Source organism: Saccopteryx leptura, chromosome 4 (assembly GCF_036850995.1).
Source record: "Saccopteryx leptura isolate mSacLep1 chromosome 4, mSacLep1_pri_phased_curated, whole genome shotgun sequence".
Lineage (NCBI taxonomy): Eukaryota > Metazoa > Chordata > Mammalia > Chiroptera > Emballonuridae > Saccopteryx > Saccopteryx leptura.
Window position 1 is genome coordinate 120,165,038 of NC_089506.1, and position 127,872 is coordinate 120,292,909.

A 127,872-nucleotide genomic window follows, 5' to 3' on the forward strand; every position below is an offset into this window, starting at 1 on the left:
CACGCGTGGTCACTGTAGAGAAGGAACTGAAACTCCCCTGCCCAAGCTAGGCAGCCACAGCTGATGTTGGATACAGGGCTCTATTTAGGAGTCAGACCAAGACAAGTGAAAATTCCTTGGGTTTCGTTTCTTCTCTTCACTCTGAACAAATCTTATTTGGTCGTCTGTAGCCAGTGCTGGTGTGGTAAACAGGTGTAGGCTCATTTGTAAAAGCAGCTTCCTGAGCAAACAAGTACACATTAGCTACTTACTTAGCACATCAGTTGCTTCAGCACAGATCATTCTATCCCCCTGTCCTTTACTTCAGAGGTGGGGGTGGGAGGTGGGCAAGGAGACAACCAAATCAGTTGTGCTTTTTGTCCTCACAAAACTTCCAAACTGTGGTGTACGGTCCTATCAGAAACACCAAGAATATGTTATGCCCTCGACCACAATCCTGGAGTGTGTGAAGGTGGGGCCCGGAAACCTTCCTTGTGGACAAGCTCTCCCAGCACTCTGAGTACAAGCCAAGTGTGGGCATCACTCCTCAAGGAGCTCAGCCAGACACTCATGCCCGCCCCCCAAGGAGCTAGGAGTTGGAAATTAGGACATAAGAGTCCTGACTCCCTGACCTAACACCTGAGATTTATTTAGATTTTTATTTTAAGGCAAAGGAGGAAAAAAAAGATACAGAGTGAAGAATTCATTGTATGTTTATTATTCACAGTTAAACACTACCTACCAAACGCTATCCGCAGAGTTAAAGAAGTACACAGTTCTTTTTAAACACTGATTTTTTTTAAATATATACACACAAAACTTAGTTCAGCAAGGCTTCATGATATACACCAATTCCAAAATCAAACAATCAAATGGTCCAGGTATAGAATGCCAGATTCCTTTTATCATCAGTGAGGAAAGGAGAAGCTGTCAGGGAAGGAGCAAGGAGAGGCCCAATGCTCTGTCCAGAAGGGCAGCCGCTTGCTGAGCCTCTGAGTGCTCTGGGCACAGTCTGGCTCCATAACCAGAGTCCAGGGAGACTTTGAAGATCGCTTCAGAACACAAGGCCATCACCAACTCCTGGCCCCAGTTGTGTTGTGGGAAAGGGACTAGGTGGATAAAGTTCACAGGCACATCATTTTGAGGGACAAGAAGCTGACAGAAGACAGACTGAGAGCTCTTCAGTGGACTTGGCCTTCATATATTTCCAATCATTCCTTCCTGCCATCCCTGTGTGATGAAGACATTTCCGTTTTGGGGGCTGGGGTGGAGCAGCTATGAACACAGCCCGCTGTGAATGGAGACATGAAAACCACCCAGTTGTTTCTTGAACTCTGCCCTAAGGCTCACCTGGGCAGGTTAGGTGTGGACACAAAAGGTAAAAGGCATGAACAGATATCCCTGGTTTTCAGAGCAAGAAAAATGAAGACTCACTTTCTACCTCAATGTAGGAATACAGTATGTCCTGATATACTTAGCAACAGTTCGCGTTCCTTGGGCTTTCCTGTGTTTGAAACTTGTTGGCTCCAGGGATTTGTATCAGGGGGGTCTCTGGGTACTAAAGAGAGGGGCCGACAACACCTGAGATGGCAAAGTCAAAGATGCTGACCCCGCCCCCCAAAGGCCGGATCCAGTCCACTGTGGGCAGAGCTGCAGCCTGTCCTCCTGCCCTGGCAGCTGGTCACACTGCTCCCTGGGCAGCGACCCCAGATACCTGGGCTTCCATCTGCTTCAACCCCAGGGGGCTCACAAATATTAAAGCTAATTTTAATGACTCCAGGCTTAGGACAGGCAGAAGGTCCACACCTTCCATTTCTACTTGCCTCCTCTCTTCTCTATCTTGTTCTCCCCTCCCCGCTAAGGGAAAAGTATTTACAGAGTAGGAGACAAATTGGCTGAAAAGCTCTGGACTGTCTTTAACATACAAAAACAAAACAAAACAAAAAAACACCACTCATAAGCAACTCTTGAAATAAGAAAAAAGGCACTATGGAAAAACAACATGCTCAGGAATACCATTCGGAAGGGAAAACAATGTGGAAAAGAGAGACACAGGTTTTCAGTTTAATTTTCTCAGGAAGTCATGAGGGGCAACACTCTTTCCTTTTACCCCAGTCTATTTCCAACTCTGACGAAGCACACGGGTGGGGGGCTGGATGGCAGACTCCTATTTGCTCCCGCCTCTGACAAACATACAGAACAGAGCCTCCCCTCCCACTCTCGTGTGTATGTGCAGAACCAGCCATGGCTGTTCTTTCAGTCATCCCAGCTAAAACAGACATTTTGCATAGAGAAAATACCAGCCCACTTGGTTTCTTTTCTTTTATTATTGGCATCAGTTAGGACTGTATGTGGCATTAAATGTCATGCACTGATGAATAGAAAAGAAAAAAAAGATTAAAAAAAGGACAAAGGAGGAGAACTAGGAGCAGCAGTGAAACTTTGTAATAAAAACTTTTTTCTTAATTTATAGGTAACTTTTGGCATTGTTATATCCAACTTCCCCTCCCACCCCCCAAAGTTCCAACCAAACTGAGCGGATCACCAGGTGACCCATCCAGGTGTTCTGAACTTCCTCATTGGCTGCTGTTAGAGGCAGCGTGTGGGTTTAATTCATTTGCATGTGTTTTAAATTTTCCACTTTCTTTAAATAATCTCTTCTTGATTCTTAGACGTTCCGGTTCACGGGGGTGACGTAATTGCGGGGAAACATGCCAGTCTGCCCATGGCAAGCCCCTTTCCACCAGTTGGGGTCTGAGTTATCCATGACGTGGATAAAGTCTCCCCGACGAAACCCCAGCTCTCCATCCTCCTGGGGATCAAAGTCAAAGAGGGCTTGGACGTACGTTGGTTGCTGCAGAGGAGGGGCAGGGAAAAACATATATATTGCATCCTGATTGTAGTCAGCCCCCATGAGTAGGACTGGTTACATGGGGCAACAGATGTGTGCCAACGTTTCCGTATTTCCTGAAATAACCCCCATTTCTCATCCCTTCTCCCTTTATTCTTAAATGTTCTAAGATTATTCTCTGTGGGGGCAATGTAATCTTTAACCAATGCTCAAAATTATACGGCAGCTCCTCCTTCAGTGGCCAGTTGTGTCATATTATTAAGCAGAGGGTAGCAAGTGCTCCTTTAAGGGGAAAGAACTTTGGAAAGAGCCGTCAGGTTCTGTTTAAAATCCCAGCATTTGAAAATGCTTCAGTTCCCATCACTTTATCACTTATAAAATCCTGAATGTTTTATAGAATCAAAAAAATCAAGAGCTTGAATAAGATACGGTAGTGCTTATCAGAGCAAGTGTAACTTTCATCACAATTTGCTTCCAGGGAAAGAATATAAGAGAATGTGTTAAAGACCCTCACTCCTAGAGACACAAATGCTAAACTAGCAACACACTGCCTCAGAGGAGCAGCCTCTGGAAAAGGCAAAACTATTTTATTTCAGATTCAAATCTTTCACATGAATTAAGGGTAACATTTTAAATGATGAATGTAGAAACCTCAGAAGCAATCCTCTGAAGAGGTACCTGCTTGCCTGAAGAGCTGTTTTCACTGCTAAATATAATTCCACCTCTCTTTTATGAGGCTTACCTGTGGCACCTGTTCAATGTCCCGGAGGAATATCTGCTGGTTTCTGGAGACAGATGTAGATCTGTGATAATCTACCAGCTCATTCAAAGAATTGAACTTCACCACCCAGAGGAAATACTTTCCAGCTCCATCTCGGAGCACCTTGAAGTGCTGCACGTCATTTCCAAACCTGGGAGGGGCAGGGAACACACAGGAGACCAGGTCAGGGTCAGGGGGCTCTGCCCTGGGAACCCCCGAGGCCATCTGCCCATCAAGAAGGCAACACTTCTCACAGCTTAAGGGGACCAGGACTGCAGCCTGGCATGACTTCTGGCTGGAGGTCAGGATGATCACTGAGCTCCACTGAAGACTACCACTGACAACATGAAGAATCCTTGCCAGACAGGAAACCCTGTCCATCAGTCTAATTCTGAAGATGTTTGTAAATAAAAAAATCCCTACCTATGGTGTGCCCCCCATGGCAACGAAGGAAAGAAACAGCCTATTTAAGGCAAGGACAGCGACTTAATTATCTTTACAAATGAAAAAAAAAGAATTAAAATCCTATGTGATTTTAAAGACTACAAAAGGTGAGAAAGGAAGTAAGGTACGAAGAGGAGGGACTGGACATCCTTTCAATAGTTCTGTAACTGGAAACAGCTAAAGTCATGTGTTCCATTCCAGGACACTTTAGTTCAACTCATGGGAAAAAGGTCTCAGAACAAAAGAACATATTGGGACAATAAAGAGGCCCAGGTACCCCCCTCACACCCAAGGAAAAGGTTTTTCTACCTGGTAAAAGGTAGAGCCCCCTTTACACTGGCCCACAGAAGCAGCAGGAGTCTGGCTGAGCCCAGTGGTCCATTAGCACAGTGCTACGCGGCCAGCATGTCAGCTCAACGAAGGCTCTGCCTGTCCTATGTTGAGTCCTTGGTGTCTACACCAGTGCCCAGCCCTCAAAAGGCACTCTAGGAAGATTTGTTAAATAAATGAAACTAGTCTCTTCTGACCCCGTAATCTCAAAGCTAAAGAAAAGAAACACTTCGTTAAAACCCAGCAGATGGCAGCACTGAGCTTCTAGGAATCCACCAACAATGAGAAGCCAAGTGTTCAGAAACAGTATAGTAAATCCTCACCTGAACGCCATCCACAAGTTCTGTGGCTTTAAGAGAAATGACTTATAACGAAACTGATTTTACACAGGCAAACTGATATGAGTGAGGGTTAAATTCCTACCACACTCATCAATGTTATAATGAAAAGGCTTGCAGTATTGCTGTTTCAAGAGAGAAAAAAAGATGAATGCAGAGAAAGCTTTATGAGGAAGGACATATTCAAATGACACTTCTGGCCCCACAGAAGTCCACTCCTTCTGTGTAGTAAACTGGTTTCTGATAGGACCACAGCGTTTTCCATCACAGATGCACCACATCTCAAAACTAGAGAAACATCTCAGAGACTAGATTCTTGAACCTCCTTTGCGAAGGTGTTTGATCAAGACTGTTAATGACACCGGATTTGATTTTATTTCTAAAATACTAAATATAGTATATGATCTATTTAAACCTTTTATTTGATAAAATGGATGTGGGAGCTTCTCGGCAGCTACCACACACACTGACTAATTATACTCAGACAAGGCCTCCAACTAAACGCTAGTGGCCACAGTAAGGTCCAAGGATTAACTCTTGTACTCCTTGTCCTATATTGGTTGATTTACACTCAGGTCAGTATAAAATATAAGGAAAACAGATGATGAAATACAAGTTAGTAAGGGGAGGCAGAAGAGGGTATGGGGGTGGATAAATGGTGATGGACGGAGACTTGACTGGAGGGGATGAACACACATAACAGAGATGTTATGAAATTGTGCGCTCGAAACCTGTATAATTTTGTTAACTAGTGTCATCCCAGTAAATTCAATAAAACTAAAAATATATAAGTTCATCAGAAGCATAATGATCCTTCTATGTTGAAGGTGCTCACCAGACCCTCATTTGCATGCATTTACATTTGCACATTGAAAAGCATGTGGAAGTGTGGGGGAAATCTCTACCTCCCACTAACTTCTGCTGAACCTAAAGCTGCTCTAAAAATCAAAGTCTACATAAAAGAAAAAAAAAAAGCCATTGTTAGATGAGAAAAAGTTGTAATTAAATCCAGTATGACTTTTTCATGTTGGGACTACAAACTGCTGGAAACATCTATAAGGTATTGCAAATACCACCTGAAACCACCTCCCATATCTATCTTCACTGAAGAAAAAAATTCTACATTAAATTTACATTTCAAAAAACCCTTTACATATTTGGTCTTAAAATGAAACAAGATACTCAGTTGATTTTTTTTAAGTAAAAAAATCTTTACATCATTTGTAAATGGCAAATAAATTCTTATAGCCTTCATTAAAAAAAAAAAAATTTAAACTACTCACTTCTTTGTCACCTAAATGATGAACTGATGTGTAAGTTTCCTGGGAAGGGGTTCTTGTGATAATATATTACCAACCAGAAAAGGACTGAGACAAAAATACATGGAAATGACAACTTGATTCAATATCCTTATGTTGCAAATGGGGGCTGATTTGCTTAGAATCCTCTAAGTCCCAATTTATATTCTCCATGACTCCCAGGTCATAAAACATCCTGTCTTTCCCAGTCCCTGTTCACCAGCTCCCTTCCACATCTAAATTTACCATGGGGAAAGTGAAAAACCCAAAAACCTTTGTGGTGACTTACATTTTAAATTAATGTGAAGGGCCTAAGCCAGTGCTGGCAGATTTTTATTTTATTTTATTATTTTTTTTATATTTAAGCTAGATACCTGATGAAGGCTCACAAAAGCAGCTGACTCAGCCATCAGTCAACCACTCAAGAGTCTGCAGGAACCCCCCCCAGAGGGAAGGGTGAGGGTGAGAACAGAGCAGTGTCTGGATGCACTAAGAGGGGTGGGACTAGGGAGAACTGGCAAGCACGTGCTGTCTCTGTCTGAAGCGGCTGTTCACCAACTAGACTGCTTCCACAGGAATCCAAACCTAGTGCTGCTAGAATAAATTTTTAATAGGGGCCAGGAATTAGAATTTTAATGTAACATCTCTGAGTTGTAAAATATCCATGTGCAAACTTTAGTGTGTGTTTCCAGACACCTGGCCTATGGCTTCACAACTCATATCAGCTGAGATGGGTTCCCAGCAACCACGCAGGAAATACTTACTTGACAGAGAGGGAGAAGTCCCCAGGAGCACTCTCACTCTCTCGGATGAGGAAGGCCCCATCATGCCGCTGTTTGCTAAGCATTTCTTCTGCTTTGGCTCTGGGGATTTTGCCAAAAAACCACCTAAGAAAGGAAGGCAAGCCAGTCAACATCTGCTTTCCCAGAAAGAAATGGGATATGCAGCCTCCGAAATGTGAGTAACAGACCAGTCTTTGCCAGGGGAAGGACCTCCTTCTTTCTTTTTTAGCCTCAACATGCCCAATCACTCCATCAGTCAGGATGACGTTCAGTCAAGTCCTCCTTTGAGAGATGGACCATCTCCCTTCAAACAACTTCACCTTACCCCACTCTCCAGAAAGTGACTCAAAATACATGATTGTACACCACTCTTCCTATAGAGGTAGACATTCAGAAATGGGTCTCTGGGGCCAAACACTATTTGGCTCCCTACTGACATAGCAAGGCAAGGGGAAAGCCCAGGCCTACTGATTTGACCACAGAAGGGGAGACAGATTCCTTCTTGGAGTCATCTGATAAGGTTGTAGCTTTGTTGCAGTGGGAAATAGGGATAGGAAAGCTGGAAGGCCCAGATGCTTGAGACAGGGCTACTTCTTGGATCAGCCCAAAGGGAAGAGGTTCGGGATGTGAGAGGGCAGCATACACTAGTAACTAATGCTGGCATTCCTCGCAAAGCCAGTCTCTGTCATCCCTTATCAAAGTTTAGTTAGGAGCCATCAGGACAGACTCCTGCATGTGCCCAACCGGGATCCACCCGGCATGCCCACCAGGGGGCGATGCTCTGCCCATCTTGGGGCATAATTTACCATGTGCTTAGGCTAGCTGCAAAATTCAATTTTTCATTTGGAGTTAGTTAGATTCTTCTGCTCCCAATGCTAATTCACCTTGGACACAAGAAAAAGAGGGTGAATTCATGGAGAACTGTGGGACCAAATGGCCTGTGGTAGAGCGTCGGCCTGGCGTGCAGGAGTCCCGGGTTCGATTCCCGGCCAGGGCACACAGGAGAAGCGCCCATCTGCTTCTCCATCCCTCCCCCTCTCCTTCCTCTCTGTCTCTCTCTTCCCCTCCCGCAGCCAAGGCTACATTGGAGCAAAGTTGGCCTGGGCACTGAGGATGGCTCTGTGGCCTCTGCCTCAGGCGCTAGAATGGCTCTGATTGTGGCAGAGCGACGCCCCAAGATGGGCAGAGCATCGCCCCCTGGTGGGCATGCCGGGTGGATCCCGGTCGGGCACATGCAGGAGTCTGTCTGACTGCCTCCCCATTTCCAACTTCAGAAAAATACAAAAACAACAACAACAAAAAAAAAACCTTAAAGTCACAGCTGCCTAAGTATTTCACATGAAAACCATACTAATCAAGATGGATGAACTGTAAAAATCAATTCCTTCCTTCCTTCCTTAATTCATTCATTCCTTCCTCCCTCCCTCTACTTTCTCTCTTTCTTTCCTTTCTTCCTCCCTCCCTCTTTCCTTTCCTTTTTCCCCTTTCTTTCTCTTTCTCCTCCTTCCTTCCTTCCCCCCTCCCTCCCTCTTTCCCTTTCTTTCTCTTTCTTTCCTTTCTTCTTCCCTCCCTGTCTCTCTCCCTCCTTCTTTCCTTTCCTTTTTTTTCCCCTTTCTTTCTCTCTTTCTCCTTTCTTCCTTCCATCCGTCCATCCTCTTGTGACAAGAGAGACAGAGAGAAGGACAGACAGGAAGGGAGAGAGATGAGAAGCATCAGTTCTTTGTTGCAGCTCCTTAGTTATTTATTGATTGCTTTCTATTTTTTTTTTTCTTTTTTCATTTTTCTGAAGCTTGGAAACAGGGAGAGACAGTCAGACAGACTCCCGCATGCGCCCGACCGGGATCCACCGGGCACACCCACCAGGGGCGACGCTCTGCCCACCAGGGGGCGATGCTCTGCCCATCCTGGGCGTTGCCATGTTGCGACCAGAGCCACTCTAGCGCCTGAGGCATAGGCCATAGAGCCATCCCCAGCGCCCGGGCCATCTCTGCTCCAATGGAGCCTTGGCTGCGGGATGGGAAGAGAGAGACAGAGAGGAAAGCACGGCAGAGGGGTGGAGAAGCAAATGGGCGCTTCTCCTGTGTGCCCTGGCCGGGAATTGAACCCGGGTCCTCCGCACGCTAGGCCGACGCTTGATTGCTTTCTTATACGTGCCTTGACGGGGTGGTGGGGGCTACTACTGGGCTATTGACCCCTTAGTTTCAAACCTGGGTCCCTCTGCATTCCAGTCCAATGCTCTATCCACTGCGCCACAGCCTGGTCAAGCACACTGTTCTCTTTTCAAAGTTGTCTTTAATGTATTGTTATGATTATTTTTAAAAAGCAACCACACTTCTTAGAGCTAATAAAGACCTATCTGCTTCATTAAAATCCTTATGTGGTAACTAACATTCGTTAAATATACAAACTATAATAATAAATGTACCAGACAGTCCACTAACCTAACTTATGTGACTATCTTATTTATAAGTAACTGCATTGGCAAGAGGTCTCCAAAAGAATATACTATACTAAAAAAAAAAAAAAAGGAATATACTATACTAAAATTCAAACAGAGATGTGAGCTGCTAGAAAGGATACCTTCAGAAGTTGCTATTAGTAACCTTTAGACCAGTGGTAGTCAACCTGGTCCCTACCACCCACTAGTGGGCGTTCCAGCTTTCATGGTGGGCAGTAACAGAGCAACCAAAGTATAAATAAAAAGATAGATTTAACTATAGTAAGTTGTTTTATAAAGATTTATTCTGCCAAACTTAGCAAAAATCCGACAAAGTACTTGGTAAGTAATTATTATTATATGCTTTAACTTGCTGTAACTCTGCTTTATAAATTTTATAAAGTAAAGTTACTTCCCTACTTTATAAATCACCATTACTGTGGAACTGGTGAGTGGTTAGAAAATTTTACTATTAACAGAGATACAAAAGTGGGCGGTAGGTATAAAAAGGTTGACTACCCCTGCTTTAGACAGTCCTAAATCTACCTACTTGTTTCTTTCTCATTTTCTTTTCTAATACAGGCTGAGTAGCTGATACAGTCTATTTTCCTGCTTCTACAAATAACTCAAGGGTAAGTCCTCCAGTGCCTGGAAGTTAGGCCACACACATAAAAATTCACATGAATACAATAGAATGATCTCCAGTTATGAAAGGAGAGTAACAGTATTGAGACTAATACTTGAGACCATTTAAATATTTTCTATTTTAATCTTTGGTGCTTTCAAGTTTATAATGTATTTGCACGCACAGGCATTTATTTGCCTGGGATGGGGTGAAGTACTCAACAGCCATATTCTTTCCTCCTAGAACCCCAAGATCTTCCTAGCAGGCAGGCATTTTCCTTTCCTTTCCTGCTTTTTAAAATACAAGCAGTACATATAAATGAAAATATCCTAAATGTGCATGCAGTAAAAATAAAAAGCAATACTCTTCCCTCAAACTCCCCAGAGACAGCAGCTGTTGGCAGTTACATGTGTATGTTTTAGAGACATTCCTTTACCTGCACAGATAGCTAGCTATAGCTGCAAGGGTTTTTTGCTGCCACTTAAAATTAACTCAATTTTATTTTCAATTAAAAAACCAAAAACTGAAGCAAGGGTACAATAACTGGAATTTTTACAAAGTAAACACATCCGTTACAAACACCCAGACTGAATAAATAGAAAATTAGTCGAAGACTTTATTAAGTAAACGTTCTTTTGTATCTCTCCCATTTTTTGCTAAGCATGCATGTGTGTGCGCATGCACATACACACACACATTTGCTCCCCACCCCCTACCAAGGATGTCCCACAACATAAGGGCTATCCCACTGTATGAGGAATAGCTATCACTCTCAGTTACAACATTTAAATACCATCACCCTACATTTCTATAATATTTTATACTGTATTTAAACTACATGGCTATGGTCAAAATTTAAAAAATCTTTAGAGATAGATTTAAACCACAACACAAATAGCAAAGGAGAAAGCTAATGGGAGGAAGCTGCTTATTTTGCAATTTAATTCCTTGCTACATCCCATAAACTCCCACCCATATGCATTTAATGTGAAAGCATAGTTGGACCCAGCCCCAGTATCTACAACTCATTTTGCAACATTAATGCCAACAATCATCTTGTAGTCTGTATTTAATTTGTTAACTCAAATGCTATAATAGGTCATACCCCATTTTAAATTTCCCTCTTTCTAACAAAAACTAAAGGTTTCGAGGAGGGGTGGGAGAGAGGAAGGGGGAGAAGAAGAGGGGGGGAAAAGAGGAGGAGAAGAAGGGAGGGAGAAGAGGAAGAAGAGGGAGGAAAGACCTGGTACTCTGCTCTCTCGTAGCTATGAAACTGACACTAACTCTATATACTTACTGGTGTCCAGCCACAGAGCAGTTCCATAACATGAAACGTGCCTGTAAGACCAACTACCACATAGGTACAAGGTCATGGTCTTTTTTTAGCAATCCACTCAGAGCTTGGAATAAATTTCCAGCTAAAGTCTGTGAAGAGCACCTATACTGGATGCTTCCCAATCAATTTTTGAATAAAAGTTCTTTATTTTAATGTTTATTTTATTCATTTGAGAGAGGAAGGCCAGGGATCAACCAGTAACCTCTGCTCTTCTGGATGATGCTCTAGAGCAGGGGTCTCCAAACTTTTTACACAGGGGGCCAGTTCACTGTCCCTCAGACCATTGGAGGGCTGCCAAATACAGTGGTCCTCTCACTGACCACCAATGAAAGAGGTGCCCCTTCCAGAAGTGCAGTGGGGGCTGGATGAATGGCCTCAGGGGGCCGCATTGCGGCCTGTGGGCCGTAGTTTGGGGAGGCCTGCTCTAGAGTCTAACCAACTGAGCTATCCCGCCAGGGCTTCAAGTTCTTTTCAGTGGGGAACCAGGTACGAGGTAACTCTTCCTAAAAGGCTAACCAACCAATCAGGCCAGTAACCACAACTTTCCAAGGAAAGTGGTCTTTTCTATATTTTTTTAATAGCTGGATTTGAAATGTCTGTCACCTGAAACAATCCAAAGGAAAACAAGGATTTAGAGCCACAGGCATTTTACTTAACACAAAAATTACAGTAAGAGGTTCTTTCAGTATGAAAATATGAAAATGAAAAGGAACTTAAGTTCATTATGTTATCATTGGATTTATGGTCGGAGTCAGCAAACCATGGCCCTTTGCCTAAATCTGTCCAGTTTTTATATTGCCCACAACCTAAGAAGACCAAGGGTTGCTTTAAAAAACTCAAAAGAAGACTATGTGTCATGACAGATTGCATGTAACCTACAATATTTATTATCTGGCCTTTCACAGAAGTTTAACCAAACCTTGATCTATTCTGAGGATGGACTGAAGGAAAAGGTGTGCACACATTATCTGGCTTCCATGGGCCAAGTGAGGGAGATGCACTGTGAACCAAGGAGCCCTGCCCACTCCCAATAACCACTACTCAAGTGCTTCTCTCCGAGGAGTACATTCCATGACTCTGTCCATGAAAAGCCCACACGGCTTCCAAAGCAAATATTGATGCTAAGTGGCTATAAGAATGCAAAGCAATGCTTAATACACCTCCCAGGAGTATAAATGCAGAAGGCATAAATCTTTAAGAAACCCCCCAAAAATGGTTTGGGCAGGACCAAACTCATAGTTAGAAATATATAAGATAGTACAAGTTCCAAACAAAAAACTAGAAAAACAAAGTTTATAAATTATATTGTTTTTCACCTTGTAAATCAATGAAACTTTTATTGAGCCATTAGAAGGTACCTGGTTCTCCTTGAAGTAAAAAGAATTTTCTTCAAGCATATCCTAATTTCTTTATTATAGAAATGTCTGTATAGATAGATATCTTCCCATTACCAAACTTCAGGGTAACTCAACCTTCTGTCTCCAGGCTAAGCTTCCTGGATGTGACCTCTTAAAGAACTTCATGTTAAATACATAGACATTTTGTTATACAGTAATTTAACTACAGTAGCTAACTTCCCAGCACCTAGCACAGTCTCTGCCACATAATAAGAACTGTGCAAGAATATACTGATCAAGGCATGAACCAACAGACAGCTATATGGTGAAGCTCCTGAATTATTTGTTTCATTTTGTAGAAAGTGAATCATTATTTTGTGTGTGTGTGACAGAGACAGAGAGAGGGACAGATAGGGACAGACAGACAGGAAGGGAGAGAGATGAGAAGCATCAATTCTTCATTGCAGCACCTTAGATGTTCACTGATTGCTTTCTCATATGTGCCTTGACCAGAGAGCTATAGCAGAGACCGAGTGACCCCTTGCTCAAGCCAGAGGAGCCCACGCTGGTGACTTCAGGGTCTTGAACCTGGGTCCTACACATCCCAGTCTGATGCTCTATCCATTGCGCCACCACCTGGTCAGGCGAAAGCGAATCATCTTTTTAGAACAGATTCAGTTCATAAGATAGCATTTGGCCCACACTGAATTATTAGTGATGGTTATCTTGAAAGGGGTATGTGTATGGGGAGAAACTCATGTAACACTCCATAGTTTTCTACAGTCTTTTTTTTTTTTTAAGTGCGAGAGAAAGAGAGAGAGAGAGATAGGAAGGGAAAGAGATTAGAAGCATTAACTTGTAGTTGCATCATTTTAGTTGTTCATTGATTGCTTCTCATCCGTGCCTTGATCAGGGGGTTCTAGCTGAGTCAGTGACCCCTTGCTTAAGCTCGCAACCTTGGATTTTAAGCCAGTGACCTTGGAGTTTCAAACCTGGGTCCTCAGTGTCCTAGGTTGATGCTCCATCTACTGTGCAAACACTGGTCAGGCTATAAACTATTGCTGTAAAAATTTTTATTTATTGATTGATTTTAGAGCAAGAAAGGGGGTGGAAGAGAGGAAGGGGGGGAGAGAGAGAGAGAGAGAGAGAGAGAGAGAGAGAGAGCGCGCGCGCACAGTTTGTTGTTCCACTTATTTATGCACCCATGGGTTACTTCTTGTATGTGCCCTGACCAGGGAACAAACTCACAACCTTGGCATATCAGGACGATCCTCTAAACATTCTAACTAACCCAACGGAGATACTGGGGCAGGGTAGTGGTGATCTTTAAATAATGAAACAATTGTTTTATTTAAAACAATAGTGTAGCCCTAGCCAGTTGGCTCAGTGGTAGAGTGTCAGCTCAGTGTGTAGAAGTCCCAGGTTCAATTCTCAGCCAGGGCACACAGGAGAGGTGCCCATATGCTTCTCCACCCTTTGCCCTCTCCTTTCTTTCTCTCTCTCTCTTCCCCTCCCTCAGCCAAGGCTCCATTGGAGCAAAGTTGGCCCAGGCACTGAGGATTGCTCTATGGCAGAGGTCTCAAACTCGCGGCCCGCAGGCCGCATGCGGCCCACCAAACAATTTTGTACGGCCCACAGACTAATCCACGAACTACAGTTTCTGGTTGTTTTGTGACACTGAAAAGTGTTGTGTAACAGTTGCCTTTTGTAGACCTAGTGTGGCCCACCGAACGGCTGTAATCCTGCTCTGCGGCCCACATGCTGAGTTGAGTTTAAGACCCCTGCTCTATGGCCTCTGCCTCAGATGCTAGAATAGCTCTGGTTGCAATGGAGCAACATCCCAGATGGGCAGAGCATCGCCCCCTAGTGGGTTGTTGGGTGGATCTTGGTCTGGCGCATGCAGGAGTCTGTTTCTCTACCTCCCTTGCTTTTCACTTCAGAAAATAAACAAAACAAAACAAAAAACAATAGTGCTGCCCTGGCCAGGTAGCTCCATTGGTTACAGCATTGCCCAGATATACTATTAACATACAATATCATACGCTTTGTTAACTATCTGGGAAGACAGAATTAAAATATGATATACATCCCAGTGATCTCAATTTTTTTTTTTTAAGATTTTATTTATTGATTTTTACAGGGAGAAGAGAAAGAAGGAAGGATGGGAAGTGAGAAGTTTCAACTCATAGTTGCTTCATTTTAGTTGCTCATTGCTTGTCCTATATGCCTTGACTGGGCTAGCCCATGGTTTCGATCCCGCGACCTCAGTGTTCCAGGTCAACGCTTTATCCACTGTGCCACCACAAGCCAGGCGACCTCAATTTTAAAAACATTACTGGAAACAATCAGGTAGATCTGACAGTAGGGCCCAACTTACGGATGTGGTTTCATTTCTATGTAATTCTTGGGAATGAAGCCATCTTTCCCATTGAGTTCTGCCTTGTACCAGTTCTGATCACATTCTTCATTCAAAACCTAAAAAGAAATAAAAAATCAATACTGTCCTTTTCACTTTTAAAGGAGTAACCAAGACAATTATATTATTATTTAGGTTGGTTTGAAAAAGGTATTATTTTAAGTATTACCAGGTACATGGATCCAAGAAAGACTTCCTATAACTTCAAACAACCAGAATAAGATCAAACCTGATAGAAAAATTAAAAATAAAAAGAAATTGCTCTGGCCCAATAGCTCCATTGGTTCGAGTGTTGTCCCGATGTGCCAGGGTTGCAGGTTCAATTTCTGGCCAGGTCACATACAAGAATCAACTGATGAATGCATAAATAAGTGGAACAACAACTCAATGTGTATCTCTCTCTCTCAAATCAATAAAAAAGATTTTTTTAATAAAAAGAAGAAGAAACTGTCCCTGGAAATGAGAGTTCAGGCTCCCAAGCATCTAACCGTAAACCCTCAGCAGAACAGCAGAAGGGAGGATGACAGGGAAAAGTAACAGACTAGTTTGAAAGTGGCGATTCTGAATTCTACTGAGTGAACACAGACCCAGAAACATGACCTGACTATCCAGGGTTACCAGGTAGTGACTCACATGTAGATTTTCAGATCCCAAATGAGTGTTCTAATACTGTTCCCTGTGCATTACACAAATAGGCTAGGCGATGACATTGTAATCGATAGAGAAGCAATGTTCAACCTTTTCCATCTTATGGCACACAAAAACTAATTACTAAAGTTCTGTGGCACATAAAAAAAATTTGGGGGGGCTCATTTGACCCCCCCCCAAAAAAGAGGTATAATTTTGATTCACTCATACACCAGATAACTACTTCTGTGTTGGCCGTTGTCATTTTTTTATTTGACAATCTTGGGGACAAGAATTCAGTGTCCCGGACTGAATAGTCAGGTATTGCATGTTTCAAAAATTCTGTGGCACACACACTGGTTAAAAACCACTACTGTGCCATCTTGTAAGTTGCAGGACAGATGTAGATATAGAGTAAAGGCCATCCTTTGAATTCTACATTTCTAACAAACAGCAAAGGGAAGAAAGCACTAAAAAAAAGTAACTTAAAAGAGAAAACAGAAATGTAAGCTAAACTTCAAAATGATGAACATAGAAAAATGTTTATGGGCTAGGAAGTAATAGTCAATTTACACTATACAACAAAATTCTAAAAGAAAATTGGTAAAATTTAAAAATATTTTTGGGGTGATAATAGTTAATAAAATTAAATAGGTTTCAGGTGTACAATACTATAACACATCATCTATATGTTGTATTGTGTTCACCTGATAAGTCAAGTCTCCTTCAGTAAAATTTTTTAAATTAAGACTTTATTTATCCATTTTTAGAAAGGGGGTACAGAGAGAGAGAGTGAGAGAGAGAGAGAGAGAGAGGGAGGGCAAAGAACAGGAAGCATCAACTCCCATATATGCCTTGACCAGGCAAGCCCCAGGTTTTGAACCTGCAACCTCAGCGTTCCGGGTCGACAATTTATCCACTGCACGCCACCACAAATGAGGCTAGTAAAATTCTTAACAAATGGTTTATTCAAGGTACTGAACAATGCTATACTCACTGCCATATTAGAATCTAGATTGCTTTAGAGTGTATAATGTGTCTGTATTGGCATTTCAAAGTGAGACATGACTTTATTTCAGACTGAAAGCTAACCAACAAATAGCCCAACATTAAGTGAGCTTCAAAGAAAACTCACTCTGAACAGAGGCTATGCCCTGAGGAGTTATACAATGCTGGTGCCTATCTGTGATGCTGGACAACCTCTGGCCCTACCAGTAGGTCACTGACTTTTTAAAAAATTTTTATAGGTCACTGACTTTAAGTGTGCAAGATAAGGTGGCAAATTCTGTGAGTGTGAATTTGAGAGCTCTGAAAAAAATCAGCCACTGGTAGGTAAATCCCTTCAGCTTCAATGATGAAAATTTGTTTCTTTTCATCATTGTTTTCCCCCCAAATTATTACATTTTATTAAATACTGTGATGATACAAACTAATATATGTAAAATACATTCATAAATTTGAAAACTTTATTGATTGACTTTATAGAGAGAGAAGGGAGGAAGAGAGAGAGGCAGAAACATCGATCTGTTCTAGTATATTCACTGACCAGGTATCAAACCCACAACTTCTGTATATTGGGACAGTGCTCCAACCAACGGAGCTATCTGGCCAGGGCAATACATTTGTAATTTTAAAATATGCATTTCAAAAACACTAAACTGTGCTGTAGCCAGCAAAGCTGTTCTGTTGCTAGACAATTATAAAGTGCATATGGAGGATGATGGTTTGGAAGGGAGAGTGTTCTTTTAAAAAAAATTTTTTTAATTGCTTTTTTTAGATAGAGAGGAAGGGTGAGAAAGGGTGAGAGCGAGAGAGAGTGAGAGAGAAAGAGAGAGACAGGAACACCAATGTTTCTGTATGTGCCCTGAATGGGGATCAAACTGGCAACCTCTGTGCTTCTGGGCAATGAATACTCTAACCAACCAAGCTACGTGGCCAGGGCTCTAAGGGAGAATGAATGTTCTTAAGGTGCTCCCTGCCATGAGGACAGGACACTGGCAACCCTGAGCAGTAAGGCTGATTCAATAGCATCACAGAGATGCTGTATTCTTAGGAGGAAGCTGTCATCCCAGACATCACAGCAGACTCAAGAGCATTAGAGCGAAAGAGCTATTTTAAAAGCTGCTTAAAACCAGGATTTTCTTTCTTTCTTTTTTTTCCTGAAGTTGGAAACGGGGAGGCAGTCAGACCAGACTCCTGCATGCGCCCTACTGGGATCCACTGAGCATGCCCACCAGGGGGCGTTGCTCTGTTGTGACCAGAGGGGGCGATGGTCTGCCCATCCCAGGTGTCGCTCTGTTGCAACCAGAGCCACTCTAGCGCCTGAGGCAGAGGCCATAGAGCCATCCCCCGCTCCCGGGCCAACTTTGCTCCAATGGAGCCTTGGCTGCGGGAGGGGAAGAGAGAGACAGAGAGGAAGGAGAGGGGGAGGGGTGGAGAAGCAGATGGGCGCTTCTCCTGTGTGCCCTGGCACACAATCGAACCCGGACTCCTGCACGCCAAGCCGACGCTCTACCACTGAGCCAACCGGCCAGGGCAAACCAGGATTTTCTTATCTACCAAAAAGAAGTGCCTGAAAAAAAATATGGCCTATCAATTACTTTATAAAGCTATCAGTCTATAATAATAAAAAATAAATAAACTTTAGGCTTATAAACAAGTTTTTCTCTTTTTAATTTTTTTGTGAGAGAGGGAGGAATAAAGTTAGGAACATCAACTTGTAGTTGCTTCACTTTAGCTGTGCACTGATTGTTTCTCATATGTGCCTTGACAAGGGATGTGACCGAGGACTCAAGCTGAGTCAGGGGCCTTGGGCTTTAAGCCGGTGACCCTGGGATTGTATAGACGGTCGACATCAAGTCAGAGACTCCCTGCTGAAGCCAGTGAGTGACCTCAGGATTCTGGGTCGACACTCTATTCATTGAGCCACCACCAGTCAGGCACAAGTGCTTCAAAATGTCTTTAAAATTCCTAAAATGGTGAGTTATATACCTACTCTAAAGATTCCTTGGAAGACAGTGGAGAGTCAGGAGGTTATTATGGCCCACTTGGGCATCAAAACAGAATAAGGTAATCACTTGGAAAAGGTCACTTTTTAAAAAAAAAATGATTTTATGTACTGATTTTACAGAGAGGAGAGAGATGTGCAGTAGAGCAAGAAGTATCAACTCACAGTAGCTTCACTTGAGTAGTTCATTGATTGCTTGTTGTATGTGCCTCGACTGGGCAAGCCCAGGACCCTGAACCAGTGACCTCAGCATTCCAGGTTGAGGCTCCATCTATAGAGCCACGACAGGACAGGAGGGAAAGGTCACTTTTAATTTAAGGATAACTATTCTATGCCAGCAGTTCATATAGCAACACATTATTCTTGTCATCTTTACTAAAACTGAGGCAAACCCAACCCTAAAAAGTGCTCCCTCCCAATAAAAGAAACTCCAGGGCAATTTCCAAACTTGGCACCAATTTAGAACCATGAGTTTCTGCAGAATAAAATTATTACTTGGGCCTGACCTGTGGAGGTGCAGTGGATAAAATGTCGACCTGGAATGCTGAGGTCACCAGTTTAAAACCCGGGGCTTGCCCAGTGAAGGCATATATGGAAAGCAACTACAATGAGCTGATGCTTCCCACTTCTCCCCCCCCCCCCACACACACACTTTCTCTGTCTCTGTCTCTTTCCCCTCTATCTAAAAAAAAAAAAATCAATAAATAAAAAAAATTTTTTTAAAGGTTTAAAAATTGTATCTTATTATAACTTGGTGTTTAGTAGTAAGCTTTTCTCTCTAAGAAGGCAGGGAAATACAAAATTAATGCATTTAGTTTAACTTTACAGAGACAGAGTGAGGATAGACAGGGACAGACAGACAGGAACGGAGAGGGATGAGAAGCATCAATCATTAGTTTTTCATTGCGCGCTGCAACACCTTAGTTGTTCATTGATTGCTCTCTCACATGTGCCTTGACCGCAGGCCTTCAGCAGACTGAGTAGCCCCTTGCTGAAGCCAGCAACCCTGGGTTCAAGCTGGTGGGCTTTTGCTCAAACCAGATGAGCCTACGCTCAAGCTGGTGACCTCGGGGTCTCGAATCTGGGTCTTCCGCATCCCAGTCCAATGCTCTATCCACTGCGCCACCGCCTGGTCAGGCTAGTTTAACTTTAATGTAATGTGTATATTAATAGAGAAAATTTTGGTTCTCTGGAACATTCCAGCAGCCAGAATGTCACTTTACCAGAAATCCAAAGTACTGTTCCACATACCTATAACCCTCTTTATTCTGGAACTGAAGAGTGTCCCTGCTAACTGCAGGCCACCTGAGAGTCAGGGGGGTAGGTCTCTCCACCCACCCACTCCACTGGTACATGCAAGCCTTGAAACTAAGATGGTATAATTCAAGATATTTAAAAGTAAGTTTTATTCACATGTATAAAACAGCAAAGGACATAAATCAACATAAGTGAGTCTAAGGAGGAGAAGAGAAAGGGATCAGAACCATGTGTGGATAAGTATGCACCTACAGAGACTGTACTTAACTTGCTATGGTTGTAGATGAAAGCTCACATCCTCCACAATTTTTAAAAGCTTGATCAGAGTTCTGAGAATGAGGAAGTAGCTCCCATCACCACTTCCCTACGACAGAAGGCGTCTTAGCATGCACTTGTTCATTACCTCTCAGCAACTAGATAGCTGAGTTCAACAACCAGATTTTCATTCCATTCTGAAAATCCCAAGGAATGTTTTTAGCTATTATCCCACAGCTGCATGTTCTATTCCTACCTCCATATTCTCTCAGGTTATGACTCTGTAGCCACAGAAAGCACTTTAACTGAAGCAAAATGATCAAGAGATGAGATTATGAAAGGAGGAACAGAAGAGTTTCTGTGAAAAGATAAGTTCAGTTAAAAAGAAGAAGAAGAAGAAAAAGGCCCTCTAGATAGCTCGGATGGTTAGTGCACTGTCCTGAAGCACAGACGTTGCCAGCTCAATCTCCAGTCAGGGCACACACAGGAACAAACTGATGTTTCTGTCTGTATCACTCTCTCCCTTCTCTCTCACTAAAATGAAAAAATAAAATTTTTTTTAAAAATTAAAAAAAAAAAAAAAAACCCTGAAAATGTTATAGTCCAAACAGGAAGAAACCTAAAGGGTGAGGAATGATGTAATGTTTACAAAGGAGAATTAAAACTATTCCATTAATGCAGTGGTCCCCAACCTTTTTTGGGCCATGGACCAGTTTAATGTCAGAAAATATTTTTACGGACCGGCCTTTAGGGTGGGACGGATAAATGTATCATGTGACCGAGACAAGTGTCAAGAGTGAGTCTTAGACGGATGTAACAGAGGGAATCTAGTCATTTTTAAAAAATAAAACATCGTTCCGACTTAAATATAAATAAAACGGAAATAATGTAAGTTATTTATTGTTTCTCTGCGGACCGGTACTGGTCCGCGGCCTAGGCGTTGGGGATCACTGCATTAATGGAAGGGGAAACAGGGGCTTTCAAGGTGTCACTGTTATATTTCATGCATTCTAGTTACCTTGGTGAGTTCAGTCTGTGAAAATTCACCAATCTGTGTACTTATAGATCAACTTTTTTATATGTATATCATACTTCAACTAAAAGTTAAAAATATTTCAGTCAGGAGAACATTGTACTATCATGGTCCAATTTACATTAAGAAAACACACCAGAGCCTCATACATCTTGAGCACAAACTTTTCACAGCTCAAAAATAGAGGGAAGCAGAAAATAACACGATGAGACTTCAGAAACTCTTACGATGATGGCTTACTATCACTACTCTATGAAAAAAAGTCATTCCCAGAAATAAAACTGTCTTTACCAGGGATAGTTCAGAGCAATCTACATGTCCTACTTGTCCATATCATGGGATTCTGGTAACACTGTTTGCTGCTGCCCTGTCCCTCAGGCCCAATTTGAGACCATTCTAAAAGCACAAATTCCCATTTATACCAATACCAATTCAAAACATCAATTCTTCGTTGCAGCTCCTTAGTTGTTCACTGATTGCTTTTCTCATAAGTCTTGACTGGGGGTGGGGGGGCTACTGCTGAGCTAGTGACCCCTTGCTCAAGCCAGTGACCTCTGGGCTCAACAGCAATCCTATGCTCAAGCCGGTGAGCCCGTGCTCAACCGGTGACAGAGTTTCGAACCTGGGTCCTCCGTGCCCCAGTTCAACACTTTATTCATTGCGCCACTGCCTGGTCAGGCTCCAGATAGTTTTTAAAAAAAGAAAAAGCCAGAGGTTGAAAATCTAAGATTTCAGACCCCTTGGGATGCACCTAATCATGTGGCAAGAGCACAGGACTCAAGAGGATGAACACATGAGTTTAAACTCCATTTTCATCAACAATGAACTGTGTGACCTTGGGCAAACAACTCTTCTCCAAATCTTGGGTTTCCCCAGCTATAAAGCAGTGACAATACCTGCCTCCCAGATTATCCAAGGGGAGTCCATTAGAAAGTGGAATAAGCAGCACAGCAACTAGTTACAAAGCCACACTCCAGCTGCCCTGGTGAACACACTGACTTCCCACATAACTTTGTCGGACACATTAGCACTAATAGTGCTAATAAAACACAGCAGTCCTGGGGGACTGAATTTTACTTTCACTTAGTTAGGTTTCATCCATGTAATGGGCACCACAGGATACACAGTAACAGAGGAGTAGGACTCTATTTTATTCTAAAAACACGATTCTGTGCTGACTTTAAAAAAGATTTTAAATGCAGAAGTCTAGGATTACAATAGCTAATTTTCTCTTCCCTGTCTCTTCTATACCAATAGTGGGAGACATGAACTGCACTTAATTTTCTACACAAATAATAGAAAATGATGTCTTTTAGAAAAGTGATGTGTAAGTATTTTGTTTGTAGATTGCTGTATTTTGTTAGAATATTTCCTTGCCTGAACATATTTGGTCATCTGTAAATAATAAGAAAAGAAATCATGATTTTTTTTTTCTTTTAAGTGAGAGAGACAGATAGCCAGGAAAGGTAGAGAGATGAGAAGCATCAATTCTTTGTTACGGTACCTTAGTTGTTCACCGATTGCTTTCTCATATGTGCCTTGACCAGGGGGCTACAGCAGAGTGACTGACCCTTCCTCAAGCCAGCGCCCCTGCTCTCAAACCAGATGAGCAGGTGACCCTGGGTTTTGAACCTGGGTCCTCTGCATCCCAGGCCAATGCTTTATCTACTGGGTCACCGCCTGGTCAGGCCATAATGTTTTTGGAGGGGTGTGTGACAGAGACAGAGAGAGACAGAGAAAGGGAAAGATAGGGACAGACCAGAAGGGAGAGAGATGAGAAGCATCGATTCTTTTGTTGCGGCACCTTAGTTGTTCATTGATTGTTTTCTCCTATGTGCCTTGACCGGGGGGGCTTATAGCAGACCGAGTGACCCTTTCCTCAAACCAGCGACCTCAGGGTTTCAAACCTGGGTCCTCCACATCCCAGTCCGACGCTCTGTCCACTGTGCCACTGCCTGGTCAGGCATTTTTTCTTTCTTTTCTTTCCCTCCCCCCTCCCTTCCTTTATTTATTTATTTTTTTGTATTTTTCTGAAGCTGGAAACGGGGAGGCAATCAGACTCCTGCATGCGCCCGACCAGGATCCACCCGGCACACCCACCAGGGGGCGTCGCTCTGTTGCGACAAGAGCCACTCTAGCGCCTGAGGCAGAGGCCATGGAGCCATCCCCAGCGCCCAGGCCATCTTTGCTCCAATGGAGCCTTGGTTGCGGGAGGGGAAGAGAGAGATAGAGAGGAAAGAAGAGGGGGAGGGGTGGAGAAGCAGATGGGCACTTTTCCTGTGTGCCCTGGCTGAGAATCGAACCCAGGACTTCCGCACGCCAGGCCGACGCTCTACCACTGAGCCAACCAGCCAGGGCATTTTTTCTTTTTTTAACTTAAAGTAAGAGAGAGAGAGAAGAGAGAAACAGAGAGGAGAGAGATGAGAAGCATCATTCATAGCTGCATCACTTTAGATGTTGATCAACTGCTTCTCATATGTGCCTTCACCAGGAGGCTCCAGCTGAGCCAGTGACACCTTGTTCAAGCCAGCCACCATGGGGTTTTGAACCTAGGACCTCAGCAACTCAGGTCAACACTCTATCCACTGTGCCACTATTGGTCAGGCATGATTTCTTTTTAATTCTTTTGGGGTTTTTTTTAGCGAGCGAGAGAGAGAGAGAGAGAGAGTAACAGAGAGAGGGACAGATAGGGACAGAAAGGAAGGCAGGAAGGCAGAGAGATGAAAAGCATCAATTCTTTGTTGCAGCACCTTAGCCATTCATTGATAGGCATGATTTTTTAAAAAAATAAGCTGTACAGTTATGGAGAGTAGACTCATCAAATCTTTCAATATATACTCTAATTCTAACAGCTTGCAGTGGGTTCAATATTTCTTCAGGGAATATTATTCAAAGTTTTTTTTTTAAGTGAGGAGAGGGAGAGACAGAGAGAGAGAGAGAGAGGAGAGACAGAGAGAGAAGGGGGGGGGGAACTGGAAGCATCAACTCCCATATGTGCCTTGACCAGGCAAGCCTAGGGTTTCGAACCAGTGACCTCAGCATTTCCAGGTCGACGCTTTATCCACTGCGCCACCACAGGTCAGGCTATTATTCAAAGTTTTATCAATTTATAAAGCAATTTGTATAAAAGCATTTGTACAGGAAAGAGAGAAACAATTACATATTTAAGTTCTTACACATTAAAAAAAACAACAACCAAAATACCACTTATAGCTGGTCCCTGCATTACAGAAATGCAACATAAGCCAGTGAGTCTTACCCAGCTCTTCGAAGATTTCTCAATCAACTACATAGGAGCAAAACTGAAATAATGCCATGACTGACAGGCTTTTTAAAGACTTAACTCCTAAGAAAAATTCTACAGGGCTCTGACTAGGATAACAGTACTGGGAGAGCCATTTAAAATCAGTTCTCTGCAGTTGTCCATTATATAGTTTATTAGAAACTATTAGAATGCTCTTCAACTTCTTAAGACTTCCTTAGTATGGATTATAGACATGGCCTCAAACTACACTGATTCATTACTAACATTTTAAATAAGTACTTTATAATTACCACCTCCATCTGTTACAGTTTTTGTTCGACACAAAAAACATCTTTGCTACACTTCCCCCATTACTGTGTGCCAAATCATAAAAAACACCCCCATTGTAGATATTATTCTGAATTTTAATGATTGCAAAAGTATACCTATGCCACGAAATGCTGCACTTAGTTCCCTTTGAAATGGATATTTCCACAAGGAGTCCTAAATCCTTGATTTTTTTTTTAATGCTTTAACCCTTTGAGTAGTGAGTTTTTTTCATGCTCGTTGACCCCGGGAGTGAGTTTTTTCAAAAAATGAAATTAGTTCCAGTTCCAGTTTTATTAACTTAAAATCATGTTTGTTTGATAACCAATTTATGGAAACAAGAACATCATTCATTTGCCTTCTTCTAATGTTGCCTCACACATGTACAATCATACTCTGGATGGTCAGGAGGCACAAGGACGTACATGAACATTAGTACTACTCAAAGGGTTAAGAAAGATTCTAGTTACCAAACTAAAGAAATTCAAAGGCCATTTGTTGGTAGAGTCTATATTCTGACCACTAGTGAGAGGTGCTAAGTTTTGCTCTTTAAACAATTTAAAAGGAAAGGAATAAAAGGGAGGGAGGGAGGAAAAGGAGTAGGATTGGAAAGAAGGGAGGAAAGAAAACACCCCAAACTCCAAAATTTTCTACTGGTGGAATCATTCATCACTTTTATAATGTGTCATTTAAATAGTACCTCCTTTCTGGTTGCTCAAGCTAGATTTCTCTACCCTCTCTAAGTAGCCGCTATCAATGGGGATCAGTTTGAAGGAAGAACATTAGTGGATCAAGAGACCAAGGCCCACCAAATGGCCAGACATCATAGTTGACTACTGAACTGGTTTGACCTCAATCTAGTTCATGCCCCTTATCAATTCAAATACTACTGTTTTTCTATTAAAAAGTCTTAACCCGCCCTGGCCAGAAAGCTCAGTTGGTTAGAGCCTTGTCCCAGAGTACAGAAGTTATAGGTTCAATACCTGGTCAGGGCACATACAGGAACAGATTAATGCTCCTGTCTCTTTCTCTCTCTCTAAAACCAATAAAATAAACATTTTTTAAAAGGCTTAACCCAAATTATCCTTAGCTCAATGTAAAGCTAGTAGCCGCAGCCACCATCACAGCCACTTCACCTGTGCAGGTTTAGGTTCGCATTTAATTTGGGCAGACGGTAAGGAATCTACAGAGCCAAGAACTGTTGAGCCATCCTCTTTATTTCTGCTCGCAATCAGTGGGAGAAAAAATATACACAGCAGGAAAACACTTCCCTTTCCATTCAGGGCTTCCAAAACCACTGACCTTTTCCGTTTTTTCCCTAGAATCAAAGGCCTCACCAGTCTTATTCAGCTCTGTTCCCCATCTCCTTCTCCTGCATAAACTGGCTTCTCCTTCAGCATTCCGCCATTTTGGCTGCCTACTCTCCTCCATGTGGCCTCCCTGCCCTGCTACAACATAGTCTCCTCTTCTCTACAACAATGTGGTCTCACTCTCCTTCCTCTGCAACAATGTGGTCTCTCTGCCCGAAATGGCCTCCTAGCTCCTCCTTTTAAAACTTTTTGGCGCGAAAGTCCTCCCCCATCACACACTAGCATAACCAAGCCCCTTCCCAAGCATGAAAGCAATCAGCTGCATGATGTGAGAGCATCATCATATGAGCAGTGGCCATTTTTAACAGTAAGAGTGAACAAAACCAGAAAATACAGATTTTACAACTCATTTCCCCAACACTCAGCATTCCAGTTCTTGCAGTTTGGCCATCACCTACTCATCTGTCCTTTTCACCCACTATTTCACTAAGTGAACCCTACAGTTCAGTCAAGCCCGTCAACCCAGCAGTCCCTAAGCATACTGTACTTCTCTGATGTTTTCCTTCTGGTTGGACTGTCCTCTTCCTTATCTATTTGGATCTTTGAAGATCCATTTCAGAGTTTATAACCAGTTTGGTCATTTTTCTGTTTCATCTTTACAGTATTTAACAAAGGATCATGGTTAATACTAACATATAATTCCTTATGACACCTTGTCTACCACTACTCTGTAGTACTTTGGTCCCTTTCCAAACTAAACTGAAGCACCCTAAAATTGGGGACATGGGGTGGACTGAATAGGGAAGGAAATTTTCAGGCTCCACACCCAATTCTCATGTGTATTCTCCATACCTCTTAGAATGACATCTAGCATTATTTTGAGGAACTGACTGTATTGTTCTAAGTAATGTATACAGTATCATAGAACTAGCTTGGTACAGAAACAATGGAATGAACACATTATACATTACCATCAAATTCCTTGGTGAAAAACAATTAACTTCTTGAACAGATATATCCTTGAAAGAAAACTAGGCCCTGGCCAATGGCTCAGGGGATACAGTGTTGGCCTGGCATATGGATGTCCCAGGTCCAATTCCCAGTCAGCGCACACAGAAGAAGCAACCACCTGATACCCCCCCCCCCCTTTTCTCCCTCCTGCAGTCAGTGGCTCGACTGGTTCGAGCATGGCCCCAGGTACTGAGGATAGCTCAGTTGGTCTGAGTGCATCAGTCTCAGGTGCTAAAAATACCTTGGTACTGGAGCATCAGCCCTAGATGGGGTTGCTGGGTGGATTCCGGTTAGGGCTCATGTGTGAGTCTGTCTCACTATCTCCCCTCCTATCACCTTAAAAAAAAAGAAAAGAAAAGAAGACTAATTGCCATGAGTTTGTTCCTCCAAGGAAGGAGAAGCTAAATCAAGTAATAGAATTAGGCAATCAGTCTTCCTGTAACTTAAGCACCACTGCCAAAAGGCTTTGAGGTGGAGCACCTCAAAAAGGGGCATACCGCCTGACCTGTAGTGGCGCAGTGGATAAAGCGTCGACCTGGAAATGCTGAGGTCGCCGGTTCGAAACCCTGGGCTTGCCTGGTCAAGGCACATATGAGAGTTGATGCTTCCAGCTCCTCCCCCTTCTCTCTCTCTCTGTCTCTCCCTCTCCTCTCTAAAATGAATGAATAAGCCCTGGCCGGTTGGCTCAGCGGTAGAGCGTCGGCCTAGCGTGCGGAGGACCCGGGTTCGATTCCCGGCCAGGGCACATAGGAGAAGCGCCCATTTGCTTCTCCACCCCTCCGCCGCGCTTTCCTCTCTGTCTCTCTCTTCCCCTCCCGCAGCCGGGGCTCCATTGGAGCAAAGATGGCCCGGGCGCTGGGCATGGCTCTGTGGCCTCTGCCTCAGGCGCTAGAGTGGCTCTGGTCGCAATATGGCGACGCCCAGGATGGGCAGAGCATCGCCCCCTGGGGGGGCAGAGCATCGCCCCTGGTGGGCGTGCCGGGTGGATCCCGGTCGGGCGCATGCGGGAGTCTGTCTGACTGTCTCTCCCTGTTTCCAGCTTCAGAAAAAAATGAAAAAAATAAATAAATAAAATGAATGAATTAAAAAAAAAAAAAAAAAAGGGGGGGCATACCAAATCTTTTCCACAGACTACCTGCTTCTACTTTCTCCAAGACAAAAAGGTATTATGGTGGGGACATGGGGTGGACTGAATAGGGAAGGAAAATTTCAGTATGAAATGGATTAGGAAGAAAGAAAATATAGCTCTGTTTCTGTCTATACTAATACCTCTCAGCATGGGGGCCCTTCCTGGAATGCTAAGATGCCTGGTTCAGTCTGGCCTGTTGGTGCAGTGGATAAAGCATCAACCTGGAATGCTGAGGTCACCAGTTCAAAATCCTGGGCTTGCCTGGTCAGGGCACACAGGACAAGCAATCAATGAACTAAAGTAAAACAACTATGACATGATACTTCTTGCATCCCCACCCTCCTCCTCTCTCTGTAAAAGCAATATATAAAATCTTGAAAAAAAGATGCCTGGTTCAATTTGCATGTTCAACTTCCGATTGACTTTTGCAATGTGTTAATTTTGAAGCTACAACTCCTCCAACAAAATTTTTACAAAAACAGTGTGGAAACACCTGTGCCTTTTAAATTTTCCATTGAATGCAGTTAGGCTGATGTAGAGAGAGAAAAGAAATGAGACAGACATAGACACACATGCATGTGAAATGATTGAATTAGAGTTCAGGCCTGACCTGTGGTGATGCAGTAGATAAAGTGTAGGCTTAGAATGCTGAGGTCGAAGGCCTGGGTGTGCCCAATAAAGGCAACTACTATGAGTTGATGCTTCCCACTCCACCCTGCCCCCAAATAAAAATTATAATAATAATAATAATAAAAAAAGATCAGAGTTCAGGATCACTCATGCATTTTTAAAATGGAAGACGCATTATAATGTTCATACATTCATACTTGTAGGAAGATGAATAATTAAGACTAACCAAATTACAGGATATTTCTCTTTTCTGATAAATAAAACAAACTGGATACTCATCAATTTCTCCAGGTTCAGCTGTCATTAAGAAAGCTGTTCATGAAATTTTAACAAAACAGGAAGGTAGTTCACATTATGTGCCATTACTCCACCCAGATAAACCCAGAGGCAGTAAAACCTCAATGCACAAGCAATAACCCCCAAAAAAACTCTTTCTACCAAAGGGGTACCAAGAGTTTTCATTCAAAATAACTGTCTTTTGTGTTTTGTAACTTGTGGAAGACATATTACTACTTGGGTGTAGTTGATTGTTCAACAGAAGAGTGAAATGCTCTCAGAATACCAGAATTTCATCTGCTGGGGGTTGGTGCGGGGAAGGGGGGGGACACACGAGGACACAGAGAGACAGACATCAGGGAGTTTCAAAAAAGAAAATTCTGTACACTTGAAAAATTCAGCAATCATATGATCGCGTGTACCAGGCGAGTACCATACAACAAGCCCTGAGCCAGGTGAGTTGAAAACAAAATAGATCTGCCTCCCAACGAGGCTAGAGTCTAGTAAAGTGCTGGCTGCAACATAATTTCCCAAGAGAGGAAATTATGGGCTTGATGGCAACTATTAATTCAACAAAAAATATATGAGTTTCAAACACGAAAGAGATAGTGCTAACTCACATTTAGGGGATATAGGAAAACTTCCTGGCTGAAGTGTGAACTAGGTTATAATTCTTTGTTTACAAAGCTATAATTCTGCTAGGCCTGTGTAGGGCTGTGAGTGCAATGAACATAACATGGCAGACTTCCAACTCGCTATCTAGCAAATGGAGGGATGGATTGTCTTCTTGGCCACTCTGGTGGCCATTAACCAAAAGATTGGTTAGCCCTGCCCTGGTAGCTCCCTTGGCTAGAGCCTCATCCAAATAGGCCAAGGTTGCAGGTTGCTGGGCAAACAAGTTTGTAAAGTGTGTTTATGTTTGCTTGCTTGTATTTTGTATTGGTGCAGGGCAGTACATTGCAAACTGCAGATTGTCTGCCTCCATGGGGAGGGGCGACTATCTGCTATTTGCCTGAGAAGGGGTATTATCCGCCAGGCCTATTTTGTTGGTGAGTGCTGAGGGGCTTGAGAGCCCTGCTGAGGCTGGTGGGGGCCTGTGAGTCCAGTAAGTCTGGAATGTTGAGGGGCTTGGGAGCCCTGAAAGAAAAGGAAGCGGTCTTCCCTCCCTGTTTGCTAGTCTGCCGTTAGGAAACTTTAATAAACAGAATGGCCCACCATTTTCTGGCTCCACAGTTCCTTTCCCGAATCCAACGAGAACCTACATGTGCATGGCCACAGCGGCAGCCACTGACCTTACACAGGTCTAATCTCTGGTCAGGACACATACAAGAATCAGCCAACAAATGCACAAGTAAGTGCAACAACAAATCCATGTCTCTCTCTCTCTCTAATCAACTAAAAAAAAAAAAGACTGGTTAAGTCTTCCTGAAGTTGGAAATAGCCATAAAAATCTCAAACTTAGCTGATTATTTACTTTAATAATATATATTTAGCTATTATCCTTATTATCCTGTTTAGTAACAGAAGGCTTTCAATCTTAGGTCAAATTCCACGACCCTCTCCTCAAAAAATACCAAAAAAAAAAAAAAAAAAAAAAAAAAAAGACTCCCAGGGGAGCAGCAGTTACCTGTTTTCTGATGATGGGCAAACTCACATTCATCAGGCCCACCCTTTAAGATCTATTCCTGTCCTACTGCTTCGGCATAGTAGGACAAAACAGGAGCTCCCAACAGCCCTCACCCCCAATTAATGACAACAGAGTTTATTAAATTTCACTTGTCTTTATTGATTTAAAATGTGAACTAAAGGGTATACTGATTTACAGTTTTCTGTGACCCAAGAGCCACCTCTGAGAATGTACATGAAAAAAAGAACAACTAAGCACCACTAGTCACTGAGCTAGTGAATCACTGGCAGCTACATAAGGAGCTATAACTGAAAAACTCAAGGCCAGGGGTCCTTTCACCAAAAAGTCTACCATTCTGATTTTAAAAAGCTAGTGTTGACTGTATTTTTCACTTTTGAATCAGTTAATCTAGCTCCAAATCAGGACAGTTTGTAATCATGTGACAAAGAGGGACTGGGATTAATTGGGAAGTCCCGGTGTGGAGGTGAATGCAGGCAATTTAACAGATAGTTACAATACTAAAGTGAAAGCATGAATTAGTGTCCGATTAAGTACAGGGGTAGGGAGCATAAAACAGAGGGCCCAAATCTAGCTTGGAGGGAGGGGGATGCAGTCAGAGGGGAACTGAAGGAAGACCCAAAGGATCTCCTATAGTGATTCTAGGCAAACGGCTGCAGTACGAAAGTTAGTAAATTCAAGCTGGTATGCTAAGGATGATCATCAGAAGTCACTGAAGAGTGACACTCAAGTTTGCTATCATTTTTCAAACACTTCATTGTAGGAGCACACTTTCCGTTTCTACCAAAGAATGGAGACTGAGTCTCCCGGGCTGAGGTGAAATACCCACCTCCCTGGAGCAGAAGGAACAGACCTGCACAGGCCAGAGCAGACTGGCACCAAATGGAGCAGAGCACAGTGGATCAAGGCAGATCAGCACAGCACAAAGCGGACCAGAGTAGACCATGGAGGAGCAGAGCAGAGCTGTCTAGCCAAAGAGGGCCAGTTCTGCACTGAATCAAGTTTTCTTCTTCCCTATCCCCCTTCCCCAACATTCCACAGTCAGTGCTGTAAGAATGAAGTGCAGAAAGACCAGGAGGGCATTACTGTAGCTGCCCATGTGAAAGATGACAGTGCTTGGATGCATCAGGGCTGTTCAGTTGAGAGAAGGAGATTGAGTCAAGATATTCTGGAGAGGTTAAATCAAAAGGGATTGATGGTTAGATGTGGTTCAGTGATCTCCCCTCTTGACCACGAATTTTCTGAAAAGCTTTAGAAAAATGGCTACATAGAACTGATGGATAATTTTCCTTTTTTAAAAGCCACCATGAGTAGAAAAAGCATAATTTTAAAAGCTAAATGGTACCCATATGTTGGTATTTTCCATCTGCCTCTTCAGAACCAGTTGATATACTGTTCTTCTTGTGTCCTGGATCTGGATGGACTACTAAGAAAGGCTCTCTTATCTCTGGCTCCCAGTGGACTCCACCAATGAGGAGGCCTGCAGAAGGCTCCCTCTGTGGAGGTGTCTTAGACCCTCAACTGAAGGTCTCTGCCATGCTGACCCAGTCCTTACCTCCTCCACATTTCGGTACCTTCACTCCCTGGTCTTCTGCTCCACTATCGTCTTCAGGCCTGAAGATGGTAATCCGGGCCTGGCCAGGCAGTGGCACAGTGGATAGAGCGTGGGACTGGGATGCAGAGGACCCAGGTTCGAGACTCCAAGGTCGTCAGCTTGAGCGCGGGCTCATCTGGTTTGAGCAAAGCTCACCAGCTTGGACCCAAGGTCACTGGCTTGAGCGAGGGGTTACTCGGTCTGCTGAAGGCCCGCGGTCAAGGCACATATGAGAAAGCAATCAATGAACAACTAAGGTGTTGCATTGAAAAACTGATGATTGATGCTTCTCATCTCTCTCCATTCCCATCTGTCTGTCCCTATCTATCCCTCTCTCTGACTCTCTCTCTGTCTCTGTAAAAAAATTTTTTTTAAAAATAGAAAAATGATGGTAATCCAGTTTCTAGCTCTGGGCACTGCACCATCCTCAGCGGTTTCTAGAAAAACCCTGTCTACACCTTGTAAATAGTCTCATTAAAGTCTCCTCAAATTAGCCAATTTAAGTGTGTTTTGTGTTTCTTACCAGGACCCTGATTGAAATTACCCTCCAATCAGTTCTATCTTTCGAACTCAGTAAGGAGATATTTCATTATATAAAGTGACATCTGTTATAGGGCAAAGCATTGCATGAAGTATCCAAATTCTAGCAACTACATGGGTGAAAAACCATAAAGGAGCCTTGTTTTACGAGGTCCTCCATGCTCAAGCAGCCAAATAATTTTGTCTCTTATTAAGTTCGAGGAATTGAGAAAGGGGGTGAAGGTATGATATCCAAAATCTGTAACCTGGTTATACTAGACTGTCATAGTGATTTACAGGAAGAATTCTCTTTGAATTGTACTATAGTTAATGTTTAAGTGTTTACTACATGGAAAGCACTGTGCCAAGAAGCTGCAATGGGAATTAAAAAAAAAAAAAAGAAAAAGAAAGACACAGTCTCTGCCGTCAGAACTATTTATGAACTAAGGCAGTGGTCGGCAAACTGCGGCTCACAAGCCACGTGTGGCTTTTTGGCCCCTTGAGTGTGGTTCTTCCACAAAATACCACGTGCGGGGCGCTACCTTGATAAGGAATGTACCTACCTATATAGTTTAAGTTTTAAAAATTTGGCTCTCAAAAGAAATTTCAATCATTGTTCTGTTGATATTTGGCTCTGTTGACTAATGAGTTTGCTGACCACTGAACTAAGGTAACTTTGTATGCACACAATAAAAAAAATGCATAAAAAGTGGGATAAGCGGAACTGCTGATGATGTGCTGAATATGGAAGGCACAGCCACGTTTCCAAATTAACTTCATGGTCAATGTAGAAAATTCAAGTCATAGCTGAGGGAACTAGAAAAGGGGCAATTTCAAACAGTGTAAGAATAGAGCAAGAACCTAAAGGTAGAGCAAAGGATATGTTAGCAAGCATGGTGAATCAAATCATCTTCCCATTTATATTTTAATTGGGGTTCAATAAAGAGAAAATCGTTGTTTAATCATACTTTGCTTGCTATCCTCTGACAGGCTACACATTGCCCTCCTGTGAGGAGCTGTCATATGTTTAAATGAAAAACGGTAATTACAGACACTGTGGACAGTCACTTCCTGTAGGTAACCACTCTGGTGATGATACTTCACTACAGGAAAACAAATGCCTAACAGGTAAGATTAGCTACCCTGCCCACTGCCTCCTCCACTCTACTCAAGTGCCACCAGGAAAACTGAAGTCTTACAGCCTAGAATCTTCAAGGATAGGATTTTATGCAGGCATGCCTAGAATAACTAGAGCAAGTAGCCTAATTCCTATTGTCTGTGTCTATTACTCAGACATGTGACAGACTCCTCCTTCCTCCTCTCTTTGGACAATTCTATTGGCAAAGATGAAAACAAGCTAATACTGAGTGATACTTGTGGAAGTATAAAAAGATATATGGTTTCATAAAAAGGAATTTGGTCATATATATTAAAGATCTGAGTCTTCATACCTATTAACCTAATAATGCCATTCTTAGGACTCAGGGAGCTGGCCCTGACTGGTTGGCTCAGCGGGAGAGTGTTGGCCTGGAATGTGGAAGTCCTGGATTCGATTCACAGTTAGGGCAAACAGGAGAAGCACCTATCTGCTTCGCCATCCCTCCCCTTTCCCCATCTCTCTCTCTCTCTCTCTCTCTCTTCCTCTTTCCCTCCAGCAGCCATAGTTTGAGGGAGTTGGCCCCAGACACTGAGGAGGGCTCCATGGCCTTGCCTCAGATGCTAAAATAGCTGGGTTGCTGAGCAATGAAGCAACAGCCCCAGATGGGCAGAGCATTGCCAGGTATGAGCTTGCAGGGGTGGGTCCTGGTCAGGGCGCATGTGGCAGTCTGTCTCTTTACCTTCCTGCCTCTCACTTAATTAAAAAAACAAAACAAAAAAACCCCAGGCCCTGGCTGGTTGGCTCAGCAGTAGAGTGTCGGCCCAGTGTGTGGAAGTCCCAGGTTCAATTCCTAGGGGCACATAGGAGAAGCACCCATCTGCTTCTCCACCCTTCCCCCTCTCCTTCTTCTCTATCTCTCTCTTCCCCTCCTGTGGCCAAGGCTCCTCCATTGGAGCAAAGTTGGCCCAGGCACTGAGGGCACTGAGGATGGCTCTATGGCCTCTGCCTCAGGCGCTAGAATGGCTCCGGCCGCAACGGAGCATCGCCCCCAGATGGGCAGAGCATCGCCTCCTGGTGGGCATGCCAGGTGGATCCCGGTCAGACGCATGCGGGAGTCTGTCTGACTGCTTACCCACTTCTTACTTCAGAAAAATACAAAACAAACAAACAAAGAAAAAGAACACACACACAAAAAAACCAGGGAGCAGATAAATATACAGTGAATGACTATTTTGAGTCAGGGACTGTGCTCGGTCCTGTGTATACAATAAAGAAACGATCCTTACTTGCAGGGAGTTGACAGTAGGGAGGCAAGGTAAGTACAACCTCAAGTATAATAAGTTCTATGATGAAAAGTTCAAGGTGCTTTGTAGGAGAGCACAACTTGGGGAGACCTAAACTAATTATGCAGAGCTGGGTGTCAAGGAAAGCTCACCTGGGAGGTAAAATTTCAACTGAAGCCCTAGGTGGGAATAGATCTTAGGTAGGCTTAGGGATGGAGGACATGAATGTGAGGAGAAATAGTCCAAGGAGAAGAAAGAACCCCAAGAGAAGCTCGTAGGTGGGTGTGGCCTGTGGTGGCACAGTGGATAAAGTGTCAACCTGGAGTGCTGAGGTCAAAGATTTAAAACACTTGGTTTGCCTGGTCAAGGCACATAGAAGAAGCTTCCTGCTCCCACCCCTTTCTTTCTCCCCTCTTTCTAAAATGAATAAACATTTTTTAAAAGTATAAAAAGGACAATCCCTTGGTTATGAAGAGTGATCCCATTTTCATTAAAAATAGCTACACAGGCCCAGGCCAGTTGGCTCAGTGGTAGAGCGTCGGCCTGGCGTGCAGAAGTCCCAGGTTCGATTCCCAGCCAGGGCACACAGGAGAAGCGCCCATCTGCTTCTCCACCCCTCCCCCTCTCCTTCCTCTCTGTCTCTCTCTTCCCCTCCCGCAGCCGAGGCTCCATTGGAGCAAAGATGGCCCGGGAGCTGGGGATGGCTCCTTGGCCTCTGCCCCAGGCACTAGAGTGGCTCTGGTTGCAACAGAGCGACGCCCCAAAGGGGCAGAGCATCGCCCCCTGGTGGGCGTGCTGGGTGGATCCCGGTTGGGCGCATGCGGGAGTCTGTCTGACTGTCTCTCCCCGTTTCCAGCTTCAGAAAAATACAAAAAAAAAAAAGCTACACAGCCTGACCAGGCAGTGGCGCAGTGGATAGAGCATTGGACTGGGATGCCGAGGACCCAGGTTCGAGACCTCGAGGTTGCCAGCTTGAGCACGGGCTCATCTGGCTTGAGCAAAATAAAAAATGCTCACCAGCTTAGACTCAAGGTTGCTGGCTCAAGCAAGGGGTTACTCGGTCTGCTGAAGGCCCGCGGTCAAGGCACATATGAGAAAGCAATCAATGAACAACTAAGGAGTTCCAACGAAAAACTGATAATTGATCTCTCCGTTCCTGTCTTGTCTGTCCCTATCTATCCCTCTCTCTCTCTGACTTCTCTCTGTCCCTGTAAAAAAGAAAAAAAAAAAAAGCTACACAAGGACCTGGATGGATGGCTTGGTGGATAAAGCATCATCCAGGTGGGCTGAGGGGAGTCACGGGTTTGATCCTGGGTCAGAGCACATACGAGAAGCAATCAGTGAGTATTCAACTAAGTGGAACTGCAAGTTGATGCTTCTTTCTCTCCCCCTCCTTCCTCCAAACCCTTCCTCTCTCTCTTTCGCTCTCAAATCAGTGGAAAAATTAAAAAAAATAAAATAAAACTATACAAAACATATTATTTTTTTACAGAACCAATTCAAATAGATACATGTGCAGAAAAACTTTATAATCTATAAAAATATGCCCTGACACATGCTTATTCACTTACTACTTACATTTTTTTCTACTTATAAAAGTGAGTCTTATAAGACCCCAAATATGGACATTTTCATCAAGAAAATGGACATTAGCATTCAGGACATGACAACTTTTTCTAAGTACCTCTCTAGTGAAATTGGAGGCAAATATAGCTTTTGTTAATAGACAGGCTAAATGAACTACCCTTCCTTTTATTGGTGGAATGGAGACCTCTCTAGCAATTAACTAATTTTTGTGGCCTCCTGCAGGCGGCTGCACACAGCTCAAAGAGCAGGTTCTCTGAGAGGGCTGGGGTGGAGGCAGCTGAGAACAACCCCACTGCTCCAGGCAAGCACCATCAAAAGAAGACAAGGCCAGCCTTGCTCCATCTATTAGTTTTATCTCTCCAAGCACCTACACATTGTTCCCTGGAAAATCAGCACTTTTATCCCACAGAAACGTCAAAACCTGCAGAGAGAAGAGAGGGGCTAAGAAGACTAAATAACAGGATATATTAATGCAAACAATGGGTCTGTCAGACCCTCAATTTCAGGCTACAAGAACAACTTCTTGATTTCAAGCATTATTTAAAGTGGGAAACTTGTATACCACTTCAAGATTCTGGGTGTGGGCCCTGGCCGGTTGGCTCAGTGGTACAGCGTCGGCCTGGCGTGCAGAAGTCCCAGGTTCGATTCCCGGCCAGGGCACACAGGAGAAGCGCCCATCTGCTTCTCCACCCCTCCCCCTCTCCTTCCTCTCTGTCTCTCTCTTCCCCTCCCGCAGCCGAGGTTCCACTGGAGCAAAGCTGGCCCGGGCGCTGGAGATGGCTCCTCGGCCTCTGCCCCAGGCGCTAGAGTGGCTCTGGTCGCAACAGAGCGACGCCCCGGAGGGGCAGAGCATCGCCCCCTGGTGGGCAGAGCGTCGCCCCCTGGTGGGCGTGCCGAGTGGATCCCGGTCGGGTGCATGCGGGAGTCTGTCTGACTGTCTCTCCCCGTTTCCGGCTTCAGAAAAATACAGGGGGAAAAAAAAAAAGATTCTGGGTGCATCCAAAAACTAACAGAGCAACCTCCTCTGTGCTTCCCTGGAAATGTTGGGGGGGGGGGGAGAGAAGAGGCATATGGGGTTCTTGCTCACAATAACAAGTATACAGTTTCCTAAATCACAAAAATAATCAGACATTATTATGATCACCTAAAGTATAATTGTCTACAGCCACAGAATGGTATCACTGGATTGTTATTATTCTTGTTCATGTGGTAAAATACTACTAATGTCATGAAGTTATGCATAATAGATTTATTATGATTAAGCTATCTATCAAATTTGAACTGGCAAGAACCCAAATCCCCTGTTTTCTACAGTTGAATATTCATCATCAAAGACAGTTTAAAGCTGTGGGAGAAAAAGCTAAGCTGGTTAAAAAAAAAAAATCAGTTTCGTTTGACCTGTGGTGGCACAGTAGATAAAGCCTCAACCTAAAACGCTGAGATTGCCAGTTTGAAATCCTGGGCTTGCCTGGTCAAGGCACATATGGGAGTTAATGCTTCCTGCTCTTCCCCCCAAATAAATAAATTTTTAAAAAAATCATAGTTATTTTATTGGATGGCTTTCTGCTTTTCCTAGAGTTCTAATGACCTTAAAACAAATTTTTCTGGCTTTATTACATATTTAAGATGTTACAATCTTTCAAGGATGGTATTAAATATCTAGAATACTCATTTCTCTCTTCAATAGGTCTTATCATTCTGGGATTTTCCTCTAATACTTTTCTTCAGTTATATGTACCGATTCCTCACCAGTAGGTAGTGTGGTACAGTGATAGAGCATCAACCCAGGACGCTGAGAACCCAGGTTCGAAACCCTGAGGTAACCAATTCGAGTGCAGATTGATCCAGCAATTAGTACAGGCTCACCTTGCTTAAGCGCAGGCTCACCAGCATGAGCGCGGGGTCACTTGCTTCAGTGTGAGGTCTTAGACATGACCCCATGGTCACTGGCTCGAGTGGAACCCCCTGGTCAAGGTATGTATAAGAAGCAACTGATAAAGTGCCACAACTATGAGTTGATGCTTCTCATCTCTCTCCCTTCTTGTCTGTCTCTTGCAAAAGAAAAAAAAAGTACTGATTCCTAGACTTTAATGTCTTCTTCTTTTCTTGGCTTTCACTGGACTTTCCCAAGAAAGGATGCTTACAAACAAGCATCCTTTGAGTCCTGGTATGTCTGGAAATGCCTTGATTCTATGCTTATGACTAAAGGCTAGTTTGGGTAAAGAATCCAACAATTTTTTTTTTTTTTTTTACAGGGACAGAGAGAGTCAGATAGAGGGATAGATAGGGACAGACAGACAGGAACAGAGAGAGATGAGAAGCATCAATCATCAATTTTTCGTTGCGACACCATAGTTGTTCATTGATTGCTTTCTCATATGTGCCATGACCACGGGCCGTCAGCAGACTGAATAACCTCCAGCTCAAGCCAGTGACCCTGGGTCCATGCTAGTGAGCTTTTTGCTCAAGCCAGATGAGCCCGCGCTCAAGCTGGCAACCCCGGGGTCTTGAACCTGGGTCCTTCCAAATCCCAGTCCGACACTCTATCCACTGTGCCACCGCCTGGTCAGGCTCATTTTTTTTAAGATTTGTATTTATTGATTTTACAAAGAAGAGAGAAAGGGACAGGAAGCAAGAAGTATCAACTCATAGTTGCTTCACTTTAATTGTCCACTGACTGATTGCTTGTGGTATGCGCCTTGACTGGGCAAGCCCAAGGTTTTGAATCAGTGACCTCAGCATTCCAGGTTGACGTGCTATCCACTGTGCCACCACAGGCTGGGCAGGATTCAACAATTCTGAGATGATCAGCATTTTCCCTCAGAATTTGAAAGACGTTTTTTTCTGGTATTTGGAGTTGTTCACGAAGTTTACTTGCAATCTCATTACCATTCCTTTACAGAGACTTGTTTCTTTTTTTCTAGATAGTTTTAGAACCTTTTCTTCTTGTCATTTTGAAACTTAACAATAAGGTATGTGAATATGGATCTGTTTTATTCATTATGCTGGGTATCTGATGGGCCCTTAACATCATCAGCTATGAGAACTTACCTTCTTTCTTTTAAAATATTTGATAGTGTCTTTTCTTTCATTTGTACCCTTCTCTTTCTGAAACATTAACTACTAATTGTTTGACCTCTCACTGTATTAACTGATTGCTTCTCGAGCCTCCCTCCTGATCCCTGTCAAGGCACATATGAGAAGCAATCAATGAACAAACAGCTAAAGTGATGCAACAATGAGCCTGACCAGGCGGTGGAGCAGTGGCTAGAGCGTCAGACTGGGATGCAGAGGACCCAGGTTCGAGGCCCCGAGGTCGCCAGCTTGAGCGCGGGCTCATCTGGTATGAGCAAAAGCTCACCAGCTTGAACCCAAGGTCGCTGGCTTGAGCAAGGGGTTACTCGGTCTGCTGAAGTCCCACGGTCAAGGCACATATGAGAAAGCAATCAATAAACAACTAAGGTGTCGCAATGCGCAACGAAAAACTAATAATTGATGCTTCTCATCTCTCTCCATTCCTGTCTGTCTGTCCCTGTCTATCCCTCTCTCTGACTCACTCTGTCTCTGAAATAAATAAATAAATAAATAAATAAATCAATCATTGGCTTAAAAATAAAGTGATGCAGCCTGACCAGGCGGTGGTGCAGTGGATAGAGCGTCGGACTGGGATGCAGAGGACCCAGGTTCGAGACCCCGAGGTCGCCAGCTTGAGCGCAGGCTCATCTGGTTTGAGCAAAAGCCCACCAGCTTGAACTCAAGGTCACTGGCTCCAGCAAGGAGTTGCTCGGTCTGCTGAAGGCCCGCAGTAAAGGCACATATGAGAAAGCAATCAATGAACAACTAAGGTGTTGCAACGCGCAATGAAAAACTAATGATTGATGCTTCTCATCTCTCTCCATTCCTGTCTGTCTGTCCCTGTCTATCCCTCTCTCTGACTCACTCTGTCTCTGTAAAAAATAAATAAATAAAATAAAGTGATGCAACTATGAGTTGATGCACCTTACCTCTATTTGTCATTGTCTTTCTTGCTCGCTTAAAAAAAGACATACTAACATAACATTGATAGTAGCAGAACTTTGGTGTGTGGTATACTCAAACTCTTTGTATAACCTTTCTGTAAGTTCTATAAAACTGTTCTAAAAAACAAAGCTTACGGGTTTTTTTTTTGTTTTTAAAGCTGCTTAATATCCATCAATGGTTTCCTATTTCTCTAATATCTGGTATTCCTTGGTTGTGTGCTCTTATTTAAAACTGAGGCAACACAAAAGCAGACTAGGAACTCCATTGGAAGTGGGTGAGACTTGACAGTTGAGACTCTGCTTTAGAGTGAATAGGGTCCAGCTACAGGAACCTTAAGAAGAGTAGCTGAATACCATTTCCAATGCCACAAGCTTTTTTGAGACAATTTAGCAGAAGTGGTATTGTCTATTATCCTCACTGCAAGTTCTGTCGACAACAAATTCTCTCATATTGTTACTCCCTTTGAAATGACAAACCCTGTTCACTGTTCTTTGTATTTCATAATAAACACTCAACTGTCCAGACAAGTATAATGTAGAGGCTATAATGCAACTTAAACTGGGATTAAAAAACAACAAAATTGCCTGACCAGGCGGTGGCGCAGTGGATAGAGCGGTGTTTCCCAACGTGGGGCCCACGCCCCACAGGGGGGCAATTCGATAGTTAAGGGGGGCAATTTGAAAATGGACTCAACACGACTTTAACTCTTTCGCCCCGGGCCATTTAAATGCATTCCTAGATATCGGTGCCAAATTTAACAAAAAATGCAATTCTTAAATAATTGCGGTAAATAATTATTAAGTATAATTTCGTTTGACGAGACCAAAATATCAACTGGGTGATTGGCGTCGTCAAGTAAACTTCGTCCTGGGTTCACCGCGGAGCGTGCCGTCTACCGCGGGGAACCCCGGACGTTTTAAAAACTCGCTAAATAACGCAGTTATTCTCACCTAATTGGCCCATCGCAACTTCTGTAGCGTTTCACATCATTCAGTTGGTGTTAATTTGAAATAAGTGTCAGTCAAAACTGTTGTAAAAGCTCGTTGATTTAATAAATATACATATATATATTGTATAGATATAATTGGTAAGTATTTGATTTTATTTTTATCAATATTAAACTCTTTATTAAGTACTTCTTGCATCGGGGCTAGAAAGCAATAATATTTTATAAATATTATTGGGGCTATAATAGAGCATGCACGACAATTTTAATTTTAGAAGCATAACTTTCCAGAAAATTTTGTCAAGTGGAAAAAATATAGATACCTTTTGATTTGTGGTGGTAGTGTAGTAAATGTGTTATATACATTTAAATAAATATGAATTTTTAGTATACGTTTACTCTATGTCACACTGAATATATTTTAACACATATTTTAATATTAGTTTTTAATTGATCTTATTTTTATTTCTTATAGCCCATAGTAAAATGAGTGGTGCAAGCAAGAAAAAAACTCGTCAATATTCGGAGGAATATTTAAAATTTGGGTTCATACCCGCTGTTCACGATGAGCGGATTCCTTTTTGTCTTTTATGCCAGCAATGCTTGACCAACGAATCAATGAAACGAGGTTGTCTTGAGGCGCATTTGAAGGCGAAACATAGTGCTCATATTAATTCAGATTTGAGTTACTTTAAAACTTTAAAGAAAAATCTTGAAAAAAGAACAACATTAAAGTCTCTACTGCTCATACTTCAACTAATAATCGTGTTCTTGAGGCTAGTTATCAAATTTCTTTATTCATCACTAAAACTGGAGAAAATCACACTATAGGAGAGACTTTAATAAAACCATCAATATCAGCATTTCTTAAAACGGTTCTTGAAAAAGATGACAAAGATGTAAAAGCTATGCCACTCAGTGACAATACTGTTAGCAGAAGAATAGACGAAATGAGTGAGGATATTGAAAAACAATTTATTGAAAAGCTGAAAACAAGAAAATTCTCCTTGCAAATGGATGAATCAACTTTGAGAGACAGTGAGGCAGTATTGATAACTTATGTAAGATATATTGATAAAGGACATTTTGCTGAAGAAATGTTGTTCTGTAAAAGATTAGAAAGCACCACTAACTCCAAAGATATATATAATAAGCTAAAAAACTACTTAGATGTCAATGATATACCAATGAAAAATATAACATCTTGTGCTGCAGATGGTGCTCCCAATATGATGGGCACGAAAAATGGCTGCTTAAAATTGATGAAAGATGCGAATCCAGAAATGATTCTTGTGCATTGTGTTATTCATAGGGAAAACTTGGTAGCTAAAAACATCTCGCCTGTTCTGAATGAAATATTACATACAGTAATAAAGTGCGTTAATGCTATTAAAGCTAGTGCCAAATGTGAGCGTCTTTTCAAGCTATTTTGTGAAGAACAAAATGAAGACCATGTGAGACTTTTACTTCATTCTGAAGTAAGATGGCTATCTAAAGGAAACTGTTTGAAAAGATTTATGGAACTGTTAGATACTCTTAGTGATTTTTTAAGCGACAAACCTGAAATGAAGTATCTGTTAACAATAGATGGTAAAGCATTTGTGAGTTATTTAGCTGATATCTTTGAAAAACTAAATATATTAAATAAGCAACTTCAAGGAACAAATAAAACTCTTGTCGATGCAAAAGCAAAGATATTTGGTTTCATTACCAATATTGAGTTATGTCAGAAACATATTAACAACAAAAACTTTAAACAGTTTCATTGGCTCCAAAAATGTGAAGTAACTGATACCGCTTTACTTGTTATTGTCAATCATTTGAATATTCTATTGGCTGATTTAAAAGAAAGATTTTCTGATTTAAAACAAATTGATTTCCCAACAATGGATGATGCAGCCAATGTTAGTGGATTTGTCTGATATATCAAATATGCAGTATCAAGAAGAACTCACAGAATTGCAAAATGATGAGTCAGTTAAAGCTTTATTTAATATCAAAGGAGCGATGGCATGGCTTTGTGAGGAAACAGAAATCAAATACCCAAATTCAACCAAATATGCAAGAAAACTATTGCTACCGTTCCATCTTCATTTGTAGCTGAATGTGAATTTAGTGCTGTAAATGATTTACTGGTAAAAAAAAGAAATTGGCTGGATATAACACAACGTGGAGACTTGAGACTAAAGCTAACCAAATTGGAACCTAATATAAAATCTCTGTGCAGCAAGCATCAATCGCAAGGATCACACTAAATTAAAATAATAAATTGATATAGAAAAATCTGTATTAAAATTATTTGGAATTTAAATTTCTGTTTTTCATTATATGTTTTGAAATTTTACTTACTGTGTTTTGTTAACAATTTCATAGTGATTTCTTCCTAGAACCTATCATTTATGTTTATTAAGTGAACAAATAAATTTTTTAATGTTAAAAATTATGTATGTTACATAGGGGGGACATAAAAATTTTAGAAAGGTTAAGGTGAGGCATGGCACAAAAAAGGTTGGGAAACACTGGGATAGAGCGTCAGTCTGGGATGCGGAGGACCCAGGTTCGAGACCTCAAGGGTCACCAGCTTGAGTGAGGGCTCATCTGGTTTGAGCAAGGCTCAGCAGCTTCCCAACTGCCAAGATGTTTTGTGATTTTCAGACTTGGTATATCTGTTTCTTCTGCCTAAGATGGCAAATTCAAGACCTAACTTAATGACCACTCATCTCTGCTACTACTGAACTTTGTATTATTAGCACAGTTCTATCATCATCCTTGTCTCAATACATAGTAATTATTTGTCTCCTTTACTAGATTAAGCTACTTGAGGGCAGGAGCCTCATCTAATCTCGGCATTCTTGAGGGTTTTCATTAAGTGTTTGACAGTTTGACTTGTCTTGCCAAGAAAAACCTTTTTGGAGAGACAGTATGATACAAAAATCATTCTAATTCTTTCTCTTTTAAAAGAAATAATAAAATGGCCTGACCAGGTGGTGGCACAGGGGATAAAACACTGACCTGGGATTCTGAGGACCCAGGTTCAAAACCCTGAGATCTCTGGCTTGAGTGTGGGATCATCCCGGTTTGAGTGCAGGATCATCTGTTTTTAGACATGACGCCATGGTCCTGGCTTGAGCAAGGAGTCACTGGCTTGGCTGGAGCCCCATGGTCAAGGTACACAAGAAAAAACAATCTATGAATTACTAAGGTGCTGCAACTATGAGTTGATGCTTCTCATCTCTCTCCTTTCCTGTCTCTGTATGTCTCTCTCTCTTGCAAAAGAAAAAAGATAAAATGTAAATGTGATTATTACATAATTAATTTTTATGCCTGGTTTTCTTTTTACTCATAATAAGCAAATGCTTCAATAGCTTCATCTCAAAATATGGTTTCAACAGAGGGCAGCCACCTCTGTGTATGTGTGCATGTGCATGAATACTCACATGTGCCCCCCGACACACACCTTAGAAAGACAATTCTGGACAACAGGGACCAATATTATATGTGTTTGGAACAATTCCTGGTAACTGTAATCCCTTTACACATCAAAGGACCAGATGGAATTTTAGAAGATTTTCCAACCCATTTTCCTATTATAAAGCCTAGTAAAGAAGTAAAAAAAATGGGCAAGGTAATTATCCTATTTTAGAAGGCATCCACAGAACTATCCTTAAGAGTCTACACAAATGTGCCTGACCAGGCGGTGGCGCAGTGGATAGAGCATCGGACTGGGATGCGGAAGGACCCAGGTTTGAGACCCTGAGGTTGCCAGCTTGAGCGCGGGCTCATATGGTTTGAGCAAAAGCCCACCAGCTTGAACCCAAGGTCGCTGGCTCCAGCAAGGGGTTACTCTCGGTCTGCTGAAGGCCCATGGTCATGGCACATATGAGAAAGCAATCAATGAACAACTAAGGTGTTGCAACGCGCAATGAAAAACTAATGATTGATGTTTCTCATCTCTCTCCATTCCTGTCTATCCCTCTGTCTCTGTAAATAAATAAACAAATAAACAAACAAACAAATAAAAAGAGTCTACACAAATGTAACTGCTGCTCATGCCACTTAGGTTACACTCAGTTCACACAGGACAGACAGCACAAGACCACCACTACCACGGGTGTCTGCACAGTGAGAAATGATGTGACACAAAGGAAGGTGTACGAGAGTGAAAAGGACACTGAGATCCAGTGACATCCACAATGCCCCTCCTCTAACCTTGCTCCAGTCCCTTGGCTTGTCTGAGCCTTATACAAATCCCTAATAAAAGAAGAGTGCAGGATGGGGCCTATAATTCTAGTTTCTTCTATTTAAAGTTAGAACTGAAAAAGGGTACACTGTATCGTGTACCTGTTATATGACCTTTATATATGTGCATTAAAGACAATCCTTCCAGAGAGGGTATTTTTATTTTACAGAAGAACAAACTAGGGTTCAAAGAGACTGAATGCCTTCACCACAGTTAATAAAAAGTGAAACTTAAATTCGATTCACACTTGGGTCTTTCTTGTTCTGGAAACATTTTGCTAATGTGCTTTCTGGAAAAGGGATGAAACCCCAAAACAAAACTACAGAGTGGCAAAGATACAAATAGGTATTTTTCCTTTGGGCAGCTTAAGGACAGAAAAAGAGGTGAAGATAGTCTATTACGCTGTGGGAAGGGAAAGAGATATCCTAAGAAAAATGGGCCCAGACACTTGATGTTTTAAAATGTCATTATAAATTCTATCACTTCTTTACCAACTGCTTAATTTATCAGGAAACACTATCATACTCTTCCTCTCATATATCTAGTCGTGTGCTGCTGAACAACGATACATTCCGAGAAATCTGTCATTAAATGACTGCTGTGTGGGTGCACGTACACAGCCCAGATGGTGTGGCCAACTGCATACCTAAGCTACGTGATACACCACCATCATAGATGTGGTTCACCCTTGATCAAAATGTTATTACATAGCATGAGGCTGTACATATTAAAATCTTGAATAAAGGTCTAAGGGAAACACTCCAAACAGTTTGAGGAACCATCCTAAAAATCATGGGGGAGGTGCTGGGGCACGTATGCAGGACAATAAACTACCCACCAAATTAGGAAACAAAACAAAAAAACCCAAAAACCCATCCCAACTGAGACTTTAACATTGCTGAAAACATGATTTTCATGAGCAAAATATATTATCCTCATTAAATGTCTGAAATTAACTGAGCAACTCTAATCACAGAGATTAAATTAATATTGTAAATTATAATATGGTAAATATTTTAGGACTCCTGTCTTCCTACATCTGATTCTTTTTTCAGCTTATCTTCACAAGTTTAAGGCAACATCAAAGTTCCCTGATATAGGGAAACTGTATAAATATATATTTTTAAGGTATTACATGCATTATTGGTGTTATTTAGCATCATATATTTTGCCATAATCCTAAAAGTACCCACAATAATTCCTGAAGCACTTCAGACTGGTGACAAGAGTTTACCACCCTTCGACCAGTTTTAGAGATGGGAAAAAAGAAGGTGCACTAAACATCCTCAGACAGATACACGGACTCACTTACAGGTATTTAAACAAGGTAACCTGGCATTTCCCAGCCTTTCAAAAAATCAACCCCTCATAAAATTTTGATACCATAAATACACAATATATCAATTTATTATATACATTAAAAAAGTAAGCTTTTGGGAACCAGCAGATAATTTTTAAATGTGTTATTACCAATAGATACAGGTATGGAATAATTTTCACTTTATCCCCGTTCTTAGTAATTTAAATTGCTGGACATAGGACAAGAAAAAAAAAAACAAAAACAAAAATTACATGTGTTGTCAAGTTTACCCCTCAGTCCCCATTAAGGTGCATGGGCTACACCGACCCACCCACAGTATCATGCTTTTGCATTCAAAATGCAGCAGTGTGCCTCTGCTCCTATGTGGGTACCTGAGTACAAGAGTGTGTGGGCTAGCCTTAAAAAGGGCAGAACAGCTCTCTACCTCTAGCCAAGATCACCCAATTACTAATGTGACAATACTGACAGCCAAATAAAATACTCCAATGAAAAGCTAAGGGCCTTCTCATTTGGAGAGAAGAGGGAAGAACAGGAAGTCTAGAGGATAGACAATTTAGAACTGTCTGTCTGAGTTTGGTAACTGAAGAAAACAGCAATGAAAATACAGGTGGCTCCATGGAGTTTGTTCTGGGCACCATAATCTACACCTATTACAAAGTATGTGTGTCTGTTTTGGTAGAAAAGGGAAGATTACTTTCCATCATACAGATCTAGTTTCTAACATTAGGAATCTACATGCCCTTTCTCAAAGTTTTTTCTTTTTTTGTGTGTGTGACAGGGACAGAGAGAGGAACAGATAGGGACAGACAGGAAGGAAGAAAAATGAGAAGCATCAATTCTTCATTGCAGCACCTTAGTTGTTCATTGATTGCTTTCTCATATGTGCCTTGATGGTGGAGGGGGGGAGCTACAGAAGAGCGAGTGACCCCTTGCTCAAGACAGTGACCTGGGATCATGTCTATGATCCCACGCTCAAGCCAGCAACCCCACGGCTCAAGCTAGTAAACCCTCACTCAAGCCGGATGAGCCCAGGCTCAAGTTGGGGGACCCAAGGGTTTCAAACCTGGGTCCTCCTTGTCCCAGTCCAACACTTTATTCACTATACCACTGCCTGGTCAGGCCTTTCTCAAAGTTTTTGAACACCTAAATTATCTTCTTTGGTTGACATATGTTCTAAGATCTATCCACTAATAAGTAACTGCCAGGTCTTCCATTTTTTTACCTCTAAAATCAGCTGCAGGAAGGAAGTAAGCTACTATCATTTCCACTCATCTTCTACTTCTAAGCTTTCTCTCTGGAATACCTATTCCACTTTTGAAAATTATGTGACTTGTATAGAGGACAATGACAGATATACTGTTTGATCATTATTTCAGGAATCCGAAAGCACAATGAAGGCAATGAATGTTATACAGTACTTGCAAAATGCTTTACTAAGTTTCATTCTTATGAAATCCTAACTCAGAATTTTTGTTAGGTTTGTTCTAAGAGCACATCAGCAGTGTTTTTCAACCAGTGTGCTGTGAGACATTGTCAGGTGTGAGTATAAATACATTTAGAAACTATATTATTAACTATATGTATAATATGTACTGTGTTAGAGTGTCATTTTGTGTCATTTTGGTAGGTGGTGTGCCCCAGGATTTTGTAAATGTAAAAAATGTGCCGCGGCTCAAAAAAGGTTGAAAATCACTGAGCTGAAGAACTCAAAGAAGCCCTGGCTGGTTGGCTCAGCGGTAGAGCGTCGGCCTGGCGTGCGGGGGACCCGGGTTCGATTCCCGGCCAGGGCACATAGGAGAAGCGCCCATTTGCTTCTCCACCCCCCCCCTACTTCCTCTCTGTCTCTCTCTTCCCCTCCTGCAGCCAAGGCTCCATTGGAGCAAAGATGGCCCGGGCGCTGGGGATGGCTCCTTGGCCTGTGCCCCAGGCGCTAGAGTGGCTCTGGTTGCGGCAGTGACGCCCCGGAGGGGCAGAGCATCGCCCCCTGGTGGGCAGAGCGTCGCCCCTGGTGGGCGTGCCGGGTGGATCCCGGTCGGGCGCATGCGGGAGTCTGTCTGACTGTCTCTCCCCGTTTCCAGCTTCAGAAAAATACAAAAAAAAAAAAAAAAAAATACAAAAACAAAAAACAAAACAAAAAAACAAAAAACTCAAAGACACAGCTGACCTGGTGTGTTTGTATACCAGAAAGTCAAAATAATGACTGTGTACCAAAATGTCAACCTAAGATCTTCCTGGCAAAGTTTTACAATGGCCCTTTTCATTTTCAGGAACAGCGGGAATACTTCCATGGCCCTGGCTCACTGCTGGTTCCTCTTCAAATGTTTTGACATTCCTCCAGGTTCTTGTTTGTATCTTTCTAACCTACAGTTTCACTTCAGAAAAAGCTCCCCTCTACACAAACTTCCATTACTGACTATACTTGGATATACGCAAATCTGTATCATTCAACTGCCTGATACATCTCTTTTTCTGTATGTCTCGCAAGCCCCTCAGTCTTAACCATAACCAAATAGAACTCGTGATGTTCCAAAAACATCTATTTTCCATATTACTTTTCCCATTTAACAGTACTCATAGCCACCAAGCTGCCTTAACCAAACTTCCTTACCCTTTCTCAAGTTTAGTTCCTTCCATCATACAGATACATGTTCTTCTTCAATTAGACTGTCTCTACCAGTGCCATATCCTGACTGACCTCCCTACCTTGCCACTTACTGCAAAAATTTCTTTCCTAAAATACAACTCTGCTGTTATTTCCATGATTGACACCCTTCAATTACTTCCTACCCTTAAAGAATGAAGCCCAATACTTTCCCCAGCATATGGACTCTAATGACAGTTTCTGTCCACCTCTCCAACTGCCCCTGCCGTTTCTGCACAAAAACCACATTCTGGCAAAGGAAAAACCATCTGTAGCTCCCCTTCACCTTCCATTTTGTTCATGCCTCTGCTCTCTCTGCTTGGAATGCCCTGCCCTTCATATTTGTCCACCCAGTCTTATTTCACTCTTCAAAATCTGGCTGAATGATCCATCACGTGTGAAATCTACCACCACTACTGTCTTTTCTAGGTTTGTACCTTGCACACACCTCTACTGATGCACTGAACCTAACTGCATTACCATAAGGTGCATCCTTCTATATCCTTCACAGTGTAGTGTCTGGTTTTTTCACATACCACAGAGCAGACACTCAACACCAGTTTGAGGAATGAGTTAATTTCTTCTTTAATAAAGAACTGAAAGCCTGATCAGGCAGTGGCACAGTGGATAGAGTGTCGGACTGGGACACGGAGGGCCCAGGTTCGAGACCCCGAGGTCGCCAGCTTGAGCATGGGCTCATCTGGTTTGAGCAAGGCTCACCAGCCCAAGGTCGCTGGCTTGAGCAAGGGGTCACTCAGTCTGCTGTAGTCTCCCAGTCAATGCACATATGAGAAAGCAATCAATGAACAACTAAGGTGCCGTAACAAAGAATTGATGCTTCTCATCTCTCTCCCTTCCTGTCAGTCGGTCCCTATCTGTCCCTCTCTCTCTCTCTCTGTGTCACAAAAATAAAAGTAAAAATAAAAATAAATAACTGAAAGAATACATCTTACATTTGTTAATCATTTATCATGTGCCACAATTCAAAACATACTGGGCCATTTCATCCTCCCAAATCCATAAGGTTGGTAGGTATAATTTCATTTTACAGATGAGGAATCTAAGATCCATTCAAAGAGGTCAGATAACTTGACCAAGGAAATACAGTTTATAAATGGAAGATGTAGGACTGGCGCCCAGGTATGATCAATTCCAGAGCCCATGCTTATAACCATTATGCATACTTTTCACCACATGTTATCTGACACTATCCTTAACAGACCTCCCAGAGTGTTGCCCAAACTGTTTTTGACCAATACTTCATAGATTCAGTTATCTAGTTATGTTTCTATTTGGGTTTTGTATTTTCTGAAGCTGAGAGAATAGTTATATCAAATTAAGAATAATATAGACAATGAGTTCAGAATAAAGGATTACTTTAAACTGCCACACATACATGTATTTGGTACCCAATCTACTCTTTCCATTCTACCCAGACAGAAAAGTCTAGCCAACCAGAAAAGTTAGTTTTTTGAGCTCCATATACAAAATAAATCTACCAGGTACTTATTTACTCAAGTCATCTTGAAAGGAAATAACTGCTCTCATTTTTCTGGAAGGCAGGGAGGGCAGTATGAAAACTTAAAAATTATTTTTGTCAGTATTGAGCCTAATACCCAAACTTCTGATGGCAGATCATGAAGAAAAAGAAAGATCAAACTAATTTTGTAAGCCTCTCCTCTGCTGCTGGCTATCTTTATTTTTAGGACATTCCATGGCACTTCTGGTATCAAATGATTGCTGTACTGAGCACATGTGAGCTTCATAAACTGGCAGGTGTGATTCTAATCCTACTGCAGCTCAATCTGCTGCCCACCCAGATGCTTCCATTCAAACTGGGAAAAAGTTCACGGAGGAGACAGAAGCTAGTGCCTTATCTTACACCATATCTCCTACTGTTAGCTGTCTCAAAACAAAACCCCAAAACCTCTATATTAGAAGCATTTAAGCCTGACCAGGCAGTGGCACAGTGGATAGAGCATCGGACTGGGATGCGGAAGGACCCAGGTTCGAGACCCCAAGGTCGCCAGCTTGAGCGCAGGCTCATTTGGTTTGAGCAAAGCTCACCAGCTTGGACCCAAGGTCGCTGGCTTGAGAAAGGGGTTACTCGGTCTGCTGAAGGCCCACGGTCAAGGCACATATGAGAAAGCAATCAATGAACAACTAAGGTGTCGCAATAAAAAACTGATGATCGATGCTTCTCATCTCTCTCCGTTCCTGTCTGTCTGTCCCTATATAACCCTCTTTCTGACTCTGTCTGTGTCTCTGTAAAAAAAAAAAAAAAAAAAAAAAAAAAGAAGCAGCAGCATTTAAATCTTCCTGGACAGAACCTTGTTTCAAAGAAATTTTAAATCTTCCTTTAATGAATTCTACTCTAAGTAATTGTACAAAAAAACTATGCTGTTCTTTTACTAAGAATAAGTCAGTTCTGCATTATTTGGGGGGGGGGGGGTTGAGAGAAGAGGAGGTTGAGACAGATTCCTGCATGCGCCCCAACCAGGATCCACCCAGCAATCCCACTGGGGGCAATGCTTTGCCCACCTGGGACCCTTATACCATTGCAACCTGAGCCATTTTTTAAAGCACCTGAAGCAGAGGCCATGGAGCCATCCTCAGCACCCAGGGCCAACTCGCTCCATCAAGCCTTGGCTGCAAGAGGGGAGAAAAGAGAGATAGAGAGGGAGAGAAGCGGGGGAGGGGGTAGAGAAGCAGATGGGCGCTTCTCCTGTGTGCCTTGGCCGGGAATTGAACCTGGGACTTCCACACACTGGGCTGATACTCCTACCACTGAGCCAACTGGCCTGGGCTAGTTCTACATTTTTAAATTATTTTTTTTTATTTATTCATTTTAAAGGAGAGAGAGAGATTGAGAGAGAGAGAGAGAGAGAGAGAGAGAAGGGGGGAGGAGCAGGAAGCTTCAACTCCCATATGTGCCTTGACCGGGCAAGCCCAGGGTTTTGAAACAGCAACCTCAGCATTCCAAGTCAACGCTTTATCCACTGCGCCACCACAGGTCAGGCTTAGTTCTGCATTTTTAATAGAAGCAAAGCACAGTGAAACTAGGAGGGGAGAGCAGGGACAGGCCATTCTGGTAGATGCTGCCTTTATAATGGTGGTATGAGTGACTGGTTTGACTTGAAAAGGGGCATCTGGTACCATCTATAACAAGGTGGAAGGTTCAAATCAAAGTACAACAGGCCAGTGGGGGATAGAAATAAAATAACGAGTAAAAGAAAATAAGCACCATCAGTACAATTAGTCTTTAAAATGGAAGTAACTGGAAACAATAACCAGTGGGTACCCAGGGAGTTGCTCAGAAGCACCAAAAAGATGAATAAAACACTAGGGGAAGGGATCTCACTCAGCATGCTGCAGTCAAAACCAATAGTCCTCCAAAGTCTCCCTACTATGCTATACACCACATCCACCTATGGAAATACAACTTTCAGTTCTTTCTCCTTTTCCCTTTCTTTCATATTCACATCTAATCAAGTTTTATTCTTCCTTTAAAACATCTCTAAATATAATAAGGTTGTCTACCTAAGCATTACTTAAAATATTGGGGGAAGAAGGAGTAGGAAACATTCTAAAGTGCTCAACAGCTGTAGAATGGTTAAATAAATTATATACTACATTCATATGAGACACTCTGCAGCTGTTACAAATATTTACTAAGAGTTTATAATAATAGCATGGGTGGAGCAGACAATGGGTGGTCTTCTCAACTTCTATTCCGCCTCTGTGTAGAGCCATGAGGTTTGGGTGGCAATGACCCCCAACCAAATCTCCCAGGGCAAGTCCCTCTCTCCAATCCCACAATGCCCAGCTTAGTCCTTGGTTAGCTAAACCAATTAGCCCAAATCTCAGGACTTCTGCAGGAGGCAGGAAGGAAAGGCTTTGGAACAAAGCTAACACATGGAACAGGGCACAGCTACAAAAAAATTATGGAGACAGTGAGCTGGAGCCCTGATCAAACCACATCTGATTTCTATTCAATCTTTGAACTTTTTAATTATTATGGCCAATGTATAACTTTTTTCTAGACCAGTGTGAAGAGCATGTTCTATTATTTGCAAACAACAGGGGCTTAACACAATGGAAAAAATATTTTTAAAATGGCAATTTCATACACAGTATGATCTTGACTTTTAAAGTGTTCATATAAAATGATTATTAGGCCCTGGCCGGTTGGCTCAGCGGTAGAATGTCGGCCTAGCGTGCGGAGGACCCGGGTTCGATTCCCGGCCAGGGCACACAGGAGAAGCGCCCATTTGCTTCTCCACCCCTCCACCGCGCTTTCCTCTCTGTCTCTCTCTTCCCCTCCCGCAGCCAAGGCTTCATTGGAGCAAAGATGGCCCAGGCGCTGGGGATGGCTCTGTGGCCTCTGCCTCAGGCGCTAGAGTGGCTCTGGTCGCAACATGGCGACGCCCAGGATGGGCAGAGCATCGCCCCCTGGTGGGCAGAGCATCGCCCCTGGTGGGCGTGCCGGGTGGATCCCGGCCGGGCGCATGCGGGAGTTTGACTGTCTCTCCCCGTTTCCAGCTTCAGAAAAATGAAAAAAAAAATAAAAAATAAAAAAATAAATAAAATGATTATTAGGAAAAACAAAATATAAACTGATTATTTCTGGGCAGTGGACAGGGCTAGGTTTGGGTACCGATCAGGAAACATCATATATATATATATATATATATATATATATATATATATATATTATTACAAACAAGAGACTGCCAGATTGATCACTGTCTTTAAAACTCATTCCATGTACATGCCAACCCTCTGTGAATTCTGCCATCTGAAATACCATTGTCTTTTTCTACCTAAGTCTTAGCCATTTAGAATCAGTGCTGCTCTTCGTTCCTACCTATAATCCCCAATAACTTCCTTCTCTAAATGCCTGATGCCTTCAAATGTCAATACCAACAACCATTATAATAACTATCTCTTTTACTGGACACCTACTCTAATGCCAGCTATAATCCTAGCCACTTTGTTGTAACATTTGAACATAACTGTTTCTGCACGAGTCACTTCTACTTAACTAAATTTCTGGAGGGCAGGAATTGTTTTAGGTTAACGTTGAATTTCCTCAACATCTAGCATATTTTGTTATAGGTTTTTATATGAAAGAGGGAAAGTAACTTTTAATAGATTCTTAAAAGATATGGCTGATCCCTCCCCCCAATAAGTTAAGAACTACTGCAACAATCAATAAATACTTATTAAATCAATAAACAGACCACCAATCAAAGCCAAGCATTCCCAGTTAAAATAGCTGGTAATATATTATCAGTCAGCACAAATGGATGAATTTTTTAGTCCTATTTGGGCTTTAGGAATCTCACAAAGATAGTACTGATGAAATGGAAACAAAAATGGAACTTCTCCTTGACAAGTGACAGCACTGTTAACTAGTCCCTCTCCACTGGACTTGGGCAGGAGTGCCTGTGCTTTTACCCTTCTGGTTGTATAAATTAGCTGTTTAACCTGAAATCACTTTAACCTAGCCAAGGCCTACCATATAAGCACAGCAGCATAGTGGAACTAACGATGAATATAAAATTAACATAATGGGACTAATGATGAATATAAATTAACATACACGAAAAAAAATTAACACAATATTTCAGTACTTGAGGGTCTTATAACCCAGATGTGGGAATTCTCACTTGAATCTTTTATTTATAGGGCCATACTATTCTCACAATTAGCCACAAATAAAATTAAACTGTACTGTAAGCACTTTAGAAAATCTCCAGCAATGGAATCCAGCATTTGCCAGAAAGGGTCATAATCCCATCCATTACTGTTTTGAGAGAGATAATGAAATCAGAATTGTTTATAGCAATAAGTCTCAGGGGTGACTCATGTTCCTCAATATTAAGGCTGCTTCCTGCTGTGGGAGATACAGAAAGAAGTTACTTTGTGAGGAGTGAGTTGAGCCCTGTTATTGTTTACTTTTTTCAGCAGTGGGCAGATATTCAAGAGTCCACAATATTTTTAGTCAAACCTCTTCCTATGGTTTAGCATTCAACCTTTAACCTTCCCCAGTTAGGTAACTGTTCCATCTCTGTTAACGGTAACCAGTAACTCCCCAGCCTCAAAGCCTTAGAACCCTCCAGCTCAGTTGCATCTCTTGTCTAATACCATCCTCTCTTCCCTTATAGTACCTTCCAGATTTTGACTCTTCTCCATTCCCACTAACTTACTTCATCAGCTTGTTTGTAACAAAATGGCTTCCTATTTAACTATATACTTGCAGTTTTAAGTGCTTATATATTTCAATTAATGTAATCCTCACAACAATCTGATAAGCTAACCACTATTATCCCCATTTATCCATTGAGAAAATTTTGGCAAAAAGCAGCTCAAAAACTTGCTCAACATCACACTCATGACAAACGGCATAGCTGAAGTCTGCACCCAGATGGTCTGGCTCCAGCCTGGGCTCTCCACCCGTATGCTGTATCTGGCCTTTCGTCTTTCCTTACTTCAATCTGCATTCCTCAAAGCCATCTTTCTACTTAAAGTAAACACAGCTTTGGTAAACTCACCGTTCCAGGGCCTGTTGGAAACTGCTGCTGTTTCATCAACATAAATGCTTGCCTTCTGATCAGTCCACAGTTCAAAATCTGAACCAGACCAAATTATATTCAAATGTCGGCTCCCCCGTTGATTAGGTGTGCAATTTTACACAAGTTAAATTCTCTAAGTCTTTGTAATCGTATATGAAAACTTTCTTGTGGATCTGCTGAGAGGATTAAAGAGCAGACAAAGTACCTGGTACAGAGCTTGCATGGCTCCCAAGACTACAGTGTGTCCGTAAAGTCATGGTGCACTTTTGACCGGTCACAGGAAAGCAACAAAAGACAATAGAAGCCTGACCTGTGGTGGCGCAGTGGACAAAGCATCGACCTAGAATGCTGAGGTCGCTGGTTCAAAACCCTGCACTTGTCTGGTCAAGGCACATACGGGAGTTGATGCTTCCTGCTCCCCCCCCCCTTTCTCTGTCTCCTCTCTAAATAAAATAAAATAAAATAAAATAAAATAAAATAAAATAAAATAAAATAAAAGAATAGAAATGTGAAATCTGTACCAAATAAAAGGAAAACTCTCCCAGTTTCATACCTATTCAGTGCAGTTTGATGTGGGCTCACGCACAGATTTTTTAGGGCTCCTTAGGTAGCTATCCCGTATAGCCTCTACAGACTCGTCACTGACTGGTGGCCTACCAGAACGGGGTTTCTCCACCAAAATGCCAGTTTCCTTCAACTGCTTATCCCACCGAGTAATGTTATTCCTATGTGGTGGCGCTTCGTTATAAACGCGCCGATATTCACGTTGCACTTTGGTCACGGATTCGAATTTAGCGAACCACAGAACACACTGAACTTTCCTCTGTACCATCCACATCTCGACTGGCATGGCCGTGGGCTGCTCCGCTGTATACACGGTGTTATGTCATCATCTGCACATACGCACATGCTGCCACATCATCCTACAGAAACTGGGAGGGTTTTCCTTTTATTTAGTGCAGATTTCACATTTCTATCATCTTTTGCTGCTTTCCTGTGACCAGTCAAAAGTGCACCATGACTTTATGAACACACTGTATATGAACTCTTCTTTTTTTTGTAACAAAGACAGAGAGTGAGTCAGAGAGAGGGATAGATAGGGACAGAGAGGAATGGAGAGAGATGAGAAGCATCAATCATTAGTTTTTCCTTGTGACTCCTTAGTTATTCACTGATTGCTTTCTCATATGTGCCTTGACCGTGGGGCTACAGCAGACTGAGTAACCCTTGCTTGAGCCAGCGACCTTGGGTCCAAGCTGATGAGCTTTTGCTCAAACCAGATAAGCCCGCGCTAAAGCTGGAGACCTTGGGGTCTCGAACCTGGGTCTTCTGCATCCCAGTCCGACGCTCTATCCACTACACCACCACCTGGTCAGGCTGAACTCATTTTCTTGCTCCACTTGAAAGTTTACTTCAGTAAGGTATCTCTGTGTTCAATTCCATCTTTGTACTCACGATTCCCCCCACCCAAAATCTTATTACTCAGATGGTAGCTACCACTTCATGCAGTATTTCCTAGTATCCTGAGTCCAAAATTATTTAGTTCTAGTACACAAGGACTACATCTGATTCTTACTGTAAATCCTCTAAATCAGTGTTCAATCAGAAAATGTATTTCATTTAAGTGTCTTCTTTACAGATGTTTCACGTGTATAAAGAGCCTCACCAGTTCAACTCTAAGTTCCTAGTAGAAACATAAATTATATCCCCTGCACATACTCAAAACTTGCTGATCGACCAATAATAGTACATGAAAAGAAAATCTTAAGAATATACAGCTGACCTTCAAACAACATTGGTTTGAACTGCACAGGTCCACCTATATGCAGATTTTTTTCAATAGATACTTGTACTGTTCTAAGTCCACAGATGCAGAGCGCCAACTGTATGCATTGATCTATGCCTTTTTTTTTTTTTTTTTTTTTTCTGAAGCTGGAAACGGGGAGAGACAGTCAGACAGATTCCAGCATGCACCCGACCGGGATCCACCCGGCACGCCCACCGGGGGCGTCGCTCTGTGGTGACCAGAGCCACTCCAGTGCCTGGGGCAGAGGCCAAGGAGCCATCCCCAGCGCCCGGGCCATCCTTGCTCCAATGGAGCCTCGCTGCGGGAGGGGAAGAGAGAGACAGAGAGGAAGGAGAGGGGGAGGGGTGGAGAGGCAGATGGGCGCCTCTCCTGTGTGCCCTGGCTGGGAATCGAACCTGGGACCTCTGCACGCCAGGCCGATGCTCTACCACAGAGCCAACCGGCCAGGGCCAGATCTATGCCATTTTATACAGGGGACTTGGCATTGTGAATTTTGGTATCCACAGGGGATGGTGTAGAGGTCTTGAGACCAATCTCCCACGGATACCATGGAACAACTTAAGTTTTTCGGGAGTCATTATCCAAGGATGTTTTACTGTGTGTTGGGTCAATATCCCTAACAGCTGTGATGTTGTTCAAGGGTCAACTATATTGTTGGGATTTTGTTTTCTACCAATTTACCACTAGATATTTGTAACCTAAGAGTTCAAAATGGGATATAGCAAAAACTCTTTAATTTACTTAAGTGATTTAAGCTGGAACAAGAAGTAGCAGGGTTTTTTTGTTTTTTGGGGGTTTTTTTGGTTTTTTTTCTTTCTGAAGCTGGAAACGGGGAGAGACAGTCAGACAGACTCCCGCATGCGCCTGACCGGGATCCACCCGGCACGCCCACCAGGGGGTGATGCTCTGCCCACCAGGAGGTGATGCTCTGCCCCTCCGGGGCATCGCTCTGCTGCGACCAGAGCCACTCTAGCGCCTGGGGCAGAGGCCAAGGAGCCATCCCCAGCGCCCGGGCCATCCTTGCTCCAATGGAGCCTCGCTGCGGGAGGGGAAGAGAGAGACAGAGAGGAAGGAGAGGGGGAGGGGTGGAGAAGCAGATGGGCGCTTCTCCTGTGTGCCCTGGCCAGGAATCGAACCCGGGACTTCTGCACGCCAGGCCGACACTCTACCACTGAGCCAACCAGCCAGGGCCAAGAAGTAGCAGTTTTGTAGTTCTAGAGTTCTAGCAAAAGTGAAGGTTTATTTATACAAGGCCATGAGCCAAAGATGTAAAATTTTAAAAAGACACAGACAACCATATGTTGGCTTTTCCAGGTCGAAAGATTCTGACCAACTTTATTTTGAGAAAAACTCAATTTATTCCTTTGCTTCTTCCAAGCTCAACTGGTTAGTCACAATATAAGATTCCTGGAGACAAAGACTATAAACTGGTATAAGCCTGGTCAAAGACTGATTGCCTGACTTCAGTGCCTATTTAACAATGGAACTGGTCATGACACAGATGATGTTTAAGAAGTGATTCTAGCCTGACCAGGCAGTGGCACAGTGGATAGAGCATCAGACTGGGGTGTGTTGGACCCAGGTTCGAAACTCCAAGGTAGCTGGCTTGAGTGTGGATCAGACATGACCCCATGGTCACTGGCTTGAGTTCAAAGGTCACTGGCTTGAGCCCAAGGTCACTAGCTCTGCTATAGCCCCCCAGTCAAGGCATATATGAGAAAGCAATCAATGAACAACTAAGGTGCCATAATGAAGAATTGATGCTTCTCATCTCTCTCCCTTCCCGTCTGTCCCTATCTGTCCCTCTCTGTCTGTCAAAAAAACAACAACAAAAAACAAAAAAAAAACCCCAAAAAACTGATTCCAGCATACCCACCATTATTAGAAAAACAACTCAAAACAAGCATACTTCTTGACTTTAAGGACAGCATTATTTAATCAACACATGAACCATAATATTACTAATGAAAAGACATGGACACTCAAAATTAACGAAAGCTTAAAGCTGAGGCTTAGGTCAACTCATGGAGCCAATGGCTAGAGCCAGGTCCCACTAGAGATGCAAATTCATCACTTTTTAAATATCATATCAATAGAATATTAACACAGGTCACTGATGCAACAGTACTCAAGCTCCAAGTTTATCACCAGTATCGTACATTCCAAGAACTGGCTTCTATGGGCAAGTTTAAAAGAAAAATTAGTGTCTTGATGACTGAAACCCACTACTCAGGACCCAGAAGAAGTGAAACGTCAGAAGTGATTTTCAGAAGTCTGTCAAAGCTGTCTGCATTACTTTCCTATAAAGACTTTCCAGACTCTAAGAGTATTTGTACCATTTGTTTGTCTGATTTCAGTATCTTGTTCGGTTTGGACCAGCTCCGGGCTGGCTACAGCTATGTTTGGCACGACAAAGCATGCCGCCAATCCTAGCTGTGTTGCTAATAAGAGCTAATAAAGCATCCCTGGAAATACAGGGACACAGGAAAAGTTCAAACAGTTGTTTTTAAGCAAAGTATTTTGGCTAAGCTTGAAAAAAAAAAAAGAATTTCTTCCCCCAACCCACCTCACTTTTTAACAGCTATGTAAACTCAAGAGAACATCTGATAAGACTCCTCTTCTTGCAATCCAGTCCTCTGGAGCTGGTTTCTGGCACTTTCTCTGAGACTATGAGTTGTGTAAACTACTAAATTAGAATAATTCATGAGGGTTGCTGTAAACTATTCTTGTGTTTTTTCCCCCTTGTTTTCCTTATACCCTTAAAGAATAAAAAAAAGCTTAAGAGAAAAATCCACAGTGTTTAGCACTTCCTTCCATAGAGACATTTCTTATATGTGTATGGACCATTTGCTGAAATAAAATGCCACCATGACTATAGATGGAATAAATGTCCATAAAAAAACTGGGAATGAAAAAAAAACACAAAAAACAAAACAAAACTGGGAATGTTTTTGGACAATAACTTAAAAATAAAACTTAATGAGTTTTCTTTAGATCACATGCACAGTAAAATGTAATTATACTTTACAACGACTCAAAGGAAAAGTAGCTCAGAAACCTAACCAAGATGGTGGCACAGACTAAGGGAATAAAAACTGCAATGGGTCTGACCAGATGTTGGCGCAGTGGACAGAGCGTCAGACTGGGATGCCGAGGACCCAGGTTTGAGACCTCAAGGTCGCCAGCTTGAGTGCGGGCTCATCTAGTTTGAGCAAAAGCTCACCAGCTTGGACCCAAGGTCACTGGCTCGAGCAAGGGGTTACTCGGTCTGCTGAAGGCCCGCGACCCAAGGTCACTGGCTCGAGCAAGGGGTTACTCGGTCTGTGAAGGCCCGCAGTCAAGGCACATATGAGAAAGCAATCAATGAATAACTAAGGTGTCGCAATGCACAACAAAAAACTAATGATTGGTGCTTCTCATCTGTCCGTTTCTATCTGTCTGTCTCTGTTTCTCTGTCTCTGTAAAACAAAAAACACTGCAATGGAAATTCAAGAGTCCCAGCCCTGGACGGTGGCTCAATGGATAGGGTTCTGGGGTGGAGTATGAACATTCTAGGTTCAATTCCCACTCAGGGCACACAGGAGAAGCAACCATCTGCACCCACCCCCTTCTTCTCTCCCTCTTCCCTTCCCACTATCAGTGGCTCGATTGGTTTGAGCATGGCCCCAGGTGCTGAGGATAGCTCCATTGGAGTACATCAGCCTCAGGAGCTAAAATAGCTTGGTTGATTCAAGCATTGGCTCAGATGGAGTTGCTGGGTGGATTCCAGTTAGGGCACATGTGGGGGTCTGCCTATTACCCCTCTTCTCACCTTAAAAAAAAAAAAAGAAATTCAAGAGTTCCTATTCCTATTTCTGGTCTATGTCACCTAAATAAATGCAAAGACAGCTGAGGCAAAACATGATAACCAAGCCTGACTTGTGACAGAGCAGTGGTAGGTAACAGAGACTATAAACTTGATTTATAATGAGTAGGATGAACCTGGTATGGATTTCAGTGTTGCTTCATTCTGCTGTGCAAATGCTGATATAGGAACCTACTGAGATCGGGAGAAACAGAAATACATTGTGGTCAGAGGTACACAGTGGAGCTATGAGGCAGGAGAGGGGTACCTGAAGGAGAAAAAAAGATTTCTGGAGCTTAGGCTTGCTCTAAGTAATGAGGGAAGTAATGAAGCAAAAGTAATACCAAACAAAATGAACAACACAACTGAAGACCAGAAGATGTGACAGTGTTTAGAGAAGTATACAACTGAAAAGTGACCAAATTTTCTTAAAATATAGCCATGAAAGTTAACTGACCCATTATTTGACATTACCAGCAAAAATGTTCATCAATAAAACACTGTTTTTCAGGTAAGGACAGTAAATTGCGCAAAATTTTGATGCAAGTTAACACAAAGTATCAAAATGACTTCACAATAATGGTAAGACTTTGCCAGAGAGTATTTATGTAAAACAAAATTCTGAAAAGACAATAATTATGGTTTTGCTGAATTCAAAGAAATGCTGCCTCTCTTCTCTGGATGTGCCTCAGATGCTGCTGTCTGCACATTTCATTCAAGACCACATTACACATGCGATGACACAAGGACCCAAATTAGAATAGTGAACGCTAGAATCAACATCTTATAGGCCACCCTGGCAGAATTACACGTTCAGCACTCTTCTTCTGGTCCTTCAATTTTCACTAGCAAATACACATTAGTTGGCAACAGGTTCCCATATCTGCCTCTGCCCAGGTTGGAAGTGAAAAAGGTGTAGTGCTGTGAAGAAAAGGGTGTAGGAAATCAAAGGGTCCCAAGGAAAAGAGAGTCATGCAGACAGGGGAGGCACCTGAGAAAAAGAAGTCCCGCCCCAATTCTATTTCTACTCCACAGAAGCATTCCACAGTACATTCCCCCCATCCCAGTGTTGCCTAAGAGTCTCACCTCCAAAGACCAGAATAACCATGCATTGTTTGCGATAAGAGGGTAAGATACGGTCTTTTCTCATATATAGGACGCTCCCCTGTATAAGACTAATTTTGAGGCCCAAAATTTGAATGAAAAGGTATTACATCAAGTTTTTTCTTTTACAGAGACAGAGAGAGAGTGTCAGAGAGAGGGATAGATAAGGACAGACAGACAGGAACGGAGAGAGATGAGAAGCATCGATCATTAGTTTTTTGTTGTGACACCTTAGTTGTTCATTGATTGCTTTCTCATATGTGCCCCGAGTAACCCCTTGCTTGAGCCAGCGACCTTGGATCCAAGCTGGTGAGCTTTGCTCAAACCAGATGAGCCTGCACTCAAGCTGGAGACCTCGGGGTCTCAAACCTGGGTCCGACGCTCTATCCACTGCGCCACCGCCTGGTCAGGCAACATAAAGTTATTAAACTCAAGTTTTATTAATCATAAAATTCATACAACTCCTCATCACTGTCAGAACTCCCATCCATTAGCTTGTCCTCATCTGTGTCTCATGACGAATCACTGTCTTCATATATTGCCTCATCCTCAGTTCCATATATGGCACTTTTGCAAACTGAGCCACTTTTAACTTGAATACAGCACTGTATGAAAATCTTTTCTGAGCAATTTCTGGGCAGAGCATGGCAAAATATAACCCACTGTAATATATCGGTAACAAGTGCGAAACAAAGAGTTTTACAAAGACAACAAGCATGAAAAAGTGGGAAATGCAAGTAAAAAAATCTACAACTACTGTATAATTAAGACACACCCAGATTTTAGACCCCAAATTTTTCGGGTAAAGGTGCATCTTATACATGGGGAAATACAGTATGGTTCATGGAGTTTCGAGGTGAAATCCAAAATACTTTGAACATAAAAACAGTGTTATTTGGGTGGTGACATTCTACAGCAGAGCTGTCTAAAACCTTTCAGCAATGATGTAAATGTCCTCTTTCTGCACTGTCCAAATACAGTTGCCACTAGCCATATGTAGCTAATGAGATTTAAAATATAGCCAATGCAAGTGAAGAACTGAATATTTTATTTAATTTTATTTTATATAAATTTAAATAGCCATAGATGGGCTAGTGGCCATAGTGCTGAACAGAGTAGTAAATGTCAGGCATATGGTAGACAAATACTTTGTGACCCAACCTTAAAGGTCATTAACATGCATTACATGAGAAATAACATCTTCCACAAAAACACCAATTTATTAGCTTTAATAAAACAATTTATCACTAAGTAGGGACTACCAAAGAATCAAAAGAACAAATATCGTATATATTATATATGTGGCATCCTGGATGAGCTCTTGGAACAGAAAAAAGGACATCAGGAAAAACTAAGGAAATCTGAATAAAGTATGGACTTTAGTTAATAATAATGTGTCAATATTGGTTCATTAATTATAACAAATATACTAAAGTAATATTAGATGTTAATAATAGAAGAAGCTGGGTATGATGTATATGGAAACTGCTATCTTTTAAATTCTTTTTCAAATCAAAAAATGTTCTAAAATAACTTTTTTTAAAAAATCTATGTTAAAACTATGTTCAGTAAAGATGCCAAAACAGTTTTACTTTTACCTCAATGAGAACACATGTAGCGGCCCTGGCCGGTTGGCTCAGTGGTAGAGAGTTGGTCTGGCGTGCAGGAGTCCCGGGTTCGATTCCTGGCTGGGGCACACAGGAGAAGCGCCCATCTGCTTCTCCACCCCTCCCCCTCTCCTTCCTCTCTGTCTCTCTCTTCCCCTCCCGCAGCCGAGGATCCACTGGAGCAAAGTTGGCCCGGGCGCTGAGGATGGCTCTGTGGCCTCTGCCTCAGGCGCTAGAATGGCTCTGGTCGCAACAGAGCAACACCCCAGATGGGCAGAGCATCGCCCCCTGGTGGGCATGCCGGGTGGATCCCGGTCGGGCACATGCAGGAGTCTGTCTGACTGCCTTCCCGTTTCCAACTTCAGAAAAATACAAAAGGAGGAAAAAAAAGAAGAAAAAAAAAAAGAGAGAGAACACGTGTAGCAGTACTTCTATCCTGTTCTACCCTCCCCATGCACAGAATACTGAATTCTGGGGCTTCCTTACTTGTACTTGATAAACAATATTAATTGAGTACCCGATTTCCCTATGTATAAGACACATCATTTTCTCGAAAAAATGAGGTCTATAAACTGAGTGCATCTTATACAGTGGTTGTAGAAGAGTGGGATTTCAAATGTCATAGATGGATCTGAGGATGAGGCAATATATGAAGACAGTGATTCTTCATGAGACACAGATGAAGACAAACTAATAGATGAGTTATGACAGTGATGAGGAGTTGTATGAATTTTATGAATAAAACTTGAGTTCAATAACTTTATGTAATACTTTTTAATTCAAATTTCGGGCCCCAATTTTAAGGTGCGTCTTATACATGGGGAAATATGGTAAAGACCATCAGGTCTAATGAAGAGAAAATCTTGACCTTTATTTACTTGAGCAATTTTCTCTCAAAGGCTTCAGGAAAAGATATTCCATTTTCCACTTTCTTGAACACTGACTTTTAAACTTTAGAAACTAACACCTAAAGAGCAGGTTTCAGGTGTATACCACTCTGGACATATACATATTTGTTAAATATAGTTCATATTTTGATGATGGACAAAGTAAAAGGCTTAATCCTTTCTGCTTCTGAAGTCAAGTCACTAAAACTGATGTTAAGTGCATGCTACCTTCAATTCATGAAATGTTCTTGTTAAAAGAAGCCCCACATAAGCACACTACTGAATATTTTGTACATAAAAATGTGTAACTGAAACCTACTGGGTGGGAGGGGAGGGAGATAGAGGACGGTATGGGGGGATAAACGGACTCTGATGGACAGAGATGGAACTTGGGGTGGTGAACACACAATACAGTGTACAGATGATGTTGTATAACTGTGCACCTGAAACCTATATAATTTTGTTAACCAGTGTCACCTCAATAAAGCCAATAAAAAGAAAAAAGGGAAAAAACCATTTCCACAAAATATTTCTTTAAAGGGGGTAGTGGTGTCAGGGACACAAAGTTTGAAATGTAAAAGAAGTGTCATCATTATTTTGAAGCTCTTGCAAATACCATGCTATTATCAATATGGCTCACTTTTTTAACTGCCAAATGCACTGAAAGGTACCCTTCCAAGTTTAAGTGCTCTAGGACAACAACAACTCTACAGAGCTGATAATAAGCATTTATACATAATCTCGGAAAACTCTTCAATACTCAGGTCTAAGTGTGTTTCAGTCAGAGCACCCAGTGCATACCTCTAACAAAGCTCTTAAAACAGTGTACTACTGCCTGGCCAGGCGGTGGCGCAGTGGATAGAGTGTCAGTCTGGGATGCAAAGGACCCAGGTTCAAGACCCCGAGGTTGCCAGCTTGAGCACGGGCTCATCTGGCTTGAGCAAAAAGCTCACCAGCTTGGACCCAAGGTCGCTGGCTCGAGCAAGGGGTTACTCGGTCTGCTGAAGGCCCATGGTCATGGCACATATGAGAAAGCAATCAATGAACAACTAAGGGGTCACAACAAAAAACTAATGAGTGATGCTTCTCATCTTGCTCCGTTCCTGTCTGTCCGTATCTATCCCTCTCTCTGACTCTCGCTGTCCCTGTAAAAATAAAAAATTAAAAAAATTTAAAAAAAAACCCAAAAAACAAAAAACAGTGTATTACTAAATATTAGTGTACCCTGAACCCTTGCATTAAGCACAGTACCTTTCACCTAGGAGATACTCAATAACTTATTGCTATAATTCACCAAGATACTAGATAAGCAGTCTTTAAGAATTCATCCAGGCCCTGGCCGGTTGGCTCAGTGGTAGAGTGTCGGCCTGGCGTACAGAAGTCTCAGGTTCGATTCCCGGCCAGGGCACACAGGAGAAGCGCCCATCTGCTTCTCCACCCCTCCCCCTCTCCTTCCTCTCTGTCTCTCTCTTCCCCTCCCGCAGCCAAGGCTCCATTGGAGCAAAGATAGCCCAGGCGCTGGGGATGGCTCTGTGGCCTCTGCCTCAAGCGCTAGAGTGGCTCTGGTCACGACAGAGCGATGCCCTGGATGGGCAGAGCATCGCCCCCTGGTGGGCAGAGCGTCGCCCCCTGGTGGGCGTGCCAGGTGGATCCCAGTCGGGCGCATGCAGGAGTCTGTCTGACTGTCTCTCCCCGTTTCCAGCTTCAGAAAAAAAAAAAAGAAAAGAATTCATCCAGTTCAATGCCCTGTGCTTGCCTGGTCAAGGCACACATGGGAAGCAAATACTATTGCTTCCTGTTTCTCCCTCCTTTTTCTCTCTCCCCTCTGTCTCTTTCTTTTCCTTGAAAATCAATAAATTAGCCCTGGCCGAATGGCTCAGTGGTAAGAGCGTCGGCCTGGCGTGCGGAAGTCCCGGGTTCGATTCCCAGCCAGGGCACACAGGAGAGGCGCCTATCTGCTTCTCCACCCCTCCCCCTCTCCTTCCACTCTGTCTCTCTCTTCCCCTCCCACAGCCGAGGCTCCATTGGAGCAAAGATGGCCCGGGCGTTGGGGATGTCTGACTGTCTCTCTCAGTTTCTAGCTTCAGAAAAAAAAACAACAACAAAAAAAAACCCAAACCCTGCCCTGCCTGGATAGCTCAGCTGGTTGGAGCACTGTCCAGAAGCATAGAAGTTACTGCTTTGAATGCCCAGTCAGGGCACATACAGGAATAGAAATTCCTGTCTCTCTCTGGTATCACCCTTTCTCCCTCTAAAATATGGTAAATAAAATAAGCATTAAAACCCAAACCCAGGCCCTGGCCGGTTGGCTCAGCGGTGGAGCGTCGGCCTGGCGTGCGGGGACCCGGGTTCGATCCCTGGCCAGGGCACATAGGAGAAGCGCCCATTTGCTTCTCCACCCCCCCCTCCTTCCTCTCTGTTCCCCTCCCGCAGCCAAGGCTCCATTGGAGCAAGGATGGCCCGGGCGCTGGGGATGGCTCCTTGGCCTCTGCCCCAGGCACTAGAGTGGCTCTGGTCGCAGCAGAGCGACACTCCGGAGGGGCAGAGCATCTCCCCCTGGTGGGGAGAACATCGCCCCTGGTGGGCGTGCCGGGTGGATCCCGGTCGGGCGCATGCGGGAGTCTGTCTGACTGTCTCTCCCCGTTTCCAGCTTCAGAAAAATAAAAAAAAATAAATAAAAAAACCAAACCCAAAAGCAGGTAACACAAGAATAACCTTCCATCATGTTACTTGAGAACCTGTAGATGAAAAGCACACCTTTTAGTCAGGTTTGTAATATTTAATAGGAAAGGAGTTAGGTGAGAGGAGGGGAAGATAGTGAGGCAGACTCCCACATGTGCCTGGACCAGGATCCACACCAGGGAACCCGGTCTGGGGTTAATAGCTCTTATCTGCCTCAGCGCCTGAGGCAGATACTCAGACCAACTGAGCTATCCTCAGCTCCAGGAGCCATGCTCAAACCAAATGAGCCACTGGCTGTGGGAGGGGAAGAGGAAGAAAAGGGAGAGAGGAAGGGTGGGAGAAGCAGATGGTTGCTTTCTCCTGTGTGCCCTGATGGGAACAAACCCAGGATGTCCCTATGCCGGGGTTACACTCTATACACTGAGCCACCGGCCAGGGCCACCTTTTACATTTTTTAACAATGAATGAGACATATATTTGTTTTACTTAATTTCAGAAAAGTTATGTGGGTAACAGGAGGGAGTATGGCCTAACTTCTTTCTTTTACACTTTTCTATTAAATAATTATAATAAACGTTTAAAAAGAGTAAAATGACATCTGATTTATTCATTTTAGAGAGGAGAGAAGGAGAGGGAGAGAGAGCGATGGAGAGAGAGAGAGTGAGAGAGAGAGAAGCAGGAAGCATCAATTCCCATATGTGCAGACAAGTGCAGGGCTTTGAACCGGCGACCTTTACTGTTCCAGGTTGATGCTTTATCCACTGCGCAACCACAGGTCAGGCAAGACATTTTATTTTTTTAATGCACAATAGGTAACTAAAACCTACTAATAACTTCAAATCTTTATTCCTGCCTCTTAATCTTATTTTTCAAAGCCAAACATTTTAAAGTCCATAAGTAATAAAACGGAAGCTTTACTAGAATTAAACATGGACACAAGACAAGAAAGAAGAAATGGATAATTAAATCTCTGAAAAACTGCTACTTGGCTGCATTAGTTTTTTTTTTTGGTTTTTTTTTTTAATTTACTGAGAGGTTGGGAAGCAGAGACAGACTCTCACATGCACCCCAAACTGGGATCCACCTGGCATGCCCACTAGGGGGCAATGCTCTGCCCATCTGGGGCCCTAACAGAGCAGTTAGAGCCATTTTATAGCACCTGAGGCAGAGACCATGGAGCCATCCTCAGCGCCTGGGGCCAACTTGCTCCAATGGAGCCTTGGCTGCGGGAGAGGAGGAGAAGTGAGAAGGAAAAGCAGATGGGTACTTCTCCTATGTCCCGACTGGGAATCGAACCTGGGACATCTACATGCTGGGCTGACACTGATGCTCTAGCATTGAGCCAACCAGCCAGGGCTGCATTATTAATTTTCATCCAGTTTGGAAACTGACCTCGATCAAAACTAAATGTATAAGAAAGCACGTGCCTGACTAGGCGGTGGCACAGTGGATAGAGCGTCGGACTGGGATGCGGAAGACCCAGGTTCGAGACCCCGAGGTCACCAGCTTGAGCGCGGGGCTCATTTGGTTTGAGCAAAAAGCCCACCAGCTTGAACCCAAGGTCACTGGCTCCAGCAAGGGGTTACTCGGTCTGCTGAAGGCCCGCGGTCAAGGCACATATGAGAAAGCAATCAATGAACAACTAAGGTGTTGCAAGGTGCAATGAAAAACTAATGATTGATGCTTCTCATCTCTCTCCGTTCCTGTCTGTCTGGCCCTGTCTATCCCTCTCTCTGGCTCACTCTCTGTCTCTGTAAGAAATAAATAAATAAATTAAATTAAATAAAAAAAAAAAAAAGAAAGCACGTAACATTACTTCCAGATCTAGTGCAGGGAAGAGATGCTAGATATGATTAGATATCTGGGCAGCAAGATCAGTTTTAGGGCCAATCTGTTTGTTCATAAGGAAAAGCCTTGAGCATGTTTCTAGTTTACTGTCATATATTATACATTTTACTTAAAGCCTATGTAATAGCTCTACACAATGTAAAGGATGCTGGTGCCTCCTGCACTAGGAAATCTTTTTTTTTTTTTTGGAAGAGACAGAGAGTCAGAGAGAGAGACAGTGACAGACAGGAACAGAGAGAGATGAGAAACATCAATTCTTCATTGCAGCTTTCTTTGTGGCTCCTTAGTCATTCATTGATTGATTTCTCATATGTGCCTTGACTGGGGGGCTACAACAGACTGAGTGACCCCTTGCTCAAGCCAGCGACCTTGGGCTCAAGCTGGTGAGCCTTGCTCAAACCAGATGAGCCCGTGCTCAAGCTGGCGACCTAAGGGTCTCAAACCTGGGACCTCCACATCCCAGTCTGACAATCTATCTACTGCGCTACCGCCTGGTCAGGATTAATATAAAACTAAATTGTTCCATGAAGCTGTACAGTGATTTTTTTCCTTGTAAGAAACCTAAATAGGCCTTAAACTTTTTGTTAATTTATAAGCTGGCACCTGGAAAACTACTGTAATGCTTTTGTTTGTTTGTTTTTATTGCTCCTGATTACAAAACTACTATATGCTTGTAAAAACATCCATTATAGAAATGTATGCTGTAGAAAGTGAAAGTTCGCCATAACCCCAACATCCAGAGAAAATCGTCACCAAAATGAGTTTTCTTTTTTCTTTATTTTGCAATACATGTCAAACGAGGATGTTTCAGTAAGTCACTCTACCTTTTTCTTAAAAGCTCTCACCAGACCCCTTGTCTCTAAAACTTTAACATTTGCAGCATCAACTAAACAACGCCTGGTTTGTCTGTCTTCCCACCTTTTCCAAACACAAGTAAGGATGGAGGGTCTCCCTCTAGAAGGGATTCATTTACCCAAAAAGGTATAACTGAATTAAAACTACATCTATAAATACAAACCAAATTTCTCAGCTATCAAAATTAGTTAATGTAACTTGACACAGCTATATAAGCAAATTAATCACTTGAAAGAATAGCATAAAGTAAAATGTGCCTCAGAAAAACGATGTGCTGTTATCAAGTTTCTTAGATGTCAAGTAAAGAGATTTGATCATTTCACAAATTAGGTTACACAGTCCTATAAAACACGGTCAAACTGTGAAATAATGTTCAATGTTAAAGTTGATTAGAGAATGAAGCAAAATTAGTTGTGCTATCATTATGTTTTCTGACTATGGTTTATGGACCATTATCATTTTTTAAAAAGTTTTTTTATTGATTAATTTTAGGTGGGGTGGGGAGAGAGACAGGGAGTGAGATACATTCATATGTGCCTTGACCAGGCAAATTCAGGGTTTCGAAACAGCGATCTCAACATTCCAGGTCAACTCTATGCACTATATGTACCACAACAGTCAGGCTGCACCATTATCATTTAACTTGATCTCAAGTAGGTAATCTGTTCAGTGCTTTTGGATAGTAAAGCAACATATACATCAAAAACCTCCTTTGAGATTATGAACTAAAGCATTAATAGAAACAAGCTAACCTGATCACGCAGTGGCGCAGTGGATAAGGCATTAGACTGGGATGCAGAAGACCCAGGTTCGAAAACCCGAGGTCACTGGATTGAGCCCAAAGGTCACTGGCTAGAGCAAGGGGTCACTCGCTCTGCTGTAGCCCCCAGGCACATATGAGAAAGCAATCAATGAACTTGTAAAGTGCCTCAACAAAGAATTGATGCTTCTCATCTCTTTTTCTGTCTGTCCCTCTCTGTCCCTCTGTCTCTCCCTGTCTCTGTCAAAAAAAACAACAGGCCCTGGCCGGTTGTCTCAGCGGTAGAGCATCGGCCTGGCGTGCAGGGGACCCGGGTTCGATTCCCGGCCAGGACACATAGGAGAAGCGCCCATCTGCTTCTCCACACCCCCCCCTCCTTCCTCTCTGTCTCTCTCTTCCTCTCCAGCAGCCAAGGCTCCATTGGAGCAAAGATGGCCCGGGCGCTGGGGATGGCTCCTTGGCCTCTGCCCCAGGCGCTAGAGTGGCTCTGGTCGCAGCAGAGTGACAGAGGGGCAGAGCATTGCCCCCTGGTGGGCAGAGCGTCGCCCCTGGTGGGCGTGCCGGGTGGATCCCAGTCAGGCGCATGCGGGAGTCTGTCTGACTGTCTCTCCCCGTTTCCAGCTTCAGAAAAAATACAAAAAAAATGGCCTGACCTGTGGTGGCACAGTGGATAAAGCGTCGACCTGGAAATGCTGAGGTCGCCGGTTCAAAACCCTGGGCTTGCCTGGTCAAGGCACATATGGGAGTTGATGCTTCCTGCTCCTTCCCCCTTCTCTCTCTATCTCTCTCTTCTCTCTCCCTCTCTCTCTCCTTTCTAAAATGAATAAATAAAATAAAAAGTAAAATTTAAAAAAAAGTTTAAAAAAATAAAATAAAATACAAAAAAAACAACAACAAACAAACAAAAAAACAAGCTAAATATCCAGCAACAGGGAACTAATTAAGTCAATAATAGATCAACTTTAAAAATATTTTAAAATATTGCCTGACCAGGCAGTGGCGCAGTGGATAGAGTGTTGTACTGGGATGTGGAAGGACCCAGGTTCGAGACCCCGAGGTCGCCAGCTTGAGTGCAGGCTCATCTGGCTTGAGCAAAAAGCTCACCAGCTTTGACCCAGGGTCGCTGGCTCCAGCAAGGGGTTACTCAGTCTGTTGAAGGCCCGCGGTCAAGGCACATATGAGAAAGCAATCAATGAAAAACTAAGGAGTCGCAACGCGCAACGAAAAACTAATGATTGATGCTTCTCATCTCTCTGTTCCTGTCTGTCTATCCCTTTCTCTGACTCTCTCTGTCTCTGTAAAAAAAAAAAAAAAAAAAAATTAAAATATTAAATCACTAGAAATAATTAGTAAAACTAAGATGGAAAATGGTAACGTATGTTATATTTTAAGTCCACTATAAATACAGCATTATAAAAATGTGTGTATAATGATAAAGCCTAGATGAGATTTGAAATAGAAAAAATATTGGATTGAAAGGCTTATACAGAATTCCAAATTTGCTGGGATTTTTTTCTATTAGTGTATGTTAAAGCAATTTTAAATGTTAAAATAAAATGGGCCCTGGCCGTTTGGCTCAGTGGTAGAGCATTGGCCTGGCATACAGAAGTCCCGGGTTCGATTCCCAGCCAGGGCACACAGGATAAGCGCCCATCTGCTTCTCCACCCCTCCCCCTCTCCTTCCTCTCTGTCTCTCTCTTCCCCTCCCGCAGCCGAGGCTCCACTGGAGCAAAGATGGCCCAGGCGCTGGGGATGGCTCCTCGGCCTCTGCCCCAGACGCTAGAGTGACTCTGGTCGCAACAGAGCATCGTCCCCTGGTGGGCGTGCCGGGTGGATCCGGGTGGGGTGCATGCAGGAGTCTGTCCGACTGTCTCTCCCCGTTTCCGGCTTCAGAAAAATACAGGGGGAAAAAAAAGGGGGGGGGGCCCTGACTGGTTGGCTCAGTGGATACAACATCAGCCTGGTATATGAACATCATGGGTTCGATTCCCGGTCAGGGCACACAAGAGAAGCAACCATCTGCTTCTCTTCCCCTCCCTCTCCCCCTTCTATCCCTCTTCCCCTCCCACAGCCAGTGGCTCAAAGGTCTAGAGCAGTGGTAGTCAACCTGGTCCCTACCGCCCACTAGTGGGCGTTCCAGCTTTCATGGTGGATGGTAGCGGAGCAACCAAAGTATAAATAAAAGGATAGATTTAACTATAGTAAGTTGTTTTATAAAGATTTATTCTGCCATACTTAGCGAAAATCCGACATAAAGTACTTGGTAAGTAATTATTATTATATGCTTTAACTTGCTGTAACTCTGCTTTATAAATTTTATAAAGTTAAGTTACTTCCCTACTTTATAAATCACCATTACTGTGGAACCGGTGGGTGGTTAGAAAATTTTAATACTAACAAAATTAGGCGGTAGGTATGAAAAGGCTGACTACCCCTGGGTTAGAGCATCAGCCTCAGACAGGGCTTGCTGGGTGGATCCTAGTTTCCTGGGTCAGGGAGCATGCGGGAGTCTATTTCCCCTCCTCTCACTTAAAAAAAAATACATAAACAAACAAACAAACATTAACCACTTATTTAAATACAACTTTATTGTTTTAATAAAACTGATAAATTAAAGTTATACAAGAGTACCCTCCCCCCAAAAGAGTAAAAATAAACTGAAATCCAGCCTCCTGGAGATATCTTTTAGAGGACCATTCAGAAAAAAGTCTATGTATTTAATAAGCAAACAGAAATAGACAGCAATTTTCTCTAAGTGGGCTTTCTCTCTAGTTTTACCTCTGAGTATGAAAAGGCCCTACAGGGTAGTAGTTAAGAAGATGGAATCTGGACTCAAAGTGGCCAGGATCTGAATCCTAACATCTGAACCTGGGCAAGTTAGCCTAAACCTTAAGTTCCTGATCAGTAAAATGGGGATAATAGTATCGCTAGTTGAGAATAACTATTTTTTAAATATAAAATCTTGACCTTAACTAGTATTTTTCATTTTGGGTGACTAATTAGTGAGGTGAACAGAAGTGATATGTTTAATAGAGTTTTACAAAAATCTCTTAAAATGTCAGGTCCTTGGAGATCCACTGGGATATTATAAAGATCTGCCCAGTTCTCAGATGGGAACTGGTAAGCCTGGGTATTTTTTTTTTAATTTTTAATTATTTATTGATTTTAGAGAGATATCTGTCACCACAGGATTACTGTGAGGATTAAAAGGGAATGCAAGTGAGCCCTGGCCAGTTGGCTCAGCGGTAGAGCGTCGGCCTAGCGTGCGGAGGACCCGGGTTCGATTCCCGGCCAGGGCACACAGGAGAAGCGCCCATTTGCTTCTCCACCCCTCGCCGCACTTTCCTCTCTGTCTCTCTCTTCCCGTCCCGCAGCCAAGGCTCCATTGGAGCAAAGATGGCCCGGGCGCTGGGGATGGCTCTGTGGCCTCTGCCCCAGGCGCTAGAGTGGCTCTGGTCGCAATATGGCGACGCCCAGGATGGGCAGAGCATCGCCCCCTGGTGGGCAGAGCGTCGCCCCATGGTGGGCGTGCCGGGTGGATCCCGGTCGGGCGCATGCGGGAGTCTGTCTGACTGTCTCTCCCCGTTTCCAGCTTCAGAAAAATGAAGAAAAAAAAAAAAGGGAATGCAAGTGAAATACTTAGTTTAGTGCAAGGATGCACCAAGGATTCAATATACTAGCTACATGGTTACTTTTTTTTCTGAAGCTGGAAACAGGGAGAGACAGTCAGACAGACTCCCACATGCGCCTGACCGGGATCCACCCGGCACGCCCACCAGGGGGCGATGCTCTGTTGCGACCAGAGCCACTCTAGCGCCTGAGGCAGAGGCCACAGAGCCATCCCCAGCGCCCAGGCTATCTTTGCTCCAATGGAGCCTTAGCTGCAGGAGGGGAAGAGAGAGACAGAGAGGAAGGAGAGAGGGAGGGGTGGAGAAGCAGATGGGCGCCTCTCCTGTATTCCCTGGCCGGGAATCGAACCCGGGACTTCTGCACGCCAGGCCGACGCTCTACCACTGAGCCAACTGGCCAGGGCTACATGGTTACTTTTTTAAAGATGGTCCATTTAACACTTCTCTGTTCAAGTGTAGATATTAATTGTATTGATATAAACTTACATCAATATTAATACCTTCACAGTATTTTATTCTAAAATACTATATAATTCGTTAAGTAGTCACCTACTGATTGGCTGCTTAAGGTATTTTTTTTTCCCTAATATGGTTATAGACTCGAAGATGCCCTTTATACACACTTTATCATCTTTAAAATGCACCTACCAAATTATCTTATTTTATAATTTAATTAAAAATTTTTCTTCTCCTGCATCCACTGATAGACCTTGAACAATCTGATGTTCTTTTGGTTTGCACAAGGATGCGAAAGAAAGAATCCCTGCGCTTTCTGTCTGTCTTCATGGCAGCCCAGATTGAATAGGGGACTACATCTGCAGCAAAAAAAAAAAAATTTCTTCTCTAGGTGGCACATACACATAATCCTATGTCTATTTTGTGTGTGTGTGTGTGTGTATGTGTGTTTGTGTGTGTCAGAGACAGAGAGAGGGACAGATAGGGACAGATAGAGAGGAAGGGAGAGAGATGAGAAGCATCAATTCTTCGTTGTGGCACCTTAGTTGTTCATTGATTGCTTTCTCATATGTGCCTTGACCGGGGGGCTACAGCAGACCAAATGACCCCTTGCTCAAGCCAGCGACCTTGGGCTCAAGCTGATGAGCCATGCTCAAACCAGATGAGCCCGCACTCAAGCTGGCGACCTCAGGGTTTCGAACCTGGGTCCTCCACATCCCAGTCCGATGCTCTATCTACTGCGCCACCTCCTGGTTAGGCCCTATGTCTAAATTTTTTTAAATGTGAGAATATTTTTAGGATTGTTAAAAGTGGAATTGCTGGGTCATTTTATATTCTGGTATATATCAACAAGCCGCCATTCAGAAAGACTTTATTGGTACAAATATCCACTGGCAGGTGAAAATACTTATTTCTCCACCACGTGGCCAACAGAGGGTAGGAGTTAATGTTTATCATCTTTGCTAATGACATGCAAAATGATCTTGTTTTTTCATTTCTTTCATCACTGAAGTTAATTTACTTTAGATAGGTTGTCCAATAAGGCCCTTAGTAGAAGCTGTTGCTTTGCCTGGCAGTTGAGCAAAGTAGGACAGCAGATACCTTACATTTCCATGTTACTCATCCTGACAGTTACCATACTGTTGAGGGAGTATGCAGCCAGACCTGACCTCAAACCCCAACTCTACCACTTACTAGATGTGTGAACCAGAACAGGTTACCTAACTTCTGAGCCTGTTTCTGCAGCCATAACATGGGACTAATAACACCAACCTTTTAATGTCCCAATTTGAAATAATGAATAATTTCATGGCATCTAGTAAATGTTCCATAAATGGTGGCTGTTCATAAATGACTTCAACTATCATGGCTCACAGAGGTGAAACCTGAAAAATCCCAAAGGAACACTGCATTTCCTAACTCATTTCTTCCTCTCAACAGGGATGACTGATCTTTAGCCAGTCTCCCAAAAGGAGTCTTGTATAGGAACTGAAAGTTCATTCATTCTTACTACCTACCGGTATTTGGAAACAGTCCATCCAGGAGAATAAATGAATACAATGAAAGGTAAACAAATTACCTGCTATAAGAGAACTCAAACAGTTCTCATTCTCAAAAAAGGAAATGCAATATTCTGGGTTTAGTCAACAAGAGTGATAAGAATTCTTATCAACAGGCAAAGAAATGCTTCTATAAAGCATATTGACACTGGGACTTCAAAATAGTGAAAAATAATAATAATAAACTGTCCTAACCACTCATTATTTTTAGGCTTGATAATTTAAACATCTGAAATAGACTTGTGTTCCAAAATCCAGCTGTTGTGAAAACTGTAATCAATCAAATCCTATTTCTCAGAAGCATCCTTAATGGGCATTCTTTTCTCAGTTACACAGATTTATTCAAATGTTCTCAGCTGACAGGCAAAAATCCCATAGCTTTTCCTTTCAGCCTCTCTCAAACCACCACTGTTCTTCATTCCTAGTCTCCAGCATCTATGCAGGAACTTATCTAGGTGGTGGCACAGCGGACAGAGTGTCAACCTGGGATGCTGAGGTCCCAGGTTCAAAATGCCAAGGTCGCTACTTAAGCACAGGCTCATCTGGCTTGAGTACAAGCTCACCACCAGCTTGAGCACAGGAGCAGGGGTCCCGTTCACTGTCCCTCAGACCATTGGAGGGCCGGACTATAAAAAAACTATGAACAAATTCCTAAGCACACTGCACATATCTTATTTTAAAGTAAAAAAACAAAACAGGAACAAATACAATATTTAAAATAAAGAACAGGTAAATTTAAATCAACAAACTGACCAGTATTTCAATGGGAACTATGGGCCCGCTTTTGGCTAATGAGATGGTCAGTGTCTGGTTCCATATTTGTCAATGCTAGCCGTAACAAGTGATATGACGCACTTCCGGAGCCCAGACGCGTGCGTCCCGCATCGCTGCGCTTTGTGGCGCCACCACATACAGCACACAGGATGCATCCTGTGCTCTCTCACTGACCACCAATGAAAGAGGTGCCCCTTCCGGAAGTGCGGCAGGGGCCGGATAAATGGCTTTAGGGGGCCGCATGTGGCCCGCGGGCCGTAGTTTGGGGACCCCTGGGTTAGAGCATGGGATCATCAACAAGATCCCGTGGTTAGCTGCTGGCTTGAGCCCAAAGGTCGCTGGCTTAAAGCCCAAGGTTGCTGGCTTGAGCAAGGGGTCACTGGCTCAGGTGGAAGCCCCTACTGTCTCCATCAAGGCTATCAATGAGAAGCTATCAATGAACAATTAAAGTGCCACAACCATGAGTTGATGTTTCTCATCTCTCTCCCTTCCCACCTCAAAAACAAAGAAAAACAAAGAAAGAAACAAACAAACAAACAAAACCTGGTTATTGAAACCTTCCAGGCTGGGACTCCAGTCTTATCTCCGTGCTACCCATTATACACACAGAACACTTTCGTTATCAGCTAAAAACCTTGAGAGGCTTCTTAAGGACAAGATCAAACTCTTCTTGAGTTTTTCTTATTTGACTCCAATTCTACTTTATTTTCCACTCTGTCACTCAGTCTAAAACCTTATTCTATCATTCCTATCTCAAACACAAGTACAGTCCTCCCCCACCCCACCCTTTTCTTCACCTAGTCCTGTCCTAGTTACCTCACAAGGTCCAGTTCAAGTGCCCCTTCTCCCTCACAGGTTACACTGACACCAGCTCTTACCAATCCCATCCTTTCCCAGTCACTCTGGCAGTTACAGAGTGTAACACAACTTTGGCATTCCATTAAATATCAGTTCACTGCTAAGTACTAAGTTTGTGATCTTGCAGAGATCATTTAACCCAGTGGTAGTCAACCTGGTCCCTACCGCCCACTAGTGGGCGTTCCAGCTTTCATGGTGGATGGTAGCGGAGCAACCAAAGTATAAATAAAAGGATAGATTTAACTATAGTAAGTTGTTTTATAAAGATTTATTCTGCCAAACTTAGCGAAAATTTGACATAAAGTATTTGGTAAGTAATTATTATTATATGCTTTAACTTGCTGTAACTCTGCTTTATAAATTTTATAAAGTAGTTACTTCCCTACTTTATAAATCACCATTACTGTGTAACTGGTGGGTGGTTAGTATAAAAAGGTTGACTACCCCTAGAACCTCTACAGGCCACCATTTCTTTATCTGTAAAATATATATTAAGTCTGAATAGATTTTAAAAGATCTTTTCCCGTTCTAAAAATCCTCTAATTTTACATACTGCCATGCTCTGCTTCAAATATTAATCTGACTTTATTTGACTTCAGAGTACCTGAAGGGAGAAAGTACATCTTCTATTTCTTCCCCAACTCTCAAAACAATTTATCCCAGTACCTGGCTGGTTAGCTCAGTGGCAGAGCATCGGCCTGGCGTGCGGGAATCCCGGGTTCAATTCCCAGCCACGGCACACAGGGGAAGCGCCCATCTGCTTCTCCACCCCTCCCCCTCTCCTTCCTCTCTTTCTCTCTCTTCCCCTCCCATAGCCAAGGCTCCAATGTAGCAAAGTTTGCCCGGGCGCTGAGGATGACTCTATGGCCTCTGCCTCAGGCGCTAGAATGGCTCTGACTGAGGCAGAGCAATGCCCCAGATGGGCAGAGCATCGCCCCCTGGTGGGCGTGCCGGGTGGATCCCGGTCGGGCGCATGCGGGAGTCTGTCTGACTGCCTCCCCATTTCCATCTTCAGAAAAAAATACAAAAAAACAAAAACAAAAAAACAATTTATCCCAGGATGTGGCTCAAAAAGATGTTCAGTAAATGTGACAGTGAAACAAGGTCATGAGCACTGAGAAGATTTCAAAGATCCAAGTGTGAAACCAAGATCTAGTTCTAAAGCAGCTAGTGTAACTGGTATAGGTAGTTAGTGCCCGACCAAGTGGAAGACACCTAGGTGGTCCACTGTTGACTCTCTTCTATAGTCCAAGGCCTGCCTCGATGGAAACAAGAGCCAACTCTATAATGGAATGAGCATCAGGAGCTCAAAACGGTTCTTAATTCCTGCAGCACTGTTTGAAGTACATGTACCAAAGCCCCTAAATGGCAGATACAGCTTAGACATTTGTGTGCTCTAGTATTCAGGGCCCTGTTCAGTGCAGAACTCCTGGGATTTTCTCAAGTCTGCCATACAACAGTGAGGAAATTTAGGCTCAACTCAGCCATACAAGGCCTGAAACCTGCAACAGAAGAGCAATTCCTCCCATTTCTATGCCCCAGTGCCCTCCCCAAGAAAAACTCACACTTTTCTAAGAGGGAAAACAAAGCCAGATATCTTAAAGCATTCAGTTCTATTTTTAGGCTTCCAGTAAAATATCTTTATTTCTCTCTTTTCTCAGGACAGTAAAGTCAATGTGCAGACAGAAAGTAAGGAAGTGGTCTGCTGGAAGACAGGAGTCAACACTAACCAAGAGTTAATGAGGAATCCCAGACAGAGGATGTATTCCTTCTGAACTTTTGTCAGAGGCAGAGAGCTAAGCCCTGATTTTATTATATTCAAACAAAATGCATTTACATCAACATACACATGCCCTCTTTGTTAAGAGAGCGCAAATACAAGCCTATTTTAATCAACTTAAATTGGTCACTGCTATCCCAGCCACTACTTAACATGTTTTGGCTTACAACTAAGATCCTAAAGTCATCAAATCAAAGCCACTCAAATGAAGTCAGTTACTCCTTGAATAATCACATGAAGAAAACACTGCTTTTTTTGACTAACAGCTCTTAACACAATGGAACATCCCTCATGGCCCTCCTCTTCACTCAGTTGTTTCACAGAATTATGAGACAAAGGGCAACTACTGTATCATCACTTTTTTTTTTTTGGAGTAAAGCCACAAGATTACTAACAAACAGCTAATGGCCACCATTCAAAAGCAATAATGGCATTATGACTTCATATGCCAGTTATCTACCAAATTGGAAAGAACCAAGTATACATATTTTTTTCTCCCCAAAGAAAATCTGAAAGCAAAGGGGAGCATTCTGATTCACTTTCTCCCCCATCGTGAAAATTTCCAGAGGAATGTTAAACAGTGTCACTTTTTCTAATTACAGGGTGGAAGAGAAGGGTTTTACACTTGTTCAGGAAGTAATCAACTTAAGTTTGAGAACTTAAAAATTTGTGGTCTAGGAAAAACTTCGGTGATAGTAAACAGAGAAAGTTCTTGTCTAACAGTTCTTTAAAACAGTACTCACATCCCTGCTTTGTTTTATTTTGTTGTTTTAGTGCTAAATATGCAATGAGATAAACTTAGAGAAAAGATGAACCACCAGGCTTCCTTCAAGTTTCTAGAGTAAGTTTAATAGAGCAATCAGTTTATATTTATAAAAAAAAACAAAACAGGCTACAAATGTGGGTACTTGAGTAGTCAATCTTATACTATCACTAGTGGGTGACCTGCTGAAAACAGTAATCACCTATGAAAACATCAAATTACCTCCTCTGTAACACCAATGACACAGAGGAATTTGGCAGTCTAAGTTATGTTTGCTCTGATTTCCAGCTCTCTAAGAAAACAGAACAGGAAGATATATGTCACTCTAAGACCTATAGTTGATTCTTTTGCTTTCTGGCAATTTAGTGCTGACTTTGAGAATACCCTCAAAAACCTTGGCATCATAATCACACTTTTGACTAGAACACACAGTTTTCTTCCCCTTCAAAGGCTCTTCAGTATCTATCACCTTCTACACCTCTAACAACGAGAGCCAAACAGTAACTCTCCATAGCCTGCATAATTTACAAAAATAATACTAGTCCTTTTAAAAAGTACCATATTTCTATATTCCCACTTTCTTCCTCTTTGCAAAATTCTAATAATTTCATTCGGGAATCAACAAACGGTAGCAAATTCCAGCAATCAGACTAAGTCTCAGGGGGAAAAAAATGTCCAAATATGAGACATGGTGAGTATGCAAACACTAAAGTTCAAGTTTTCCTCATTTGGAGTTGACACTACAGTATTTGATAATACCCACTCTTGTAAAAAACAAATTACATATCCAAAAGGGCAAGCTGCTCCAGTCAATTGGGTAAAACAACATAATTAACATGTGCCAGGTGGAAAGTGAATTCTCATGTAAAGAATGGGGCTCAAAATGAGCTCCAAATTATGAAGAAGCTTATTTTTTTTCTAAACTGTCACCAGGTTTCTTTTGTGCAATTAGAATTTAATACGAGGTAACTGCTCCTCAAGTTTCTTCTAAGAAAATTGATATCTGACTTGTACAACAGCAAACTGAACCTTATTATTTAGAAAGTTAGTTTTTTTCAAAAAGAATAAAAACACAATGAGTTCTTTAATGAGTTTTGGCATGTATTTCTAACTACCTCTCTAAAGTAAGGGAAATTAATTTCTAACCAACTGGGATCACAGCTGGTTAGAAATCTAGAATGCAAAACTCTTGCCTAGGCAAAAAAAGACTGAGTGCTTTTTACATAAATACTTCAATTTCAGGTCTTCCAAAACGCTCTAATTTTTTAATAAAACTTTCCAAGGTATACCAACCTACTCATATACCTCCTTACTACAGTCATATTGCTTTGACTTTACCTGAAATACTACCAATATCAACAAGCAAAAATACTTGAGGCACTCATACAAAGGCAGTTAAAGACCATACACCACCCTCTTAAGTCATATTTAATATTCTACTCAGCATCCATTTCAGCAATCCAGATCTCACATGCTGGTAAATGTTAAAAGTGGGCAATGGAAGGAGAAGCAAGGTTTCTTTGTGTGTTAGTGGAGCAAAAGAAGGTAGATGAGTACAAGGAGAGGCCATCTCAGCATTTGCTTGACATCACCACTTACCTTGAGGATGTCCCCCCTTTTGAAGCTCAGCTCGTCGTCTGCAGTGGCTTTGAAGTCATATTTGGCGATGGCTTCCATTCTGAGTGCTGCTCAATGCTCAGCAGCCTGAAGCAGGGGGAAGGGAGTCTTCCCTGCTGAAGCAACCCAGCGCTCTGGGCTCAGCCTCGCCTCTCTTCTGGGACTTGCTCTTGCACTCCGGGACACACAATGCCACCCTGAATCAGAAGACGGACGACTGAGAGAAGTGGCCAGGATGGAAGGCAGCCCCGCCCTGCCTATCTGCCTGTGGTCCCACCCCCCACTCCCCCACCCCGGCCCTGCTGGCTCCACCCTCCACCCTCCACCCTCCACCCTCCACCCTCCCTTTCAGGCAAAAGCCCTGATCTCCTTCCTCTTTTCAGCCTCAGGGCCAGCGACTGACAGGCCCGCCGGCCAATGGTGGCAGCTGCTTGAGCTATTCCAGAATACACTTCCTCTTCCTTCCCGCTGGGTGTACACGGGTGTGCAGGAACCGGCTAGAGTCCCATTCATCTCCGTCTTTCCTTCCTCACCCCTTACACACTCTTTTCAGGTCAAAAAACGCAGCCCTCTAAAAGAAGGCCTTCTCCTACTTTTTTCAGTTAAATAGGTCTATCTCCCTCCTTACCCCCTGCCAACCTTTCTGCTTTTCTGAAAATACTGGGTCCCCTATCCACAGTCAAAAGCAAGCAATGCACTTTGGTTCTGAGCTACTCCTAACTCTTCTCAGAAACTAAAACTGGGTGTGCGCTAGGAAAGCGGAAATAAGTGAACACAAGATCTACTTTTTATTCAATTTACAACTCTGAGCACAGGACACCAGAGAAGGAGGTCCAGCTCAGCCTTTCAGGTAGATCTTTTGCTGCTCCTGCATAAGGCTCCCTCTCCCATAAGGTTACCCAAGACTTTAGGGTTCCCAACAGTCCTTGAAATACATAATGTCCAAAATTCAGTATTCCAGATGCAGCCTGACAATTATTATTATTTTTTTTTTCCCGAAGCTGGAAACGGGGAGGCAGTCAGACAGACTCCCGCATGCGCCCGACCGGGATCCACCCGGCATGCCCACCAGGGGGCGATGCTCTGCCCCTCTGGGGCGTCGCTCTGGGCTTCGCTCTGTTGCGTCCAGAGCCATTCTAGCGCCTGAGGCAGAGGCCACAGAGCCATCCCCAGCGCCGGGGCCATCTTTGCTCCAATGGAGCCTCGCTGCGGGAGGGGAAGAGAGAGACAGAGAGGAAGGAGAGGGGGAGGGGTGGAGAAGCAGATGGGTGCCTCTCCTGTGTGCCCTGGCCAGGAATCGAACCTGGGACTCCTGCACGCCGGGCCGATGCTCTACCGCTGAGCCAACTGGCCAGGGCCTGACAATTATTTCTAACTAGCCTAAAGAGCAAGGCTGAAGTCCTAATCTACACTTGAAAGGAATCTCTTTATCAGAATCTCAGCTGCTAGATATTTTGTCTAGGGAAAGTGCAGGGAGATGGTGCCAGAAAGTCAAAGAGAAGTCTCTCACAGTGACCCTGAGAACAGCTATTTTGCACAGAGCCAGAGGAGTACTAAATAATCCAAACAGCATTCTGCAGGTGAAGAATCTGTAATAATCCTCTGGTAGTGTGTCAGGTGATGGGGGCCTGTGGGCACTGCAGGCGATCACTGCTGTAGTAGACTCGCAGAACTAAAGCCCCATTCTTGTTTCATCAGTCACTGTTTTCACAGAGGCTAAATAAAAGTAACAAACAACAAGAACACTGACAGAATGGGGACAGATTATTTATAGTGACACCCTTCTTGGATAATTACTACCTAGCAGAGAACTCATTTGAAGGGCACAAGTGATTATTATCCTTTTGTTCTAAAGTTAACAAGTGGGGCATTAATCAAGCATAGCTGCAAATGGACTAAGCAGTAAACCAGCCCGGATATTAAGATTAGAGGAAAATGATTATTACTAAGGAGAAAAGAAATAATCTGGTAATAAAAAGTCCTTCAGTCAAATTCTAAAAGCCACACATTCTGACAGACTAGGTGTTGGCGCAGTGGATAGAGCATCAACCTGGGACTCTGAAGACCGAGGTTTGAAACCCTGAGGTCACCAGCTTGAGCACGGGGTTGCGGGCTTGAGCATGGAATCATACACATAACCTCACAGTCGCTGGCTTGAGCCCAAGGTCATTGGCTTGACCAAGGGGTCACTGGCTCAGTTGGAGCCCTCTGGTCAAGTCATGTATGAGAAAGCAATCAATGAACAAATGAAGTGCCAAAACTACGAGTTGATCATCTCTCCTCCTTCCTGTCTGTCTCTTTATATATAAAATAAAATAAATAATAAAAAGCCAAACATTCTACTGCATGTAAACTAAGAAATCAAACCAAAATTTATTCTATCAGGCGAGACCTAGGATATTTTATGTGGCTCAAAGAGAGGGAAATAAAGAAAGCAGTATAGCAAATAAAAAAATACAAAGATTAGTCTCAGAGTATTTTTGTGTCCTCAAAAACCCTTTACTTATAACCTCTGTAGCTTATTATCAAACCAATCTATGTAAATAACTTTAATAGCCAGAGCATTAAAAAATTTATGGCCTGACCAGGTGGTGGCACAGTGGGTAGAGCAAGGGTCCCCAAACTTTTTACACAGGGGGCCAGTTCACTGTCCCTCAGACCATTGGAGGGCGGGACTATAAAAAGAACTATGAACAAATCCCTATGAACACTGCACATATCTTATTTTAAAGTAAAAAAAAAAAAGGGAACAAATACAGTATTTAAAATAAAGGACAAGTAAATTTAAATCAACAAACTGACCAGTATTTCAATGGGAACTATGGGCCTGCTTTTGGCTAATGAGATGGTCAATGTCCGGTTCCATATTTGTCACTGCTAGCCGTAACAAGTGATATGATGCGCTGCCGGAGCCTTAATGTATACGTCCTGCGTCCCCGGAAGTAGTACTGTATGTAAGCAACGCTGCGGCTCTGCCACATACAGTACTCCAGGAGCACAGGATGCATCCTGTGCTCCTCTCACTGACCACCAATGAAAGAGGTGCCCCTTCCAGAAGTGAGGCGGAGGGGCCCGAAAAATGGCCTCAGGGGGCCGCATGTGGCCCGCGGGCCGTAGTTTGAGGACCCCTGGGATAGAGCATCAGACTGGGACACGGAGGACCTAGGCTTGAAACCCTGAGGTTGCCAGCTTGAGCACAGGCTCATCTAGTTTGAGCAAGGCTCACCAGCTTGGACCCAAGGTCGCTGGCTTGAGCAGGGAGTCACCCAGTCTGCTGTAGCCCCCGGTCAAGGCACATATGAGAAAGCAATCAATGAACTAAAGTGCCGCAACAAAGAACTCTGCGTCTCATCTCTCTCCCTTCCTGTCTGTCTGTCCCTTTTTGTCCCTCTCTCTGTCTCTGTCACACACACACACACAAAATTATGAAAAAGAGTAGTTCCTTACTCTAACACCCATAAGCAATCACCCTCAATTGTTTTTAACTTTCTATTTGTATCATTCACTTAACAATATTTCTAAATAATATGCTTCTGTTATTTCTTAGTTTATTCCAGCCATCACCTAGTACCTGAAAGATGAGGATCTAGCTGTTTCACCCCTGCCAATTTCCCCTTGCCTTATCCTAGTAATATCACATATTCTGGTTTAAGCAGTAGTATTACAACATGAAATATTGTTCACTGGTAATTTAAATAAATAATATATTACAACCAACTTTCTTTTCTAGTATAATCCTTCCATTTTTCCCAGCATTAATACTGGTTTTCTTTTTTTGCCAACTTTCCAAAGTGTGTACCTATTTTTAGTTGTTTATAAATACTCCAAAATCTCTGCTACATGCCCATCAATATTTTCCACAGACGTGACCAATTATTTTAATGGGTCTCCAGGTCTCATTGTTGGGACTATGTATCAATGAAGGGAAAGTGGAGAATAACTGAGCAGATATAAAAATATAAGGTTTCATTTTTTTTTTAAAGATTTTTATTTATTCATTATAGAGAGGAGAGTGAGAGAGAGAGGGAGAGAAGGGGGGAGGAGCAGGAAGCATCACTTCCCATATGTGCCTTGACCGGGCAAGCCCAGGGTTTTGAACCGGCAACCTCAGTGTTTCCAGGTTGACACTTTATCCACTGCGCCACCACAGGTCAGGCAAGTTTCATTTTTGACAAATAGAAATCAGACAGAAACCCAGAGCACTGTCACTGTCAAGGTACTTTCATTTTCTTTCTTTCTTTTTTTTTTGTGTGTATTTTTCTGAAGCTGGAAACGGGGAGAGACAGTCAGACAGACTCCCGCATGCGCCCGACTGGGATCCACCCAGCACGCCCACCAGGGGTGACGCTCTGCCCACCAGGGGGCGATGCTCTGCCCCTCCGGGGCGTCGCTCTGCCTAGACCAGAGCCACTCTAGCGCCTGGGGCAGAGGCCAAGGAGCCATCCCCAGCGCCCGGGCCATCTTTGCTCCAATTGAGCCGTGGCTGTGGGAGGGGAAGAGAGAGAGAGGAAGGAGGGGAGGGTGGAGAAGCAAAATGGGCGCTTCTCCTATGTGCCCTGGCCGGGAATCGAACCCGGGTCCTCCGCACACCAGGCCGACGCTCTACCGCTGAGCCAACCGGCCAGGGCCAAGGTACTTTCTATATAGTAATAGGGCACAAAAGTCTGTTACTCAGAATTTTAGACAACTGCAGTGTAAATAAACTGCCATCGCATAAAAACCAAGACAGTTTTCAACACTTGTTTTTTTGTTACTCATCTACCACAGGTTTCCAGAAAAAGCTTAAACAGACTAACACTTGAAAATCATGCTTCAAGTGACTACTGCTTTGTGAGATAGTTTGACAGACATGAAAACCAAGCACATACAATACCTCTGTGCCTTTGCCAAAGAACATCTCTTGGACAAAATTTGCAGATGTCAGCTTATTAGGCTATCCACAGCAAAGAGAACATAGGCCAAAGGAATTCAAATGGGTGAGTCTCATTAAAGATGAAAAAAAATTCTATCACATATACAACACTAATTACTAAAAGGAAGAAATCTGAAAGTGAACACAATGTATAATAATTTCAATAGGTTAGATGTTGCTGTGCATTTCACAAGAAAATGGGTTGAGAGTACACTCAACAGTGAAACCTAATGAGAATATGTCTCAACTGTCCCCAGCACACAGCTCTGCAGCCCGTTCCGAGCAGTGAATTTTAAGAAGGCAAGTGCAGCTTGAACTGCTCATTTCAAGCAGTATGCAACTGTATCCTAAAATGCAGTCTCCTAACGGTACTTGTAGGATTTTATTTTCTTTCTCCCATTTAACTCTCTTCCCAAAATTCACAAGAAGTAAAAGACATGTCACTTATTGGGCCAGGATAGCTTAGTATTGAGTCTGAATAGTCTCAAAAGGCAGGCTGATCCCGGTTCAAGTCAATATCCTGATGCTGACCAGCTATTGATATAATTTTGGGCAAGCCTCAAGCTTCTGAAACATGCCCCGACTTCCTCATCTGTAAATGGGGATACTAACATCTACTTTATAAGATTCACTGAACATTAAATTAGGTAATAGAGCCTGACCTGTGGTGGCGCAGTGGATAAAGCGTTGACCTGGAAATGCTGAGGTTGCTGGTTCGAAACCCTGGGCTTGCCTGGTCAAGGCACATATGGGAGTTGATGCTTCCTGCTCCCCCCCCCTTATTTCTCTCTGTCTCTCTCTTCTCTCTCTCTCCCCCTCTCTTTCTAAAATGAAAAAATAAAATAAAATTTAAAAAAAATAAAAATAAATAAATAAATTAGGTAATAGAGATAACACATATGAAGTGCTTTGGACAGAGCCTGACATTAAGTCAGTCAAAATAAGTTACAATGTGACTCTACTGAAAACATGTAAGATGTTCAACTTCCCTATTAAAAAACTGCAAATTAAAACAATGAGATTTCTTTCACCAACTAGTTGGCAAAAAAAATTTTTGTGTGTGACAGAGATAGAGAGTGGGACAGATAGGGACAAACAGACAGGAAGGGAAAGAGATGAGAAGCATGAATTCTTTGTTGTGGCACTTTAGTTATTCATTGATTGCTTTCTCATATGTGCCTTGACCGGGGCTACAGCAAAGTGAGTGACCCCTTGCTCAAGCCAGCGACCTTGGGTTCGAGCTGGTGAGCCTTGCTCAAACCAGATGAGCCCACGCTAAAGTCAGTGACCTCAGGTTTTCAAACCTGGGTCCTCTGCATCCCAGTCCGACACTCTATCCACTGCATCACCACCTGGTTAGGCACTAGTTGGCAAATTTTAAAAGATTTTCAAAATCTAGTCTCTGCAATACTCTGGGTGAAAAGACTCTCAGGCTCTTCACCCTACCCAATGTTTATTCATAATATTTTGAGCAGCTAATATATGCCCAACAATGTGCTCAGTATTGGATCATAATAATAAAATTATCACAGTCTGACTAGGCGGTGGCGCAGTGGATAGAGCATCAGACTGGGATGTGGAGGACCCAGGTTCGAGACCCCAAGGTCGCCAGCTTGAGCGCGGGCTCATCTGGTTTGAGCAAAAGCTCACCAGCTTGGACCCAAGGTCGCTGGCTTGAGCAAGAGGTTACTCGGTCTGCTGAAAGCCCGCAGTCAAGGCACATATGAGAAAGCAATCAATGAACAACTAAGGTGTCACAACAAAAAACTGATGATTGATGTTTCTCATCTCTCTCTGTTCCTGTCTGTCCCTATCTATCCCTCTCTCTGACTCTGTAATAAATAAATAAAATCTTTAAAATTATCAGAGCCCACACTCTAGCAGGGAATTAATTAGTTCAATCTTCTTGAAGAATAATTTTGTAGTATCTATTTGCTATTTTAAAATAAATATCCTTGCCTGACCTGTGGTGGCGCAGTGGATAAAGCGTCGACCTGGAAATGCTGAGGTCGCCGGTTCGAAACCCTGGGCTTGCCTGGTCAAGGCACATATGGGAGTTGATGCTTCCAGCTCCTCCCCACCTTCTCTGTCTCTCTCTCTCTTCCTTTCTCTCTCCTCTCTAAAATGAATAGATAAAATAAAAAAATAAAAATAAAAATAAATAAATAAATAAATAAATAAATATCCTTGAACAAACAATTCCACTTCCCAGATTTGTCTCACTGAAATAGTGACATAAATACCATGTGCAAAATGCATACATACCTAATCTATATTCATGAGCATATCTATATACTATCTTTCTATGTAAGTACCAAGATATATTTTTAAAAAACTGAAGAAAATTACAGTTTATCCCATTTCTATAAAGCAAAATAATATATATTAGTGTGTGGCTAAAGAAAAAATTCAAAAGGTTAACAATGGTTACCTCTGGGAGTACGATCATAGAATATTTTACTTCTACTCTATACACTTTACTTATATATTCAGTATATAAGCATTTACTACTTTTGTAGTTAGAAAAAACAAAAAACAAAATCACTGATGTTCCTGAGTTAGATCTGGATTCAACTGTTACTTTATCACTTACTAAATGTGTGGGTGACACTGGAGAAATGTTATATTCTCTAATCCAGGCGTCCCCAAACTGCAATGCAGCCCCCTGAGGCCATTTATCCAGCCCCCACTGCACTTCTGGAAGGGGCACCTCTTTCATTGGTGATCAGTGAAAGGACCACTGTATTTGGCAGCCCTCCAATGGTCTGAGGGACAGTGAACTGGCCCCCTGTGTAAAATGTTTGGAGACCCCTGCTCTAATCCCTAGTATCCTCAGCTGGAAAATGGAAATAACAGCAACAACCTCATCAGGCCATTCTGATTTTTAAAAGAGACAGCACCTGTATCGGCCTTAGCAGAGTCCCTGGCATAAAGCACTAAGAGGTGTCAACTAGTATCACCAGTCTCTTTCAAAATATCAGTCCATATATTTTCACAGTAAATTTATAACTCCAATCTACATATTCTCTGATAGGCAAATTAATAGCCCTATTAAGTCTAATTTAAAATTAAATTGCTCTACATCATAGTTCTAAGAAAGCTCATACCAAAATTAATCACAACCATAGTCACTTATTCCGTTAGGCTTTCAAATATTTACTCTGTATATCCAGAAAAGTATACTTTTAAGTTGAGTAATTGAAAGCCACACTCTAGTCTCATTATTTTATGGCTGTATACTGTAACAACAGTTTTGGTCCTGAGACCAGCTGCATCAAAATCACCCAATTCAGAGACTGAATTTACTGCAGAGTGCCTTCTGGAATTCAGTAATGTGGTGGCCTTTGGCCTAGAACCTAATTTCAAATAAGATTCACAGGTAAGGCCCTGGCCGGTTGGCTCAGTGGTAGAGCGTCGGCCTGGCGTGCAGGAGTCCCAGGTTCGATGCACGGCCAGGGCACACAGGAGAAGCGCCCATCTGCTTCTCCACCCCTCCCCTTCTCCTTCCTCTTTGTCTCTCTCTTCCCCTCCCATAGCTGAGCCTCCAATGGAGCAAGGTTGGCCCGGGCACTGAGGATGGCTCTGTGGCCTCTGCCTCAGGCGCTAGAATGGCTCTGGTCGCAACAGAGCAACGCCCCAGATGGGCAGAGCATCGCCCCCTGGTGGGCGTGCCGGTTGGATCCTGGTCGGGTCCATGCGGCAGTCTGTCTGCCTCCCCGTTTCCAACTTCAGAAAAATAAAAAAATCTCTAAGTACCATCAACTAGTAGTATTTACTTTAAAAAAAAAATAGGCCCTGGCCGGTTGGCTCAGCGATAGAGCGTCTGCCTGCCATGCGGGCGACCCGGGTTCGATCCCCGGCCAGGGCACATAAGAGAAGCGCCCATTTGCTTCTCCACCCCCGCCCCCTCCTTCCTCTCTGTCTCTCTCTTCCCCTCCCGCAGCCAAGGCTCCATTGTAGCAAAGATGGCCCGGGCGCTGGGGATGGCTCCTTGGCCTCTGCCCCAGGCGCTAGCGTGGCTCTGGTAGCGGCAGAGCAACATCTTGGAGGGGCAGAGCATCGCCCCCTGGTGGGCAGAGCCTTGCCCCTGGTGGGCCTGCCGGGTGGATCCCGGTCGGGCGCATGCGGGAGTCTGTCTGACTGTCTCTCCCCGTTTCCAGCTTCAGAAAAATACAAAAAATAAATAAAAATAATAATAATAATAATTTACTGCCTGACCAAGCAGTGGTGCAGTGGGTAGAGCGTCAGACTAGGATGTGGAGGACCCAGGTTTGAGACCCCGAGGTTGCCAGCTTGAGCGCAGGCTCATCTGGTTTGAGCAAAGTTCACCAGCTTGGACCCAAGGTCGCTGGCTCCAGCAAGGGGTTACTCAGTCTGCTGTAGCCCGCGATCAAGGCACATATGAGAAAGCAATAAATGAACAACTAAGGTGTCACAACAATAAACTAATGATTGATGCTTCTCAACTCTCTCTGTTCCTGTCTATCCCACTCTCTCTCTGTCTCTGTAAAAAAAAATACTGATTTTATAAAGATGAAGGGAGAGAGCTTAGACAGAAATACTGATCTATTCCTTTTATGTGCCTTCACCTGAGATTGAACCCACAACCAACCGAGCTATCTGGCCAGGGCTCAACTACAATAGTAGTATTTAATACCTAGTAACCCCTCACCTCTGAGTACACTGCTGAGGAAGTGAACAGCATGTATTTATTTTATTTTATTTTTTATTTTTTATTTTTGTATTTTTCTGAAGCTGGAAACGGGGAGAAACAGTCAGACAGACTCCCGCATGCGCCCAACCGGGATCCACCCGGCATGCCCACCAGGGGCGACGCTCTGCCCCTCCGGGGTGTCGCTATGCCGCGACCAGAGCCACTCTAGCGCCTGGGGCAGAGGCCAAGGAGCCATCCCCAGCGCCCGGGCCATCTTTGCTCCAATGGAGCCTCGGCTGCGGGAGGGGAAGAGAGAGACAGAGAGGAGGGGGGGGGGGTGGAGAAGCAAATGGGCGCCTCTCCTATATGCCCTGGCCAGGAATCGAACCCGGGTCCCCCGCACGCCAGGCCGACGCTCTACCGCTGAGCCAACCGGCCAGGGCCACAGCCTCATGTATTTAAATGCTTACTTGTAGCATCAAAGAAAACCAACTACAGAATTAACTTCTTTTGTTTTGAAATTCAGAAAATTTTGAATAGGGGAAGGGGCAGCAAAAGTTTTCTTCCCTGTCAAAAAGCCTGACATGAACAAAGAAGGCTAATTCTAACAGATGTAGGAAAAGATGCCTGATTTTTTTTTTTTACAGAGACAGAACGAGGGCTAGATAGGGACAGACAGACAGGAACGTTGAGAGATGAGAAGCATCAATCATCAGTTTTTCGTTGCGACACCTTAGTTGTTCATTGATTGCTTTCTCATATGTGCCTTGATCGCGGGCTACAGCAGACTGAGTAACCCCTTGCTGGAGCCAGCGACCTTGGGTCCAAGCTGGTGAGCTTTGCTCAAACCAGATGAGCCAGCGCTCAAGCTGGAGACCTCGGGGTCTCAAACCTAGGTCCTCTGCATCCCAGTCCGACGCTCTATCCACTGCGCCACCGCCTGGTCAGACAAGATGTCTGATTTTTAAAAGCCTGGTAAAATACACATGAAATGAATATAACATTGTACGTCAACTACAAATTTTTTTTTCCCTTCAAAGTTGGAAACGGGGAGGCAGTCAGACAGACTCCCGCATGCGCCCGACCAGGGGGCGATGCTCTGCCCATCTGGGGTGTTGCTCTGTTGCAACCAGAGCCATTCTAGAGCCTGAGGCAGAGGCCACAGAGCCATCCTCAGAGCCCGGGGCCAACCCTGCTCCAATGGAGCCTTGGCTGCGGAAGGGGAAGAGAGAGACAGAGAGGAAGGATAGGGGTGGGGTAGAGAGGCAGATGGGCACCTCTCCTGTGTGCCCTGGCCGGGAATCGAACCCAGAACTCCTGCACACTAGGGCCAACACTCTACCGCTGAGCCAACCGGCCAGGGCAGTCAACTACAATTTTAAAGTAAGTTTAAAAATAAAAATTCTTTAAGCCTGGTTAAAAAAATAGCAGTACTATTTTAATGGGAAAGCTTTAATCAATCAAAGGTCTAACTAAATTCTACTCCCTTAAATGTTTCATGTTCTTGCCTGACCAGGAGGTGGCGCAGTGGATAGAGCGTCGGACTGGGACGCAGAGGACCCAGGTTTGAGACCCCAAGGTCGCCAGCTTGAGCGTGGGCTCATCTGGTTTGAGCAAGATTCACCAGCTTGAGCCCAAGATCGAGAGCTTGAGCAAGGGGTCACTCGGTCTGCTGTAGCCCCCCAGTCAAGGCACATATGAGAAAGCAATCAATGAACAACCAAGGAACCGCAACAGAGAATTGACTTTTCTCATCTCTCTCCCTTCCTGTCTGTCTGTTCTTCTCTCTGACTGTCACAAAATATATATATATTTTATTTATTTATTTCATGTTCTTTTAATTCTATTGTAATACAGAGATCTATGTTGGTTTTCATTTTTTACCTTAACCATCCCCACTAAAAGCCAGAAAGAAGTCCTACAAGTCCCAGATTGATCCAACCGTCCATACTAATATGAGACTTGGGAAGAAAAGCATAAGCAGGCACAAAAGCATGAAATGAGCTGAAAATGAAGAAAACAACAAATGAGAGAAGCAAGCTCCACTTGTGACCTAGTGGCAGTATTGATTACTTACGGATGAATTCAATCCTTTGAGCCTCTGAGTTCCCAGGGGGAGAACTCAAGTCTTGCATGGCTCTCTAGCAACTCTTCTGGCTGACTGAAGGTACACAGTGGACGCTTAAAAGTAAAAGATAAAGCAGGAAAGAAAGTATCTTCCCGGGAAAGAAAACGGAATCTTGAAATAAGGGAGAAAAAGAACTGCGGAAGGAGAAACCTTGAAAAAGTCTGCCAGAGAGGGGATAATAAAAGAGAAGGGGAAGTAGATTAGAAAAAAGGTGGGGGGAGGGGACAAATGACTTGCATTACACAAGTAGGTATTTAGTGTCCGCAGTGAAATGGAGAGAAGTAGATGGAAAAGGAAGGCAATAACTGTAGAGATACAAAGTGAAAAAGGGGACAAGAACGCCAAAGAGACCAATGGTCATTTCTCTCCTGTGTCTTCCCAACTCTTTTCTGAGAGTCAACAGTACGAAGACATCTAGAGTGCACCTCAACTCCTCTGCAAATTGTATTTTTACAACATCTGAAGCCAGCCTAGAATTAACTTCCTAAACAAGCGGTAACTCGTATGGCTTACAAACAAACACGGGGCGTTATATATGAAAAACACCACTGTTTCTCTACTCTCTCTCATTGAAATCTTTCCTCGGAGCATTCCAACCACTGCTGCTTACTTTTCTTAACAAATAATTAGCAGTTCCAAAAAACGGGGGGGGGGGGGGGGAGGCGGACATAAGTAAAGGCATCTCGACTGGCTCTGGCCGCAAATGTTCTAAATCATGGTGTTAATAGGGTTGGTGGGTTCCCTCCCGAAATTCTGCTCAGACACCAGGAGATGGTGACGTGGTGGCCGTGCAGGTCGAAGGAGCATCAATCACCATATCTGCAGCCCGCAGCGAATCCCCCGCCTCCAAGCCAAGTCAGACTGACTCACAGAATGAGTACCCCGTGCTCTCGGGTTTCTCCTGGGCTCCTTCTGCTCAAATCCTCATGAAGAAGGAGTGAAATTTGATTAGGAGCCCCCAGCCTCTTGACCCGGGGTCCGAGGCTCTGTCCCGAACCAAGAGCCAGGGAGGACGGTTCCCAGGAAGGAAGAGCCCCAAAAGAGGAAACGTGCAGCCTGGAGCCCAGAGGACTCAGCTCCTGCCCCGGGCCTTGCCGCCTCGAACCCGAGACCGGGCGGCCCTCGCTAAGCTGGGCCGGATCCCTGCGGGCCGACTCCCGCTAAGAAAGAGGGAGGAAGAGGCACCGTAGCACGCCGCCGCCGCCGCCGCCGGCCCCACTCACCGTGGCGCAGCTGCTCCACTCCGCACACGGCCGACCCTCCGCAAAAGTGCGAGTGGCCGCCAACACCGCTGCTGCTCCCCGAGGGCAGCGCCTATTCCCGCTGCTGTCACCTCCACAACCTTCGACACCGCCACCGCCGCCACCACCGACGCCACCCGGTCGCTGAAGCAGCCTCGCTTCCGCTCCGCGTCGAGGTCCCGCGAGAACTTCCCCGCCCCGCCCCCGCGAGACTTCTCCCGGCGGAAAAGGTCCAGAGCGCAGGCGCTTCCTCTGGGCCTGGCCTCCGCGGGCAAGACTTTCTAGATACCAGGGCGGTTGCGTCAGGCCGCCCACGGCAGGTGGCACCATCATGGCACCGTCAGGGAGTCGCTATAAACCACTCGGTTTCAGAGCGAGTACGTTATAGCGTAACCCTGAAGGAGGAAGATTTATGCATATCCAAATTATTTCCTTTCCCCTTCTGCCAAACCAGGGCGATTGTGGGATCGGAGGAGAGTCTCCCTCCAGCATGAAGTACCCCAAGTAGAGTACCAGGTCTTTAAATATTTGAGAATCTGGTCCAAACAAAACTGTGCAGTGTTAGGTGGATGAACAGATTCATTTGTTCATTGATTGAATTAAGTGCCTAGTACAGTGGTTCCCAAAGTGTGGGCCAGGGCGCACTGATGTGCCCTAGAAGATTTCCAGGTGCGCCCTATGGTATTCCAGAGAAATATGTGCCTGTTGCGGACCAAAAAACCAACAGGGCTTTTGGAGTTTAGATTTTTGGGGGACAGAGGTGTGGGGAATTGGCTGTAAGATGACAGTCTGCCCAACTCACCACCTCACTTGCATGATTAGGTTGCAAAAGGCTGTTAAGCTGTGGTGCTGGATTGTTTACACTACCTCCCCATGTTCCCAGGGAAAGACTGGAGGCAAGTTTCTTCTATCCTTTGTTTGGTGTAAAGTTAAGATGATATGTATGGTGGGGGTTTTGGATTGATGATCAAACATAAGGAATTGTCTCTTGAAGCCTTTGGATTTCTATAAAAGAAGAATATGTAGCAATATCTAAAAACGCTTTGAACGTTTTACTACAATTTTCAACATCCTATTTATGTGAATTAGGATTTTCTACCCTCAACACAAGAGTAAAAAGAGAGGAATTCTTCAATGTATTGACAAGGAAATGAGAGTTTGCCTTTCAAATATGTGCCCAAACATTGAAGAAATCGCGAGGACACATCAGGCTCATGTTTCTCATAAACACAAGAATGAAAAAATTTGGCCTAACCTGTGGTGGCGCAGTGGATAAAGCATCGACCTGGAAATGATGAGGTCGCCGGTTCGAAACCCTGGGCTTGCCTGGTCAAGGCACTTATGGGAGTTGATGCTTCCTGCTCCTCCCGCCCCCTTCTCTCTCTCTGTCTCTCCTCTCTCTCTCTCTCTCTAAAATGAATAAATAAAAAAATTAAAAATTAAATAAAATTTAAAAAAAATAAAAATAAAATGAATAAAAAATAAAAAAAATAAAAAAGAATGAAAAAATTTAACACATTCGTGCCAGGACCTGCTGAATTTACTATATCTTATTAAGAATGTGTATATATAATATAGATATCTTTTTTGTTGTTTTTTTTTGTTTGTTTGTTTTTTGGGGGGGAGTTGTATTTTTCTGAAGTTGGAAACGGAGGCAGTCAGACAGACTCCCTCATGCGCCCGACCAGGATCCACCCGGCATGCCCACCAGGGGGCGATGCTCTGCCCATCTGGGGCGTTGCTCTGTTGCAACCAGAGCCATTCTAGAGCCTGAGGCAGAGGCCACAGAGCCATCCGCAGCGCCCGGGCCAACCCTGCTCCAATGGAGCCTCGGCTGTGGGAGGGGAAGAGACAGAGGAAGGAGAGGGGGGCGGGTGGAGAAGCAGATGGGCGCTTCTCCTGTGTGCCCTGGCCAGGAATCAAACCTGGGACTCCTGCACACCAGGCCAACGTTCTACCACTGAGCCAACCGGCCAGGGCCTTTGTCGTTTTTTTTTAACCTCTTTTTTTACGAATTCTAAAAAGCATAACAAAAAATATAACATAAAATGTTTTTTAATGTCAGAATAAATTTAATTTTGTCATATTTATTTCATTTAACTACCATAAAAGCATGCTTGGACTTTATATTTTTTCTTTAATATTTGACTTATAACATATTTCTCAGAAATGTGTATATAGTGTGCCTATAATTATTTGTAGGATTTTAAATGCACCCTGACTTCAAAAAGTTTGAGAACCACTGGCCTAGTATATACAGCTGTGCTAGATCTAGAAGGTACAAGGACAATCGCAATCCTGGCCTTCAAAGAATTCACTGTCTAGGGGAATGGAAGAAAAGTAAATAATGCCACAAGTATTGCTAGAATTACTTGGAAAATTGCTGAGGAAGCTTAAGGGGATGGAGAGGGAAGGTTTCACTATTCTGCCCATCTCAGAAAAGCCTTCCCAGAGAAGGTGATACGATGATATATGGGCTGAATCTTGGAGGATGAGTAGGAGTTTGCCCGACAGAGAAGCGGAGGTGAGGGCGTTCCAGGTGAAGGGAACAGCAGCACATACAAAGGAATTGAGGTGTGAGAGAGTCATGTTCTGGGTAATGCTAAATAGTTTAATTCCTGTACTAGGCGGGGTGAGTACAGGGGAGTAACAGAAGATGGTGGCTTAGAGAAGTAATTCTTATTTTTCAGTTTCAAAAGTTCTTTCCAATTAAAGGAGAGAGCAGAATGTATTTAATGGTAATGTGCTCTTCAGAAGCCAACAAATTAGTGTTGAAGTGAGAATAACCAAATATCTGATTTTATAGAGAAAAATAGCCCCTCAATATAAGGAAAATGAATTTTCTTTCACTAAGTATTTATTGTCAACTACATGCAAGGAGTCATGCAGGGGAATGGATGAACCTCAGAACGTCTCTGCTTTCAGCAGTTTGGAATCTAGAGGATAGTTGCCTAGACTGCAAGGCAAAACAGTGCCATTGAACTACATCTAGGACGTGGAGGAGGGAGCCAGTTACTTGGTGCTCAGGTAATCCAGGAGGACTTGGTGTTTTAACTGCTACTGAAAGCAGGGAGGAAAGAGTGATGGAATCAGTTAACATTTCAGATTGGCCACAGTTTAGGATTTAGGAGGAGGAGTAATGAGAGAGAGACTAGGCCAAGATGTGTGGTTTAGGTTTAATTTGCAAGTGACATGCAACCTCTGTAGGTTTGTTTTTCTTTTGTTTTTTTTTTGTTGTTTTTTACAGAGACAGAGAGAGTCAGAGAGAGGGATAGACAGGGACAGACAGACAGGAATGGAGAGAGATGAGAAGCATCAATCATCAGTTTTTTGTTGCGACACCTTAGTTGTTCATTGATTGCTTTCACATATGTGCCTTGACCGCAGGTCTTCAGCAGACTGAGTAACCCCTTGCTCAAGCCAGCAACCCTGGGTCCAAGCTGGTGAGCTTTGCTCAAACCAGATGAGCCCGGCCTGACCTGTGGTGGCACAGTGGATAAAGCGTCGACCTGGAAATGATGAGGTCACCGGTTCGAAACCCTGGGCTTGCCTGGTCAAGGCACATATGGGAGTTGATGCTTCCAGCTCCTCCCCCCTTCTCTCTCTCTGTCTCTCTCTCCTCTCTCTCCCTCTCTGTCTCTCTCTCTCCCTCTCTCTCTCCTCTCTAAAAAAATTAATAAATAAGATAAAATAAATCATTTTTAAAAAAAAACCAGATGAGCCCACGCTCAAGCTGGCAACCTCGGGGTGTCAAACCTGGGTCCTCCACATCCCAGTCCGATGCTCTATCTCCTGTGCTACTGCCCGGTCAGGCCTCTGTAGGTTTTTAAGCAGGAGATTTCTGACATGAGGTTAAAATAACAAGACGACCATTTACCATATTTCCCCATGTATAAGACACACCCCACTTCGAAAATTTTGGGGTCTGAAAACTGGGTGCATCTTATACAGTGGTTGTAAAGTTTTTTACTTGCATTTTCTACTTTTTCATGCTTGATTTTGCACTCATTGTTAAAGACAGTGATTTGTCATTGAACACAGATGAGGACAAACTAATGGATAGGAGTTTTTGTTTTGTTTTGTTTTTTGTATTTTTCTGAAGCTAGAAATGGGGAGAGACAGTCAGACAGACTCCCGCATGCGCCCGACCACGGGATCCACCCGGCACGCCCACCAGAGGGAGATGCTCTGCCCACCAGGGGGCGATGCTCTGTCGCAACCAGAGCCACTCAAGCGCCTGGGGCAGAGGCCAAGGAGCCTTCCCCAGCGCCCGGGGCAATCCTTGCTCCAATGGAGCCTCGCTGCAGGAGGGGAAGAGAGAGACAGAGAGGAAGGAGAGGGGGAGGGGTGGAGAAGCAGATGGGTGCGTCTCCTGTGTGCCCTGGCCGGGAATCGAACCCCGGACTTCTGCACGCCAGGCCGACGCTCTACCACTGAGCCAACCGGCCAGGGCCTGGATAGGAGTTTTGACAGTGATGAAGAGTTGTATGAATTTTATGATAAATAAAACTTGAGTTCAATAATTTTATGTAATACATTTTTTTTTTCAAATTTCGGGCCCCAAAAATAAGGTGCGTCTTAAACATGGAAGCGTCTTATACATGGAGAAATATGGTACTTACCACCCAGTGTGTACTAAAATCACAGTGTTTCTACAGGGTAGATTACTTCCCATTTTACATACTTAGAAACTGAGTCTTAGAGAGGTTTGTAACTTCCCCAGGGGAACCCAATATAGTAGAACTGAAGATTTTAACCTATGCCTTTCTTGTCCTAAAACCCATACACCCGCCCTGGCCGGTTGGCTCAGTGGTAGAGCATTGGCCTGGCGTGCAGAAGTCCCGGGTTCGATTCCCGGCCAGGGAACACAGGGGAAGCGCCCATCTGCTTCTCCACCCCTCCCCCTCTCCTTCCTCTCTGTCTCTCTCTTCCCCTCCTGCAGCGAGGCTCCATTGGAGCAAGGATGGCCCGGGCGCTGGGGATGGTTCCTTGGCCTCTGCCCCAGGCGCTAGAGTGGCTCTGGTTGCGACAGAGCATCGCCCCCTGGTGGGCAGAGCGTCGCCCCCTGGTGGGCAGAGCGTCGCCCCCTGGTGGGCGTGCCAGGTGGATCTCAGTCGGGCGCATGTGGGAGTCTGACTGTCTCTCCCCGTTTCCAGCTTTGGAAAAAAAAAATACAAAAAAAACCCAAAAAAACAAAAAAACCCCCACAAACCATACACCCCCCTCACAACTGTAATACTTTGTTCCAGAACGGTGTCCAGAAAAAAATTAAAATGAAAGGAAAGGACTTAGCTGCTGAACAGAGAGGAGGAAGAAGAGAGAAAGAGTTGCAGTTCTTTGTTTTAGCCCTGGCCGTTTGGCTCAGTGGTAGAGCGTCGGCCTGGCATGCAGAAGTCCCGGGTTCGATTCCCGGCCAGGGCACACAGGAGAAGCGCCCATCTGCTTCTCCACCCTTCCCCCCCTCCTTCCTCTCTGTCTCTCTCTTCCCCTCCCGCAGCCAAGGCTCCATTGGAGCAAAGATGGCCCAGGCGCTGGGGATGGCTCCTTGGCCTCTGCCCCAGGTGCTAGAGTGACTCTGGTCTCAACAGAGCGACCCCCCGGAGGGGCAGAGCATCACCCCCTGGTGGGCAGAGCGTCGCCCCCTGGTGGGCGTGCCGGGTGGATCCCGGTCGGGCGCATGCGGGAGTCTGTCTGACTGCCTCCCTGTTTCCAGCTTCCCAAAAATACAAAAAAAAAAAAAAAAAAGAGTTGCAGTTCTTTGTTTTGAGTGGGGAGAACAAAAAATTTGTCAGTCAAGAGGAGTAGCTGATAGGGCTGGAGGTGGTGGTGGGGCTCTAAAGGGAAGGGCCAGGTAAGATGATGATGCCACAATTTTGGAAATGTAGAATTCCAGGAAACATGCAGGTAGCTGTTAAAAAACAGTGTTACAGCCTGACCAGGCGGTGGCACAGTAGATAGAGCGTCGGACTGGGATGCCGAGGACCCAGGCTCGAGACCCTGAGGTCACCAGCTTGAGCACAGGTTCATCTGGTTTGAGCAAAGCTCACCAGCTTGGACCCAAGGTCGCTGGCTCGAGCAAGGGGTTACTTGGTTTGCTGAAGGCCTGTGGTCAAGGCACATATGAGAAAGCAATCAATGAACAACTAAGGTGTCGCAATATGCAACAAAAAACTAATGATTGATGCTTCTCATCTCTCTCCATTCGTTCCTGTCTGTCTGTCCCTGTCTATCCCTCTCTCTGACTCTCTCTCTGTCTCTGTAAAAAACAACACAGTGCTATAGAGAGGAGAGATGCTCATTTACAAGCATCTCTCTGTAGAGAGCAGGGTATTCTGCCACAGAGCTTGCAGTCTACAGGGGAAGACATACTTCTCTGTTAATATGACACTCCCAGTACCGGCAGTGGGAACACACAGCAGGGGACTAACCTAGTCTGGGATCAGACTGAGGAGGGAGGTTTAAGCTGAGGTCCTACTTAGGCTGGGAGGAAAAGAGTGTTTAAGGAGAGGTAGTTATTATCAGCACGTTAATGTCTCAGGTCCTTTGCAAGACCCTTACAGATCTGGCCCTTGCCTGCCGGCCTCCCCTACCCCAGTCTCCTGCCAACACACACTCCCCCAATGCTAAACCGCTGTAATTTTCCGGAAGGGGCCATGATCTCTTGAGTGTTCATATCTTTGCATATGCAGTTTCCTTTGCTCAGTTGGCTTTTGTCCCTTTCTTTAGGCCCCCAAGTCAGTTTTAGGGTTTCTTTCCCCAAATTCCCACTGTATCTCCGATCTCATTGCAGCATTGTTGATCCCCAACTTCTCCCCATCGTGAGCTCTTCAAGCTCCAGACAAACAGGACCACATCTTTTCACAATCGTATTTCCAGCTCCCAGCACAGTGCATAGAGTGAATAAATAGATGAATTTATGGAAGAACAAATAAATAAATAATAGGGGTTGACGACAGATAAAGACAAGACTGCCTCGCTGTGCAATGTGCTATTTGAAACTAAGGAAGTGGGTGAGATCTCAGAAGAGACTACATGCCTAAGAGAAGAGAAAAAAATTAGCACTTCCTTTTAAAATGTAGCACTGATAAGCAGACTCTGAGTATGTCTGTGTAAAAATACATACATATGGGCCAGATTGGGAAGTCACATTTAAGAATAAAAATACTAATCGTGTTGAAATATAGCAATTTGTGGGTGACAAAAAAAAAAGAAGAAAAGAATAAAACTTCAGCACTTGTTACATTGTCTTTTTTTTTTTTTAAGTGAGAGGAGGTGAAACTGTGAGGCAGACTCCCACATGCATCCTAACCAGGATCACCCTGCAAACCCATCTTGGGGCGATGCTCAAGTACCAAGCTATTTTTAATGCCTGAGGCTGATGTGCCAGGACTAACAAGTCATCCTCAGTGCCCAGGGCCATGCTCTAACCTGTCTAGTCACTGGCTGTGGGAGGGAAGAAGGGAGAGAAGGAGGAGAGGGAGAGGCAGTGAAACAGAAGGTCATCTCTCCTGTGTGCCCTGACTGGGATTTGAACCCAGGATATCCATACACTGGGCCGATGCTCTATCCACTGAGCCATTGGCCAAGGCCTACATTGTCTTTGTGATTAAAAAATTCTTCCCTAGAGATACAAACCCCAAAACTTGAGAAAATGCTGCCCAAGGTCATTTTGTACTGAGGGGAAAAAAACCACACTAGAGACAGTAGGATTTTGAATTATGTGACTAATGTTAGAGATAATGTTAAATATAGTTAGACTAATGTTAAATATAGCAAAAAGAAATTGGAGCAAGAGACAAGTTGTGAAGTAAAATTCACCCTGGTATGAAAACCTGTTGTACCTGTAGTAAAACTTGTTAATGACAAAATGCCACATTAGTTATTCTAGAATGCACAGATTCATCACCACCAAGTCTCTCTCTTGGTTAGAGTTTGTGGTTAATTTCAGTCGTGGGAGTTTCTCATTTAGCTTTCTGTAAGTTGTTGTGCTGCCACCTGCTGGTGATAACTTGGCATTGCCCTGGCATTTATTGAACCTTGAAAGCCTACAAGAAACTAACCAGTTGACCCTCTCCTTTGGAAGCTGCCTCAAGATCATCTCAGGCACATCTGAGCCCACATTTCTGAGCTTCGTTTTAGTGGAAAAGAACTAGACAGACAGTGACAACCTAAATTTGGTCATTTGAAATTCTCCCACCTGCTTAACTGATTTTGGAAGTTTTCATCTTAGAATTTCCTTTGCTCAAGTTGTAAACTGCCCTGGCTGAATGGCTCAGTTGGTTAGAGCATCCTTCCAAAGCAAAGAGGTGGCTAGTTTGATTTCTGGTCAGGGCACATACAGGAATAGATCAGGGTTCCTGTCTCTCTCTCTCTCTCTCTCTCTCTCTCTCTCTTTCTCTCTGTCTTTTTCTCTCTTCCTTCTTTCCCCTCTTTCTAAAATCATAAAAATCATAAGCATTAAAATTTTTTTCTTTTTCTTTTTTTGACAGAGAGAGAGTCAGAGAGAGGGACAGATAGGGACAGATAGACAGGAAGGGAGAGAGATGAGAAGCATCAATTCTTTGTTGCGGCAACTTAGTTGTTCATTGATTGCTTTCTCATATGTGCCTTGACTGAGTGGCTACAGCAAAGCAAGTGACCCCTTGCTCAAGCCAGTGACCTTGGGCTCAAGCCAGCTACAATGAGATCATGTCTATGATCCCATGCTCAATCCAGCAACCCCTAACTCAAGCTGTTGAGCCCCTGCTCAAGCTAGATGAGCCCATGCTCAAGCCAATGACCTCGGGGTCTCGAACCTGGGTCCTCCATGTCCCAATCCAATGTTCTATCCACTGCGCCATCACCTGGTCAGGCTAAAAACATTTTTTTTAAAGTTGCTGTGAGCCATTTTTGCATACCTCCTACATACATCTCAGACTTTAAGGGTGACCTCTGATGCTGAGCCTACCAGTGGTACACCAAGTCCCATGACTTCCCTACCTTTCTACCTCCTGACTTCATTTTTATATCAGATTACGTCCATACCACCATCCTTTGGGGGAGGGGGCTGCCCACTGATCATCATGCCACACTCCAAATCATTATCTACATTGCAGCCAGAGCAGGCTTTTTAAAATACAAATTGAAACAGAAGGTCAAAAATAAGTTTCAATGTCCTTAGCATGCCCCATCTGGCCCTCTGTGGCTTGCCCCCGCTGACTACTCAGCCACAAAGTTCACCCATGTCTCTTTGAACTCTTTTCTCCTAGACTCTTCTGAATGACTTGTAGTTTCCTGAATAACTCCACAATTCTCTTACCTCCAAATTTTTCTACAAACTGCTCCAGGGCTGGAATGCCTCCTCTCCCTGACTTCATTGTTGTCACCTGGCTCTTGTCTGTCCTGCAATTCTCAATTCCAATGCCACCTCTACCAGGAAGCCTCACCTGACAATCTGCTCCCTTCAATGTGTTCTCATAGCACCCTCAGCAACTTCAATATTGCTGTTTTATAAGACCATACATTAGCTTCCTACTTGTCCTTCTCCCCTTAGACTATGAATTCTTCAAGGAGAGGGACCATGTCCTGTTCTTATTGGGTCACCACACTTAGCTTAGTGCCTGGCAAGAGTACACCCTGATAAATGTTTGGGAACCAAATGGCAGGCTGCTGTAAGGCCTGGAAGGAGGATAAAAGGAGCATTAAAGAAAAGTAAATGGAAAAGTAAAGGAGACAAAGAACAGATGAATAAAACTGGAGAAACGGGGGAAGGGAAAGAAGAGAAAGGAAAGAGAAATGAAGAGGTATGTCTGATGGAGAGAAATGGAGCTTCCTCACCTTCCTCAGTTATCACTAAGAGATATTAATGCCAGGGTGGCCTATCTTCTAAAATCAGTCTCCATTTTCCAGTTATGATTTTGTCATTTCTTTCTTGCCTTCCTCCTTTGCACACTCTCTCACCTCACTCTTTTTTTCTCTTTGGTCATTCCCCAAATCAGTTTTATCAAACATTATTCATTTATTCAACTAATTTTTTGGAACACTGTATGAAAGCTTTAGAACTAGGGACAATGTTGGATAAGGAGGAAAATGAATTTTTTTTTTCTTTTTTTTCTCTTTTCTATAAGCTGGAAACGGGGAGAGACAGTCAGACAGACCCCCGCATGCGCCCGACTGGGATCCACCCGGCATGCCCACCAGGGGCGATGCTCTGCCCACCAGGGGGCGATGCTCTGCCCCTCCGGGGGGGGGGCGCTCTGCCGTGACCAGAGCCACTCTAGCACCTGGGGCAGAGGCCAAGGAGCCATCCCCAGCGCCCGGGCCATCTTTGCTCCAATGGAGCCTTGGCTGCAGGAGGGGAAGAGAGAGACAGAGAGGAAGGAGAGGGGGAGGGGTGGAGAAGCAGATGGGCGCTTCTCCTGTGTGCCCTGGATGGGAATCGAACCCGGGACTTCTGTACGCCAGGCCAATGTTCTACCACTGAGCCAACCGGCCAGGGCCGTCTTCTGTTTCGGTTTTCAAATCTCTTTTTATTAGGACACATTCTGTGCTTTAAGGAGATTCAGTCAATTCCATTTTGGCTCTGAGCTATACTGCAAGTGATATATACAAAGGGTGGAAATTTCCCCATTGTCCCTACACCTATGAGAAAGAAGCATTAGCAATTTTAATATAGGAAGTTTCTCCAATATTGATTTTATTCTTTTTTTTTTTTTTCATTTTTCCGAAGTTGGAAACGGGGAGGCAGTCAGACAGACTCCCGCATGCACCCGACCAGGATCCACCCAGAATGCCCACCAGGGGACGATGCTCTGCCCATCTGGGGCATCGCTCTGTTGCATCCAGATCCATTCTAGCACCTGAGGCAGAGGCCACAGAGCCATCCCCAGCGCCTGGGCCATCTTTGCTCCAATGGAGCCTTGGTTGCGGGAGGGGAAGAGAGAGACAGAGAGGAAGGAGAGGGGGAGGGTGGAGAAGCAAATGGGTGCCTCTCCTGTGTGCCCTGGCCAGGAATCGAACCCGGGACTCCTGCACGCCAGGCCGATGCTCTACCGCTGAGCCAACCGGCCAGGGCTGATTTTATTCTATTTTAAAAAGATAACATTTCTACATGTTAAAAAATTCATTTGAGCCTTTGATATCCTTTTGCTTTTTACATTTTTTTTTTTACAAATTGTTTTACTTAGACACAAATTACAGGAATCCATTCTCCCATGAAAGATGAAAATACTATATTTAAGATTAGTCTGGCAGTCCTGGCCGGGTAGCTCGGCTGGTTAGAGTGTCATCCCCATATGCCAAGGTTGCGGGTTCAATCCCTGGTCAGGGCATACATAAGAATCAATCAAGCCTGACCAGGTGGTGGCGCAGTGGATAGAGCGTCAGACTGGGATGCGGAAGGACCCAGGTTCGAGACCCCGAGGTCGCCAGCTTGAGCGCGGGCTCATCTGGCTTGAGCAAAGAGCTCACCAGCTTAGACCCAACGTCGCTGGCTCCAGCAGGGGGTTACTCGGTCTGCTGAAGGCCCCCGGTCAAGGCACATGTGAGAAAGCAATCAATGAACAACTAAGAAGTCGCAACGCGCAACGAAAAACTGATGATTGATGCTTCTCATCTCTCTCCGTTCCTGTCTGTCTGCCCCTGTCTATCACTGCCTCTGTAAAAAAAAAAAAAAAAAAAAAAAAGAATCAACCAATAAATGCATGAATGAGTGGAACAACAAACTGCGGTTTCTCTCTCTCTCTCTTTCTCAAATCGATCAATTAAAAAAAAAAAAAAGAGCCTGACCTGTGGTGGCGCAGTGGATAAAGCGTCGACCTGGAAAAGCTGAGGTCACCGGTTCGAAACCCTGGGCTTGCCTGGTCAAGGCACATATGGGAGTTGATGCTTCCAGCTCCTCCCCCTTCTCTCTCTCTCTGTTTCTCTCTCTCCCTCTCTCTTTCCTCTCTAAAAATGAATAAATAAAATAAAATAAAAATAAAATAAAAAAAAAGACTAGCTAGTAGGTATTGAGCACTAATTCGAGGCCAGAAAAAGTTTAACAGCATGCTATCTCATTTAGTCCCCACAATAACTGTAGGTGATAGATATTATGATGAAGCCTATTTTATGGATGAGGAAATTGTTTCTACAAGGAAAGGATAAGCTGTGCTCAATGTCACTAAAGAGAATGGATAAGATGAGGACAGACTCAACCACTGAATCTGGAGAAATGGGGGTCATTAGTGATACTGATAGAAATAATCTCAGTAGTATGGTTCAGTGAGAGTCTGATCGCAGGAGATAAGAGAAAGAACCAGCAGAAAAGAGAAAGAGCAGGAAGCAAGGAAGGGCTGGCAGCAGAACTCTCTGTAAGAGTTTTGCTATAAAGCAGAGAAGAATGGAGAGTAAGGTTTGGAAGGCAAGGGAAGGGATTTTTTTTGGGAGAGGGGAAGGGATTTTAAATATAGGACCTATTATGGCATGCTGTATATGCTGAAGGGAATTATCCAGGAGAGAGGAAACTTTAGGACACAGGAGAGAGGAGGGAACTGAGGAGCAAAGTCTTTGCCTTTCATCACCCATTTTTACAAACAAGCAGCAACATATGTAAGAACAGATATGGGTCAGTGGGTGGCAGTGGTAGTGGGAGGATGCAATCTTACTATGTCACTGGCTTCTATTGAATGGGGTCAGAGCCTGAGGAAGGGAGGGGGAAAGAGTGCAGGAGGTTTGTTTTGATCCGAAGGTGTGAAACTGAACTTTTGGAGGGTGGAGGATCACATCAATTCAAGAAACATAGCAGGCAATGCTAAGGTTCCACTCAGATTTGTAATTGTAAATCTAAAAGAGGCCACTCAGCCAGGTTCCATGTTTTTAACCAGTCAAATTCAGCTGTCTGGTTGCAGACACAGAGCAGGTGAAGAGCTTGGTGTAGCCAGGTTGGAGTTGTGCCAGGCCAGGCTACCAAAAGAGGGAGAAGCCAAGGTGTTTAGGGTATATAAAAGGCCATGGAATCTCAGCCACGCAAAAAAGAAAGGGGAGCATTACCTGTGGAGGCGCAGTGGTTAAAGTGTCAACCTGGAACACTGAGGTCGCCAGTTTGAAACGCTGGGCTTGCCTGGTTTCAAGCTGGGACCTTCTTGCTCCTGGGAGGAGCAAGAAGCACATATGGGAGTTGATGCTTCTTGCTCCTCCCTTCATTCTTTCTCTCTCTCTCTCACTCTCTCTCTACTCTCTAAAATGAATATATAAAGTCTTAAAAAAAGAAAAGAGGTGTTTGATGCGGACAGTTTTAACTGGGGATGATGAAAATGTTCTGGATATGGATGGTGGTTATGGCAGCAAAACAATATTGATTTTATTCTATTTAAAAAGGATAACATTTCTACATGTTAAAAAATTCATTTGAGCCTGACCTGTGGTGGCACAGTGGATAAAGCGTCGACCTGGAAATGCTGAGGCCGCCGGTTCAAAACCCTGGGCTTGCCTGGTCAAGGCACATATGGGAGTTGATGCTTCCAGCTCCTCCCCCCTTCTCTCTCTCCCTCTCCTCTCTAAAGATGAATAAAAAATAAAAAATAAAAAAAAAATCATTTGAGCCTTTGATATCCTTTTGCTTTTTACATTCTTTTTCTTTTTACAAATTAAATTTTACTTAGACCTTGGCTTGAGCCCAAGGTCATTGGCTTGAGCAGGGGGTCACTTGCTCTGCTGTAGCCACCCCCCACCCGGTCAAGGCACATATGTCTATGATCCCACGCTCAAGCCAGCAACCCTGTGCTCAGGCTGGTGAGACCACGCTCAAGCTGGTGACCTTGGGGTTCCAAACCTGGATCCTCTGTGTCCTAGTCCAACACTCTATCTACTATACCACCACCTGATCAGGCAACAACATGTCTCTTAATCATAACCTTTGAGACATTCAAATCTGTCTTCTCTTTCTTCGTCTTAACATTCTCATGTGGATCTATTTCCATAGCTTTTTTTTATTAATTTATTGTGTTTACATAGATTCTAGTGTCCCCCCAAATACATCCTCCCCTCCCCCATGTTCCCCAGTATATCCCCCCTGTCCCCCTCCCAATAACGCCCTCCCCGCTTCATGTCCCTCCTCAGTTCATATTGTTTGTCAGATTCCTCAGATGAGTGAGGTCATATGATATTTTTTTTCTCTGCCTGGCTTATTTCAGTTAACATAATAGTTTCCAGGTCCATCCATGTTGTTACAAAAAATTAGTATTTCCTTCTTTTTCGTGGCCCCATAGTATTCCATTGTGTATATGTACCACCACTTTTTTTTTCTTTTTTTTTTTACAGAGACAGAGACAGAGTCAGAGAGAGGGATAGACAGGGACAGACAGACAGGAACGGAGAGAGATGAGAAGCATCAATCATCAGTTTTTTCTTGCGACACCTTAGTTGCTCATTGATTGTTTTCTCATATGTGCCTTGACCATGGGCCTTCAGCAGACCAAGTAACTCCTTGCTCGAGCCAGCAACCTTGTGTCCAAGCTGGCGAGCTTTGCTCAAACCAGATGAGCCCGCGCTCAAGCTGGTGACCTTGGGGTCCCAACCTGGATTCTCCGCATCCCAGTCCAACGCTCTGTCCACTGCGCCACCACCTGGCCAGGCTGTACCACCACTTTTTAATCCACTCATCCACTGACGGGCACTTGGGTTGTTTCCAGATCTTGGCTGTTGTAAACAATGCTGCCACATATATGGGAGTGCATTTCTCCTTTTGACTCATTGATGCAGTGTTCTTGCGATATATTCCCAAAAGTGGGATAGCTGGGCCAAAAGGCAGTTTGATTTTTAATTTTTTGAGGAATCTCCATACTTTTTTCCACAGTGGCTGCACCAGTCTGCATTCTTACCAACAGTGCAGGACGGTTCCCTGTTTTGTTAATGAGCACCATTTTGACTGGTGTGAGGTGGTATCTCATGTGGGTTTTAATTTGCATTTCTCTAATGATTAGTGATGAACATTTTTTCATCTGCCTACTGGCCATCTGGATGTCCTCTTTGGAGAATTGTCTATTTATTTCTTTTGCCCAATTTTTTGATTGGACTGTTTATCTTCCTGGTGTTGCATTTTACAAGTTCTTTATAAATTTTGGTTATTAACCCCTTATCAGACGTGTTGTCGAATATGTTCTCCCATTGTGTTGTTTGCCTTCTTATTTTGTTCATATTGTCTTTAGCTGTGCAAAACCTTTTTAGTTTGATATAGTCCCATTTGTGTGGGGGGTTTTTTATTTTAATTTTTTCTAGAAACAGAGCAAGAGTCAGAGAGAGGGATAGATAGGGACAGACAGACCGGAACACAGAAAGATGAGAAGCATAAATCATCAGTTTTTTTGTTGTGGCACTTAGTTGTTCATTGATTGCTTTCTCATATGTGCCTTGACCGTGGGCAACGGTAGACCGAGTAACCCCTTGCTCGAGCCAGCAACCTTGGGACCTAGCTGGTGAGCTTTGCTCAAATCAGATGAGCCCGCACTCAAGCTGGCAACCTCAGGGTCTCAAACCTGGTTCTCTGCATCTCAGTCTGACACTCTGTCCACTGCACCACTGCCTGGTCAGGCTAGTCCCATTTGTTTATCCTGTCCTTTATTTCCTTTGCCCGTGGAGATAAACCAGCAAATATATTGCTGCGAGAGATGTCGGAAAGCTTACTGCCTATGTTTTCTTCTAAGATGCTTATGGTTTCATGACTTATATTTAAGCCTTTTATCCATTTTGAGTTGATTTTTGTGAATGGTGTAAGTTGGTGGTCTAGTTTCATTTTTTTGCAGGTAGCTGTCCAATTTTCCCAACACCATTTATTAAAGAGACAGTCTTTACCATTGTATGCTATTACCACCCTTGTCAAATATCAATTGTTAATAAAGGTGCGGGTTTATTTCTGGGTTCTCTGTTCTGTTCCATTGATCTATATGCCTGTTCTTATGCCAGTACCTAGCTGCATTGAGTACAATGGCCTTGTAATATAACTTGATGTCTGGAAGTGTGATACCTCCCACTTTATTCTTCTTTTTCAAGATTGCTGAGGCTATTTGTATTCTTTCTTGGTTCCATATTAATTTTTGAACTATTTGTTCATTTCCATAGTTTTAAATACTAACCGAACTATATCTTTTAGCTCTGTCTCTTGAGCATAACTTTATTCCCAACCATCCAGTAATCTCAAAGCAGTTTGTAGATTAGCACCATTATTTCCCTTATAAAGTCTTAAGGTCCCTCTAGAAAGGGGGCATCCCACTATCATCCTACTGGCAGGACAGACTCCTGATAGACAAGTGTTTCATTCCAACTCAGGACAATCACTGCCAAAGCCAGGAGGTTGGGCACATCCAAACCCATTCATTGGTTTCCATACTCCAAGGTTTTAATTAGCAAGTGGAATACCTTCAACTTGCTCGTGTTGTCAACCCTACTTGTCATGGTCAACCACAGGGTAATTAGCGAGGGAAAGAATCAAGAGACTTCTGTTGTGACAGGGAGTCCATTTCTAAATTGATTCCTACACAGGCTGGAAAATGGAGTAATTCCCTGTGGTTGCCAGTAGAGGTCACTCTAGACAGGCAAGTGCTTTGCCTGGATGTTGGAGAAGTAACTAGAAAGGAATGCTAGCTTTTGGCTCCAAAAATGAATTCGACCTGGTTTGCCTGGACTCACCACTTCCGAGTGCCAGGAAACATTGGCTGCCAGTTCCCAGTGATGGAGCATGGTGGAAATACCCAGTGCACCCCATGCAATGGAAACCCCACTTCCCTGGAACCAAAACAGAAATCAGGAATGAACACTGCAGCCTCTCCCTAACCCCTAAATCTTTAACCACAAGTTTTAATTCTTTGTGGTTACAAAAGAACAGAAGTAATATTTTCTGATTTATTTAATAAACACCAAACTGCGTTTTTCTTGCCTTATTGACCTAAAAAGTCTTCTGCCTCTGCTCGACTATTGCTTTAGTTTTATGGCCCAAGGGTAGAGCATTATGGAATGTATTCTTCTCTTCATTCCCCAAACTTTTTCAGATTTAGACAGTTTGGCTGCAAGGTTTCTGATGTCCTCTCTTCTGGCAAAGTTCCTCAGTGTCTGAACATTTCATCTTAAGAGCCTAAGTGAAATAATGTATATAGTATATTTAAGTCAGAACCTGGCCCTCAGCTCTTAAAAATGTTTGCTGTTATTATTACTATTATTATGCCATCTGGACCATGACACCAAGATAATTGACTGGTTACAGGGATGCGAAGCTACCCTGTGGCCCCTCCCAAGTTGGTCGGGCAACCTAAACCAGACTGTCACCAGGAACAACTCCTCCCTGAGCAGTTTGACCACAGGAGAAAGTAAGGTGGTGTGGCACCACAAAAACCAGTTATTTTGGCCCTGGCCAGTTGGCTCAGTGGTAGAGCGTCGGCCTGGCATGCAGAAGTCTCAGGTTTGATTCCCGGCCAGGGCACACAGGAGAAGCGCCCATCTGCTTCTCCACCCCTCCCCCTCTCCTTCCTCTCTGTCTCTCTCTTCCCTTCCAGCAGCCAGGCTCCATTGGAGCAAAGATGGCCCGGGCGCTGGGGATGGCTCCTTGGCCTCTGCCCCAGGCACTAGAGTGGCTCTGGTCGCAACAGAGCGACGCCCCGGAGGGGCAGAGCATCACCCCCTGGTGGGCAGAGTGTCGCCCCTGGTGGGTGTGCTGGGTGGATCCCGGTTGGGCGCATGTGGGAGTCTGTCTGACAGTCTGTCCGCGTTTCCAGCTTCAGAAAAATACAAAAAAAAAAAACAAAAAAAAAACACCCCAGTTATTTTGGTGTTAACAGACACCATTTACTGGCTGTGTTTCATATGACAATATAGCTAAAGGTTTTAATTGTCATCTAGGATAATGTCAACTGCATTATTCCTTTAACTCTTCTTATTATCAGCTATACAATTCGGATGAACTAACTTATACAGGGTGTCAGCTATGTCTTAGGGCCCTGTGCTGGACACTTGGCACAATTCATCTCATCTAACTGAGCTTCAGAGTCCTCAGCCCTAATAATATAGAGTGTTGTAAAAAATAGCCGATAATGTACATTTTCTGCTTTCTTTAGGCTCATTTAAGAATAAGATAGTGTCTGACCTGTGGTGGCACAGTGGATAAAGAGTCAGCCTGGAACACTGAGGTCGTCAGTTTGAATCCTTGGGCTTGCCTGGTCAAGGCACATATGGGAGTTGATGCTTCCTGCTCCTCTTCTCTTCTTTCACTGTCTCTTTCTCTCTCTCTCTTCCCCCTCTCTAAAAATGAATAAATTTTAAAAAAAGAATTAGGATAGGAACCTGACCTATGGCAGTGCTGTGGATAAAGCATCAACCTGGAACCTGAGGTTGCTGGTTTGAAACCCTGGGTTTACTAGGTCAAGGCACATACAAGAAGCAGATGATGATTCCTGCTCCTCCTCCTTACCTCTTTCTCCTCTCTCTAAAATCAATAAATAATTAAAAAAAAAAAAAGTAGGATAGAATTGCCCTAGCCAGTTAGCTCAGATCATCATCCTGAAATGCCAAGTTTGTGGGTTTGATCCTGCTCTGATCAGGGCACATATGGGAAGCAACCAATTAATACACAACCAAGTGGGACAACAAATAAATGCTTCTCTTTCTCTTTTCCTCTCTCTCTAAAAAAAGTAATCAATAATAGTAAAAAAAAAAAAAAAGAATAGGATAGAATTGCTTACAAATAAAGCCTAATGCTTCCTGCTTTTTAAATTCCTTTTTATTTTATTTATTTTATTTTTATTTTTTGTCTAGCTGAGTGTTTTATGAAATGTCACCCAGTCACAAAACCAGTGGAATTTACTAAGGCCATCTCTGTTCTTCTGCTGTGAGCTCCAAAGAAATAAAGCAAATTGCTTCAAAATCTTCCCAGCAGTTTTTTTGGGGCTAGGAATCAACTTTGTTCCGAGTCTTTGGTTCTACTCAAGAAATCAAATCTCGCCTGACTTGTGGTGGTGCAGTGGATAGGGTGCCGACCTGGAATGCTGAGGTCTCCGGTTCGAAACCCTGGGCTTGCCCAGTCAAGGCACATAAGGCACATAAGCAATCAATGAACAGCTAGAGTAAAGCAACTACTTCTCATCCCCACCCTTCCTTTGTAACATCAATAAATAAAATCTTTTTTTCTTTTTTCTTTTTTGTATTTTTCTGAAGCTGGAAACGGGGAGAGACAGTCAGACAGACTCCCACATGCGCCCGACCGGGATCCACCCGGCATGCCCACCAGGGGCGATGCTCTGCCCACCAGGGGGCGATGCTCTGCCCCTCCGGGGCGTCGCTCTGCCGTGACCAGAGCCACTCTAGCGCCTGGGGCAGAGGCCAAGGAGCCATCCCCAGCGCCCGGGCCATCTTTGCTCCAATGGAGCCTTGGCTGCGGGAGGGGAAGAGAGAGACAGAGAGGAAGGAGGGGGGGGTGGGGGGTGGAGAAGCAAATGGGCGCTTCTCCTATGTGCCCTGGCCGGGAATCAAACCCGGGTCCCCTGCACGCCAGGCCGACGCTCTACCGCTGAGCCAACCGGCCAGGGCCAATAAATAAAATCTTTAAAAAGAAATTACTTTAAAAAATAAAAAGAAATCAAATCTTGCCTGACCAGGCAGTGGTGCAGTGGATAGAGAGTCGGACTTGGATGCGGAAGGCCCAAGTTCAAAACCCCAAGGTCGCTGGCTTGAGCTTGGGCTCACCAGCTTGAGCACGTGGTCACTCACTCTTCTCTAGCCCCCCCGTCCCCCACCCCGGTCAAGGCACATATGAGAAAGCAATCAATGAACAACTAAGGAGCTGCAATGAAGAATTGATGCTTCTCATTTCTTTCCCTTCCTGTCTGTCTGTCCCTATCTGTCCCTCTCTCTGTCTCTGTCAAAAAAGAAAGAAAAATCAAATTTCCACCCTCTCCCAAATTACCATGAGCATTTGGGCTTTAGAAAAAGTAAATTTTTTAAAAAAATTTTTTTATGTATCAATTTTAGTGAGAGAGAAAGGGACAGAGAGAGTGAGAGAGCAACATAGATCTGTTCCAGTATATGCCCTGACCAGGGATAGAAACAGCAACCTCTTTGCTTCAGGATGATGCTCTAAAATTGAGCCATCCGGCCAGGGCTAGAAAAAGTAAATCTTGACAAGCATCATCACCAGCTAATATCACTATAATAACAGAACTGCTTAGAGACCAGAGGGAATGTCATTACTCACTCCATTACTCACTCATACTGATATTTAGGAATGTCAGGTGGGACCAGATTTTGCTTTATAGAGCTGTGCCTATGCACATTCAGATTTAAGATTAATTAATCAGGCAAGCAGCTCCAGAGGCTTGAGGGATGCAAGGGACATAAGAAGCAGAGAAAAAGACGCTGTCAGGGATCCTCCCTGATGTTCTGCACAGGGCAAGCTCTTTACTAGCCTGGCCTGGCCAGTTTGGAGGCCATGACCAGAGAGCACATAGATCTGAATCATGGGAGTAACTGAGGAGTCAGAAATTAAATGTAAATGGCAGATGAAAGAATGGATGGGCTTTCATTTAATATTAAAAGGACAAAGGCTAATGAATGTCTTCAAGTTCATGGAAGGTGATCACCACTATGTTCCAGACAAACTCCAGCTGAGTGAATTCAGGTTTGATTCAAGTGGAAACTTTTTGACACAAAGCTAAGTACTAGAATGTGTTTCCAAGGTCGTAGAATCTCTTTCAGTTGGGATGATTTAAATACACAGTTGTCTGACGCTCTATATATAAACTCAGTTACCCTATTAACAGTATAGCAACAAATACCCTGTTTATCCAATAAACAGGTGTGTCTTAGGACTTGAGCAGGTTTAAATTTACCAAGTTGATCCTGGATAAATATAAGATCTGTGCATTTTACAGAATAGAAACTGGACTCCAACGGGCCAGAGGGAGAATGCAGGAAGGGACCCTTGCTCATCTCACATGGCCCCTGAGCACTGTCTCTCAACCTGTCCTTGGGACCCTCCAGCAGCTGAAGGCAAAGCTATGTGGCCTAAGTCCCAGGGGAATGTTGGCAATGTGGGCTTGGCAAATGAGGAATGTTGGGAATGAGTCCACAGTCCAGAGTTCAGATCTCACAGTTCAGCTTCGCCCTGCTCTGACATCTTCCATCAAGGATGAGGGGCTCTCCGCTTTAGGAGTGGTGACTCCTGCTTCTGAATTATATCACTTTTCTGAGCCCATGTGTCTTATTTTAGTTAGAAAGACTTCATCCAGTCTGGCTCAGGCTGCAGAAAACTAAATATGCTATTAAAACACTCCCTAAACTTAGGTTCCAATATGATTACACAGGCAGTTGTCTTTATTATAAAACAATTCTTCCTAATGTTTAGCAAGTCACCACATTGCCATGGTCCTCAAAACTAATTTTTGCCCTGGCCAGTTGGCTCAGTGGTAGAGCGTCGACCTTGTGTGCAGGAGTCCTGGGTTCGATTCCCGGCCAGGGCACACAAGAGAAGCGCCCATCTGCTTCTCCACCCCTCCCCCTCTCCTTCCTCTCTGTCTCTCTCTTCCCCTCCCTCAGCCAAGGCTCCATTGGAGCAAAGCTGGCCCGGGCGCTGAGGACGGCTCCATGGCCTCTGCCTCAGGTGCTAGAGTGGCTCTGGTTGCAACAGAGCAACGCCCCAGATAGGCGGAGCATCGCCCCCTTGTGGGTATGCCGGGTGGATCCCGGTCGGGCGCACGCGGGAGTCTGTCTGACTGCCTCCCCATTTCCAGCTTCGGAAAAATGCAAAAAAAAAAAAGGCAAAACAAAGAAACAAACGAAAAAAACAACTAATTTTCTTCAGAAGTAATAATGACCATTTCTGAAAGGATGCTCAGGAAACTCAGATATTAGTTGCCTCCAAAAAGGGGAACTAGGAGGTAGAAGGGGACTCTGATTTTCACTGTATACCTCCTGGTTTCTTTTAAATAATCTATGCATGTGTATTACCTATTCCAAAATAAATTGAATAATTTTCAAAGCATAAGGTTTATAAAACTCTGGTGAAATTTAACTTAGTTCTTTTTCGTCCAAATTAGGCTTTTTCCCCCTTCTATTCAGCTCTCCACTAATAATCACAATGACCGCATCTGCCTTTTACTGACCAATTTACTATGTACTAGGTACTGTGCTCGGCATCTTCTATTCATTAGCTCATTTAACAAGCCAGTGAAAGGGTTCTTCTGTTATCCAGATTGTACAGATGAGGACATTGAGCTTAGAGTGAGGTCCCATATAGCCAGTAAGCATCAAATCTGGAATTGAAATGTGGGCTTATCTGACCAAGCCCCTCTTGGAACCCCCGCAGCCTGCTGCCTTGGTAGCTAGCTGCAGGAACACGAAAGCGTTAACTGCATCAGACATATTAGGGACTTTCTCATAAATTCCTTTGTCAGCCAAACCCTTGAAAGACACAAAAGTGATGAAATACAATTGATGCACATTCTTCGCTTGAGAGCAAAGCTGGGCTTTCAGTGCATCTGCCTTCTCACGCTGGGGGCACAGATTACTCCGTGGAATGACTAGCTAGGTGGCTCATCAAAGCATGAGGCCTCTGGTCCTTGCAACCAAATCCTGAGCAACTACCTTCTCAGTGGGACACATGTTGAGCAGCATTCACATGGAAAAGGGGACACTTCTGGTTTGAGTCAGAAGATATCACCAATACATCCACCAGCCCAATTCCTGGCTTAAAGGGGAAGCTCTCCAGCTCAGAGCAAAGCTGTGGGAATCTTAGAGGTCCCCCAAAGGGACAAGCCCCTGCATTACTGGTTGTTTCTATGGACACAGGAAGAAAGGAAAGGATTACAATGAAAAACTAAGCAACCAGCAATTCAAGACAAAGCTGCAGAAGACCAGGTGGAACAGCTGATAATATAGCAGACACTCTCATAAAGCCCTTGTCACCCAAAGATAGGAAAGGGGTTTTATAAACAGCTGTCAATTATTCCAACTTTTTGGGGTGAAAATCACAGCAGGGATCTGATAATTGTCCTTAAATAAAATTGCCTTCCTTAGTGTAGCTTATTCACATAGTTAGGGGAGGAAGATTTATAATATATTTTATATATTTTGCAGTTCAAAAGCATCCCCACACATATATAAAGCATCTTCACATATATGGTCTCATTTTTTAATCGAGGGTCCTCATCTCCTCCAGTCCTGGTTTTCAACAACCTCTCTTCATACCACACCTACCACCCCCAACCCCCAACAAGCAACCAAGTCAGGTGAGCTGCCTTTGAATAGCAGGTTCTGAGAAGCAGCAGCAAGCAAGATTCGAGGTCTGCAAGTTCTGTCCAAGGTCGAGTAATTTTGGACAGATCCTTGATTTTAAACCACAAGGGTCATGTTCAGTGTTGGCACTAGAACAACATTTAAGAGCGATTTCGCCTAGCTTCCTTTCCAAAGTGTGCATTTGTGACACTCTTGAAATTAACCACTGACTAGCTAGCATAAGTAGCCATAAGCAAACACGTGGCTGAGAAGCACAGAAGACAGAGATAGCTGGAGCCACGGGACACTGTTTCTTCCGAGCACTCACCCATCTTTGCCCACAGATTCCAACAGGATGCCCACCTCTAGCCCTTACAGAGGACTGACTGCCGTAATTCCAACAACACGACTCTGGGAGTCTGAATCCCAGTTAATAGGTAAGAATTCTAGAAAAGATCAAAGCTAAAGATGGGCTCTGGCTGATGGAGACTTTCTACGAGAAAGCAAACCTTCTCATAGGGCAGTTTGGTTTTCTTTTTGATTTTTGGCTTTTTTTCCCTTTTTCAGAATTGTCTTTTCCAAAAATATTGCAGATAAGTTATAGCAAACAGCACAGTGACCATCAAGGAAAACTGTCACTCTGGGCTTCTTTTTAATCATAGCAGCTGTATGGAAACAGCTGCAGCTTCAGTAAGGGCCCCGGGGCAGTATTTTAAATTTATTTAAAATTTTCATTATTTCCTTCAAAAGAAAAAGTAAGTTGAATTTAAATTCTCTTTAATGAGAAAAAGTAAATACTAAAATAATAAGCTTTTGTTAGGTAGAGTCAAGCCTTGGAGGACCATCAAGTATTATAATATCTAAAATTTTTCATCTTTCAAGAATGGGAATATTGTCCTCCTTGAGAATGCATTTCATAGAGGAAATTCAAAGGTTTACTTTTCAGTAAAACACTTTTTCTTCCTAGGTGGCCAGTTACGCATCACTCTTTTTCTTTTTTACAGAGACAGAGAGAGAGTCAGAGAGAGGGATAGCTAGGAACAGACAGACAGGAACAAAAAGAGATGAGAAGCATCAATCATCAGTTTTTCGTTGCGACACCTTAGTTGTTCATTGATTGCTTTCTCATATGTGCCTTGACCGCGGACCTTCAGCAGACCGAGTAACCCTTTGCTCAAGCCAGTGACCTTGGGTCCAAGCTGGTGAGCTTTTTTTTTTTTTTTTTTTTTTGTATTTTTCCGAAGCTGGAAACGGGGAGGCAGCCAGACTCCCACATGCACCTGACCGGGATCCACCCGGCACGCCCACCAGGGGGCGATGCTCTGCCCATCTGGGGCATCGCTCTGTTGCAACCACAGACATTCTAGCGCCTGAGGCAGAGAGGCCACAGAGCCATCCTCAGCGCCCAGGCCAACTTTGCTTCAAAGGAGCCTCGGCTGTGGGAGGGGAAGAGAGAGACAGAGAGGAAAGAGAGGGGGAGGGGTGGAGAAGCAGATGGGCGCCTCTCCTGTGTGCCCTGGCCGCAAGCTGGTGAGCTTTACTCAAACCAGATGAGCCCGTGCTCAAGCTGGCGACCTCAGGGTCTCGAACCTGGATCCTCTGCATCCCAGTCCGATGCTCTATCCACTGCACCACCACCTGGTCAGGCCACATCACTCTTAACTAATAAATTATGGGCCTGACCTGTGGTGGCGCAGTGAATAAAGCATCGACCTGGAAATGCTGAGGTCGCCGGTTCGAAACCCTGGGCTTGCCTGGTCAAGGCACATATGGGAGTTGATGCTTCCAGCTCCTCCCCCCTGTCTCTCTCTCCTCTCTGTCTCTCTCTCTCTCCTCTCTAAAATGAATAAATAAAAAAAAAATTAAATTAAAAAAACTAATAAATTATGAACTATATATATCAAACAACTGGTATTACAAGGCTGAATAGAAAAGTCTGTTGTGTATTTTCTCTTGTTTAAAGTCTTTTTCTTCTTTTATTCTCATGAGGTAAATTTGGTCTTAATCACTTCAGTTTTAAAATTTGTGGCCTATGGGTTGACAGCTCTGGCCAACTTGTTCCTCTGTGACCCTGGAATAGCCTGGCCAAGGATAAAGAAAACAAAGCTACATACTGTACCTTCAAGTTAAGCTTAGGTTTTCCTTTCTCTCTCTCTAGAAGCTGAAAGGGCACATTTGAATCAGCTGGGATCCTGGTGGGGGTGTGTGTGTGCACCAGGCATTGGCTCCCTACAAGACTTGCCCTTTGCAAGACGTGCCCCCTCCTTGCAGTGGAGAGGCGACTCACACTCTCCTGCTGAGGGAAGGGTGTGATGAATGATAAGCATAGGGCTTATTTTTAGCTTCAACCCACGGCCCATTTATTGTGTGATCCCAAGCAAAACCACTTAGCCTGGTCATCCCACATTTTTGCCTTCTGTAATATGAATACGATGATGTTGATTCTGTAGCATTTCCCAGGGAGGTCCTGGGCAGAACAGAGGTCATGGGTGAAAAGCTCTATGAGGACCCAAAGAAAAGGTGGTGAGTGAATTCAAGGGTTTATTAGGAGAACTGCAAACAGATCTGAACTTCAGTCCAATAAAGACATTCAAGGAATACAAAAGTTCATTTGGTTCTGAACAACAAGCTAACCACACCCATGATAAAATCAAAACAAAACCAAGGCAACAACCTGTGTGTGTTGGCCTTTACACCCAAGAGGAACTGCTCCACCGCAGGGCTGTCTCCTCCAGAGCACCACAGAGTGCTGCCCAGGGAGAGCACTGTTTGTTAGCTGATATTGATTGCACAGTCTTTACGGTGCCAACAGGGTAAGTCTCAGGTACTCTCTTCTGACAAGTCCCAAAGCAACCCCCCCTTCAAACCCTTCTCTTCTGTCCTTTTTTTTTTTTCCAGAGACAGAGAGAGAGTCAGAGAAAGGGATAGATAGGGACAGACAGACAGGAACGGAGAGAGATAAGAAGCATCAATCATCAGTTTTTCGTTGCGACACCTTAGTTGTTCACTGATTGCTTTCTCATATGTGCCTTGACCGTGGGGCTACAGCAGACTGAGTAACCCCTTCCTCAAGCCAGCGACCTTGGGTTCAAGTTGGTGAGCTTTGCTCAAACCAGATGAGCCCGTGCTCAAGCTGGCGACCTCGGGATCTTGAACCTGGGTCCTCCGCATCCCAGTCTGACGCTCCATCCACGGCGCCCCCGCCTGGTCAGGCCCTTCTGTCCCTTCTTTGAGGCTTGTTGGTCTTGTGGATTCCATAGCTGACATCCTGGAAGCTGTGACAAGCTCCCTGAGAGAAAGACCCATCCCTGTGAGTGGGTGCAGCCTCTGTCCTAAGGTGCTGTAAGCATGAGCTAAGGGTTTGAGGAAAGTACTCATGAGACTTCCATGACACTTGATCCCTAAAATGACCAATTTTTTGAATAGAAATACTTTATTCCCAGGTATTGACAGCACCTCCAGACACTAACTAGTCACCTCACAAATTTTTGCCCTTAATCAGAAAGGGCCACAGATGCAAAGGTACAGGTGAACTGATATAAACTCATTACTTTTCTTAGAAAAGAAACTGGTTTGCCCTAGCCTGTAGTTGCACAGTGCATAAAGCAGTGACTTGGAATGCTGAGATCGTTGGTTCGAAACCTCGGGCTTGCCTGGTCAAGGCCCATGTCAGAAGCAACTATTACCAGTTGATGCTTCTTTCTCCTCCCCTCCTCTTCTCCCCCCCTCTCAAATCAATAAATAGAATCTTTTAAAAAGTAAAATAAAAAGAAAAACTATAACAAAAAAAAAAGAGGAAAAAGAAAAGGAACCTTGTGGAGGAAAGATATATGTGACTGACAACAGTTTTTCCTCTGGGGGCACTTTCCGTCATTATGGTTGAGGGGTAACCCCTCTCCTCTTCCATTTTAGGTCACATGATCAAACTTTCAGGTCATGCAGGTGCCAGCTGTGCTAAAAATTTCAAGATGATATAAAATCAAACTAATCATTTGGTTCACAGCAGTCTGTCACTCCAGGGAGCTGTAGAGTGATGTATTTAAGGATCTGCTGTCTCTATTCACATGACCAGGCACTTTCAAGTATATACCTACCCAAGACAAACAAAATCACGTGTTCACACAAAAACTCACACACAAATGTTCTTAGCAGCATTATTCATAATAGCCAAAGAGTGGAAGCATCCAAATGTCCATCAACTGATGAATGGACAAACAAAATGTGGTCTGTATATCATAGAATATTACTGAGTGCTTAGAAGGAATGAAATATTGATACATGTTACAACATGGATGAATCTTGAAAATATTGTGCTGAGTAAAATAAGCAAGTCACAAAAGATCACATATTATCTGATTACATTTATGTGAAATGCCCAGAATAGATAAATCCATAAAGATAGAAAGTAGACTAGTGGTCCGCTGATGCTGGGGGAGGAGGTTGGGGACAAATGGAAGTGATTGCTAGGGAGTGTAGGGCTCTTTTTTGGGGTGCTAAAGATGTTCTATAATTGGTTGTGGTGATAGTTGCAAAATTCTGTGAATATACTAAAAGCCAGTGAATAATGCACTTTATTTTTTTTTTAATTTATTTATTTATTCATTTTAGAGAGGAGAAGGAGAGACACAGAGAGAGAGAGACAGAGAGAGAGAGAGGAGAGACAGAGAGAGAGAAGGAGGGAGGAGCTGGAAGCATCAACTCCCATATGTGCCTTGCCCAGGCAAGCCCAGGGTTTCGAACTGGTGACCTCAGCATTTCCAGGTCGACGCTTTATCCACTGCGCCACCACAGGTCAGGCCGAATAATGCACTTTAAATAGATGAATTGTATGACATGTGAATTATATCTTAGTATAACCATTAGAAAAAAACCCAAACAAACAAACAAACAAACAAAAAAACCAAAAAAAAACTGGTCTCTGGAGCCAGACTTCCTGGTTTGAATCTGCACTTCCATGGTTTAGCTGTGTGATCTGGTGTGAAGTTACTTGGACCTTCTGGGTTCTATTTCTCATCTTTGAAATGGGAATGGTAATATTTCTATCCTTACAGGGTTATTATGGATTATTATGTAAAACACTTGGAACAGTGCACAGTATATGGTAAACCCAAATAAGGATGAATTATTACTGATATTATTACCAGTCATGTGTCTCCCAGGACATTCCCTAGTTGGGTTTCAGGAAGCTGAGTCAGAAGGATGCTTAGAAAGCATGAATTCAGCCTGACCAGGTGGTGGCGCAGTGGATAGAGCATCGGACTGGGATGTGGAAGACCCAGGTTCGAGACCCTGTGGTCGCCAGCTTGAGCGCGGGCTCATCTAGTTTGAGCAAAGCTCACCAGCTTGGACCCAAGGTTGCTGGCTCGAGCAAGGGGTTACTCGGTCTGCTGAAGGCCCATGGTCAAGGCACATATGAAAGAGCAATCAATGAACAACTAAGGTGTCACAACAAAAAACTAATGATTGATGCTTCTCATCTCTCTCCGTTCCTGTCTGTCTATCCCTGTCTATCTGACTCTCTGTCTCTGTAAAAAAAAAAAAAAGAAGAAGAAGAAGAAAGAAAGCATGAATCCAGAGGTGGGTGGATATTCTTGTCTGGTATTTTATCAGACCTTGGAAAGCCCTCTATTCACTCATTTATCAAAGTCATCTGTATCTGTGCCAAGCACTGTTCTAAGTGCTGGGAAGACAACAGTGACCAAAATAGATACAACTTCCTGTTCAAATGCAGTTAATATCCTAGTGGGGGAAAATGAAGAAATAAACAAGACAATATAGCAGCTAGAGATCAATGCTTTGAAAAAAAAATCCAGCATGATGGTGACTGGGGGAATGATGGGTTAGGGCTCAGAGAGACCTCTTAGAGGAGGGCACACTCTGTGAAAACCTCTTGGGTAGGGGCATCCTGGCTGTGGGAATGGCTAGTGCAAAGGTCCTGAGGCAGGAACATACTAGATGTATTGTAGAAAAAGAAAGAAGACCAGCGTGGCTGGAACATGATGAGCAGCAAGGGGTGCAGTGGTAGGAAATAAGGTGAGAAATATAAATAGGGATCAGATTATGTTGGGTCTTGTAGGCCATCTGTGACAACCAGCCATCCAGCTGGTTTCCAATGATCCCTGCCTCATGAAATTAAATTTTTTTTTTTTTTGTGGCAGAGACAGAGAGAGTCAGAGAGAGGGACAGACAGACAAGAAGGGGGAGAGAGATGAGAAACATCAATTCTTCGTTGCGACACCTTAGTTGTTCATTGATTGCTTTCTCATATGTGCCTTGACTGTGGGGCTACAGCAGACCGAGTAACCCCTTGCTCAAGCCAGTGACCTTGGGTCCAAGCTGGTGAGCTTTGCTCAAACCAGATGAGCCCGCGCTCAAGCTGGCGACCTTGGGGTCTCGAACCTGGGTCCTCCACTTCCCAGTTCGACGCTCTATCCACTGCACCACCACCTGGTCAGGCTGAAATTAAATTTTTTTTTTTAATTTTTTTTAATATTATCTTTATTTATTTTTTTAGAGAGAAGAGAGAGTGAGTGAGTGAGAGAGAGAGAGAGAGAGAGAAAGGGGGGGAGGAGCAAGAAGCATCAACTTCCATATGTGTCTTGACCAGACAAGTGCAGGGTTTTGAACCAGCGACCTCAGCATTCTAGGTCAATGCTTTATCCACTGCGCCACCACAGGTCAGAGTGAAATTAAATTCTTGTGTGGTTCCCTCCCATACTGAATAGGGCTGTCTGTGTAACCAATAGGATATTGTAGAAATGATGGAGTGTGACTTCAAGGATAGATCAAAAAAGGCACTGGGGCTTTCATCTTCTTCTTCCTTGAATGATTTGCATTGGGGGAAGCTGGCAGCCATGTCCTGAGATTACTCAAACAGCCCTATGGAGAGTCCATGTGATGAGGAACTGAGGCCTCCTGCCAACAAGTGTTACCACCTTACCAGGCATGGGAGTCGGTCACCTTGTGTCCTGTAGCTGCCCTCACACCATCAGCTAACTGACTAATACCTTGACTGCAAGACTGCAACCTCATGAGAGATCCCAGAGTCAGTCATCCAGCCAAGCTGCTTCCAGATTCCCAAGCCACAGAAACTGTCTGAGATGATAGGTGTTTATTGCTTAAAAAAAAATTGGGGCCAATTTGTTATACAGCAATAAATATTTAATACACTACAGTAAGGACTTGAGATTTTAGTTAAGTATCAGGGGAAGCCATTCGAGGAGTTTAAGCAGAGGAGTGACCTGATCCGACTTATGTTGTGAATGGAGCCATCTGACTGCTGTGCAGAGACTAGACACCGGGGAGCTGGAGAAGAAGCAGAAGTCTAGTTAGGAGCTATCACAGTAGTATAGCAGGTGTTGATAGTGGCCTGGACTGGGGTGGTAGAGTTGGAAATGAGAGTAGACAGATTAGAGGTGTAATTCAGAGTTAGAGCCTATAGAACTTATTGATAACTGAATGTGAAAAGTGAGAAAGGAAAGAAATCAAACATGACAGGTTTTGGCTGCAAAGGGGAGAATTGGAAGAAGGAAGCTCTCAGAAGGAAGAAGCCTCGAGATTAGTTTTGGATATAGGGGGTCCTCAGGTTACAACAGCCTTGACATACGATGTCTCAAGCTTATGACTCTCACTCCCATAAAAAGTTAAAAAAAAAAAGCCTGACTAGGCGGTGGCGCAGTGGATAGAGCGTCAGACTGGGATGCAGAGGACCCAGGTTTGAGACCCCGAGGTCTCCAGCTTAAGTGCGGGCTCATCTGGTTTGAGCAAAGCTCACCAGCTTGGATCCAAGGTCGCTGGCTCGAGCAAGGGGTTACTCGGTCTGCTGAAGACCCATGGTCAAGGCACATATGAGAAAGCAATCAATGAACAACTAAGGTGTCGCAACAAAAAACTAATGATTGATGCTTTTCATCTCTCTGTTCCTGTCTGTCTGTCCCTGTCTATCCCTCTCTCTGACTCACTCTCTGTCCCTGTAAAAAAAAAAAAAAAGAGAGACATGAATGTTTTGGCTTATGCCATTAGCATCGTACTTCCAGACTGTGTGGGCAAGCTAGTTCCAGACTAGCCTGGAACAATTATTTAAGGTAGAGAGGCCTACAACAGATCCTGTACCCTCTACATCAGCTGCTTCTCAAGATGAAACACTTGTAATACAGGTAGAATCATCTCCAGCATCTGCTGCATGCTCCTTAGGCAATCCTGATTCACCTGACCCCATATCTCCAGCACCTTCTGCAGGTTCTCCTGCCTCTCCAGCTTTCTCCTCTCAATACGTCACTCTCTCCCATCTTGCAATGCCCCTTCCAGATTGCAAGCCAACCACAGGAATAAAGGTAAGGAACTTTTTTAATGCTCATTTTCTGTCTTTTTTTCTGTTACTACAGTAC

The 127,872-nt window shown here is 43.7% G+C and overlaps 1 protein-coding gene and 3 non-coding genes across 4 annotated transcripts; 2 read left to right on the top strand and 2 right to left on the bottom strand.

Annotated features, from left to right (window-relative positions):
• Positions 1-674: 674 nt before the first annotated feature.
• On the bottom strand, positions 675-96,425 carry GRB2 (growth factor receptor bound protein 2). The gene is made up of 6 exons (XM_066381196.1): positions 96,260-96,425; positions 83,325-83,539; positions 14,895-14,992; positions 6,765-6,887; positions 3,573-3,741; positions 675-2,833 (listed from the first exon to the last, which is right to left on the bottom strand). The coding sequence occupies exons 2-6, from the start codon at positions 83,400-83,402 to the stop codon at positions 2,648-2,650; spliced, it is 654 nt and encodes a 217-aa protein (XP_066237293.1). The 5' UTR covers positions 83,403-83,539; positions 96,260-96,425; the 3' UTR covers positions 675-2,647.
• LOC136404684 (small nucleolar RNA SNORA31) lies at positions 76,227-76,352 on the top strand. The gene has a single exon (XR_010751397.1). It is a non-coding gene; the product is annotated as a small nucleolar RNA SNORA31 (small nucleolar RNA).
• Positions 96,426-117,656: 21,231 nt separating the features above from the next.
• TRNAT-UGU (transfer RNA threonine (anticodon UGU)) lies at positions 117,657-117,732 on the top strand. Its single transcript has one exon. It is a non-coding gene; the product is annotated as a tRNA-Thr (tRNA).
• Positions 117,733-120,052: 2,320 nt separating this feature from the next.
• LOC136404674 (small nucleolar RNA SNORA16B/SNORA16A family) lies at positions 120,053-120,187 on the bottom strand. Its single transcript, XR_010751388.1, has one exon. It is a non-coding gene; the product is annotated as a small nucleolar RNA SNORA16B/SNORA16A family (small nucleolar RNA).
• Between the last annotated feature and the right edge of the window lie 7,685 nt (positions 120,188-127,872).

Bases quoted from the DNA above. Each gene is read 5' to 3' on its own strand.
- GRB2 (XM_066381196.1), bottom strand. From the start codon at position 83,402: ATGGAAGCCATCGCCAAATATGACTTCAAAGCCACTGCAGACGACGAG. The intron at 6,888-14,894 runs GTAAGTTGGGCC...TTCCTTTCTTAG, and splicing joins ATAGAAATGAAACCACATCC to GTGGTTTTTTGGCAAAATCC. The intron at 3,742-6,764 runs GTAAGTATTTCC...TGCCCCTCCCAG, and splicing joins GACTTCTCCCTCTCTGTCAA to GTTTGGAAATGACGTGCAGC.